The sequence below is a fragment of the Stegostoma tigrinum genome, chromosome 4, assembly GCF_030684315.1.
Source record: "Stegostoma tigrinum isolate sSteTig4 chromosome 4, sSteTig4.hap1, whole genome shotgun sequence".
In the NCBI taxonomy this organism is placed as follows: Eukaryota; Metazoa; Chordata; class Chondrichthyes; order Orectolobiformes; family Stegostomatidae; genus Stegostoma; species Stegostoma tigrinum.
The window spans coordinates 20003967-20108871 of record NC_081357.1 but is presented as its reverse complement, the minus strand read 5'-3'; the positions used below and the strand labels follow the sequence as shown (position 1 = coordinate 20108871).

The following is a 104905-nucleotide window of genomic DNA, read 5'->3' as shown; positions in this document are numbered from 1 at the left end:
TTGTAAAGTCATTTTTGAGAATTGTATTCTTTTTAGCTTTGGCAAAAGCATGCATTAAATAAAGTGTGACTTGATGCCCTTTTTAAAAAATGATTGTAAAGCTAAAGGAATTTTCTTGTTCCTAAATTTCACCAGACCCCACCACCTCCTTAAAGGGGGCGGACCAAAATCGCCCAAAGTGGAACCTGAGACCGTTCCACTCTGATCAGACAGTCCTGGAGAGAACGTTGCCCCCGCCCCCCAGCTCCCGCCGCAAGAAAACAAACCAGGGGTTTTGTGAATTCGGTCGAGTCTGGAAAAGGAACCCGTTGTAAACACGGCTAGCTGCGCTCATGTTGTCTCAGGAGCGACATTCACTAGAAGCGATACCCTCTCTGTGAATGCACCTGCTGGTCACAGCCAGGGCTTTTCCTGGTGGCGGTGGGGAGAAAAGCCCCAGACGCGTGCAAACCCGCTCCTGAAGGAATTTCCCAGAATTAGAGGAGGGCTGACGATATGATTCCTGCTATCCAGCACAGTGTTTTTCTGTACCTGGTCCTCTCCTGCCTTTACCCATCCCATGCAGCGCAGGTAAGGAGCGACTTCAGTCTTCTCTCTTGTATAGAAAAACCATGAAGCGAGAATAGGAGGGAGATGAGTTGATTTGTGAAAGAAGTGAATAATTTGCAAAGTAAACGATATGCCTTGGGACGCTATTGTTAGTTTCCAGAGATTACCGCAAGTTCGTTCAAAATTGATATGTCCAAGTACGTTGGAACAAATTTTGCAGGAAAAAAAAACACATCTCAGGCGTTGCACGCGTTAAACTATTTGTTTAATGCGTGTTTGCATTCAGCATTTCCACCAGCTGTTAATGTGTGTACATAAAGAAGGAGCTGCTCACAGGGGAAAGTTTAAACATTGCTGGTAGTGGTCGCTGTGTAGCAGTGCACTTTGCAGAGATACTTCGAAATTGGAGAGGAGCTGGCCACTGAAATGAAAACAAGAGTGTAGGTGTAAGCGTGACAGTTCTTAATGTTCGAGCATACACCACAGCTACAGAAGAGCAAACGGCTGTAGTTGTGATGTGGAGGTGCCTGTGTTAGACTGGGATGGACAGGGTCAGAAATCACAGGACACCTGGTTATGGTCCAACAGGTTTATTTGAAAACACAAGCTTTCTAAACCTTGCTCTTCCTTCAGGTGTTAGAGAGAGGTGGAATCAGACGCAGAATTTATGTGTAAAAGGTCAAACAGTGACACTACTGACGAGGATGTATTAAACAACCCTAAGATGTTGTTAAATCTTTAATAAGTTAGAAGGTTTTAATTGATCAGCAAGTCCCCAGCTTTCTTTCAAGTCATGGTCCTGAGAGAACCAGAAGTTTTATCAGTGTGAAGAAGAGGTGATGTTTTAGGTCACACAATGCATGTTAGGTGGGACACCTTGTTTAGAGTCTGATTGTGTTTTGGTTTGGAGTCCTAAAATAGGAAGTTGTAAAATGTCACATTGATTGACTGTCTCTGAATTCTGCGCATTTTGAACAAACTAGAATGTATCTGCAAAAGCAAATTCACCACATGAATTTACGTGTGTTAGAAGGAATGAGGGTCCGAAAGCTTGTGTTTCCAAATAACCCTATTGGACAATAACCTGGTGTTGTGTGATTTCTGACCTTATCCAATCTAGTCTACACACACACACTCTCACTCTCACTGTCTCACACACACTCTCCCTCACACGCAATCACACTCTGTCTCTCTCACACACACTGACATGTCAGCTGCAGAGTAGCGCAGAGCTATTGTGCAGTACGCAGCTGTAGTCCAACACATAGCTATCATGCAGCGCACAGCTATAGTTCAGTAGATTAGATTAGATTCCCTACAGTGTGGGAACAGGCCCTTCAGCCCAACAAGTCCACACCACCCCTTGGACCATCCCACACACCCCTGAACACTACGGGCAATTTACAAGGGCAATCCACCTAGCCTGCACATCTTTGGGCTGTGGGAGGAAACCGGAGCACCCGGAGGAAACCCACACAGACACAGGGAGAATGTGCAAACTCCACACAGACAGTTACCTGAGGCTGGAATTGAACCCGGGTCCCTGGCGCTGTGAGGCTGCAGTGCTCACCACTGAGCCACCGTTCTGCCAGTACACCGCTATAATACCAGCACACAGCCATAATGGGGTACTCAACTGGAATACAGCAGTCAACTATAGTGCACTACACAGCTTTAGTGCAGTGTGCAGCTATTATGCGGCATGCAGCTAAAGTGCAACATGGAGCTGTGTTGCAGTACACAGCTATAGTGCAGCTCACAGCTCTAATGCAGCAAACAGCTAATGTGCAGCACACACATTATGCAGTTTTACTGCAGCACAGGACTATAGTGCAGTTCATAGCTACAGTGCAGCACAAAGCAATAATGTTACACACAGCTTTAGAACAGCGCACAGCTATAATACAACACACAGCTGTAGTGAGGTACACAGCTATAATATAGCACACAGTTACAGTGCAATACACAGATTTAGTGCAGTAGACAGCAATAGCGTAGCAGAGAGCAATTGTGCAGTATACAGCTGTAGTGCAGTACACAGCTACAGTACAGCACACAGCTATACTACAGCACATAGCTATAGTGAAGTACATAGTAGCATACTGCAGCACATAGCTATATTGCAGCTTACAGCTATAATGCTACATGAAGCTATAGTGCAGCACACAGCTATAGTACAGTACAAAGCTGTAGTGCAGCATACAGTATAGTGCAATACACAGCTATAGTGTATCACAGACCTACTGTGCAATATACAGCTATACTGCAGCACACAACTAGAGTAAAGGACTCTCATATAGTGCAGCACACAACTGTAGTGGAGTGCATAGCCATAGTGCAGTAACACAGCTATAATATAGCAGACAACTATAGTGTAGTACACAGCTATAATACAGCATACAGTGCAATACCAAGCACAGCTATGTCACAGCTCACAGCTATAGTGCAGTGCATATTTAAATTTCAACACGCAGCCATAGTGCAGTTCACAGCCAGAATGCAGTACACAGCTATAATACAGCACACAACTACAGTGCAGTACACAGCCATAACGCAGCATACAGTGTAAAACCAGTTCTGAGAAAGGTCACCGAACCCGAAACGTTAACTCTTTTTTCTGCTGCACAGACACTGCCAGACCTGCTGAGCTTTTCCAGCAACTTTGTTTTTGTTCTAAATTTCAGAACACAGTTCTATTGCAATACACAGCTATTCTGCAGTACACAGCTTTAATACACCACATAGCTATATTGCAGTACACAGCCATTGTGCAGCACACAGCTATAGCGAAGTACATATCTAAATTTCAGAACATAGCTGTGTTGCAGTACACAACTATACTGCAGTACACACATATAATACAGCACACAGCTATAGTGCAGAATCCAGCTATGGTGCAGCACACAGCTATAATCCAGCAGGATGGTTGAAGTCAATGCTGGCACATAGGTAGATGGTTGTTGATGTTGGAGGTCAGTCATCTCAGCTCTAGGGCGTGTCCTTGGCTGAAACATCTTCTGCTGCTGCATCAATACTTGATGCACATCATTTCAATGACTTCGAAATATTTTGCCGTTCCTTTACTGTCTCTGGGTCAAAATCCTGAAATTCCTTCCTTAAGGGCATTACGGGCCTACATACAGCATGTAGACTTCAGCAGTTCAAGAAAGCAGCTCACTATCGCCTTCTCAAGGGCAACGAGGGATGAGTAATAAACACTGTCCAGCCAGTGATGCCATTGCCTTATGAGTGAGCTATAAAAGGACACAGCTATAGTGCAGCACACTGCTGTATAGCAGCACATCTCTATCACACCATAGCAGCTGTAAAACAGTAAAAAACCTACATCAGTTCAGCAGTACAAAACCTGCTGTACAATTCACAGCTGTAATACAGCTCACAGCCATAACACAGTTCACAGCTAAATCACAATAAACAGTTGCAATAAGCACACAGATGTAATGCAGTCTTTGAAAAAAAACCTGGGATGTGGACATTGCTAGTTGGGACAGCATTTATTGCCCATCCCTAGTTGTCCTTGAGAAGATGGTGGTGACCTGTCTTCCAGTTCACAATTATAATGCCATTATCTAGGGAAAGCACTTAATGAATATATGGATGAGCCTCTGAGGTATGTATTATTGTAACTGTCACCTCAGTCATCATGTTACAGTACTGTGCTAGAAGGGTTGGAACAAGTGCAGCTTAAGTCGTAGAGTTGCCTTTTCATTGTGTACATATGCTTGATAAACAATGTTTAAAAAAAATAGAAGTCTGGGGTGAGTTTGTATGAAGAATGGAAAAACCCATACTAACATACAATAATAAAACAACTCACATCAAAACTGCACATAGTAATAACTGTAGTGCAGCACACAGCTAGAATATAACATTAGCTGGCATACAGATATACTGTCCACATTAATACAACATACAACATGCAGGTATAGTGCAAAGCAACTCTAGAATAAAACACACATCTCTGAAGCAGTATGCAGTTATAGAACAATGCAGATTTAGAATACAGAACGCAGCTATAGAATAACACAACTGCAGTACATCACACAGGTATGATACAGCAATGTCCCCATTACTTCACCGAAATAACTCCCATCATACTGCAGGGGTCAGGAAGGGAAGTGCAGGTTAAAAGTTTCCCATAGAATAAATAGACCAGCTCTGCTCCTGATCCTCACGAAGGTTTGTTGGGTTTAGCCCAAACATTACAGTAGACGGAGTGTATTTGTAGTATACTTTATTTGTTTGAACAATTCTAGAGTTTCAAAGTTGTTCCATCTAATAACAATCCGATATATTTTGGTCACATGACTGAACAGTTAATGTCAGGACTAAGTCCTGATTCACTTCCATTTTTATTGTGTAGGGTTGCCTGAACAAACAGAAAGTCCTAACTGTCATCCGACAAATGCAACAGTTCTTAAAAGGACAAGAAACACATTTTACTGATGGAATTCGAACGATGAAAGCCAAGCTTTCAGCCTTACAGATCTCTGTGACCAAACTGACAGCAGACCAACCCTCAGGTATGTTAACATCAGACCCATATCAGTAGAAAACTGTTATTTCCAAACACGTGACTATATAAAAAAACAACTAAGAGAACTGTGGATGTTGGAAATCAGAAACAAAACCAGAAATTGCTGGATAATAAAGTGTGAAGCTGGATGAACACAGCAGGCCAAGCAGCATCTCAGGAGCACAAAAGCTGACGTTTTGGGCCTAGACCCTTCATCAGAGAGGGGGATGGGGTGAGGGTTCTGGAATAAATAGGGAGAGAGGGGGAGGCGGACCGAAGATGGAGAGAAAAGAAGATAGATGGAGAGGACCAGAACCCTTACCCCATCCCCCTCTCTGATGAAGGGCCTAGGCCCGAAACGTCAGCTTGTGTGCTCCTGAGATGCTGCTTGGCCTGCTGTGTTCATCCAGCTTCACACTTTATTATCTTGGATTCTCCAGCATCTGCAGTTCCCATTATCTCAGAAATTGCTGGAACAGGTCAGCAGATCTGGTGGCATCTGTGCAGAGAAATCTGAGTCAACATTTCTGACCCCTCTTCAGAACACTGGACACAAAATGTTGGCTATAAAGTTGTGCTATCTCAACTACCTACTGGTAAGGTATGTTAAGTAATAGTTCCTCTGTGCAAATCTGGGCAGGCATCCTTGGTTGCTACCCCAAGGAAGACGAGTAAAACATATTCTAGAAAAGTTGAGTGAATGTGTCTTATGAGAAGCCTTGTGCAAAGGGTTCTGAGGACAAGGGAATTGGGAGCTGCCTCATTTATTTTGTGGAAACTTTGAGCCAATGGCTGTTGATATCGAGCAGCCTGAACAAGTGGTATTTCAAAGTGGGCAGGGTCAATCTTTAGCACCCCCTGAATGAGCTGGACTTTTTAAAAAAAAAGCCATGGGATGCAGATGACAATGGCAAAACCTATTGGTTGTCTGGAAGAACGTGTAGGCCAGACTCAGTAAAAGAGGCAGATCTCCTTCCAGAAGAGGTACTAGTGAACCAGATGGGTTCTTAACAACAATAAATCAGATCTGATGGTCACTATAACCGAGATTAGATCTCAGTCTGCTACCACAGTGACATTCAAACCCACATCCTTGGACCATTGGTCTGGGCTCTGAATTGCTCATTCAATTAGATTACCATCTCCCAACAGCCTTTAAAGCTGGGGTCTTTAAAGCTCTGCTGGAGTGAGCTAGTTGTAAAGCAGTTTATAGATTCAGAACTCTGTAACCACTGTCATACTGAGCCTATCTCTTTTAACTTCATTTGGTATGAAATACCTTAACCCCTAAACATCCTTGAGAAGTGATAGGACAACAACAAAGGGCGGTGCGTTGGAGAGAAGGCTGCTAAGCAAAGATAAGCTATATCCTCTTCCTTAACCAGCATCATCCTTCATTCAGCAGGCTCATTTGTCCAGTAAACTAAGTTCTCAGGAGGAGATTTTTTTTAAAATGTTCATTCGTAGTGTGTGGACATCATTGGCTGGGCCAGTAATTATTGGCCATCCCTCATTGCTGTATGGGTTGCTCGGCATTGCAAAGGCCAGTTAAAAGTCTTCTACATTCTGTGGGCTTTCATGCAGGTCAGACAAGGGTAAGAAGGGCATTAGAGTGCCAGATGAGTATTTACAACAGTCAACAATAGCTGAGATAACAGGGTTTAGAGCTGGATGAACGCAGCAGGCCAAGCAGCATTAGAGGAGCAGGACGTTTCGGGCCTCGACCCTTCTGGCCTTCTTGCTCCTCTGATGCTGCTTGGCCTGCTGTGTTCATCCAGCTCTAAACCTTGTTATCTCGGATTCTCCAGCATCTGCAGCCCCCACTATCTCTGAAACAAAAGCAACTGTGCCATTGTCGCCTGCGTCCCATGGCTTTTTTTTAAAAAGTCCAGCTCATTCAGGAGGGATTAAAATTTATGCCCCAAAACAGTAGTCTAGGGTTCTGCATGACTAGCCCAGTGACTTTACGACCATACCACCTCCTCCCCCAGGTATTCTGAAACAAATAGTTAAGAGTGCTCAATATTAACACCACCTCAAGTTTCATTTCTCCACTAAAACTAAACCGAAGTTCATGGCATGGGAAGGCTGCCTCTGTCTCAGTCTGTCGTAGGATTTGAGAACATCCAAAACTCAGTACAATAAACATAAAAGGTTTGTTCAAAAGTATCAATAAACTGAAGGCGGTGTAGAGAAAAATGTTAAAAGCAATTTGCTATGTATTGCCTTTACATCTAATGTAATGCTCAGGTACTTGCAGTAGAAGCTGCAGTTTAACATCTGAATTAATACAAAGACTTCATGGATTTATAGCTCAATAGTTCATATCCATTTTACATCTTACGTATTATTGTGCGGAATTACAAAGTAGTTGCATAAAGATCTGTTAATTGTATTGTTATAGAGTCATGGCACAGTTTTACATTTCAACACGATCCAATGTACAAGATGTCAAATGACTGATTCTTATCACTATGGACATACTGGGGTTTAGAGCCCAGAGGCTGGAGTTTCTTTTCCTTTTCTCTTCATTTATGTGCCAGGATAACAACATAAAAGTGGCAAAATCAGTGGTAAATCTTGGGACTGTGATTCTGCATAGAGCCAAATTTATGATTCATTGTCTCCCGCCGCCTACCCATCGCACTTTTCGGCCTACTCCATGTAAGTGAGAGTCTGCATCCTAGGCTTGGAGTTGCCGGTGAATTTTCCTACCACCGTCCCATTACAGACACTTCCTGGGATCATTTGGTGACAGTGTTCGTAGGCTTGGAGTAGCTGTGAAATAGATCAGTGGTGCATTGATTACATTATTTAATCTGAGATGCAATAGAAGGAAAAGGCTGAAGCTAAGACCAAAACTTACCTTTTTGGACATCATTTCTGCTGAGTGTGTTTTTTCCTCCTTAGGTGGGGTGATATAACTTCTGATGCTTCAGCACTGTCACATCTTCGTGCTGCTAATGGTATGGTTTTGCTGGCTCTGTTGTGTTGAGGATGCATGTATCTTTATTCCCCTTAAGCAATTTTTGTAAAACAAATGGGTAAAGCAGCCTTAGGATATAGGGTCCCTCCATGGCCCGCCCCACCCACATTGTCCAGTAGAGAGTAGAATCCTGTCTGTGATATCCTGACACGATTTAGATTCAAGGTAACAAATTGTGAAGCTGGATGAACACAGCAGGCCAACCAGCATCTTAGGAACACAAAAGCTGACGTTTCGGGCCTAGACCCTTCATCAGAAAAGCGGGATGGGGAGAGGGTTCTGAAATAAATAAGTTCAGACCTGAGGAATCGGATTGATACGTCAGGCTCCAAAGTTACTGCAGCAGAAGAAATTGTTTGGTGAAGGAAAACACAAGGTGTGGGAGAATGGCAGTCAGAATTCCTGTCCTGCTGCTAAATGTTGCTCCACGCCTGTGGGTAGGATCTTAGCTCAACTTGCATGGAGACTTAAAAGATTTGATACGTGTATAGAACTCTCAGATCAAAGGAGATAGCCTTTAGTGTAGAGGTTCTGGCACTGTAATTCAAGGCTTAGACATTATCAGTCAGTTGTTGGGGCACATTGGATCAGAGGAATGTGTTTCATAACCAACGGAGATGAAATGGCAGCCATCAGAGTGAGTGTTTCATTATGTGAGGGAGGGGCTACAATTTTGAGTAATGTGAGGACCTTCAAAAGGAGATAGCATTAACCAGACACTCTCACAATGCAGGTGAAAGTGCGGTATTTGGGCCTGACGCATTGGCCTGGTATATGGTGTACAAATCCAAAAACTCTTGACTACACCATGCTACATCAGGAATCAATCCCATTTGTGGCTGCAATGCTCAAGCAATGTTTTACATCCGAGAAAGATTCCCCCGGGTTTCAAAGTAACAATCACCTTCCAAGGTCACGTACCCAGCACATGGTGTAGGACCTGCTCAATTCACACCTTGGACTGTAAAACATTGTGTAGCAGTAAGCATGTCTCCTTTAACGTCTGCAGATATTCCTAGCTTAGAAATAAAACAAGCCTGACTCCAAACCAAAATACAAACAGATTCTAAACAAGGCCTCACACCTAACACCCATTTCTGACCTAAAGTGTCGCCTGTTCGTTACACTGATAAAACCTTTAGTTCTCTCAGGACCGTGACTTGAAAGGAATTTAGGGATTTACATGTACATATTGATCAATTAAAACCTTCTAACTGATTGTTTAAGACATCCTCATCAATAATGTGACTTTTTGATCTTTTTACTTACAAATTGTGTCTGATTCTAACCTCTCTCGCTTGTGCCTGAAGTAGGACTGAGGCTTCAAAAGCTTGTGTGTTCAAATAATCCTGTTGGACTATAACCTGGTGTCATGAGATTTCTGACCTTGTCCTCTAAAGGCCTACATTTCCTTTCCCTATTTCTACTTGGTGGAGTTCTCGGGTCTGCAGCTGGAGTCCATAAGACCATAAGTTGTGGGAGCAGAAGTTGGCCATTCAGCCCGTTGAGCCGGCTCTGCCATTCACTGAGGTCATGGCTGATCTGATAATCCTCAGGCCCACTTTCCTGTCTTTCCCCCATAACCCATATTGATTTAAAATCTCTTTATTTCAGTCTTGAATATACTTAGTGGCCCAGCCTCTGCAGCCTGCTGCGGCAAAGAATTCCACAGATTCACTACCCTCTGGGAGAAGAAATTCCTTCTCATCTCATCTTCTCTGGACACCCTCTTATTCTGAGATTCTGCCCTTCAGTCCTAGGCTCTCCCAGAAGTGGAAATAGGTCATCCTAATATGACATACAAGTCTCGGTTGCAAACTTTTCTCTCTGTCCCTCTCTGTCTCTGCTTTGTTATAGCAACGTGGTGTCCATTGCTGGAGGCTCCTAAACATGGCCAGAAGTTTGGCTCCAGGTACAGCGCAGATCATGAGGTGCACTTTGTCTGTCAGCCCGGCTACCAGCTCATCGGCTCCAGTACCAGAGTTTGTCAGCAGAATGGGCGCTGGTCGGGAGTGAATGCTAGCTGCACAGGTACTCCTGTTTAAAGTTTCATAATGGAATGGCACTGTTCACACAAAAGAATAAAACTCTAATTTTTCACTTTACTAGATAACAAAACAATTGGAAAAGTTCAAGCATCCTGAGTGAGACACCACTAGATATTAGCTGGAACCAAATCACCACAATAATGAGTTCCTTTAATACATTACACTTTTTCTGAAATTTAGAAGCAAACATGAGAACACTTGTTTGCTGGAATGTCAGGGTGTGCTTTCCAATTTTAGAAAAGGGGTCAAGAATAAGAACAGCCTCTTTGGTCTCTCAAATCTGTTCCACCATTCTAATGCCTGATTTGTAACCTAACTCCACATCATGTAAACTTCTATGTGCTATTACTATTTAAAAGAAGATGTTAAACTCTCCATTTCCTTTTCTTTTTAACAAAATCAAGTTGAGATGCATTTAGATGTCACCTGCGTCACAGCTGTAACACTCTCTGAGTCAGACTGTCCATTCTGGGGGTTGAACATAAAATTTACACTGACATCTCGGTATGGTACTCGAGGGTGTGCTGCACTGTTAGTGTTGCTTTCTTTCAGAGGAAGTGTTAAACTACCATCCTGTCTTCTTACAACAATACAAGATCGTATGCACTATTTCAAGGAAGAGCTGCGTAATTGGCCCTGCTCTCCCAACCAAAATTTATTTTGCAAGCAACTTAACTAAAAACAGACTGTCTGTCACACATTAGCTGTTCCATGTCCTGCACTATATGTTGGTAATGATACTTCCAAAGTACTTCATTTACTGTCAAGCATTTTTGATGTTTTAAAATCCTCATAGTTTCAATATTTTCTTTTATTCATTCAAGGGATGAGGCTATTGTTGGCTTGACCAGCACTCGTTGCCAATCTCTAATTGCTCATTGGGCAGCTAAGAGTCACCCACATCGCTGTGGGTCTGGAGTGACATGTAGGTCAGACCAGGCAAAGATGGCAGATTCCCTTTGCTAAAGGATACGAGTTATTTTTTCCTGACAATTGACAACAATTGTTGTCATCATTAGACTCCAAATTCCGGATTTGTTATTGAATTCAAATTCTACCACCTGCCATGGCAGGATTTGAGTAAAATTTATTTGGAAGAAATATCTCCATGCACATACTTTTTAGTGTATGGAACAATTACAATGAGATATCGAAGTCAGTTCAATCATAATCTCTCGAAAAGAGTCAAATAAACACTTGGGAGTAGTTTCAATAACATTATTTTATAATCCTGTGTACAGGAACAGCAGAACAGGAGTAGGCCAGTCAGTCCATCGAATATTCAATATTGATCATATCTGATCAAACCCATCTCCATTACACCAATGGTCATCAGAAATCTATCAGCCTCCAGAAAAATCTCCAACGTGTTGTTAAGTAGTGAGTAATGGTTGGCTGAAACAGTCTTTAGGTATATTTAAATATATTTAAATTTCTACACAATCAAATTGCATTTTTGGAGGATTATAATATTTCAAAAAGTATTGTGAAATACTGAAGTTAAATAAATCTGTTACCAAATCAACCATGTTAGTCTGCAGTTGGAAATGAAATAATTGACAATCACTGTGTTTGACACCTGTTTATCAAAGGCATTGATTTAAAGTAAATGAGTTAACATCTGCATTGCAGTCGCAACATTAAGCATCTATTCAATATTTGCACGTTAATATCACATGAAATAATCTAAAGACTTACACCATTAGGGTGAACTGGGTCAGGAATTGTTAATTAATTCCTGATAATTGTACTTGAAGTGGTCCCAAATAGGAATTTTCTGAGTTACACCAATACTGAGCCGAAAATGGTTGACACACAGACGTGTTGGTGCCTAGATTCAAAAAGAAGCAATGAATAATGAGAGAGCTTGTGGTGTCTCGTCACACAAAACCAGTCTGATCAAAGTCAGCAGAATATACTCCCTCTTAAGTGTTAAAAAAAAGACAGCATTACATTCCCCATGTGGGAATACCTGCATATCTCTCCCCAGCCTAATGATATTTGGTCACACATTCCACTCTAAGCTCCCTATCTTTCCCATCAAACAGCCTTTGCCAATGTGAAGTGGCCTGTGCTTACTTGCCCTGGTAACCCAGCCATGCTGCAGCTGCCAGGGGTGATGCATTTTGGAGGTCAAGGATGCATTTAGTTAATGGTCTCAGACATTTCATTAAATAATTTCATGGTCTAATGGTCCGGAGATATTTCAGGCATGCTATTGATAGCCAGCAGCAGCACCTAGTTCTGATGGAGTTAGTTCTCTGTGATGTTGCACTGGCTGGCTGTAATTTAATATAAGCGAGCTCTGTGAGTCAGGCCATACAGGGCATGACTCTTTTTGTCCTGTTTGAATGAAGGAAATTGTGGAACCGACGCTATTGTGATTGAAGTCCCGTAAGGAGTGTTAGAGGCAGTGTTACAAGATCGCGCATGGATAAAGATGAAGGGAATCATTCTGCTCACTTGGTCTAATTCTTTGACAATAAATAGGAAAAGGAGGTGGTTGTTTAGTCCCTCAGAGTCTGTTCTGCCATTTGGTTAGTTCACAGCAAATTTATACCTTGCTTCCTTTACCCACATTGGTTCCTAGCCTTTAATACTCTGGTGAAATTTTTAATAAATGCCCGGCCTCTGAGCCTTTTGGGAAAACACGTTGCAGATTTGCAGTATGTGTGAAGAAGTGCTTTTTGACATCAGTCCTGAAGAGTCTGCTGTAATTTTAGTTCAAGCTCATGCCCCCTTATTAAGGACTTCACCAACAGAGGAAATGGTTTCTCATTATTGTCGTTTCAAATCCTTGAAATGTCTTAATCACCTCAAATGGATCATACCTCATTCTTCTACATGAAAAGATATACAAAGCTAATCTATGCACCTTATTGTCACATGTAACCTTTATTAGTCTTAGTATCATTCCAATGTGTATGGGCTGCATATCCTTCCCCCCTCACCCCTCCCCTCCCCAATCGTCCCATCATAGAATCAGTGCATCCATTCTAAGGGGCATGACCAAGGACTGGATAGGCTGAGATGTTTCTTCACTGGAGCGTAGAACGTTGACAGGTGATCTTGTAGAGTTTCATAAAATCATGACAGGTATAGATGAGGCGAACGGCACATACCTTTTCCCGAGGGTGGAGGATTTCAAAACTACAGCCATATTTTTAAGGTGAGAGGAGAAAGATTTTAAAAGGACACGAGGGGCAATTTTTTCATACAGAGTGGTTCATGTGCGAAGTGAGCTTCCGGGGTAGTGGCCGATGCAGGTACAGTTACAACGTTTAAAAGATGTTTAGATAAGTACATGAATAAGAAATTTTTGGAGAGACATGGGCCAAGCACAGGCAGGTGGGACTTGTTTCATTTGGGATTATGGTTGGTATAGACTGGTAGGACTAAAGGGTCTGTTTCTGTGCTGTATGACTGTGACTGAATGCCAGTCATAATATTCAGTTTAACCAGAGCTTTGTGCAGCTGTAATGTAATTTGATCAACACAAGCTGCACCATCTCTGTTTCCTGAACGCACCCACTATTGTGAACTTTCTTAGAAATTGTTCCACTTTTTCACCACCCTATTTTTGTTTTACTTGTGGGATGTGAGTGTCACTGGCTAGGCCAGTATTAATTGCCCATCTTTGGTTGCCCTTAAGAAGGGGATGATTGAACTGCTGCAGTCAAAATGCCATTAGGGAGGAAATTCCAGGGTGTTGGCACAGTGACACCGAAGGAACGGTGATATATTTCCCAGCAGGGAGGGGAACTTGCAGGTGATGAGGGTTCCTATAAACACAGAAGATAGGAGCAGGAGGAGGCCATTTGGCCCTTCAGGCCTGCTCTGCCATTCATCACAATCATGGCTGATCATCCAACTCAAGAGCCTAATCCTGCCTTCTCCCTATAACTTTTGATCCCATTTACTCCAAGTGCTGTATCTAGCTGCCTCTTGAGTACATTCACTGTTTTGGCATCAACTCTTTCTGTGGTCATGAATTCCACCGGCTCACCACTGTTTGGATGAAGAAATGCCTCCTCATCTCCATTCTAAACGGTCTACCCTGAATCCTCATACTGTGACCTCCTGGTTCTGGACACACCCACCATTGGGAACATCCTCACTGCATCAACCCTGCCTGGTCCTGTTAGAATTTTATAAGTCTCTATGAGATCCCCCCTCATTCACCTGAACTCTAGTGAAAACAATCCCAACCTAGTCAATATCTCCTCATAGGTCAGACCCGCCATCCCTGCAATCAGCCTGGTAAACATTTGCTGCATTCTCTCTCAAGAGCAACAGCATCTTTTCTCAGAAAAGGAGACCAAAACTGCATACAATATTCCAGGTGTGATCTCACCAAGACCCTGTATAACTGCAACAACACATCCCTGCTCCTGCACTCGAAACCTCTCACAATGAAGACCAGCATACCATTTGCCTTCTTTACCACCTGCTGCACCTACATGCTTACCTTCAGTGACTGGTGCACAAAGACACCCAGGTCGCACTGCACACTCCCCTCTCCCAGTTTACAGCCATTCAGGTAGTAACCTGCCTTCTTGCTTTTGCTTCTGAAGCGAATAATCTCATATTTATCCAAATTATACTGCATCTGCCATTGATTTGCCCACTCACCCAACGTGTTAAGATCATGCTGAAGGATCTGTGCATCCTCATCGCAGTTCACCAACAACCCCTACCCGGCCCACGCAACTTGGTATCATCTGCAAACGTAGAAATGTTACATGTTGTTCCCTCATCCAAATCATTCATTTATATTGTTAATAGCTGGTGCCCCAGCATTGATCTCTGTGGCACTCCACTAGTTACTGCCTGTCAATTTGTAAAGGACCTATTAATTCCTACGCTTTGTTGCCTCTCTGCTAACCATTTCCTATCCATTTCCCCAATTCCAAGTGCTTTAATCTTGCAAAATAATCTCTTATGTGGGACTTTGTCAAACACTTGCTGAAAGTCCAAGTATACTACATCAACTGGCTCCCCCTTGTCAACTCTACTACTGACTGCTTCATAGAATTCCAACAGATTTGCCGAGCGTAATTTCCCCTTCATTAATCCATTCTGACTTAGTCTGATCCTGCCATTGCTTTCTAAATGCTCCACCATAAAGCCCTTGATAATGTATCCAGAATATTCCCCATTTCCAATGTTAGGCTTACTGATCTATAATTCCCTGTTTTCTACATCCCTTCCTGAATATTGGAGTGACATTAGCTACCTTCCAATCTGCAGGGACTGTTCCAGAATCTATAGAATTCTAGAAGATGATGACCAATGCATCCACTATTTCTAGAGCTACTTCCTTAAGTACTCTGGGATATAGATTATCAGGCCCTGGGAACTTATCAGCCTTCAATCCCAATAATTTTCCCAGCATCATTTCTTTACTAATATTGATGTCCCTCAATTCTCCCTTCTCACTAAATCTTGCATCCTCCAACATGTCTGGTTTATGATTTGTGTCCTCTTTTGTGAAGACAGAACCAAAGTATATATTTAGTTGCTCAGCCATTTTTTTGTTCCCTATCATACATTCCTCCATTTCTGTCTGGAGGGGATCTACATTTGCCTTCACCAATCTCTTTCTCCTCATGTGCCTATACAAACTCTTAGTGTCGATCTTTATGCTCCCTGCCAGCTTACTTTCACACTGTATTTTCCCCTTCCCCTTCTTTATCAATCCCTTGGTCCTTCTCTGCTGAATTCTAAACTGCTCCCAATCCTCAGACACATTATTTTTCTTGGCCAATCTACGTGCTTCTTCCTTAGATCAGATACAATCCCTAATTTCCTTTGTAAACCGTGGATTGGCTCTCTTACCCATTTTGCTTTTGTGACAGACAGGAATAAACAGCTGTTGTAGTTCCCCCATGCATTCCCTGAATGTTTGCCTTTGCCTATCTACTATCATCCCTTTCAGTAACTTGCCCCAATCTGTCAAGGCCAACTCTGACCTCGTATCTTCATAGTTTCCTTTATCAAGATTCAGCACTGTGGTCTGTGAATCAACTACCTGAATCTCCATCTTGAAAAAAATTTCTATCATGTTACGGTTGCTTATCCACAAGGGGTCTCGCACAGCTAGATTGGCAGTGATTCCCTTCACATTACACAGTACCCAGTCTAAGATGACCTGCTGTCTAGTTGGTTCCTTGATATATTGGCCAAGAAGACTATTCTGTGTCGGCTACCCTTGTCCTTCTGGATGGAAGTGGTCATGGGTTTAGAAGGTGCTGTCTGAGGGAATTTCTGTAGCACATCTTGTTGACAGTACACAGTGCTGCTAAGGAGCACTGGTGATGGAGTGATTGAATACTTCTGGATGTGGTGCCAGTTAAGTGGGCTGCTTGTCCTGGATGCTCTCAAGCTTCTTGAGTGTTGTAGGAGCTGTCCCCATCCAGACAAGTCGGATGAATCCCAGCACACTCCTGACTTGTGCCATTAGATGATGGACAGAGTTTGAGGAGTCAGGAGGTGAGTTACTTTCTGCAGTATTCCTTGACTCTGACCTGCTTTTGTATGCACAGTACGTACATGGCAAGTCCAGTGAGCTACCGGTCAATAGGAAGTCCCAAAATGTTGATAGTGGAGATTTGGAGATGGTGGCACCATTGAATGTTAAGGGGAGTGGTTAGATTGCTTCTTATTGGAGATGGTCATTGCTTGGCATTTGTGCAGCTTGAATGTCACTTACTACTTGTCAGCCCAAGCCTGATATTGTCCAAAACTTGCTGCTTTTGAACAGATGATAATGGGAACTGCAGATGCTGGAGAATCCAAGATAATGAAATGTGAGGCTGGATGAACACAGCAGGCCCAGCAGCATCTCAGGAGCACAAAAGCTGACGTTTCGGGCCTAGACCCTACATCAGAGAGGGGGTTGGGGTGAGGGTTCTGGAATAAATAGGGAGAGAGAGGGAGGCGGACCGAAGATGAACAGAAAAGAAGATAGGTGGAGAGGACAGTATAGATGGGGAGGTAGGGAGGGGATAGGTCAGTCCAGGGAAGACAGACAGGTCAAAGAGGTGGGATGAGGTTAGTAGGTAGGAGATGGAGGTGCGGCTTGGGGTGGAAGGAAGGGATGGGTGAGAGGAAGAGCAGGTTAGGGAGGCAGAGACAGGTTGGACTGGTTTTGGGATGCAGTGGGTGGAGGGGAAGAGCTGGGCTGGTTGTGTGGTGCAGTGGGGGGAGGGGACGAATTGGGCTGGTTTTGGGATGCGGTGGGGGAAGGGGAGATTTTGAAGCTGGTGAAGTCCACATTGATACCATTGGGCTACCATTGCGTCCTCACCTCAACAACTTCTCTTTCGATTCCTCCCACTTCCTACAGACTAAGAGGGTGGCCATGGGCACCCGCATGGGCCCCAGCTATTCCTGCCTCTTTGTAGGTTATGTGGAACAGTCCCTCTTCCGCACCTACACAGGCCCCGAACCCCATCTCTTCCTCCGTTACATTGATGACTGTATCGGCGCCGCCTCTTGCTCCCCAGAGGAGCTCGAACAGTTCATCCACTTCACCAACACCTTGCACCCCAACCTTCAGTTCACCTGGGCCATCTCCAGCACATTCCCTCACCTTCCTGGATCTCTCAGTCTCCATCTCAGGCAACCAGCTTGTAACTGATGTCCATTTCAAGCCCACCGACTCCCACAGCTATCGAGAATACACCTCCTCCCACCCACCCTCCTGCAAAAATTCCATCCCCTATTCCCAATTCCTCCGCCTCTGTCGCATCGGCTTCCACGATGAGGCATTCCACTCCCGCACATCCCAGATGTCCAAGTTCTTCAAGGACCACAACTTGCCCCCCACAGTGGTCGAGAATGCCCTTGTCCGCGTCTCCCGCATTTCCCGCAACACATCCCTCACACTACGCCCCCGCCACAACCGCCCAAAGAGGATCCCCCTCGTTCTCACAGACCACCCCACCAACCTCCGGATACAACGCATCATCCTCCGACACTTCCGCCATCTACAATCTGACCCCACAACCCAAGACATTTTTCCATCCCCACCTCTGTCTGCTTTCCAGAGAGACCACTCTCTCTGTGACTCCCTTGTTCGCTCCACACTGCCCTCCAACCCCACCACACCCGGCACCTTCCCCTGCAACCGCAGAAAATGCTACACTTGCCCCCACACCTCCTCCCTCACCCCCATCCCAGGCCCCAAGATGACTTTCCACATTAAGCAGAGGTTCACCTGCACATCTGCCAATGTGGTATACTGCATCCACTGTACCCGGTGTGGCTACCTCTACATTGGGGAAACCAAGCGGAGGCTTGGGGACCGCTTTGCAGAACACCTCCGCTCGGTTTGCAATAAACAACTGCACCTCCCAGTCGCAAACCATTTCCATTCCCCCTCCCATTCTTTAGACGACATGTCCATCATGGGCCTCCTGCAGTGTCACAATGATGCCACCCTAAGGCTGCAGGAACAGCAACTCATATTCTGCTTGGGAACCCTGCAGCCCAATGGTATCAATGTGGACTTCACCAGCTTCAAAATCTCCCCTTCCCCCACTGCATCCCAAAACCAGCCCAGTTCGTCCCCTCCCCCCACTGCACCACACAACCAGCCCAGCTCTTCCCCTCCACCCACTGCATCCCAAAACCAGTCCAACCTGTCTCTGCCTCCCTAACCTGTTCTTCCTCTCACCCATCCCTTCCTCCCACCCCAACCCGCACCTCCATCTCCTACCTACTAACCTCATCCCACCTCATTGACCTGTCTGTCTTCCCTGGACTGACCTATCCCCTGCCTACCTCCCCACCTATACTCTCCTCTCCACCTCTCTTCTTTTCTTTCCATCTTCGGTCCGCCTCCCCCTCTCTCCCTATTTATTCCAGAACCTTCACCCCATCCCCCTCTATGATGTAGGGTCTAGGCCCGAAACGTCAGCTTTTGTGCTCCTGAGATGCTGCTGGGCCTGCTGTGTTCATCCAGCCTCACATTTTATTATCTTGGAATTCTCCAGCATCTGCAGTTCCCATTATCTCACATTTTATTATCTTGCTTTTGAACATAGACTGCTTCAGTTTCTGAAGAGTCACGAACGTAGAAATGGGAATGTTCATAGATGACTGCGCTGACTTTACGATGGAGGGAAGGTCATTGATGAAGCAGATCAAGATGTTTGAGCCCCGGACACCAACCTGAGGACCTTCTGCAGAGTTGTCTTGGAGATATTGTTCAAGTTCAGGGCTCCTAACCTGTTTTCTGCCCTTACTAACCAAATGCTTTACAAACTTCATAAATTTTGATCGCACTTATTTGGCAGCCTTTGTGCAACTACCAGTCAAGGAGCTTTCAACCAACATTGAATTACTTGCTGGGATTCCTTTGTGTTAACACAATGTGATCGCTCCGTGAAGGGACAGAGAATGGAGTCACGGCCACACTGTGCAAACCTGCAGCTTTTTTAACCTCCTTTTAGTTTATTGAGTACTGCAATTTTAAATGAAGGACCACCAGCAAAGTTTCAGTAGAAGAGCGGATAAAGGTTATTGAGTAACTCTTGGTGAAAGTTACTGCATAAAAAAAGTGATACGATTATAGCTAAAGTACAGACACAAAGATTAAAATAGTTACGGACAAAAGGTATGGATAAAGATGAAAGAAAGATCCGTCTTATTGTTGTAGGCCTGTTACTTGCTTGAAGATTCTGTCTGTCAGGTGAAGTGATTGAAGTCAGACTTCAGCAGCTGTGGTGGTTTCTGTAGTTGAATAGTTGCTTCAAGAGGTGGCCTGCGCAGAGCAGGTGCTGAGAGGAAGTGAAGACTCCTTTATTTTGCTTTTATGACATTACAGGTTCTGGTAACTGGGTATAGTACTGCATCCCTTTTTTGCAGTCTGCTTTTTCCCCATCTCCCTTTCAAGAATCTTCTTGCTGTCTCTCTCTGTCTCTCCCTCACACTGCCTATCTTTCTATGATCGTGTCTGTCTGAGACCTTGCAGTTCTGCTTAAGATGGTGTCTCACAACATGTCCAGTACAGATGAAAACTTCAGATGGCTGCTCTGTTCATTTTTGATGTGTCACTGTTCCACAAAAGCAAGTCAGTCCTGCTGCAGTTCCCTGTGTGGTTTAGAAGACCCATTGTATTGTCCAAGAATTCTTGACGTCGCCCTCTATGATTCATAGAGTCATAGAGTCGTACAGCATAGAAAAAGGCCCTTTGGTCCATAATGCCTGTGCTGACCAACCAACACCAAAATACTCTAATTCCAAGCGAGCTGTGATGAAGGGTCTAGGCCCGAAATGTCAGCTTTTGTGCTCCTAAGATGCTGCTTGGCCTGCTGTGTTCATCCAGCTTCACACTTTGTTATCTTGGATTCTCCAGCATCTGCAGTTCCCATTATCTCTACTCTAATTCCTTTTAGCTGCACTTGATCCATAGCCTGTTTATGACCTGGCATTTAAGTGCTTATCCAGAAGCCTGTTAAATGTTGTGAGAGTACATGCCTCCAACATCATCTCAGGCAGCATGTCCCATACACTTCTTGGTAAAAAAGAAAATTCTCAAATCTCTTTAAACTAGTTACTCTTCACCATTAAGCATATATCCTCTGGTCTTCAACACATCTGCCACAGGGAAAAGATTCTTGCAATCTACTCTGTACATGCCTCTCATTATTTTTTATACCTCAGTCCAATCCTCCCCAGCCTCCTCTGCTCCAGGGAAAGCAAACTCAGCCTATCCAGTCTTTCTCTTTAACTGAGACTTTTCATTCCAGGCAACCTCCTGATGAATACAGCGTGGACCTGGAGGAACACAGCAGATCAGGCAGCATCAGAAGAGCAGGAGAGTCAACATTTCGGGTTTACACCCTTCAGCTTGACTGGGTAGAGGGAAGGGAGCTCAGAAATAAATAGAGGGAAGAGCATGGGTGGGGTTGGGGAAGTAGGTAGGATGATGGATAGATGGATCTCCCCTGCAGCTTCTCCAGTGGAATGACATCCTTCTGAAAGGGTACTGACCAGAGATAATATACCGATCTATCTGTTTTTTGGCTGACAGTGAATTGACAAGAACAGTAAAGGAGGCATATTGTAAGATGCTGCATCCATTTTGAAAATTCAGATTAACCTTTTATACAGGTACAATATTAATAAGATTTAAATTCAGATCGTTCAGACGAGAAGGAACAGAACTGCAAGAATATATAATATCATAATTGGATAGTCATGCCAAAAGACAATGGCAGAGTAGTTACAAAAGCAGTAGAGCACGAAGACTCTGTGGTACAAGAGCAATGCATAATAACACTGTACTGTTTAATATAGTCAAATAACAGTGACTTATTCATCTACAGTAGCTTTGCACTATTCTTAAATTTGCAATTGATTCAAATCCATATTTATTTTGGAAAATCAAGGTGGAGCTATAGAGTCAAAGAGTCCTGCAGCAGACCTGAGACAGACCCTTTGGCCCAAACTGGTCCATGCTGACCAAAATGTCTATCCATGCCAAGCCCACTTCCCTGTACTTGGTCCGTATCCTTTCTAAACCTTTCCTATCCATGTATTTGTCCAAATGCCTTTTAAATGTTGTTAATGTACTGGCATCAACTACATTTGCTGGCAGCTCATTCCATATGCATAACACCATTTGTGTAAAAATGTTGCCCCTGAGGCCCCCATGAATTCTTTCCCCTCTTACCTTAAACTGATGCCCTCTAGTCCTTGATTTCCCAACCCTGGCGTTAAAAAACTGAGTGCATTCCCCCTATCCATGTCTCTCATGATCTTATACACTTCTATAAGATACCCCGTTAGTCTCATACACTCTAAAGAAAAAGGTCCTAGCTTGTCCAACCTCTCCTTTAAACTCAGTCCCTTGAGTCCTGGCAACAACCTTATAAATCTCTGCACTCTTTCCAGTTTAATAATATCCTTCCTAGATCAAAGTGACCAAAACTGAACTCACATCTCCAAGTCACAGACAACACAATGTAGAACTGGAGGAACACAGTAGGCCAGGCTGAAGGAGGGTCCCAGCCCAAAACGTCAACTTTCCTGCTCGTCTGATGCTTCCTGGCCTGCTGTGTTCCTCCATCTCCACACTGTGTTGTCTCTGACTCCAGCATCTGCAACTCTTGGTGTCTCACAATACTCCAAGTGCGGCCTCACTAACATCCTGTAAATGGCAACATAAAGTCCCAATTTTTGTACTCGGTGCCCTGTCTGATGAAGGTCAGTGTGCCAAAAGCCTTCTTCTCTGCCCCATCTACCTGTGACTCCAAAAGAACTCTAACAAATTTGTGAGGCATGATCTCCCACACACGAAGCCATGCTGATTACTCCTAATCAAGTCCTGTCTTTCCAATTGCATGTATATCATGTCCCTCAGAATCTTCTCAAGTAATTTATCTACCACAGGTGTTAAGTTTACTGATCTATAATTCCCAGGTTTCTCTTTGCAGCCCTTCTTGAATAAGGGCACAACATTCGCTTCAATCTCCAGGACCTCACCCGCGGCTAACAACGATACAAATATATCAGGCAGGGCCCCTGCAATTTTCTCTCTAGCCTGTTGCAGGGTTCTTGAATATATCTGATCAGTTCCAGGAGATTTACTCACTTTCATACATTCTAATACTTCCAACACCTCTTCTACTGTGATTTGGACTGCCCCCAAGATATCACATTAACTTCCCCAAGTTCCCAAGCCTTCATGTCTTTATCCATGGTAAAGACAGAGGAGAAATATTCATTGAGAACCTTGCCCATCTCCTGCGGTTCCACATACGTGTCCATTTTGGTCCTTGAGGGGTCCTATTCTCTTTCTGGTTATGCTTTCTGCTTTAATGTACTTAAAGAATCTCTTTGGATTCACCCTAATCTTCTTAGCCAAAGCTATCTCGTGCCCCTTTTTCGCCCTCCTGATTTCTTCCTTCAGTAATCTCCTGTATTCCCTGTACATCTCCAGGGATTCTCTTGATCCCAGCTGCCTGTTCCTGATCAATGCCTCTTTTTTTTTCTGGTCAAAGCCTCAATATCTTGTCATCCAGCGTTCCCTACTCTTGCCCAACCTTGCCCGTCATCCTCATGGGATCATACAGACCTTGAACTCCAGCTATCACACTTTTAAAGGCCTCCCACTAGTTTAGCTGCAAACAAACTACTCCAATCAAAGCCTGCAAGCTCCTGTCTAATTCCATCAAAACTCACCTTGCCCTAATTTAGAACTTGAACCTGTGGGCCAGTTTTGTCCCTCTGTATACCTATTTTAAAATTCATAGGACAATGGTCACCGGTCCAAAAGAGCTCCCACCTGTCCTGCGCTATTTCCAAAAAGTGGGTCGAGTTTTGTCCCTTCCCAGGTAGGACCTTCTATACACTGCTTGAGGAACATTCCTGAGCACATTTAACAAATTCCACCCCCTCTAAGCCCTTAACACTATGGCAGTCCCAGTCTGCATTAGGAAAAATTAAAATCTCCCACTATGCCAACCCTATTGCTCCCGCAACTCTCCCCAGTCTCTCTGCATATTTGTTCCTCTTAATTCCTGTTGACTATTTCATGGTCTATAGTACAACCCAATAACGTCACCATCCACACCCTGAGTTCACTGGCCTTACCTATCAGCCCTCTTGCATTGAAATAGATGCAATTTAATCAAACAGGCATTCCTCACTCTCTGCCCTGTTGCAGACTGACCTGTCTGTTCAACTTTCTATTTCTGATTACTGTGTCTCCGTCCAGCCTCACACTTGCCTCCCTGCTGTTGAGGATCCCACCCCCTACTAATCTAGTTTAAACCTTGCCTTGTAGCATCAGCAAGTTTGCCCACCGGGATATTGATCCCCCTCCAGTTCAGGTGCCACCCATCTCTCTTGAACAGGTCACCTCTGCCCCAGAAAAGATCCCAATGATCCTGGAATCTGAATCCCTGCCCCTTGCACCAGTTCTTTAGCCACGCATTGATCTGCCATATCCTCCTGTTCTTACCCTCACTAGCATGTGGCACTGGAAGTAATCCAGAGATAACCACCATTGAGGTCCTGGTTTTTAACTTTTTTTCTAGCTCTCTCTGTAATCACTCCTCAGGACCTCATCCTTATTTCTCCCTATGTCATTAGTGCTAATGTCCACAGTGACTTCTGGCTGCTCACCCTCCTCCTTGAGAATGTCCTGCAGCCACTCCGGGACATCCTGCACCCTGGGAAGCAACACACCATGCTGGATAGTCCCCCTAACTATTTGAGTCTCCTATCACTAAGGTCCTGTTTACCTTTGCCCTTTCCCACTGCGTCCCAGAGCCAGTCATAGTGCCACTGACCTGGCTACTGCTGCTTTCCCCTGAATGGTCATTCCCCCCAACAGTACCCAAAATGGTTTAGTCGATTTCGAGGGAAATGGCCACAGGGGGTTCCTGCACTCTCTGCCTACTCCCTTTGTCTTTCCTGCTGGTCACCTAGCTACTCTCTACCTGCACCTTAGGTGTGACTATCTGACTAAAACTCTTTTCTATGATGTGCTCAGCATCTTGGATGATCCTGAGTGCATCCACATTCCACTCCCTAACATGGTCTCCCAGTAACTGCAGCTGGGTGCACTTCCCACAGGTTTAGACATCTGGGATGATGGAAGTCTCCCCGAGTTCCCACATCCTGCAGGAGGAGCATGCTACTGCCTCAATTACTATCTTAGATGCTCTCACACTAAAGAGGGAAGTTAAAAGGACTTTTACCTGAGTTTACCTGTACTTTTTGCTGAGCTGCTGCTCACCAAAGCCTCTCAAGCCAACACCTTACTTCTCACTCTCCTACCAACAAATTTTCAATAGTGTCTCTCTCCCTCTTTTTTCTTTGGTTAGAGGAGGAGGGAGGTGGGGAAGCACTGCAGTTTGGTACAAATTGGTCAACTCTCTCATAGTGAAGGTGTTTATTTGAAAGGGGTCTAATCCAGCATTATTCAGAAAGCAAGTGTTGGTCAACCCCTGTGGTGCGCTAATGAAAATTGTTTTTTTATTCTGTGCTGGTTCACGACTGGTGATAAAAATTGAAGGCCATAATCTTGTTTTCCATTCAGAATAATCAAGGATTATTTTCACTTTAGAAGATCTGGAGACTGAAAGATTTTACAGCAGCTCGGAGCACACCTGACAGGAGTCGTAGAGTCATACAGCACAGAAACAGACCCTTCGGTCCAACTCGAGCATGCTGACTAGTGTCCTAAACTGAACTAGCCCTGTTTGCCTGTGTTTGGCCCATATCCCTCTAAACCTTTCCTAGTCACAGACTTATCTACATCTTTTAAATGGGGTAACTGTACTTAGTTTCTCTCCCAGAAACGAGTCCTTCAAAGTGGTTCAAGAATTCTGAGAAAGGGTCACCGGACCCGAAACGTTAACTGTGATTTTTTTTCTTCACAGATGCTGCCAGACCTGCTGAGCTTTGCCAGCAACTTCTGTTTTTGTTTCTGGTTCAAGAATTACAGTAGCTTGGCCGATGTTAGTTTTTTGCGTGGATAACTTTCAAAAGGGAATTGAAAAATACTTGCAGGGGGAGAATTTGCAGTGTTAAAGGAACTAGAAAAGGGACAGTGATCAGTTGCTGTGTTCTTTTGACACATTTGACCAAATAGACCCCTTCATTGCTGTATGATTCATTGATTCTATAGTTCTTAAATGTCACCAGGATCGACACCTCAAAGAAATGATTGAACATTTTATCTGGGACTGAGGTGTTTGGCTTTCCCATTTTCTCCAAATTCCTTTAATTTCTCTTTATAGAAATTAACGAATGCGCCAGTAATCCCTGTCAGAACGGAGGGCTTTGTGTGGATGCTGTGAATCAATATACATGTACTTGCATAAACAGCTGGATGGGGCGCCACTGTCAATATTCGGGACAGACAGGTTTGTAACATCTGGAGAGGCAGAATATTGTCTGGATTTGAGTTGGTGAGAACAGTAACTCTTTCCAGCGAAAGCTGAGGAACAAACATATTGACGTTCAGAAAGCCAGACATTTTTTTAAAAATTGACCTAAGAATTGAAAAGTATTTTCTGCTCTGTTATGAAGTAATTTTGCACATGCTGTGGTTTTTTGTGTTTTTGAAAAGCCATGTGGAATCCATTCCAGAAGCTTCTCTTTGAAGTGCTGTTATTATTGTGTGGGATGCAAGTACATTCCATGGCGGGCAACGTCATCATGTACTGTGAATAATATTTCTTTCCTTCTCTTTTGAGATGTATAAACAAAATATTGCAGAGCAGGATCAGAAGACTGAACAGCTGATTAGCCTTCTCAGTAATACACCACTCTGAGATTTCTATTACACTGTGATGTCATTGAATAGCCAAGCAGACCCGATGGGCTGAATGGCCTAATTCTGCTCTTACATCTCAGGGTCTTATATGTTTGCTGTTCCTGTTGGTAACTTTGTCCTGATGAGATACAGGCCTAATTCTGATCTCTGACCTTTTGCCGCGACTAAATCCTCAGAACATTTTTTAAAAATTAATTCACAGGATGAGGATGTCACTGGTTAGGCCAGTACTTATTGCCCATCCCGAATTTCCCATTGAACAGTTATCTACGTGGGTCTGGAGTCAAGGCCAGATGAGGTTAAGGATAGCCATTTCCTTCCCTAAATAATATTAGTGAACTAGATGAGTTTTTCCAACAATCAATAATGAATTCTTAATCGTTAGATATTTAATCCCAGATGTGTTTTTTTTAATTAAATTCAAATCCCATCATCTTCTTTGACGGGATTTGAACCTGGGTCCTCAAAACATGGCCTGGGTCTGTGGATTAACAGTCCAGTGATAATACTACAAGGCCATCACCTCCCCAAACCTGGGCCGGGTTGCATTGAAAGAATATTCCTTCCTTACTCAGTGGTTTGTCTGAGGTTTCAATAATTTCTTCCTTGTATACTCGTCTGTAACTTGTGACCATTAAAGTGAGATAATGTTTTGTGACTTGGAAACAAAATGTTGGCACCTTTCTGTGAAATTCCTGCCACTGCCATTTTTAACAAAAAAAATCGCTAACCAATTATTATGAGCAAGAGGATTTTGGAGCATTTCATACCGTGTGATTCCAAACAACTTTGCGGGTTAAATTAGAATGTGGTTACATTGTTGCCCAAATATTATCTTTTTAAAAGAACCAATTGGAGAATTCATTTAGTGGTCCTAAGCATCACTATTTTGTTGCCGAGACTCAGCCTTGGATATTACAGTGATGCCTAACTGTTTAATTATTGGTTACACATATTGACAGCATCTAAATCACTGGGAAATAATAAATTGTACAAGATGTTTTATCAGTGCATGATAGAATCCATTTGCTTTACAAAATTAACTTCCAAAATCTGGCCATCCATAGGGGAGAACAATAAAAACTTGCATTTCTCAAGTCACTTCCACAACATAGGAATGTTCCAGAATACATTACAGCCAATTTTGTTAGCTGTTGGTGTCTAGAAATAAAAACAGCCAATTTGTAAAATTGTAGTAAAGTCCTACAAAACAGCAGTGTGTTTAGAAGCATTATTTTAGTGATATCGGTTAGAGGGGTAACTGTTAGCCATTTTTGGAATAGTGTTGTGGGGGTTTTAAAATTGACATGAGGTAGCAGAGAGAGCCACAGTTAGTGACCCATGCAGAGACCTTCAACAATGCCGCACTCCCTTCGTACAGCTTTGAAACAGTGTGGAGGTGCTGGTGTTGAACTGGGGTGGATAAAGTCAAAAATCACCCGACACCAGGTTATAGTCCAATGGGTTTATTTGAAATCACAAGCCATTTTAGGTCTGTTCACTCCACTCACACCAGTTATATGATCCTTTGATCTCTCTGCCTATAAACTCTGTGTCTGTGTGCTGTCCTCTTGCTGCATCTGAAATGTCAGGTTAGATTTGGTGCAGGGGTAGGACTTGGATTCAGAAAATCATAGAGCAAAAGATGACCGTGCTATGCTGGCAGACGTGGCTGACACCCATTGAAAGAATTTTCATCCTCTCACAAAGATTTAAAATTGAACTCCTTCAGGTTATTGCCCATTTGGTTTCCCTGGGCCCAACACTGCCCAAACTAATGGGAAGAATTCCTGTGTTTGCCTTTTCAAAGAACATTACAGATGTGTTCTGCAAAAGGCAGGGTGTCTGCACATTAACACAGAATTGAAGAATGATCAGGTCACATGGGGAAATTGTAAACCCATGGTCTCCATTGAGTGATACCATTCCAAGTAAAACAAGTATCAAACCAGAATCCAGAATAAATAGAAGCATGGGTTGGTGGAGCCATTAAATTTAGTTAAAGCCTTTGTACTTTTGCCAACCATTTTATGTTTGCTGACATTTATCAAGAGCAGGGATTAAATTCCTGAGGCATTTCATTGCAGTTGTAGGCTACTTGTGACCTGTTGAAGACAGAGTAGTGCAAGCGATTTTTCTGGTATGTCACTTGCTGTGTGCCACCCCCTTCCCTCACCTCCCCCCCCCCCCCCCCCCCCCGGCCAACATCCCATTACTGCAGAATGGAGTGACCTGTCCTTCAGTCGGAAACCCCACTGTGCAGAGGTGGAGAGGACCCAACACTGCAGCTGTGATGCTGGCTTCCATATGAGTGGGAGCAATGAGAACAGCGTGTGCCAAGGTATGTGCTTATCAGAATAACATGTGGTCGCGTGTAGAGTGCATAAATTGCTACAACATTCTCAAACATCTGAATGAACACCACTTCTGTTGTAGGTTAATGGCTGCATTACAATTATCACCAACTCTGCTTTTTTTTAAACCCTTCCCTTGCAAAATATTCACTCCCATCTCCAAACCGGGCTTCTGCAATGGGGTCCTTCCTATTTCCATCATCGGTCAGTCACACTTATTCAGAAAACTACAGTTTGCATCTTCCAAGTTCCACAACCCATTACTCTGTCCATTGCACTCCCTGCTGGCTGACCCTGACCCCAGTAAAATGACTTTAATGTCCTCACCTTGCCTTTTTATTGATCTGTGGTCTTGCTGTGGACCGTCTTGCCCGTCTCCTCCAGGACCTAACATCACACGGACCATCTTTATGCTCGGCAAAACTTGGTTTCCCCCTGCTTCAATTCCACCATGGTGTGTCTCATGTCAACCATTAGATGGTGTCCTCCAACCCCACTCCTGAATCTTCCATCTCATCATCTCCCCCTCTTTTCGAAACCTCTCCCTTTTTTGCCAACATCTCACCACCCCCTTAATTTGTGCAACATTTCCAGTCTTTGCTCCTGGTTGGTTTTCACTCTGCACTGCTTTGCAGGGTCTCTGTGTCGATCAATAGGAGCGCTGTTGAAAGATGATGTTGGTTTTTATTTCACATTCATTAGCCCAAAATGAAAGGAGCAATTTTTAAAACGAATGAACCTGGTTCCTCAGCATAGCTGAGAGGGAAAGAATTTATTATCCCTCCAGAATTATCCTCGAGGTGGTGGTATGTAGCATTCGGATCTTGTACTCAGTAGTCACATTGTTCAAAGGACGAGGCAGAATTCAAACATACTCTTCTACGGGCAGAAACTGAGGGAATGCAGGATGATCATGTGGGAGATAGAGGGGGGTTATGGGTAAAAACAAGCAGAGGCAGAACCTCAGACATGTATTAGGGCCAGCTTAGTTGATTTACCATTAACATGCATTAAAACTTGTGTTTAAGTAACGGATCCCTCATAAATACCATTATAGTGACGAGTCATGTGTCTCACTGCACAGTGCAATCCAACTAAATCTGGATAAAGTTGCAGGTTCTGTATGCTCCAGAGATGTGTAATAGCATCTCTGAAAAGGATGATTAGAAAATAGCCATCCTAGGGAACAGAACAATGCAGTTGAGGAGCACATCATGCTGGCCCTCCATTTAATTTCTTGTTCTTTACAACAGAGCTCAAATATAACCGACTAGTAACTTCTGTTAAAGTCATTACTAATTGTGTAAATTAAAAATAATTTGTGCACCAGCCCAGTTCGCCTCAGACCACATCCGTACTTTTCTGTACTCTGATATAAAGCCAAATTGGCTGAAGCCTGAAAAAAAAACAATTTCCTGCTAAACCTTTTGAAGAACATAGCAAGGCGTTTGAACATGAGGCTAACTGGATTTGGACCTGTGTCACTGGATTCCACTTACGTGGCGAGATTAGAAAAGCTTGTTGTCTCTAGAGCAGAAAGGGGAAAGAGAGATTTAGAACAAAGATCAGTACAGCGCAGGAACAGGCCCTTCAGCCCTCGATGACTGCTTGAACACGTTTTGTCCTTCCGTACTAAAACTGTCTTCACTTACAGGATCAGTATCCCCTCTGTTGCCTTCCTATTCATGTATTCGTCCAGGTCTTTCTTGAATGTTGCTCTTGTGTCTGCTTCTATCACCTCCTCTGGGCACACGGCACTCTTTGTGTGAAAAATGTGCCTTGCGCATCTCTTTTAAACTTGCCCCTGCACCTTGAACCTGTATCCCCCAGTGCTTGACCCCTCCACCCTGGGGAAAGGCTTCATACTTTCTACTCTATCAATGCCATTCACAATCTTACAAACTTCTTTCAGGTCAGCCCTCAGCCTCCTGCATTCCAGTGTAAACAAACCTAGTCTATCTAACCTTTGTTCATAGCTAAAATCCACCATATCAGGCAACATCCTGGTAAACCTTTTCTGTGCTCCCTTCAAAGCATCCACATCGTTTTGGCAGTGTGGCGACCATCCTTTTGGTAGTGTGGTGACTATCCTTCTGGTAGTGTGGTGACCATCCTTCTGGCAGTGTGGCGACCATCCTTCTGGTAGGGTGGCGACCATCCTTCTGGTAGTGTGGCAACCATCCTTCTGGTAGTGTGGTGACCATCCTGCTAGTAGTGTGGCGACCATCCTTCTGGTAGTGTGGCGACCATCCTTCTGGCAGTGTGGCGACCATCCTTCTGGTAGTGTGGTGACCATCCTTCTGGCAGTGTGGCAGCCATCCTTCTGGTAGTGTGGTGACCATCCTTCTGGCAGTGTGGCGACCATCCTTATGGCAGTGTGGCAACCATCCTTCTGGCAGTGTGGCGATCTTCTGGCAGTGTGGCAACCATCCTTCTGGCAGTGTGGCGACCATCCTTCTGGCAGTGTGGTGACCATCTTTCTCATAGTGTGGTGACCATCCTTCTAGTAGTGTGGTGACCATCCTTCTAGTAGTGTGGTGACCATCCTTCTCATAGTGTGGTGACCATCTTCTGGCAGTGTGGTGACCATCCTTATAATTGTGGTGGATTTGAATAGAGACATGCTACATCATGAAGACTTACTGTATATATTTATGAAGAATTGAGTAGGAAGAACCTAGAGTGGAAGAGCTGGTTACCACATAGTATGTTTACAATAATTGGTAGAAGGACTGAAGCAGAGATGAGATTTTTTTTAGAAACAGAGACACATAGAAAAAGGATCAGAAGTAGGCCATTCTTCCCCTCAAACCCATACTGCCATTCAGCATCATCATGGTCGATCCTCCATCTTTGTGCAATTTTCCCATTCTGTCTCCATAACTCCATTAAAAATCCAGCCTCAATAAATCTATATCTTTCTTGGCCACCATGGCCTACTGTGGAAGTGAATTATCTGGTTCACCATCACCTGAGTGATACTATTTCTCCTTATCTCCATCCAAAATGGTTTGCTGCATCCCTGAGAACTGTGATTCCCTGATCTAGCTCCTCCACCTAGCCAGGAGAAACATCAATCCTGTATCCTGTCAGTCTAGCCCTTTGAGAATTTTATACATCTCAATGAGATTCCTTCTTGTCCTTCTAAACACCAGTGAGTACAGGCCCAGCTGAGCCAATCTCCCCTCATACAGCAACCTGCCATCCCAAGAATCATTCTGGTGAACCTTCACCGCATTCCCTGCAGGGAAAATATCAGTTTTCTTAGAATTGGGAGATCAAAACTACATGTAATTCTCTGGATGTGATCTTACCAACATCCTGTACAGCTGCAGTAAGATCCAATAAAGAGTTATCTAGACTTGAAACGTGAGCTTGCTTTATCTCCAGGGATGCTGCATGACCTGCTGTGATCTCCAGCAATTTTTGTTTTCAGTTCAGTACCAGGGAAGGCAATGGCCTAGTGGTATTATTGCTGGACTGTTAATCCAGAGTCCCAGATGATTTTTCAGAGGACCTCAGTTTAAATCCCACCATGGCATATGGTGGAATTTGAATTCAATAAATAGCTGGAATTAAGAGTCTAAAGATGACCATGAATCCATTGCTGATTGTCGGAAAAATCTGCTTCATTAGTGCCCTTTAGGGAAGAAAATTGCCATCCTCACCTGGTCTGGCCTACGTGTGACTCCAGACCCAAAGCAATGTGGTTGATTCTGAACTGCTCACAGGGCAATTAGGGATGGGCAATACATGCTGGCCGAGCCAGCGACACCTTCATCCTGTGAACGAATAAAGGAAAAAAAGTAAGACTTCCTTACCCCTGTACTAAATTGCAAATAAGGCCAATATACCATTTGCTTTCCTGACTACCTGCTGATCTGGTATGAGAGATAGTAGGAACTGCAGATGCTGAGGAATCTGAGCTAACAAGATGTAGAGCTGGATGACGCAGCAGGCCAATCGGCATCAGAGGAGCAGGAAGGCTGACATTTCGGGCCTAGACCCTTCTTCAGAAATGGGGGAGGGGAAGGGGGTTCTGAAATAAATAGGGAGAGAGGGGGAGGCAGATAAAAGATGGATAGAAGAGAAGATAGGTGGAGAGGAGACAGACAGATCAAAGAGGTGGGAATGGAGCCAATAGAGGTGAGTGTAGGTGGGAAGTTAGGGAGGAGATAGGTCAGTCCAGAGAGGATTGACAGGTCAAGGGGGCGGGATGAGGTTAGTAGGTAGGAGATGGGGTGGGGCTTGAGGTGGGAGGAGGGACAGGTTAGGGAGGCGGGGACAAAACTAGCCCAGCTCAACCCTATGTCCCTACGCTGTCCTTCCTCCCACCTCAAGCCCCACTCCCAGCTCCTAACTACTAACCTCATCCCGCCCTCTTGACCTGTCCGTCCTCCATGGACTGACCTATCCCCTCCCTAACTCCCCACCTACACTCACCTTCACTGGATCCATCCCTGCCTCTTTGACTGTCTGTCTCCTCTCCATCTATCTTCTTTTCTATCCATCTTTTATCCGCCTCCCCCTCTCTCCCTATTTATTTCAGAACCCCCTTACCCTCCTCCATTTCTGAAGAAGGGTCTAGGCCCGAAACGTCAGCTTTCTTGCTCCTCTGATGCTGCTTTGCCTGCTGTGTTCATTCAGCTCTACACCTTGTTATCTGCTGATCAGGTATGTTTGCTTTCAGTGCCTCTGAGGTCGCTCTATACATCAACATTTCCCAACCTTCCACCAATTGAGCAATGCACTGACTTCCTGTATTTTTTTCTCTAACAAAGTGGATAACTTCACCCTTAACTGCAACATACTGTGTCTACCACCTATTAGCTTGCTCACTCAAGCTGTTTAAATCACCTTGAAGCTACTTCGCCACCACACACATTCTCACCTAGCTTCGTGTTATCAGAAGAGTTGAACACATTACATTCAATTTCCTCATCCAGAGCCTTGATTTATGTTGTGAATAGCTGCAGCCCAGCATTGATCACTGTAGTACTCCACTAGTCACTGCCTTGAGGATTGAAAATGATCCACTCCTACTTTCTGCTTCCTGTCTGCCAACCAATTCTCTATCCATTCCAGGACATTCCCACTGATTCCATGTGCTTTGATATTGTGCAATAACCTCTCACGAGAGAATGCATCAAAAGTTTTCCAAAAATCTGAAAGATTTCTGTTGTATTTTCAAATGCATTGCCTGGATTGTTGGTGGAAAACAGATTCAGTAACAGCTTTCAAGAGAATTGACCAGATACTCAAAGGGACTCATTTGCATGACAAAAGGAGAAAGAACGGGTAAAAGGAGCTAAAGAATAATTCTTTCAAGAACCTGATTTGATGCAATGTGCTAAATGGCTGTTTCTGTGCTGTGTCACTCTTTGAATCATATAATCCCTACAGTGTAGAAGTGGCCCATCGAGTCCACATCAGTGATCTGAAGAGCATCCCACCAAGACCCACCCTATCCCTGTAGCCCTGCATTTCCCGTTGGCTAGTCCACTTATCCTGCACGTCTCTGGACACTATGAGCAATTTAGCATTGCCAGTCCACCTAGCCTGCACATCTTTGACTATGGGAGGAAACCAGAGCACCCAAAGAAACTCACGCAGACACAGGGAGAATGTTCAAACTCCACACATACAGTCACCCAAGGGTGTAATCAATCCTGGTGTTGTGAGGCAGCAGCGTTAACCGTGCTGGCTGATACTTGTGTGACTCTAGAACCACTCAGGTTAGAAACCACATGTGCTGCAGGAGGTATTTTCCTGAGGGCTGTACACTGAGGAGTATTTGTCTAAGTTCTTACCCCAGTTGCCAATTTACTTTGTAAGGCATGTCCTACAGGAGTGCTCTGGCTGTATCCATTGTGCTCTGGACAGTTGTTTAAGGGAAATGCATCAATTTTTCCACACGCAGATGTGAATGAGTGTGAGGTTTTCCAACTGGAGGGGATTGCCAGACTCTGCATGTACAACTGCATTAACATCCCTGGGTCTTATCGCTGTACCTGTCCTCCTGCGTACAAACTTCTCAATGACGGAAGGAGCTGTTCTGGTAAGCGGCATCCCCCCACTAGCTTTTAACTGTTAAGTTTCGATAGTGGATTCACTGGGATGTAACAAAACACTCTATGGGCTAAGTGATTCAAATTAACATAGTTATTAACAGTAATATATATATATTAAGTAGATATTAGTAAATATATTATACAGTAATTTTATATATATGTTTGGCGGTAAATGTATATTAAGCAGTAATTATCTATATAAAGCAATAATATATTCATAGCTCTAAATTTATATAAAGCAGTGTATGCATATTAACAACAAATCTCATGCCTTTCTGCCTGTCGGGGAGCCTGCTTTACAACGGTTGGTTTCTGGCACCTTTCACCAATCCTGGTCCGAAGTGAAGTCCAATAGCCAATAACATGTATCAAGTTGACAACAAGTCTCACTGTCTTCTTACAGTACTGAATCCTAGCCTGAGGTGACGTCCACTGAATCAGGCAAAGTCCCTGATATGAGTACTATTCTGCATCGAAGGCTGCGTACTGTGACATCGGTTTGTGGTACTTGGAGCACTTTTCCAGACATTCCTTTGTACAGAAAAAAGATCTCCAGGTGGCTCCGTGTGACGGCCCAACAGGACACTTCTCGCAGACAATTTAGTGCCACGTGGTTACCCCACAGTCAAAATGGGCTGTTTTTGCATGAGGCCTGTTTTCCACGTACTTTTCCACTTTGTTTCAGTTGCTGTTTGTCACATCCAATTAACCCTAACGAATAACCTTAATGGTCTGGTTTGAAGACGTCATTTGTAATTCTTCCACTACCTTAAACCATTGTTGAACAATTGTGTGTTGCTGACCATGTGCACTTGTATTTGATAAGGTAATGGTGAGTCTCCTTCCTAATATGTACAAGGTGACAATGTCTCAACTGTGCTGTTGGATTGAGAGATTCAGCACTGATGAAGGAGTGGAGATCCACGAGTAACAAGTGTCAAATATTAACTGGCTTTACAAACATTCATGTCTATCTGGGAAATAGAATATATAGGTTCAAATATGTGCCTTATTTTTAATTATATATGAGAATCCAAGTGAAATGAGCATGATCCCACTACTAGGCAGTAATGCTGAGTTTTGGGGTTTGAATTGAGCCCACAAGAAAAATGCACATAAAAGTCAACAGTGCCAAATGAGCTTAAGATACTTCCCAAGAGCGACAGAGTTAAAAACCCTTAGGCATTTCCTACCAATTGACTCAGAGACAAACATTGGCAAATGCCAGGAAGAGGTCTCCATAGATTCATAGAAATGTGCAGCACGGAAACAGACTGTTTGGTCCAGCTCGCCCATGCTAACCAGATATCCTGAAAAAAATCTAGTCCCATTTGCCAGCATTTGGCCTTCCTATTCATGTACCCATCCAGATGCCTTTCAAATGTTGTAATTGTACCAGCCTCCACCACTTCCTCTGGCAGCTCATTCCATACACACACCACCCTCTGCATGAAAATGTTGTCCCTTAGGTCTCTTATAAATCTTTCCCGTCTCACCTTAAACCTATATCCTCCAGTTTTGGACTTCCCCACCCTGAGAAGAAAAGCCTTGTCTATTTACCTTATCCATGCCCCTCATGGTTTTATAAACCTCTCTAAGGTACCGATATCCTGGGGGGGGAATTTGCTAAGGCTATTCGGGTGAGTTTAAACTAATTCAGCAGGGGGATGGGCACCAAAATTGTAGTCCAACTATAGAAAAGGTTGAGAGTAGGGTGGTCCGAAATAAAGTTTCAGGGAAACAAGATGGCACCGGCAAGCAAGAAGTTGGTTTGAAGTGTGTCTACTTCAATGCCAGGAGCGTCCGGAATAAGGTGAGTGAACTTGCAGCACGGGTTACTACCTGGGACTTCGATGTTGTGGCCATTTCGGAGACATGGATAGAGCAGGGACAGGAATGGTTGTTGCAGGTTCCGGGATTTAGATGTTTCAGTAAGAACAGAGAAGAAGGTAAAAGGGGCGGAGGTGTGGCATTGTTGGTCAAGGACAGTATTACAGTTGCAGAACGGATGTTTGGGGACTCGTCAACTGAGGTAGTAGGGGCTGAGGTTAGAAACAGGAAAGGAGAGGTCACCCTGTTGGGAGTTTTCTATAGGCCTCCGAATAGTTCCAGAGATGTAGGGGAAAGGATAGCAAAGATGATTCTCAATAGGAGTGAGAGAGACAGGGTAGTTGTCATGGGGGCTTCAACTTTCCAAATATTGACTGGGAACACTATAGTTCGAGTACTATAGATGGGTCAGTTTTTGTCCAGTATGTGCAGGAGGGCTTCCTGACACAGTATGTAGATAGGCCAACAAGGGGCGAAGCCACATTAGATTTGGTACTGGGTAATGAGCCTGGCCAGGTGTTAGATTTGGAAGTAGGTGAGCACTTTGATGATAGCGATCATAATTCTGTTATGTTTACTTTAGTGATGGAAAGGGATAGGTGTATACCACTGGGCAAGAGTTATAGCTGGGGGAAAGGCAATTACGATGAGATTAGGCAAGATTTAGGGAGCATAGGATGGGGAAGGAAACTGCAGGGGATGGGCACAGTAGAAATGTGGAGCTTTTTAAGGAAAAGCTCCTGTGTGTCCTAGATAAGTATGTACCTGTCAGGCAGGGAGGAAGCTGTAGAGTGTGGGAGCCGTGGTTTACGAAGGAGGTGGAATCTCTGGTCAAGAGGAAGAAGAAGGCTTATGTTAGGATGAGATGTGAAGGCTCAGTTAGGGCACTTGAGGGCTACGAGGTAGCCAGGAAAGACCTAAAGAGAGAGCTCAGAAGAGCCAGGAGGAGACATGAGAAGTTGTTGGTGGATAAGATCAGGGTAAACCCTCAGGCTTTCTATAGGTATTTAAAGAATAAAAGAATGACGAAAGTAAGATTAGGCCCAATCAAGGATAATAGTGGTAAGTTGTGTGTGGAGTCAGATGAGATAGGGGAAGTGCTAAATGAATATTTTTCAACAGTATTCTCTAGAAAACGACAATGTTGTCGAGGAGAATACTGAGATACAGGCTACTAGACTAGTTGGGATTGAGGTTCACAAGGAAGAGGTATTAAAAATCCTACAAAGGGTAAAGATAGATAAGTCCCCTGGGCCGGAAGGGATTTATCCTCGGATCCTCTGGGAAGCCAGGGAGGAGATTGCCAAGCCTTTGGCATTGATCTTTAACTCGTCATTGTCTACAGGAATAGTGCTAGAAGACTGGAGGGTAGCAAATGTGGTTCCCCTGTTCAAGAAGGGGAGTAGAGACAACCCTGGTAATTATAGACCAGTGAGCCTTACCTCAGTTGTTGGTAAAGTGTTGGAAAAGGTTATCAGGGATAGGATTTATAATCATCTAGAAAAGAATAAATTGATTAGGGATAGTCAGCACGGTTTTGTGAAGGGAAGGTCGTGCCTCACAAACCTTATTGAGTTCTTTGAGAAGGTGACCAAACAGGTAGATGAGAGTAAACCGGTTGATGTGGTCTATATGGATTTCAGCATGGCGTTCGATAAGGTTCCCCACAATAGGTTATTGTACAAAATGCGGAGGAATGGAATTGTGGGAGATATAGCAGTTTGGATCGGAAATTGGCTTGCTGAAAGAAGACAGAGGGTGGTAGTTGATGGGAAATGTTCATCCTGGAGACCAGTTACTAGTGGTGTGCCGCAAGGGTCGGTGTTGGGTCCACTGCTGTTTGTCATTTTTATAAATGACCTGGATAAGGGCGTAGAAGGATGGGTTAGTAAATTTGCAGACGACACTAAGGTCGGTGGAGTTGTGGATAGTGACGAAGGATGCAGTAGGTTGCAGAGAGACATAGATAAGCTGCAGAGCTGGGCTGAGAGGTGGCAAATGGAGTTTAATGCAGACAAGTGTGAGGTGATGCACTTTGGTAGGAGTAACCAGAAGGCAAAGTACAGGGCTACTGGTAAGATTCTTAGCAGTGTAGATGAGCAGAGAGATCTCGATGTCCACGTACACAGATCCTTGAAAGTTGCCACCCAGGTTGACAGGGCTGTTAAGAAGGCATACAGTGTTTTAGCTTTTATTAATAGAGGGATCGAGTTCCGGAACCAAGAGGTTATGGTGAAGCTGTACAAAACTCTGTTGCAGCCGCACTTGGAGTATTGTGTACAGTACTGGTCACCGCATTGTAAGAAGGATGTGGAAGCTTTGGAAAGGGTGCAGAGGAGATTTACTAGGATGTTGCCTTGTATGGAGGGAAGGTCTTATGAGGAAAGGCTGAGGGACTTGAGGCTGTTTTCATTAGAGAGAAGAAGGTTGAGAGGTGACTTAATTGAAACATATAAAATAATCAGAGGGTTAGATAGGGTGGATAGGGAGAGCCTTTTTCCTAGGATGGTGACGGCAATCACGAGGGGGCATAGCTTTAAATTGAGTGGTGAAAGATATAGGAGAGATGTCAGAGGTAGTTTCTTTACTCAGAGAGTAGTAAGGGAATGGAACGCTTTGCTTGAAACGGTAGTAGATTCGCCAACTTTAGGTACATTTAAGTCGTCATTGGATAATCATATGGACGTACATGGAATAGTGTAGGTTAGATGGGCTTGAGATCGGTATGACAGGTTGGCACAACATCGAGGGCCAAAGGGCCTGTACTGTGCTGTTATCTTCTGTGTTAAGGTCACCCCTGAGCAACCGACATTTAGGGGAAAATAGCCCCAGCCTATTCAGCCTTTCCCCATAGCTCAAACCTCCAACCCTAACAACATCCTTGTAAATATTTTCTGAAACCTTTCAAATTTCACCTCCTATAGCAGGGAGAACAGAACTGCACGCTGTGTTCCAAAAGTAGCCTAATCAATATCCAGTATAGCCAAAGACTGCCAAGGTAGGAAATCCATACATGCGTCACATGAAGAGAGAGGATGAAACATTGGCAAAAGAGAGAGATATTAATGAATTTCATGAAATTAAATTGTGTTAGTTGAACAGGTTCATTAAGTAGAATTATTACAGCAATTCAGAGTTTGGTTGCACTGTTTCTAAAAGTTCAAAGGCTGTTTAAAACATTTCCTCATGCTTTACTTCTGGTCGGTTTTCTTCCAGATGTAGACGAGTGTGCAACATTGCAACACAACTGCACAGCAGGAGAGACTTGTATCAACACAGGAGGAGGATTTCAATGTGTTAACCCACAGTGCCCGGAGCCACGTGGGAATATCAGCTATGTCAAAACATCACCCTTGTAAGTCAAACCACACATGAATTCACATATTTAGACATGTCTAAGTTTCAGAACATTGTGGCTTTAAGATCCAGGTGCATCCACTATTCACCTCCGACAATTCAAGTTGGTTTGGATCAAACCGTCTCAAAACATGTCAAGAAATAAGTCTCGACCCTAACTTTCATCTTATTTAAAGGCAAGTGTAAGTTGCTGCATTCCAGATGCGATTCAATTTAAGCAAAACACACTTTAATCTTACACCACAGTTAAAATACAAACAAAAAAAGAGGAACAGGCATAATTTTAACTCTATTAACAAAGTAGTATATATTTTTGAAATAACTCCACAGAGGCTGGTATCCTGTCACCAAGCCACCCTTTATGTACATTGATCCAGCTCCCTCAGAGCCAGCTCTCAGCATGAGCAGGATGTCTGATACTCCTGTTTTGACAATTTAAGCGCAGTAATGTACCTAAACTGCACATCATTCGACTGTGGGAGGAGATCAGAGCACCCGAAGGAATTTGTAAAGAAAAAATATTTTTGAAGAGTAACAAAATCTAGTCTCATCACTTAGGCTAAATACACATGTATGTAACTTCCAGTGCATCCCCATTGTGTTTGGTCCCTCTTTTAGAGGAGGAAGAAACAGTTCCCTCTTCAGCTGATCTCCCTGCAGAAACTGCAGCTTTAGTATCAATTGACCTACATTCCAAAGCATGTGTTGCTGAAAAACCAAGAATATTTTCAAAATTGCTTTTTCTTGCTGTCAGTGAATCTACTCTTGGCTTGCCCCCCCCCCCCCACCCGGTTTATGTTTGTGCCGCTAGCATCATTTTAACCTTAAGTCCCATCAGGGGACATATTTTCTGTGCATATATACCTATGTGATAGGCTGACTTTAGTACCCACTTTTGACAGTTATCCTTTGGGATCAGTGGTCACATATTGACCATTATGACTGTCCTTCAGAACTAACTCAGAATTCCACAGATTTATTACCCTCTGAGAAAAGAAATTCCTCTTCATCTCTGTCATAAATAGATAATCCCTTATTCTGAGATTATGCCCTCTGATCCCAGACTTTCCCATGAGGGAAATATCCTTTCTATGCCTGTCCTTGTCAAGGCATTTAATAATCTTGTGCATTTCAGTAAGGTTGCCTCTCATTCTTCTAAACTCCAATGATTACAAATCAAACCTACTCAACCTCTCCTCATAGATATCCCAATTATAAGCCTAGTGAACCTTCTCTGGACTCCCTCCAACAGCAGCATGTCTTCCCTTAGGTAAGGAGACAAAAAAATGTTCACAATATTCCAGCTAAGGTCTGACTAGTGCTTTATATAGTTTTATCCTGACCTCCCTATTATTATACTTGAATCCCTTTGAAACAAAGACCAACATTACATTTGCCTTCCCCCCCATTACCTGCTGAACAGGTATACTAACTTTTTATGATTTTATGCATGATGTTTCCCAAATCTCTTGGTGTTGTAGCTTTTTGCATTCTTTCTCCATTTAAGTCATATTTAGCCTCTCTATTCCTCCTGCCAAAGTGCACATTTCATACTTTGCTCACATTATATTCCATCTGCCAAGCTTAAGGCCACTCGCTTAATTTGTCTATGGCACTGTCCTGTACTTAAATGCCAGCACAAAGTGGGGACTATCCAAATGAACTTTCTGTAGTCTTCCATAGTGATCTGAATTCTATTATGTACTCAGAAAAAGAATGGTTCTAAATTTGTAAAAAATTAACCACACCTCTTAAGCAGTCAACAAATCATCTTTTTGACAAATTTTATGAATCCAATTTAACAATTTGTCCAAACCTTCACTTCTGTTCAAATCATCAGACTTCAATTCACCAGTCTGTATTGGGGAAAGTGATTGCTGCTAGACCTATTAATCCAGAGAACCAGGGTTCACATCTCACCATGGCAGATTTAATGAATCAAGAACCTAACAAGGGCCATGAACCTACTTTTGATAGTTGGAAATCCTCATCTGGTTCGCACATGTCCTTTAGGGAAGGAAATTTCTGTCTTTACCCTGTGATTCTAGACCCTCAGCAATGTGGTTGACTGTCAAGTGCTCTTTGTGTAATCAGGGATAGGCAATAAATGGTTGCCTAGACAGTGACACCCACATGAATGAAAGTGAAAAAAGCACTGCCCTCATGGCAGCAGAAGTTGGCAAACCCAGGAGAGAGATATGTGTAATTACGGATTCAGGATTATCACAGCCTTATTTTAAAAAGTAAGACAAGAATAATACTTTCATCAGTACTTATACCATAAATACATTTAGGTGGAAGCTAGATAGACACACATGACGAGAAAGAAATTGGGAATTGTGCTAATAAGGTGAGACAAAGTAGCTTAGAAGAAGGCTGATATTCACTGTAAATATTGGTGTAGAACAGCAAAGCAAAGTGGCTTGTTTCTATAATTCCATTTTTCTTGAAAAAATGTTGCTGCAGTATGTCTTTTGCTTTTCTTGTTTCTAGTCAGTGTGAACGTCACCCGTGCCCTATGAATAGCAAATCCTGCCATCATGCGGCAAAGACCATCTCCTTCCATTATCTGTCATTACCCTCAAAACTGAAAACTCCAGTCACCCTGTTCCGTATGGCTACAGCAGCTGCTCCTGGAAGGCCTGGGCCCGACAATCTGCGTTTCGGCATCATAGGAAAGAACAACCAAGGGCAGTTTGTAGTCCAGCGATCTGATAGACAAACTGGTGAGCTCATACTTGTTCAGCCTTTGAAAGGCCCCTGCACTGTAGAAGTGGATGTGGACATGTCCGAATACCGTGACCGCACTTTCCAGTCCAAGCATGTGTCAAAGGTCACACTTTTCATTTCAGCCAATGGATTTTGAGAAAATACTCAGGGACCCCGAATTTTCAGCTCACGGGATTTGTTTGAATTGTGACTTTTATTATGGGAGATTATGGATCAGAGAAAGCTACAGTATCTGAGTCCAAATGCCACAATATAATGATCAGAACATGTTACATTGTCAGTTACTCTTCAATTGTATATTCACAGTTGCGTTAGGCTCAGCTGGAGTCTTTGAGACTCTACTGAACCCTGTCATTGTACATAGCCCAAATCTTTTGGTATTTGTGTAGCTGTCCCTGTTTGCCATACCATTTGCCAATGCTTGTTTGTCATAATCTCTGATTTTTCCCCATTTTACACTACATCTCCTGTTTCCTATTCACTGTTAAAAGTCATATCTCCCGTGCAATCTCCATCAATTAATTAGAATATTTCCTGAAAGGAAATGGGGACATCAGACTCGACATTATTTGCAACAACCAATCACTGAAGAAAACCAAATCCTAGCCTCCTATTTACTCAATATTTAAGTGGGAATATGACATTGAGATAGAGGATCAGCCATAATCATATTGAATGATGGAGCAGGCTGGAAGGGTCAAAATGGATACACCTGCTTCTAGTTTCAATGTTTACTCCTATCCCTCATAGACAGCACCGATAAATTGAATTCTCATTAATGTTGGGCTGTCTGGTACAAACAAGTTAATGTATTATTGAGTACTCTATAACACAATGCAGTGTTTACTCTACATCAGGCACATAGTAAAAGCAGTGAGGTACAATGAGAAATATCATCATGACTTCCTAACAAAGTGTGTTCTTTGCCTTGATGCCCATAGAAAATTGACCCATTGACCATCATGAAATTGCCTGAATTTGTTGGAACAGTATAACAACATACATGATCCGATGCTGTTAGTTTATTTTTGCCATGTCTTCAGGAGCAGACGCCTGGGAAATGTTATCATTGGGTTTATAGAAGTGCACTGGAAGTTCTAAGATGGTTTCTTGTGGAAATTCTTTATTCCAGGCATTGTTTTACTGATTGTTCCAATAAAAATATTTCACACTGCACTCGGTGTCGTGCTGATGGTTGCAAATTACACACTTTCGGTTGCAGATGATTTTTTTCTCTTTGTGTCGCTGCAGTCACCTCTTTAATATAAAGTACAGAGACTGGGGATTGGTGAACATTGTTGGAAAATTGGCCATTGATATGATAATTGATAGGATAATCCCTAGGAGATCAGTGAAGGCACTATGCCAAGAGGGGAAAACAGCATCAAATAGCAAATGATGTGAACCTCGATTTCCCTCCTGTCCAGAACTGTGTCGCCAGCAGCGAACGATTAATCAACAGGATTGCATCAGGCTGGCCAGGAGAAAATGCATTAAGTAAAATTGTTTTTTTTCATATTATCACACACTTCTATTGTTCATTGGAAAAATATGGGAGGCAAGGATCATTGTATTGAGTGATGAGGAATCCGTTTTCTTGCCATTGAGAAAATTGAATATACTGAGGGCAAGCGTACTAGGAGTATGGTGAGACAGGGCATTTGGAACTGGGAAACATAGAAACAAAGAAGATAGGAGCAGGAGGAGGCCATTCAGCCCTTCGAGCCTGCTCCACCATTCTTCATGATCACTGGTGATCATCCAACTCAAAAGCCTAATCTTGTTTTCACCCTGTAACCTTTGATCCCATTCGCCCAAGTGCTATATCTAGTTGCCTCTTGAATACCATCAATGTTTTGGCATCACCTACTGTGGTCATGAATTCCACAGGCTCACCACTCTTTGGGTGAAGAAAAGCTCTCTCATCTTTGTCCTAAATGTTCTTCCCTGAATTCTTGTACTGTGACCCACAGCCACCATCAGGAACTTCCTCCTTGCATCTACCCTGTCCAGTCATGTTAGAATTTTATAAGTCTGTATGAAATCCTCCATCATTCATCTGAACTCCAGCAAAAACAATCCCAACCTAGTCAATCTCTCCTTATCCGTCAGTCCCACCATCCCTGGAATCAGCCTGGTAAACATTCGCTGCACTCCCTTGAGAGCAACAGCATCATTCCTCAGAAAAGGAGACCCAAATTACACACAGTATTCCAGGTGTGGTCTCACCAAGGCCCTGTACAGCTGCAGCAACACATCCCTGCTCCTGTACTCAAAACCTCTCGCAATGAAGGCCAGCATACCATTTGCCTTCTTTACTGTCTGCTGCACCTAGATGCTTACCTTCAGGAACTGGTGCACAAAGACACCCAGGTCCTGCTGCACACTCTCCTCTCCCAATTTACAGTCATTCAGGTAGGAATATACCTTCTTGTTTTCGCTTCTGAAGTGAATAATCTCACATTTAACCAAATTCTACTGCCATTGATTTGGCCACTCACCCAACCTGTCGAGATCACGCTGAAAGGTCTTGGCATCCTGTCACAGTTCACTCTCCCCGCCCCCAACTTGGTGTCATCTGCAAACTTGGAGATGTTACATTTTGTTCCCGCATCCAGATCATTAAATATATTGTGAATAGCTGGGACCCAGCATTGATCCCTGTGGTACCCCACTAGTTACTGCCTGCTAATTTGAAAAGGATTAATTAATTCCTACTCTTTGTTTCCTTTCTGCCAATTAGTACAATACAAGTCGTGTGATCAGCTAGTGCAGACATGATGGACTGATCGGCCTGTTTTTGTGCCATAACTCTCGTCAGCTTCTTTGATTAGCTTCAGGAATATATCTTACTAGAGATGGCAACCCTTAATATCACAGGAAAGGAGATTTACAATAGGTTGGTCTACACACAGAACAATGAAGCAACTGTCAATGTTTTTTTTCACCAAAGCTTCCATACCATTGACCAGAGTTCTCACAGTGAGTCATGAAAGGGAGCAAATATCCTTGAAGTCCTGACTGTTGGCATCGCTTGCTCCAGTTTAGGCAGTGGCAGAGGGGAAAGACCACTTTAAGATCCCGGCCCAATGTTTTGGCTTAAATTTGAGTCAAAGGTGGCAGTAATTTTCTCCAGAAATCTACTTCAATTGTGCAGAATAACACTGCATCAAAAATCCATTTATTACCCCTACAATTATGATCATGTTATCAACTGTGGTACAGAGTATGCGTTCGAGTCCTACCCGAGAGTATAAAACTAGATGCTGATCGCTGCATTGTGGGATGTGCAATCTTTGTTCAGTTATTAACAAAGGCCTTTCCCTGTATGTGGGGCTTTGCTCTGTACAAAGTGAATGTTTTGGGCTAAATCCCTATCTTGCTTTTACTAAGTCTGAGTTGCATTGCATTTTTTGGAGGGATTTCTGCTGCAAGGCCAAGTGGGTTTTCTCGTTGTGCTATACCGAATTTGCTTCATTAACTCCCTGTCCCACCTCAACGGTGTTCCTTGTGTCTGATTCCCATCTTATCTTGTGTCCTTTCCATAACTACTCACCCCTCAGTGGATGCCGATGAATTGACCTGCAGCCCTGGTGTTGGTACCATCTTTAAAAGCCTGTTGGGCGCCTGGGAAAGCATGAGCTGCCCCCACAGTTCTTGACATTTGCTGCAGATATGGCAGACAGGGTGAAGACCAGTGCCAGTCAGTGGCCTGCTTTGCAGGCAGGGACCTGGAGATCCTCATGAATGGGATAGTGCAATGGTGAGACTTTCTCTTGCCCCAGAACCAGCAATGCAAGGCACTATATCAGACAATGATCCAAAGTGGTCATCATCTGGGTTAAAGCCATCAGTGGTCTGGAGCAATGCCCGGATCAATGTCCACCTTCACTCTGCCAGGGCAAGTGCCACCATCTTCTCTCCAATACCCCACACTCTCTCTACCTCTGCTACTGTACTAACCTCCCACCATGCTTCATGCTCAGCCACTCATTATTGTCCGCAGCATCTTCCCTTGCTAGCCGTTCCAACCCTCAACAATGCTAACCCCGCAACTCCCCTGTGCTGCCTATTCATTCACTCAGGGCATCTACCCAACCTGCAGCAAAAGTGCCACCCACTTTCATCTTCCTTCATGCCAGCCTCCATCTCATTCCAGGAGGAAAGCAGCCCTCAGTAGGGCAGAAAGTCTCAAGATGGGCTGCCTGATATTCACCTCATTATCTCTTACATGGACAACATCCTAATTCTGATCTTCCCAAGTAGGTGACTGACTGTTCCAGGCCCCTGGACTGATATTGGAGATTACCCTTGACTCACTGTGACTGGATCCCTTGAGCAAAAGATTGAATTCCTTTGAATTAGTATGTAGTATGAGCCTCATCTCTCTGGCTGAGGGGTGGGAGTGGTAGAGAAAGCACAAAAACACAATGCAAGGCAAAGGTGCCCAGAGCAGGTAGGCTCAGACACAGTGAGTGCGAAGACAGAAAGCAAAGATCTCAGAGATACAGCCTGGTTCAATCCCTGAACTGTGTGTATCTATCCCTGAGCATTTCATTGTGTTGCCAATGCAACCTGGGGTGAAGCATTGAAGCTTAGATTATCCTGTAAGTGCATTGGAGATGTGCATTGAGAGCTATTGGAGGTTGGCACATGTTCGATGCCGATATCTGTAAATGTGGGGTAGGTAGGGCCAGTGCCCATGGAGTATGCCCTGAGATGGTGGTGTCCAACGTGGGGATCGTTCGACAAGTACAGTGAGCTGAGGCTGCCAGGAACCTGGCCTGGTTTCCATGGAGTGTTTGTTAAGTTAGAAAGCTGAATACTAATAAGGCAAATTGGGCCATCAAGAAGGCATTTAACAAACCATTATGCCCCATCATTGACAAATTGCTTCTGACTAGTGAAAAACTTGCCACGCCATTTGTGAAAAGCATAGACAATGAAGTGAGATGCTCCCCGAATCAAGATGGGCTTCTCATTCAATTCTGCAACAAAAACTTGCCACAGCCCACGTTGCTCACAACCCTATTAGATCCCATCCATTGTTCCCTACATTACAACAGTGACTATCACATTAATGGTAATGTTTTAATACTCATCACTACAGGTTGTTTACTTGAAACAGTAAAACAAGTTTAATCACATAGCAACTGGCTTCTGTGTGTCTGTGGCAGTTTAAAACCCCACAACTGACTTACTAGCAGGCAGAGTCACAACATTGTAAGCATATAGCACATGGAATCGTTGAAGGTAAACTCTCTTAAAGGCAAGGAAGACAGGCTACAATGATAAAAATCCAAAATATTTAATTACCTGCAAACCACTTGAAATATTTTTTGATTGCGAAAAGTTGCCTGCAAGAGGTTAACAGAAAGGATTGAGGAGGGCAAGGCTATTTATTGATTTGGTGTTCATAGACCTTCAAACAATGTTTGAGACAGTGCCCAACTACAGACATGTCAGCTAAGCGAATGGTCATTATAATAAAAGGGACAATAACAAAGCAAAGACAAAATTTTGTGAGTGATATGAAGCGGAGAGTAGTGGCCATTTTTTGGGCTGGAGCAAGGTTGATAGTGGAGGCTGCCAGTGGTCACTATTGGGATACTTGTTTTTCCTGATACATATGATCTAGTGCACAGGTTATAAAAGGGGCACACATTCCTTGGACTGCAGTCCCATTCACTACATTGCTGGATATCATGACTTCAAGACATTAATTGTGTAATTCTTGTATTTGTCAACTCCAGGACAGCTGAATTAAAAATGAAATAATATTGGCCAGAATCCAAGACAAAAGACAACTCACAGTGCTACCTCACATACCTTGCGACTACGTCAGTGTGCTTTGGGCAGGCTTCACTTGCACAGCTACATTCAGGGAATATACTTCCAGACACTTTTATGCAGGTATTAAGTTTTGAAAGATGATTTTAAACCTGCTGTCAGATGTCAAAATACAGGGGCAAAATTAGTTTTTGACATCTATTGAAATTATTGGGAAATAAAATTGGGTACATCTTAAAATGGACAGCTGATTCACTTTTTAAGTTTTCCAAGAATCACTATTTCACCCACATATGTTTTACAACACAGGTATCTACACCAGGGATGACTGTTCCTAGAGGTGTTTCTCTTGGCATTTCTTCGTGGGCAAAGATTTTAGAAAGCTCGTACTCACTTATTACTAGCTACTGGTGTCTGCTCAGGCCAATCCATTACCAGCATGATCTCCCACAGTGGGTACAAGTGAAGATGTAGTCACTACTGGGTACAGTTCAATCTGTCTTTCTTCTCCTTTTCCTTATGATGTTGGCTCAAACGTTCTACAGTACTCCTGATGTTTATTGCAATGACAATTCCCTGTATTTTGTCTTTTCATGTTCTTCCTTTTCAAATACATATCCAATTCCCTTTTAAGTGATGAGCATTTTTGAGCTGCTGCAGCGTTTCTCTTTCTTAAGTTAGCTTTAACTTATTTCCCTAATATTAACAATTTTTTCAGTCTCAGAATCTGGATTGAATCAGTTTCTCCCTGAAACAGGCCCTATCTGCATAAGACATTTCATGTAAATATGCCCTTCAGTTTTTGAGGTATATTGTTTACAGACTAACAAATAGAGGCAAAATATTCTGCTTCCTACCTTAGAGCAATGAAATGATTCCTGGACTTCAGTGGTTAAGTTATGAAGAGACTTTGTACAAATTAGGCCTGTTTTCTCTAGAATTTAGAAGATGTGATCTGATTAAAGTCTTCAAGATATTTACCGGAAAAGATGCTGTAGATAAAGATAAACTATTTCCACTGGCTGGGGATCCTAGAACTAGGAGCAGAGTCTGAGAGTTAGAGACAGACCATTCAAGAAAGGAAGCGCTTATACACACAAAGGGTGGTAGGTGGAGTATATATGAACGTGATATATGGAGTATGAGACTAAACCGTGAAGTTATCAACTTTGGGCAGAAACACTGAAATAATATGTATTCTTAAAATGGTTAGAGATTGGGATGTCCAAAGGGACCTGGAATCACTGAAAGCTAATATGCAGGTTAAACAATAAATTAAGAGGACAAAGTGTGTGTTGGCCTTTATTGCAAGAGGATTTGAATGTAAGGTTAAAAAAGTCTTGCAGAAATTGTGCGGAGCCTTGGTGAGACCTCACCTGGACTGCTGTGTACAGTATGGGCCACCTTGCCGAAGAAAGGATATACTTTTCCTAAAGGGAGTGGAACAAAGGTTCACCTGGTTGATTCTTGGGATTGTCCAATGAGGAGAGATTGAGGAGAATGGGTTTATATTCACGAGAGTTCAGAAGGATGAGAAGTGAGCTCTTGAAGTAGACAAAATTATTATCGATGTTCAGCAGTGCTATATGAAAGTGTCTAAAGGCAATATTATATGATTGAATGTCGTAACCATCACCTTGTCTTATGATGTTATGGGGTCGTGTGTCACAAAAAGATAAGTGACACAGGGGCCAGTGTTCTCCTAGTAATCTCCATAGTAATTTGGTCATATTCATGTAACCTGTAAATAGTTGCAGTAATGCAACAAACTTCATTTTGTCTTCTCCAAAAGGCTCTTCTCCTTAGATCAGAAAGGAAGATATCATAATCCATACTACTTTGGGCTTGAAGCAAACCATACACAACAGACAAGGCAGATGCATGAAGGATGTATCTCCACCTGGAAAGTAAGGGATGGGTGTAGGTGTGCAGTCTAGGCCCAGGGGAAGATCTCAGGTCATTAAGTATTGAGGTGAGGAAGAATTTCTTTGGAATTCTCTGCCAAATTGGCTGTGGAGGCTGAGTACATTCATAGAATCATAGAATTCCTACAGAATTCCTACTCTTCGGCACAACAAGTCCACGCCGACCCTCACAGCACCCGCCCAAACCCATCCTCCAATAACCCACCTAATGTACAAATCCCCAAACACTATGGGCAATTTAGCATGACCAATCCACCTAGCGTGCACATCTTTGGACTGTGGGAGGAAACCGGAACACCCAGAGGAAATCCACGCAGACATGGGGAGAATGTGCAAACTCCACACAGACAGTCACCCAAGGATGGAGCTGAACCAGGGTCACTGGCGCTGTGAGGCTGCAGTGCTAACCACTGAGCCACCCATAAAATTGAGGTCAATAGATTTCTACTTACTAAAGACATCAAGAGGAGTGGGGATAGTGCGAGAATATGAAGTTCAGATAAGAGCGGTCACAAACTATTTGAATAGTGGGGCAGGCTCAATGGACTGAATGGCCTACTCTGTCTAATTCAAATATTTTATGAGCGAAGGATGTCTGTCATCTAAACCAATCTTGTGACTATCACCTTTTCATCCACTTCTGGTTGCTGTCTCACCCCTTGTATTCCAATCTTTTCTCTCCTTCCCCGCGAACATTGACACCTGAAAAGATATGGTTGCATGCGTACTGGTCCTTTGGCAAAATGGCCAATTGTCACAAAGGATATTGACAGACCTATCATGCACAGGGATCATTACAACAGAATCCATTCTCCCCTTAATGCAAATTCCTTCATGCAGAAGCCACTTTATAGTAATCAGTAACACAGTCCCTAGTTTCTTCCTTCCCACTTACAAGAAAACTATTGTCAATTGTTGTAATTTAACAGCTATCTCAAGTCACCCAGGATTTCCTGATCAGAATAGTTCAGAGAAAGGAGTTTGTATTGGCCAAGGTAAACTAAAAATGTTGGGGATAATGTTTTTCAAATGTGACATTAAACCAAGGCTCTGTTTGCTTTTCAGATGGATATAAATGTTCTGACCCCAGAGCCCCAGCAATGCGACTGATTCTTAACTGCCCTATGAAACGGCTAAGCAAGCCACTCAGTTATATCAAACCACAATGTTTTGTTTAATAGGAATAAAACTGACTGGACCATCCAGCAACAGCCTAGAAATAGTATACAACAACACTGCATCTAGTGCAAATAAGCTTTTTTCATTCATGGCATGGGATATGAGCATTGCTGAGTGGGCCAGCATTTAATGCCCGTCATTAGATGCCCTTGAGAAGGTGATGGTGAGCTGCCTTCTTGAGCTGTTGAAGTCCATTTGGTGTGGAGAGAGCCCACAATGCTGTCAGGGAAGGATATCTAGAATCTTGACATAGCCAAAATGAAGGAACCGTAATATATTTCCAAGTGAGGATGGTGAGTATCTTGGAGGGGAGCTTGTAGGTGGTTGTGTTCCCATGGATCTGCTGCCCTTGTCCTTTAAGCTGGAAATGACTGTAAGTTTGAAAGGGATTTTATAAGGAGCCTTGGTGAATTTCTGCCGTGCATCTTGTTGCTGTTACTGGGTGTCAGTGATGGAGGGAGTGAAAGCAACTGCTCTACTTCAAAATTGGTCATAACAGAAGACTTCCAAGGGACAGTAGAAATGTTTTAGAGATGTCCTCATGGCAGCCCCAAAGATATCAAATATATATATTAATTCATGGGAAACTCTGACATGTGACTGACCAAAATGGAAAAAGCTTATTCAGGAAAGTACCAAACTGAATAATTTTTTTCGGGAATAGTTGGAAATGTAGTTAAGATGTCAGAGGAAGCACACAAATCTCCAAGAAACCCATCTACCCAAACCTTTGAGAGTCCATAGTCCCTTATGTTGGACTTATCAGATATTTCAGAACCTATCCAGCCAGAGTGGAGGCAAGTTATTCTCAATCTAGAAGGACCATCTGAGAAAGTTGGGAAGCAACCATGACCCAGTCCTTGTTGAGCTGAAGTTCCATCTTTTATTGAGGACATTATCCATGTGATACAACCACTGTGGTGAAAGAGATATATTCGGAACAGACTTGGCAACTCAAAATACTCGGACACAAAAACCCAAGGGTTAGCCGTTGAACAAAACTGATCCACTGGTCGAGCAGGGAGTTTGGTGATGGGAATAAACTTGGTACAAGTTACAGTCAGTCGAAATGTGCAGATTCTATCTTCAAACTGCTGAAATTAGTTATACACCTTTTTTTTAATGATGCAATTTATTTTCTTGGGTTTTTTAAATTAATTTTTATTCCAAAATCACAGTTTTGGAGAGTCTGACTCAAAAAATAAGGTGATTTATGAAGAACAATTAGCTGGGAAATGATGGAATGCTTCAGGAATGTGGAGAGTGTAACAAACTGCACTAATCTTAAAAATCAAACTCCAAGCATTGCTCCCTTAAGGGGATTTAACAGGATTAAAATACAGAATGACACTGTTGCAGCTGCTGTCGCCTAAGCGCAACCATTCATTGGCACCTACAGTTGAACATGTTTTGTGAGTGTAAGGATATCAGATTTATGCCAGCAAAAGTTTCAGTTCTTCAATTACATCATCGCTCCAGTGCAATGGTCACCTTTCATTCAATTTCTTAGGAAAAGCAGAAAGCAGTTACAATGTTCTCTGTTTTTAAAATGCACATGAAACTTATTAATGGTTCCCTCAATACTGACTGATTGTAAAGTTGTCTCACCTAAGAAAGGGCTATATTTTAGTGTGTATGAGATGGTGCCCATTTGCTGTAGTCAAAAAGATCCAAGACATTGAGCAATTTTGCCTTTGTGTGCAATTAGTTTCAAATGTACAAATGATTTACACAATGTTTTCAATTCAGATAGAAACCAGAATATTCTTATCGGCTGAATTTTGTTTATTCAGCCATGGGTTCTATCACCAGGATTTATCGTCCATCTTTAACTGCTTTTAGCAGGTGAAGCCTGTGACGGTGAGAGTGGGAACAGGCAGCCCCGAGACAGTGAGAGCGGAAATAGGCAGCCCTGAGGTGGTGAGAGTGGGAACAGGCAGCCCCGAGACAGTGAGAGCGGAAATAGGCAGCCCTGAGGTGGTGAGAGTGGGAACAGGCAGCCCCAAGATGGCAGTGAGGGAGAGGTCAAGCTCTTGTGAGGAGTGTGAGCCCAGCGTGGCCAGGCCTTTATGAACTGTGATATTGAAATACTAACTGTGTTTCTTTGTGTTTCTACACTTTAGTAAGAAGGACTGTACTGTTTAGCTTCTTAACCTGCCTTCTATTTTTTTCTGCCTTGTACATTCTGTGCCTAGGTACATTTGTACCTAAGATGGTGCCATAAGTGGCAGCTTGTAAAGTTTTCACTGTACTTATGCGAGTGAGTATATGTGGAAATAAAAGCTAATTCTAATGTGTAACTTAGAAGTAGTTCTAATCTACTTCTTAAAGTTCATGTGGCAAAGGTATACCCGTTTTAGGAGTTCCAGGATTTTTACCCATTGATGGTGAAGGATCAGCAATATAATTCCAGGTCAGGATGGTGAGTGGGTTGGAGGGGAACTTGCTGGTGACAGTGTATCCATGTATTTGCTGTTCTTGTCCTTCCGAATGACATGTTTAGAAAGTAGTTGAAGATCTTTGGTGAGTTGCAGTGAAGGATCCTGTTGATGGTACACACTGCTCCTGTTGTGGGCCAATGAGTTTAAAGGTGCGGAATGGGCTACTTTGTCTTTGAATGTTATCAGAGCTGCACACATTCAGGCAAATTGTAAGTATTCCATCACATTCTTGAGTTGTGCCTTGTGGTAAATAGAAAGACTTGCACAATCAGGTGATGAGAGATAACACGGTGTGGACCTGGATGAACACAGCAGGCCAAGCAGCATCTTAGGAGCAGGAAAGCTGACGTTTCGGGCCTGGACCCTTTGAACTGTTTACCACAGCATTCCAAATCTTTAACTGTAGCTCCAATATGTGTGAAACTCACTCAGCTAAGTTTCTGATTCATGATCCCTAGAATGTTATTAATGGAGTTGCCATGGTAGTCCCACTTAATATCAAGGAGAAGTTATCAGATTCTCTTTTGTTGGAGGTAGTAATTGCTTGAGACTTGTCAGGCATGAATATTACTTGTCATTTATCAGTACAAGCTTGAACATTGTCAGGTTTTGCTGCATGCAGGTACAGAAGTATCTGCAGAGTCACAAATAGGTGCTGGACATTATACAATCATCCGCAAGCATTACTGCTCCTGACATTGAGACCTTCATCAAAGTAGCACTGCAGTTTCAGTAATGTCTTGTACTGTTCCTGGCATATTGTCTTAGATTCTCATTGAAGGAATTTGGATCCCCTCGCTTGATGGAAATAGTAGCGTAAGGGAGATGCTGTGAAATGAGGCTCTGATTGTAATGGAATAAAATTCTGCACTTGCTGATGGCTCATAACATGTCATGAGTGCCCAGTGAAAAGAACTAAATAACTGCAAGTTCTTTCTTTCTATTAGAGAAGCAGGAAGTTCACTTAGATGTCCTAACTGTGCTTCATTCTAAATCACAAAACAAAACAAATTGATGGCTGATCTACCTTGTTTGTGAAATGACTGACTATACTATATGGCAAAGCTTTAAACCTTAGCTAAGGTAACCCCTTTAGCACACCCCATTTTGGCATTTGGCCTAGCCCAAGCTAGCAAAATTGGTGGCACTCCTTTTCCCTTTAGATTCCACTGCCCACAGCTCCTGGCCAGGTATCGAGCTGAGGTTTGTAAAGATACTTAGTTTACTTACTTAGTTACATTATCTGTACGTGTTACAGCTGTACAAAACTCTGGTGCGGCCGCACTTGGAGTATTGCTTACAGTTCTGGTCGCCACATTATAGGAAGGATGTGGCAGCATTGAAAAGGGTGCAGAGAAGGTTTACCAGGATTTACTTGGAGATTTGTCTGGTATGGAAGGAAGGTCTTATGAGGAAAAGCTGAGGGACTTGAGGCTGTTTTCGTTAGAAGAAGGTTAAGACGTGACTTAACGGAGACATACAAGATGATCAAAGGATTAGATAGGGTGGACAGTGAGAGCCTTTTACTTCGGATGGTGATGGCTAGCACGAGGGGACATAACTTTAAATTGAGGGGTGCCAGATATAGGACAGATGTCAGAGGTAGGTTCTTTTCTCAGAGAGTAGTAAGGACGTGGAATGCCCTGCCTGCAACAATAGTAGACTCGCCAACTTTAAGGGCATTTAAATGGTCATTGGATAAACATATGGATAATAATGGAATGGTGTAGGTTAGATGGGCTTCAGATTGGTTTCACAGGTCGGCGCAACATCGAGGGCCGGAGGGCCTGTACTGCGCTGTAATGTTGTCTGTTCTATGTCCTATGTATTGTTTGGCCCAATACAATAGGTCCCGAGTTAACAGTCTGTTTTCTCATTTTCTAAATCCCTATCATAATTTCCAATTTAACATCCTGGTGCGATTCCAGACATGTTTGATATAAAATTCATAACAGTTGTGCAATAAGCCAAACATGGGAAATGATTCAAATGCATGGGTGCATCTTTATATATGTTCCTCAATTCCACAGCTGTTCCCACCAGGTGGGAGCCAAGCTATACTGTGTCCCAAACACACACTATGCCTCACCAAGGGTTAGGGTGAGGAGTTCAGTAACTGGTGCGATAACATAGCAGAACTGGTGGAGCTGGATGAACACTGCAGGCCAAGCAGCATCTTAGGACCACAAAAGCTGGCGTTTCGGGCCTAGACCCTTCATCAGAAAAGGGGAATGGGGAGATGATTCTGAAATAAATATGGAGAGAGGGGGAGGCGGACAGAAGATGGACAGGAGAGCTGCAGTGGGAGAGAGATCCCCTGAGGTTGGTCCGGAGGAAGGATGGTAACTTCTTCAGGTTAGGTATCCTGGAAGAGGCTTCGTAGTGAGGTTAAAATTGTGATCAGAGATAATGGGAACTGCAGATGCCAATCTCAGGGGATCTCTCTCCCACTGAAATACAGAAAAGGAACCAGAGAAAGGAATGCCAGTGAGCTCAAGGCCAAGGACCACTTCCACCTGACAGACACATCTACCAAACGTGTGGTCAGAGGTGTGGCTCCAGGATCAGGCTTATCAGGCGCACAATGACCCATTGATCCCATGCCCAGTGACATGGAATTTCCTCAGTGGATGATCATACTCGTTAGTGAATGCCAATGGTGACCACTCCTGCAGTGGTTTCTATACGACATCCATTTAGTGTACCATTTACTGTATGATGTATTTTTAACGATATCCTCTTTCTCTATCTCATGTGTGATGATACTCTGCGGTAACTGACATGACATCATTATGTATAGCACATTCTGCATTAGGTTTATATCCATGTGTTAAACCTTTGAGCTGACAGCTGATCACATCATGCTCCCTGTGCCACAACTGGTGCAATAAATGCACATAAGATATCCTCAAGGGTACCTCACCTGTATAAACTACCTCAGATTTTCCCGGTTTGCTTGAGTATCCATGATTTATAGGTACCAAAGGCATCATTTCTGATTGCAGTATTTGAACAATTTTCCTGCTCCTTCATCAATTTATGAAAGGTCCAGGCAGTACTCTCTAGTGGCCATGCTATGAATTACCCATGGGCTGTCCTTAATCTTTGACTGTTTTCCAAAATTTCCTTAAGTTGAGAGCTTACATTTTGAACCTTTTGCTCCACCATTGACAAATAACGGTAACAATTGACAACATTGACCAGTCTGCATTCAGCTGGCAGTTATTGGCCACTCTCCACCATGAAGATCAAAGGATTGTGGGTGGCACGGTGGTTCAGTGGTTAGCACTGCAGCCTCACAGCGCCAGGGACACAGGTTCGATTCCAGCCTCGGGTGACTGTCTTCGTGGAGTTTGCACATTCTCCCCATGTCTGCGTGGGTTTCCTCCGGGTGCTCCAGTTTCCTCCTGCAGTCCAAAGATGTGCAGGCTAGGTGGATTGGCCATGCTAAATTGCCCGTAGTGTTCAGGGGTGTGTGGGTTATAGGGGGATGGATCTGGGTGGGATGCTGCAAGGGGTGGCGTGGACCTGTTGGGCTGAAGGGCCTGTTTCCACACTGTAGAGAATCTCAATCAAAGATTTGGGGAGAAAGCAGGGACCAGTACTCAGCTGGCTGATTCATCAGCCATGATCATATTGAATGGCTGATCAGATTGGAAATCTGAATGATCCAGATCGTCTTGTCTCAGTCTGGGCAGCTGCCTTTCTCACAATTCATGATCCCTTTCACTTGCAGGTCCTGCTTCCTCACTACAGTCACAATTATAGGACATGAATCATAGAATACCTACAGTGTGGATGTAGTCCAGTCTGCACTGACTGCCCAAAGAGCATCTCACCCAGACATAGCCCTGTCTTCTATCCCTGTAACCTCAAATTTACCATGGCTAATCCATACTACAGGGCAATTTAGCATGGCAAATCCATCTAGTCTGAACATCTTTAGACTGTGGGAGAAAACCGAAGTATCCAGTAGAAACCCTTGCAGACACAGGGAAAATGTGAAAACACCACACACACACACACACACACACAGAGTCAGCCGAAGCTGGAATCAAACCCTCATCCCTGGCACTGTAAGACAAAAGTGCTAACCACTGGGCCACTGTGCAGCCCATAAGCTCATTTTCCAATATGCCCTGACAGTCTCATTAGCATTCCTATCATTAACTCGTAAGGAGTTAATCCAATCGATCTACTCTTTGTTGCCCTAAGTTCCATTAGGATCCCACGCAACAGATTTGCCTATCCCTATGCTGTCTCCTGAATGGCATTTACAAATTCTAAATTTCACATCTCATTCCTTCTTTCTCCCATACTTAAGTTTTGCAGGTGGTAGGGGTCATGAAATTTTGTTTGATTTCCAACGAGTTACAAATTACCTAGACAACACCTTTGCCATAGAATGGATATCAAACAGCGATGAATCAGAATACATAAAGGAGATAGAGGGGTTGGTATCAGAGTGCAATGATAACCACTTCTCTCTTAATGTTGGCAAAACAAAAGAACTGATCATTGACTTCAGAAAGAAAGGAGGAGAACATGCCCCCATCCACATCAACAGAGAGGAAGTTGAAAGTGTTGACAATGTCAAGTTCCTAGGAGTGACAATAGCCAACAACCTGTCCTGGACTTGACACATTGATGCAATGGTCAAGAAGGCACAACGCCTTTTCTTTCTTGGGTGACTTAGGAAATTTGGCATGTCCATTTAGGACCCTCACCAACCTTTACAGATGCACCATAGAAAGCATGCTATTCATGTACATAACGGCTTGGTGTGGCAACTGGTCTATCCAGTACCATAGGAAACTGCAGAAGATTGTATGCAGAGCCCAGACCATCACAGAAGCCAATCTTCCATCCATGGATTCTATATACACTTCTTGTTCCACGAAAAGGCTGTCAAAGTCATCAAAGACCCCTCGCACCCCGGTAATGCTCTCCTACAACCTCTTTCATCAGGCAGGAGATACAGAAATTCGAACACACACACCAACAGATTCAAGAACATCTCCTTCCTTGCTCTTATTAGACTGATGAATGGACTCTCTAACTTCAAGTAATGTTGATCTTATTAATGTTGATCTTCCTTTGTGCACCTCCTGTGCAGTGTAACCTGCATGCCTCACTCCATCTAAGCATTCTATGATTTGTATGTTCTTGCTTGCTATAATCTGCCTGTACTGCTCGCAAACAAGGCTGTTCACTGTACTTAGGTACACATGACCATTATAATTCAAATCAAATGGAAACATTAGAAATAGCAGCAGGACCTCCTCCAGTCTGCCACAGGCCTCAACTGCTTGATATTTCAAAAATCTATCCACCTCTCTTTGAATACTTGTAGTTATCTCAATTCCACAATTCTCCAAGGCAGTGAATTCCAGATGATTACTACCCTCAGAGAAGAAATTCCCTCACCTCTCAGTTTTAAACGAGTGTCCTCTCATTCAAGATTCCCCCACAAGTGGAAACAACTACACTGTCAAGACCATTCAGAATTTAGTATATTTCAGTGGGTTGCCCGTCTATCTTCTAATAAAGCATAACCTGTTCAGCTGTTCTCAATAAGGTAACCCCTCCATCCCAGGAATCAGCCTATTGATTCTCTTTTCAATTGTACAGCGTCATCTAGCACAGAAACAAACCCTTTGGTTTGACTTGCTCATGCCGACCAAGTTTCCCAAAATAAACCAATCCCATTTACCTGCGTTTGGCCCATATCCCTCTAAACCTTTCTTATTCATGTACCTTTCCAAATGTCTTTTAAATACTGTAACTGTACCTACATTACCTACCAATTCCTCTGGCAGTTCATTCCACATACAAACCACCCCCTGTGTGAATAAGTTGCTCCTCAGGTCCCTTTTAAATCTTTCTCCTCTCACTTTATGTCTATGCTGTCTAGTTTTGAATACCCCTACCCTAAGGAAAAGACCTTTGCTATTTACCTTATCTATTCCCCTCATGATTTTGTAATCCTCTATAAGGTCACTTTAATGCCCCTACACTCCAGGGAAAAAGTCAGAACCTATCCAGCCTCTCTCTGTAATTCAAACCCTTCAGTCCCAGTAATTGCTTCTAATGTTAGTGTGTCTTTTTTTTTAGAATAAAGGCACCAGAACTGTGCAAGATAACAAAGTGTGCAGCTGGATGAACACAGCAGGCCAAGCAGCATCTCAGGAGCACAAAAGCTGACGTTTCGGGCCTAGACCCTTCATCAGAGAGGGGGATGGGGAGAGGCAACTGGAATAAATAGGGAGGGGGGGGGGAACCGAAGATGGAGAGAAAAGAAGATAGGTAGAGAGGAGAGTATAGGTGAGGAGGTAGGGAGGGGATAGGTCAGTCCAGGGAAGATGGACAGCTCAAGGAGGCGGGATGAAGTGGTAGGTAGGAAATGGAGGTGCGGATTGAGGGAACCCTGCAGCCCAATGGTATCAATGTGGACTTCACAAGCTTCAAAATCTCCCCTTCCCCCACCGCATCCAAAAACCAGCCCAGTTCTTTCCCTGCCCCCACTGCATCACAAAACCAGCCCAGCTCGTCTCCTCCCCCAACTGCATCCCAAAACCAGCCCAGCCTGTCTCTGCTTCCCTAACCTGTTCTTCCTCTCACCCATCCCTTCCTCCCACCTCAAGCCGTACCTCCATTTCCTACCTACCACCTCATCCCGCCTCCTTGACCTGGCCATCTTCCCTGGACTGACCTATCCCCTCCCTACTTCCTCACCTCTACTCTCCTCTCTACCTATCTTCTTTTTTCTCCATCTTCAGTCTGCCTCCCCCCTCTCCCTATTTATTCCAGTTCCCTCTCCCCATCCCCGTCTCTGATGAAGGTTCTAGGCCCGAGATGTCAGCTTTTGTGCTCCTGAGATGCTGCTTGGCCTGCTGTGTTCATCCAGCTCCACACTTTGTTATCTTGGATTCTCCAGCATCTGCAGTTCCCATTATCACCAAAACTGTACAGATTTCTTGTTGTGGCCTCATCACCAATAATCTGCACTGTTGTAACAAGACTGCTATTTTTAAACTATCTAATTATAAAGGCCAAAATTCCACGTGCCTTCTTAATTATTTGCTGCAACTTAATCACTTTGAAATCCTTAGTCACTTGTCCCGCAAAATGCAAGCTCCCCTTGGGAGGTCTAGGTTCCAGTTCCCTCTGCGCTGTGTCTTAGCATCTCTAAACAGGTTGATTAGAAAATATCTAAAAGGTATTCCTTGGTCTGAACGCATCTGTAATGGTATTTCCAATCTTGGGATTGCCTCTTTTGCTGTTATTCAAACAACATATGTCATTGAACAGTGTCATGTGGGATAAACTTTCACCCACTCTGCAAATTGGTCAGTAATGGCCAAACAACAACCTTATCGTGAACTTGGCTGGAGGGTTCTTGTGAAATCCATTTATAAATTAATGGGTCCTTTGATCAAGTACAGCACAACCTGGCGACCTTGACTGGTCTTCACAGGTCAGTTTGGGCACGTGCTAGGCATTGCAGGCAGTGTTTTGCTATGTCGCCTCCCATTCCATGCCACCACCAGCATCAACTCCTCCTCCGTAACATGGTTTCCCTCTCAGGAGTGCACTTCTGTGGTATGTTTTATGAGGTGCAGACCCTCGACGGATGCCATTGGCATCTTTTACCACTCCTTGTTTCTCCCATTGCATTTTTTTGTCCTCTCCCGTATCCCTGCATGAATGCACCATATTTATTTCCTCCAAAGCAATTGCTGTTTCTGCTACCTGATGCTCGAGGTCAATGCTCAGCCTTCTTAGCCTCAGCCTGCTCTTCTGTTAACCTCACTGAATGCAGTCTGTCCTTTCAAATGTGCTTTTTTGCTGCCTCTAGTAATAGTCTAACAACACTCACAGATTCCTTAGTTTCTGTCTCATGCTGTATATGCTGTCATCCTGAGATGACGTATCCTTTGCACTCCATGTCTTTCTTTAACATGTAATTATGCAAAATCTCAAAGACTTACCTACTGTCTATGTAAATCTTCGCCTGCTAAGTGGAGTATCACTTTGTGTTCACATCTGTATTCCACATTGCAATTTCTTCTCTTCACCACAGCTGAAGATGTGTATGGTCACTATCTATCTGTGTTGGTATTGTCCACTGATAAATTACCATGCTCAATAACATTCTCGAGCAGAAATTGTTGCTAATTTGCAATTACTAGCTCATTGGCACAAATGTTCAGAGGATGTCTCCCCTCATGGGCGAATCTAGGAGTAGAGGGCATAGTCACAGGATAAAGGGAGGCAATTCAAGACTGAGATGAGGAGGAATTTCTTCTGTCAAAGGATTGTGAGCCTTTGGAAGTCCCTGCCACAGAGAGCTGTGCAGACAGAGACCTTGTGTAGTTTTAAAGCTGAGACAGCTTTCTGATCAGTAGGGGAATCAAAGATTACAGAGAAAGGAGAGGAAAGAGAATGTAACCGTTTGTTAAATCAGTAATGAGCCTATTGAATGACAGAGCAGGCTCAAGGGGCCAAATGGCCTATCCCTGTTCCTATTTGTTATGGCCTTACAGCTGATTTACCTGGTTTATGGGATGTTGCTTACTTAGAATGGGTGCTCCACATGTCCACAAAAACCAGCCACAACTGACCAGAAATATTTCAGTACTTTGAGATGAATCACGCACAATGTAAACAAAAGTGCTGTCCTTATTCTGTTTTATTCTATTTCCCTTCCCATTCTACACAAATTAAATTCATGAAAGATTAAAACAGAAGCTTCTGAAAATAAACCATCACTCTAGAATCGTTACATTCGATCAGGCTAACCATAGCCTTGGTTCGAGCATGAAGATAAATTTCAAACGTTTGCACATTGTAAATACAACAGTTGCCAAGCTAAACACCATCTAGAAACCCTTTAATGAACATGCAGACATAACACATTCCAGTTACTCATAAAACTGCTATGTGGAAATGACTTCACTGTTGTTGCCTTAAGTATAAATCATATGATGCTTATGTATTTCCGAAATAGTATGGCCTCTCTATGCTTTGAAGATACATGAATTTCTGCCAAAATGGATCAAGTAGTGATAATGTCACTGGCTCATTAATCCAGAGGCCTAGGCTAATAATTATAATTAAGGGTAATGGTGAGAGGGTGGGTAAGTGGAACTGAGGCCATGAAAAGATCAGCCTTGATCTTATTGAATGACAGAGCAAGCTCGAAGGGCCAGATGACCGACTGTTGCTTAAACCTTATCTTTTGCACTGATGCACTTGGCATCCCCACCACTGATTGTCAATGGGATTATTTGTGGCACCTCCTCCTCCTCCAGTGAGCTGTTTAATTATCCACCACCATTATGACTGGATATGGCAGGACTGTAGAGCTTAGATCTGATATGTTGGTTGTGGAATCAATTAACTCTGCTGCATCTGCTGTTTGGCACACAAATTGTCTTGGTGTTGTAGCTTCACCAGCTTGAAACTTCATTTTTAGGTATGCCTGGTGCTGCTCCCGGCATGCCCTCCTGCACTCTTCATTGTGAATTCAAACTCCACATGAGACTTCAGACCCACTATAATTAAATTGGAAATGAATTTTAGCCTTGTGAACAATGCCCACCTTCCATTAATAAATGTATTTGTGCCACAAGTAAGTTTGTACATTAATAGTTCTTGTTGCTATCAGCTGTGCATTTGGAAAAGCCATGCCCCTGCTTGGATCTATTTACTTTATCAATCCCTTTTGGTTTCTGTCCTGGACTTGTAGTTCAATTGTAGTCTCCCCACCAAGATTCCCGGTGTTATATCTAGTGATTGTTTTCACGTTCCTGTATTTGTCTTTTCTTTCTAGACATTTTTGAGTATATGTTTCTAAGCTCTTCGATTTTCTGTTCCACATGTATACGGCTCATAAAGAGCGGTGTCCTGGCTGGCCTTCAATTTACCATTGTCCATGAACTTGAGCTCATCCAAAAGTCTCCCATCTATATGCTGTCTCTCCCCCGCCTTTTAATGGTGGTCTGTAATGACCTCTGGTCTGGCAATACCACAGTTAGAACATAGAACATAGAACAGTACAGCACAGTACAGGCCCTTCGGCCCACGATGTTGCGCTGTGGATTAATCCTAATCCAAAAATAAAATAACCTAACCTACATTCCCCTCAATTCACTGCTGTCCATGTGCATGTCCAGCAGTTGCTTAAATGTCACTAATGACTCCACTTCCACGACTACCACTGGCAAAGTATTCCATGCGCTCACAACTCTCCGGATGAAGAACCTCCCTCTGACGTCTCCTCTATACCTTCCTCCTAACACCTTAAAACTATGGCCCCTCGTGGCAGTCAATCCTGCCCTGGGGAAAAGTCTCTGGCTATCGACTCTATCCATGCCTCTCATTACCTTGTACACCTCGATCAGGTCACCTCTCTTCCTCCTTCTCTCCATTTTGGAGGCACCCTCTCCAAAGCCTCCACATCTTTCCTATAACGGGGCAACCCATGGTGTTAGAATTGATTATTAAAAGTATTATAAGTAACATAAGGCTTTTATCCTGGTGTTCTAAAATCTCTATGACTCAGCCTCTCCTTGAATTCAGACCCCTTGCATATCTTGAATTTTCATCACTGTACGATTGCCATTCATGCCCCCAGCTGCTTAGAATTAGCTTTAGAATTCCTTCCCTAAATATCTCTCCATCTTCTTTCAGAAATGAGTAAAGAAAACACGGACAATACATGGCAGGTCAAACAGCATCCGTGAAAAGAGATGGAAGTTAAAGTTTCTGGTTGTTTTAGTCACAATTGGAAAAAGTTAGAAATGTAGCAAGTTTGGAATTTGAGAATAGCTACAACAAGGAGGCCATGTTGAGTACCCATTGTGTCCATTCTGTCTGTGCTGGTTGTTTGCACAGGGAACTCTTGTCTCTCCTGCCTGTTCCTGTAGCTCTGTGAATATAATCACTTCATATACTTTGCCAGTTTCTGTTCTATAAGAGTGTCATCTTGTAACTGAAAGAGTTCTTGCTGAGGAGAACATTAAGCACCACCAAACTGACGGTATTAAAATAATCTGCAGAGGAGAACAGCTTTGGACTTCAATGGAGTATAAGACCTAATATCAGGATGTCCCTCCTAGTCTTGTAACAATGGTCACCCCAGTGTAACTTTTGGACTTGGTTGCTATCATGCATTGTTACAGCTTGCTTGAGACAACAGCCTCTTCTTGTTAAATTATCTTTCCTCCACTGCACTGAACCAACTGAGCCTTGTAGACCTTTGCCAAGACCTTTGCTGGGCCCAGTGCTCTTCTGAATCACAACATAAGGAGAGCAAGAGGGTTTAAAACTGAGTAGTGGAAATAATGGATTATTTGCGTGGGTTTCCTCGGATACTCTAGTTACCAACCATCGCCCAAAGGTTAGGTGGATTGGCCATGCTAAATTGCCTGTAGTGTCAGGGATGTGCAGACTAGGTGAATTAGCCATGAGCAATGCAGAGTTACAGGGTTAGGGTAGGAGCCTGGGTCTGGATGGGACACTCTGCAGAGGGTTGATGTGGGTTTGATGGGCCAAATGGCCTGTGTGAAAAGATGTGGTGCTATATCAAACTGTAGGGATAGGGTAAGAGGAAAATAGTATGAGAAATAACGGTCCAATGGATGGAAAGAAAAAACATAGGAATGCACCAACAATCAAAACTAGCTAGAGTCACACAGTCATTACAGCATGGGAATAGCCCCTTCAGTTCAACCCATCCATGCCAACCATGTTTCCCAAACTTGGTCCCATTTGGCTGCATTTGGCCCATATCCCTCTAAACCTTTCCTATTCATGTACCCATCCAGTTGCCGTTTAAATGTTCTGACTGCACCTGCATCTACCACTTCCTCTGGCAGTTCATTCCACACACAGATGTTAAAAAGATAACAAAAAGGCAGAACTAAACACTGTCTGAATGCACATAACATTCATGACAAAGTAAACAAAACAATTGACAGCGCACATGGAAGTAAATAAATGTTACCTGATCAGTATTATGGGGACATGGCTTCAGGAAGACCAGGATTGGCACCTGAATTTTGGGGGTTTTATGACGTTCAAGAAAAATAGGAAACGAGGTTTAGGTGGAGGGACTGTTAATTAGGGATGGCAACAGGTTGCTAATGGGTCAGGAGATTTGTTGGTGTTAATCTTACAAGATTTCTTAGATTCAGGAAAGGTTCCATTAGACTAGAAAGTAGCAAGCATATCCTTTCTATTGAAGATGAAAAAAGGCTGAAAACAGGAAACTATAGACCAGTTAACTCGACATCTGACATCGGGAAGGAGTTAGAATTGATTATTAAAAGTATTATAGCTACACACTTACAGAACAACGCAAGGAATTAGTTTATCAAAGGGAAATTATGTTTAACTAATTTGTTGGAGTTCTTTTAAGAAGTAATATATTCTTTGGATAAAGAGGAGCCTGTAGTCATTCTGCACCTAAATTTGCAAAAGGTGCCAAGTCAAAGTTATTACAGAAAATAAACATTCATGGTGTGGTGAGTAACACCTTAGCATGGTTATAACATTGGCTGTCAGAAAATAGAAAGTATGAATAAACAGGTTTTTGTCTGACTAGTAGGATGTAACAAGTGAAAAGCCACAAAGGCCTGTGCTGAGGCTCTAACTTTTTATAAGTTACATCAAGGACTTAGATGAGGGGAGCAAAGGCATGGTAGTTACATTTGAAATGACCAAGTAGGAAAACATTTTGTGAAGAAGACAGATGGAAGTTGCAAATAGATATAAAGGGTTTTAGTGAGTGGGTAAAAATTTGGAAATGGAACATAATATGGAAAACTATTAAATTATTCACTCTGAAAGAAGAATAAAGAAAGCAGAGTATTAATTAATTGGGAATGATTGCAGAATTCTGAGGAGCAAAGGGATCTAGATGTTCTGGGGCATTAGTCACAGTACGTTAATATGTGAGTACAGCATATGATCAGAAAGAGTTCTGGGGTTCATAGAGTCATTGAATCATACAGCATAGAAACAGATTCCTTGGACCAAGATAATAAAATGTGAGGCTGGATGAACACAGCAGGCCAAGCAGCATCTCAGGAGCACAAAAGCTGACGTTTCGGGCCTAGACCCTTCATCAGAGAGGGGGATGGGGGGAGGGAACTGGAATAAATAGGGAGAGAGGGGGAGGCGGACAGAAGATGGAGAGTAAAGAAGATAGGTGGAGAGAGTGTAGGTGGGGAGGTAGGGAGGGGATAGGTCAGTCCAGGGAAGACGGACAGGTCAAGGAGGTGGGATGAGGTTAGTAGGTAGCTGGGGGTGCGGCTTGGGGTGGGAGGAAGGGATGGGTGAGAGGAAGAACCGGTTAGGGAGGCAGAGACAGGTTGGACTGGTGTTGGGATGCAGTGGGTGGGGGGGAAGAGCTGGGCTGGTTGTGTGGTGCAGTGGGGGGAGGGGACGAACTGGGCTGGTTTAGGGATGCAGTAGGAGAAGGGGAGATTTTGAAACTGGTGAAGTCCACATTGATACCATATGGCTGCAGGGTTCCCAGGCGGAATACGAGTTGCTGTTCCTGCAACCTTCGGGTGGCATCATTGTGGCACTGCAGGAGGCCCATGATTGACATGTCATCTAGAGAATGGGAGGGGGAGTGGAAATGGTTTGCGACTGGGAGGTGCAGTTGTTTGTTGCGGATTGAGCGGAGGTGTTCTGCAAAGCGGTCCCCAAGCCTCCGCTTGGTTTCCCCAATGTAGAGGAAGCCACACCGGGTACAGTGGATGCAGTATACCACATTGGCAGATGTGCAGGTGAACCTCTGCTTAATGTGGAATGTCATCTTGGGGCCTGGGATGGGGGTGAGGGAGGAGGTGTGGGGACAAGTGTAGCATTTCCTGCGGTTGCAGGGGAAGGTGCCGGGTGTGGTGGGGTTGGAGGGCAGTGTGGAGCGAACAAGGGAGTCACGGAGAGAGTGGTCTCTCCGGAAAGCAGACAGGGGAGGGGATGGAAAAATGTCTTGGGTGGTGGGGTCGGATTGTAAATGGCGGAAGTGTCGGAGGATAATGCGTTGTATCCGGAGGTTGGTAGGGTGGTGTGTGAGAACGAGGGGGATCCTCTTGGGGCGGTTGTGGCGGGGGCGGGGTGTGAGGGATGTGTTGCGGGAAATATGGGAGACGCAGTCAAGGGCGTTCTCGATCACTGTGGGGGGAAAGTTGCGGTCCTTGAAGAACTTGGACATCTGGGATGTGCGGGAGTGGAATGTCTTATCGTGGGAGCAGATGCGGCGGAGGCGGAGGAATTGGGAATAGGGGATGGAATGACTTGGCCATGTTTCCCAAGTTTCCCAAACTAAACTAGACCCACGTGCCTGCATGTAGCTCATATATCTCTAAATTCTTCCTACTCATATATCTGTCTAAATGCCCTTTAAACGTTGTATCTGTCTTTCAGATGTATCTGTATCTGCAACTTCCTTTGGCAGTTCATTCCACTTATGAACCATCCTTTTTTGAAAATGTTGCCCCTCGCGTCCCTTTTAAATCTTTCTCCTCTCAGCTTGCCGAGTAGTTTTGAAGTCCTACCCTGGGGAAAAGACCTTTGTTCTTCACCTTGTCTACTCCCCCCATTATATTATAAACTTCTATAAAGTCATCCCTCACTCTTCCTGCCCTTTTCTTCATAAGAGGAAGTAAGGATGTTATGCTCCAGTTACACGTGGTAAAAAAGTAAGGATGTTATGCTCCAGTTACACGTGGCATTGGTGAGTCCACATCCTGAAAACTATGTTGGTCTATTCAATGTTGGTCTCCTTATTTGAGGAAGGTTATAAATCCATTAGAGGCTGTTCAGAGAAGATTTACTTGATAGATACCTGGAATAAGTGGGTTGTCCTATAAGGGTAGGTTGAGCAGTCTGGGTTTCTTTCCACCGGAGTTTAGAAGAACGAGAGGTGACCTCATTGAAGTGTACAAGATCCAAATCATTTTGTTAAGATGGACATGAATAGATATTTGCACTTATGGGTCAGTCCAAAACTAAAACGTACTGTTTTAAAATTAGGGGTCATGCTTTTAAGACAGATGTCTGATCGTTTTTACTGAGTGTTGTGTGACTTTGACCTTTACCTCAAAAGGTGGTAGAAGTGAGGTCATTGAATATTTTTAAGACAGAGATTGATGGCATAATGTTAAGCAGGGCTATCGAAGTTAATCAGGGATAAATGGGAATGTGGAATTTGAAGCACAAATATTAATGCTGATTAAACAGTGAATTGTGTTGATCCATATTGTTTGGAATAGTGCTAACTAATCTGTACTAATTTTATTGGCATTAATGTTGGGAGGAAACAAACAAATTATATTCAAACTGAAAAATCTAAGGGATTAAAAAGCCTAGTGGATGCTATATTTCTTTCTGATATTGATTTGTAAAGATTTTAACTGTAATAATGATTAATCTGACGCTTCAGATTGCTGTGCATTTGAGTTGATTTCTGTAGCTTGCCAAAATATGTATGTAGGTTGCTGATTTGTATTACGTTGGCTTTGAGTCAGAAGCTTGTTGACTGAAAGGATGTATCAGAGCTAGAGGTGATGTTCAGGATGACACAATACTGAGGTAATACATAGGCTGGTACAGTACAGGAACAGGCCCTTTATCTTTCCTTTGTTCATTCATGGGATGAGCATTTACAGCCCATCCCAATTGCCTGGAGGGCAGTTAAGAGTCAACCACATTGCTGATGGCAGTTTCCTTCCCTAAAGGACATTAGTGAACCAGATGGGATTTTCCTGACAATCAACAATAGATTCACGGTCATCATTAGATTCCAAATTCCTGATATTTATTGAATTCAAATTTCACCATCTACCATGGTGGGATTTGAACCCGGGTCCACAGAACATTACCTGGGTCTTTGAAATAACAGTTCAGCCATAATACTGCTACACCATTGCCTCCCTTTGGCCCACCATGTTGCACCAACCATGATATCATTCTAAACTAATCTCATCTGCCTGCACATAGTCTGTAGCCCTCTATTTCCTATTTATGTATCTGTCTAAATGCCTCTTGAACAATGCTATTGCATTTTGTACCTTCTCCAAAGCCTCCACATTCTTCCTATAGTGTGTCAACCAGAACTGCACACATTACTCCAAATGTGGCCTAAGTAAAGTTTTAAGCAGCTGCAACATGACTTGCCAACTTTTATACCCAATGACTTGACAATTGAAGGCAAGCATGCCATATGCCTTTGCTACCATCTTATCCTCTTGTGTTGCCACTTTCAGGGAGCTATGGACTGGAATCCCAAGATCTTTCTATATATCAATACTCATAAGGGTCTTGCCCTTCACTGTATACTTTTCTCTTATGTTTGACCTCCCAAAATTCACCACCTCACACTTGTCCAGATTAAACTTCATCTGCCATTTCTCTGCCCAACTTTTCAGCTGATCTATATCCTGCTGTATCCTTTCACAACCTTACTCACTATCCACAACTCCACGAATTTTCATGTGATCTGCCAACCTGCTACTCAGACCACCCACATTTTCACCCAAATCATTTTATATATAAAACAAATAACAGAAGTCCCAGCAATGATCCCAGTCAAAGACCTCCAGTCGGAAAAACACCCCTCCATAACTACACTCTGCCTTCTATGACCAAACTAACTTTGTATCCAACTTACCAGTTCAGGGTGGATCCCATGTGACTTAACCTTCAGGACGAGCCTACCATGAGGCACCTTGTCAAATGCAAATGTAATGTTCTGCTGTTGAGAGATAAACCTTCAGAAATATAGTTAGATACAGTTCTTGGTGTTAAAGGGATCAAGAGTATGGGAAGAAAGTGGGAACAGGGTACTGAGGTAGATGATGACCAGTGATCACAATGAATGAAAGAGCAGGGTCAAAGAATAGAATAGAATATCCTTTATGATCATGTGTACTCAAGTACAGAGGTACAAATGTACAGTGAGCAGTTTTACACAGTTGCCTCTATGTACCTAGGTATGATACTTTGATACAAAAAGAGGTACAAAAAAGAAAACAACTTGCATTACAGCTCTCAGTTGCTCCAAGGTAAATTTCCTCTGGGGCTACTTCCCTGCACCAGCTTCTGCTCCAGGATTTGATTCCCTGGGCCGGTCTCCGCTCTGGGAGTCGTTCCCCCATGCTGCCCTCCGCTCTGGGACACAATTCCCTGCACCGGGCTCTGTTCAAGGACTTGCTTCCAGGGCTCGCCAGCTCCTCCATTCCTCTCTGGATAGGTCCAAGTCAAAAATTGGGGAAAATGTACGAAAAAGGAGGTAAAAAGAGAGGGAAGAAAAGAAAAAGAATGGCTGGAGCAGAGGAGCTCTGGCTGGAACGTCTTACTCTGTCGCCATCTTGGTCATGTGAGCAAAAAGCCGAATGGCCTACTCCTGCTCTTATTTTCTCTGTTTCTATGAACCCTGGATGATGTCACTATATCTTCCTCTGGTCCATAAAACACCTGCTCACTGCCACTTTGTCTTTCTGCAAACTTTGTATCCACAACTTTTACCATTATAACTGCCTATGACTCAAACCTATTCCATGAGAATTTCAATTGAAATTCCACCCTCCTCATTTAAATAGTCTTGTAATTATAGGTATATCCAAAATAGTTAGAAGTTCTTGAACCAGTCGCTCATCATAACCTAAGATCCATACTCAATGCCACGTGCTGCTATATACATGCTCCTTACCTCCCCCTCCTGCAGGAGGGGCTCACTCTATCTCCAAGCTGTACTGGGCCACAGATAATGAAATGTGAGGCTGGATGAACACAGCAGCCCAGCAGCATCTCAGAACCACAAAAGCTGACGTTTCGGGCCTAGACCCTTCATCAGAGAGGGGGATGGGGTGAGGGTTCTGGAATAAATAGGGAGAGAGGGGGAGGCAGACCGAAGATGGAAAGAAAAGAAGATAGGTGGAGAGGAGAGTATAAGTGGGGAGGTAGGGAGGGGATAGATCAGTCCAGGGAAGACTGACAGGTCAAGGAGGTGGGATGCGGTTAGTAGGTAGGAGATGGAGGTTCGGCTTGGGGTGGGAGGAAGGGATGGGTGAGAGGAAGAGCCGGTTAGGGAGGCAGAGACAGGTTGGACTGGTTTTAGGATGCAGTGGGTGGAGGGGAAGAGCTGGGCTGGTTGTGTGGTGCAGTGGGGGGAGGGGACGAACTGGGCTGGTTTTGGGATGCGGTGGGGGAAGGGGAGATTTTGAAGCTGGTGAAGTCCACATTGATACCATTGGGCTGCAGGGTTCCCAAGCGGAATATGAGTTGCTGTTCCTGCAACCTTCGGGTGGCATCATTGTGGCACTGCAGGAGGCCCATGATGGACATGTCATCTAAAGAATGGGAGGGGGAGTGGAAATGGTTTGCGACTGGGAGGTGCAGTTGTTTATTGTGAATCGAGCGGAGGTGTTCTGCAAAGCGGTCCCCAAGCCTCTGCTTGGTTTCCCCAATGTAGAGGAAGCCACACTGGGTACAGTGGATGCAGTATACCACATTGGCAGATGTGCAGGTGAACCTCTGCTTAATGTGTAAAGTCATCTTTGGCCTGGGATAGGGGTGAGGGAGGAGGTGTGGGGACAAGTGTAGCATTTCCTGCGGTTGCAGGGGAAGGTGCCGGGTGTGGTGGGGTTGGAGGGCAGTGTGGAGCGAACAAGGGAGTCACGGAGAGAGTGGTCTCTCCGGAAAGCAGACAGGGGTGGGGATGGAAAAATGTCTTGGGTGGTGGGGTCGGATTGTAGATGGCGGAAGTGTCGGAGGATGATGCGTTGTATCCGGAGGTTGGTGGGGTGGTGTGTGAGAACAAGGGGGATCCTCTTTGGGCGGTTGTGGCAGGGGCGGGGTGTGAGGGATGTGTTGCGGGAAATGCGGGAGACGCGGTCAAGGGCGTTCTCGATCACTGTGGGGGGAAAGTTGCGGTCCTTGAAGAACTTGGACATCTGGGAAGTGCGGGAGTGGAATGCCTCATCGTGGGAGCAGATGCGGCGGAGGCGGAGGAATTGGGAATAGGGGATGGAATTTTTGCAGGAGGGTGGGTGGGAGGAGGTGTATTCTAGGTAGCTGTGGGAGTCGGTGGGCTTGAAATGGACATCAGTTACAAGCTGGTTGGCTTGAAATGGACATCAGTTACAAGCTGGTTGCCTGAGATGGAGACTGAGAGGTCCAGGAAGGTGAGGGATTTGCTGGAGATGGCCCAGGTGAACTGAAGGTTGGGGTGGAAGGTGTTCGTGAAGTGGATGAACTGTTCAAGCTCCTCTGGGGAACAAGGGGCAGCGCTGATACAGTCATCAATGTAACGGAGGAAGAGGTGGGGTTTGGGGCCTGTGTAGGTGTGGAAATCTACAAAGAGGCAGGCATAGCTGGGGCCCATGCGGGTGCCCATGGCCACCCCCTTAGTCTGTAGGAAGTGGGAGGAATCGAAAGAGAAGTTGTTAAGGGTGAGGACGAGTTCGGCTAGGCGGATGAGGGTGTTGGTGGAGGGGGACTGGTCGGGCCTGCGGGACAGGAAGAAGCGGAGGGCCTTGAGGCCATCTGCATGCGGAATACAGGTGTATAGGGACTGGACGTCCATGGTGAAAATGAGCTGTTAGGAGCCAGGGAATTGGAAGTCCTGGAGGAGGTGGAGGGCGTGGGTGGTGTATCGGACGTAGGTAGGGAGTTCCTGGACGAAAGGGGAGAAAATGGGCCACAGTTTACTTTCATATTTTGCTCGTTTGGCTCTTTTTTCCTTCAGATGTCATGATCAGAAGCTTCAACAACTCTTAGATACCAATCCCCTTCTGAATCCCAATCATACCAAATTCACTGAATGTATTTTTCAGAATCCTCTCTGATTCCTTTCTTTCCAATCTCTATGAGAAAATCTCAGAACAGGCCTTCACAACTTGGGCGAAAAGGCATTTCTCTGTACTGTATAATTCACATAATTTGATGTATTTCTATTTAATTGCTGAAAGCCCGCAATTCAATTAATTGCACGGCGTTTAGCTTTTCTTCATTCAGTTTCACCTCTGTACCCACTTCTGTGTTCAGAATGTATCTGCTACATCACACTCCCTTTCTTCCATCTTTAATATTTTCTCTCCACATTGACCCTTTCCTTGATCTCTCATTCTCTCTACATCATTTAATTGAGAGCTGTTGGTATGAGATTAGCTGTCTCTTTCTCACTCGATGACAAACTGTTGAGCTGGAGGAACACAGCAGGTCAGGCAGCATCTTAGGAGCACAAAAGCTGACGTTTTGGGCCTAGACCCTTCAATCTGAACCTTTATTAATATGAACACAGAATACAACAACCAGGGAGCAATGTTAAACTTGTATAAAATGCTGGTTCAGCTTCACCTAGGGTATCCCATCATGTTCTGGGTCTGTACTTTAGGAAATGTTTGAATACATTGGCAAGAGAGTAGAAAATATTCAGAAGAATGGCTCCAGGGAAGAGGAATACAATTATGCAGCTGGATTGGAGAAGCTGGGATGGTTTTCCATGGAGCAGAGAAGGTTGAGAGATGAATTGATCACGTTTACTCCTCTCCACCTATCTTCTCCTCTATCCATCTTCAATCCACCTGCCCCTTTCTCCCTATTTATTTCAGAACCCTCTCCCCATCCCCCTTTTCTGATGAAGGGTCTAGGCCCGAAGCCTCAGCTTTTGTGCTCCTAAGATGCTGCCTGGCCTGCTGTGTTCATCCAGCTCAATGCTTTGTTATCTTGGATTCTCCAGCATCTGCAGTTCCCATTGTCTCTTTCTCACTGTTCCCTTCATTCACTGTAACCCATTTCTCTCTGAATTTATTTATTTGGTTTTTTAATTCAGTCATGGGATGTGGGTGTTAACAGTTGGCCCAGCATATATTGCTAATATTGCCCTCGAGAAGGTGAGGGATTTGCTCTCTTCAATGTCTCAGTGGGCTCAGCCTCTGACATACTTCCGGGCAGTATATTTGCAGACACAAGCTATCAATTTGTGTGAAAAACCTTTTCTTGTCATGTCACTAATGCTACATTTTCAAATCGCTTTGAGCCTGGCCATTCTTTTCTTGATCCCTTTACAAGTTTTGCCCTATCTACTCTATTCAGATCCCTCTTGATTTAACAGGGAATTGGATAATTACCAGAAAAAGAAGTATGTGCAGGGTTGTTGGAGAAAGATGGGGAAGAGGCACAAGATAAATTGATCCTTCCTTGTGCCCGCATGAATAAGACAGTTGTTACTATTCAGTGATTCTATGAACTCTTCTGCAATTCCTTGAATAGTTTCGCAGAGTTTTTGTGCCTCCTAAATAGGCATATAGGTCTCAATTTAATACATCATCCAAAAAGCAACAACTACAACAACATAATAGCTCCCTTAGAGCTGCACCAAAGTGTCAGCTTGTATTATGTGACATCATGGAGTGAACCTTGAACCTATAACATTCTGATACAGAGGACAGCCTAATACTAGTGTGTCAAGAAATTACTGTCACTGATTTCAAAGAAAAATGACAATATACTCAGTTGAAATTTCTTGCTATCCACACTCAATGCCATGTGCTGCCTCAAACATGCTCCTGACCTCCCTCTCCTGCAGGAGGGGCTCATTCTATCTCCAAGCTGTACTGGGCCACAGTCTACTTTCATATTTTGCGCGTTTGGCTCTTTTTTCCTTCAGATGTCATGATCACAAGCTTCAACAACACTTGGATACCAATCCCCTTCTGGATTTTTCTCCCCTTCTGAATCCCAATTTGTTCAAATTCCAAATTCACTGCATGTATTTTTCAGGATCCTCTCTGATCCCTTTCTTTCCAACCTCTACGAGAAAATCTCAGAAAAAGCATATGCAACTTGGGCCAAATAGCCTTTTACTGTACTGTATAATTCACATAATTTGATGTATTTCTACTTAATTCCTGAATGCGTCCCTTTCAATTCTCCCAACACTACCCAAACTCTGGACCCTCTTGCTCTCAGATTCCTGATCCTGCCCATCCACCACGACTACCCTGAAGCCACTACTCCCCATGCAGCCCCTATCCCACACACCATCTTCCCCCACCTCCATGCTCCCATGTCATCCGCTCCCCCACTACTCCCAGCCCCCACACTCTCAACAATTCCCTCACTGTTGGCACATGTGAACCTTGCCTGCTTCTTCTCCAATCAGGTCCTTTGTCTCCCACATTTGTTCATGATAGGCTTATTAATGAACCTATCTGTTGCAAGCACAGGGGAAAAGCAGCTTGTAATTGGAAGAGCAGCCCATCATCATTGCCAGTCAACCTGACATTTCTTCAGTTGGTTGTTGTGATGAGTGAATTTTTGCAGATCGTTGGTGGATTTGTGTGACAGGTGTTTTTTATTCACTCACGGGATGCAGGCATTCCTGGCTGGGCAGCATTTATTGCCGTCCCTAGTCACCCTTGAGAAGGTAGTGGTGAGTGGCAGTCCATGTGCTGGATGTTGATCCACGATACCTTTAGAGAGGGAAATCCAGGATTATCACTCAGTGACACTGAAGTAATGGCGATATAGTTCCAAGTCATAAAGGTGAGTGGCTTTGGGGGGAGTGTTCAGGTGGTGGTGTTCCCATTTAGCTGCTGCCTTTGTCCATCTCGATGTTAAAGGCCATGGGTTTGGAAGGTGCTGTCTAAGGATCTTTAGTGAACTTCTGTAGTACATCTTGTGGATAATACACATGGCTGCTTCTGAACATTGGTGATGGAGGGAGAGGATGCTTGTTGATGTGTGAGTTGATTGTTCTGGATGTTGTCAAGCTTCTTGAGTGTTGTTAGGGTTCCATGTATCCAGCCAAGTGGGGAATATTCCATCACACTCCTGACTTGTGCCTTGTAGATAGTGGACAGGGTTTGGGAAGTCAGGAGGTGCGTTACTCGCTGCCATATTCCTAGCCTCTGACTTGCTCTTATAGCCACTGTATGTATGTGATGAGTCCAGGTGACTTTTGGGTCAATGGTAATTGAATGTTGAGGGGCAGTGGTTAGCTTTTGCTTTTGGAGATCATCATTGCCTGGCATTTGTGGGCACAAATGTTACCTGCCACTTGTGCTGATCATTGAGCAATCATCAGCGAACATCCCTACTTCTGACTTTATGATGGAGCAACTGAAGATGGTTGGACCTAGGACATTACCTTAAGGACCTCCTGCAGAGACATTCTGGAGCTGAAATGACTGACCTCCAGCAACCACAACCATTTTCGAATGTGCCAGATATGACTTTAACCAGTGGAGTGTATTTCTCCCGTTGCTCTACCCATTGATTTCATTTTTGCGGGGGCTCTTTGGTGCGACGCTCAGTTGTATGCAACTTTGATGACAAGAGCTGTACTCTTACCTCATCTCTAGATTTCAACTCTTTTATCCATGTCTGAACCAAAGCTGTAAAGAGGTCAAGGGCTGAGGGGCCCTGGCAGAACCCAAACTCTATCACCCCATTTGCCTTGCCAATGTCAAACATTGCTTAGAACAGAAGCTACTGTAAGTATTTATTTTAAAACTCTGGCTTACATTTTTTTATAAGTAGTAGCATGCAAATGTAAATACTATGAAAATCTTCTACTGGAACCTCCTTCAACACTAACTGTACAGATTAGGTTTCAAGGTTAGGATCTTCAGATTATTATCACTCAGTTGCTTGCTGGAAAAATCTTGCAGGAATTAACCATGGGAGACGTTGTAATTTCTTTTTACTGGGTATTCAAAAATTGTAGAAGGCTTTAAATAGTAGCACCACAGTAAAGATACTGGTTCTAATATAGTGTAATCTGATTGCCCTTTAAGTACAGTCCTCATTCTCTGGTTTCTTATGAAACAGCATGGAAAGAAAGAATTAACTTGTATGGTCCTTCAAATAATTTCAGGACATTCCAGAGTGCTTTACAGCTAATCAAGTACTAATTGAAGTGTAGAGTTGCTGCATGGATTGGCTAGAAAGGCTTCATCTGTATTTATCACTGTGATCTCCCACAAAACAACGTGGAACGGAATGTGCCTAACTGAATGCAGCAGTTGGATCAAAATGCAAAGTGGAATATGGGTAGTCCCAACAGACAATGTATGACTAAACCAGAAAAATTAATGTCTGATTCTCCTAGAGTTTTTATTCCTGAAGTAGGAAAGCAGGAATATTCCAAATATCATTAATTTTCTTCCTCAGTTTGTAGAAATCTCTGATAAAGTACTGCAAGAACAAAATATATCTGCTATGTTAAAAAAAATCCAGTACAATTCTATTTATACAGCTTCTGCTTCAGCTCTGGCTGAGTCTGCACCACAAACTAATGTCTGTATTTACTGAAACGTAAGGAACATTGGCTGAAATTCCTGATGGCCAGATAGTCTTTGCACCAGCATAGACTGGAGTTGAACATCAGGACCTGAAGATTCCCAGAGGCAGCAGACACTATGGGAATTGCCTTGTCAACTGAAGGCTCTCATGTGCAATTCCCCTCTATCTGGATTCCTCTGAGAAAGGTCCCTTAAAATCCCTTGATTTTGGAGGGTTGGTTTCTGTCAGCAGTTATTGAGGAAAAATTTGACAATTAAAAACTTAGCCTAAAATCTGGGTAAAATCTAAGATGACCACTCCTCCTCCCCCCAATTTACTGCACGTACCTCCAAATGCACCTCCCCCATGGCACAATTTCATTGGCATCAGAGCACTCTATTTCCTTCATATATGCTGTTGATGAAGCATCTGTGTAAAATTTCCTCTTCCAGGCAAATGGATAATCCTTAAATTGTACAGCTGGTGTATTAAGCTGCATCAAAACAACAATGAGTCTTGTCCTGAAATTTTTGCAAAAAAATTAATGATTTGTGATCCATATAAATAACAATTCCTTTCATGTTGCTGGTGATTGATACAGTTGTCAGCACCGCATTCATGTAATGATACTTTGACATTGTTGCATCCATTCAAATTTTCTGCGTTCCTTTAACAAATTCGTCAGAGGATCCATGAAAGTGCTGAAGTTCGGAAAAATCTTGTAATGAAATCCAATGTTGGAAAATTTCACATTTTGAGCTAATTCCACGAAAATCCAAAATAGCCCTTACTTTCAGTTCTCTTAGCACTATTTGGACACTTGGCTCAAATGAATCACTTCTGCTTGGCAAATTCACTCAGCCAAATTTACAGCCAGCAACTGATCAAACCGTTTAGTCAACGGTGTAAATGTTTGATTGAATACAACTGAGCTGTCTATGTGAATCATGCAGTTACACAGTCTTCCAATAACTTAATTAATCCATCTTTTGAATGTTGCTGGTACAGTTTACATTCCAAACAACATGACTTTGCATTGATAAAGTCCATATGGTGTGACAAATGCTAATATTTCTTTGGTCATTGGAGGTTGCCACTATCCTTTGGATGATCAAATTTGGTGATCCACCCTGTTCACAGTAAATTAGGTCATTATTCTCTGAATGCAATCCACCAATCAAGGAATAGGATATGAATCTGCTTTCATTACTGCATTGACTTTGCAATAATGATTTCAGAAGCTTAGTGACTCATCCAGTTTCAGCATTATCAAGATCGTTGAGCCCCTGCTACTATGACTTGGATCAGTAGTATTATTTTCCATCATGGAGTTTAATCCTTTCCTCACCATATCCAGACTGTGTACATTAACATGATGAACAACCAAGGACATTTTTCCTGGCCTATTCCTAAAAATTAACTCATGATTATGTAATAGTCTCTGTAAGTCAAAATAGTTTTTTTTCTGGGAGATATCATGCTACCTAATCTCTAAAGTATCTCTAGTTACCTAATCCAATTGTTAGAGGATGTTTATTTAACATATTAACACGACACACTCACAGACATTGTCTTGTCTGGAGTATTCACTACATAAATTCACGGAGCACAGTACAGTATACACTACAGCAAAGTAAAAAGTCTCTCAGCCCATTGAGTATGCACCAGTCAAAAATAATGACCTAATTTACTTCTATATTCTAGCATGTGGCCCATAGCCTTGTGTGCCTTGCTATTGCAAGTGTACATCCAAATATTTCTTAATTATGAGTGCTTCTGCCTCTACCACCCTGATAGCAGTGCGTTCCAGATGCCCACCATATCCATGTTTCCTCACATTCTTCCTAAACCTTCTACCACTTACCTTAAATTGATGCCCCTGATCATTGATCCCACCTCCAATTACTTCCTGTCTACCCCGTCTACATCCCACATCATCTTATACATCTCAATCATGCTCTCCATTCATGTCTGAAACTCTCCAGACCAAGCAACATTCTAGTAAATTTCCTCTCCAGTGCTATCACATCCTTCCTGTAATGTGGATTCCAGGACTGCAAACAATCCTCTAGTCGTGGTCTAACCATTGTTTTATACAGTTCCAGCAACACCTCCCTGCTCTTAAATTCTACACCTTGACTAATAAAGGCATCTATCCCACATGCCTTCTTAGCCACTTTGTCTACCTTTGATACTACCTTGAGGGGTGGGTGGACATGCACACCAATGCTTCTCCGTTCAACAGTGCTTCTAAGTGTCCTACTGTTCATTATGTATTCCCTTGCCTTCTTTGTCCTGCCTAAGTGCATCACCTCAAATGTATCTGAATTGAATTCCATTTGCCAATGATTAGCCTCTCTGACCAGCCTGGCTATATTCTCCTGTAATTTAAGGTTATTTTCCTCATTATTTACCACCTCACCAATTTTCATATCATCCATGAGCTTACTGATTGACACTCCTATATTCAAATCTAGTCATTAAGATATACCAGCAACAGTAAGGGCCCCAACACTGATCTCTGCAGAACCCCACTGGACACAGGCTCCAGTCACAAAATACCCTTCAATTATCACCCTCTACAACCTGCCACTCAGGAAATTCTAGATCCAATTTGCCAAATTTCCTTGAATCCCATGTGTTCTTACTTTCACTAAAGAAGCTGTGCCAAGGTACCTTTGTACCTAAATTGGCACTGTAAGTGGCAATGTATAAACTTTTCACTGTACCCACTGAGTATATGTGACTATAAGGGCCAATTCTAATTCTAATGCTACTAATAATAATGAAGTGCCAAATCCAAATTGTTCTATTTTAATAGAGCTAATTAAGCCTTAACAAATATTTCGTGTTACAGGCATCAACTGTCTCTCAGCTGGCAGCAGACTTCTGTGTTGGAACATTGTGAATTCAAGCAGCAAGTACCACCACTTCTTCAAGGGTAACCTGACAGAAATGGATAATAAATGGTGACCATGCCAATATCACCAACACTCTGAAGATGAAGAGATGACAACTCACAGAATTCTCAACAACCCAAATAAATGCTTATTTTCATTCAATCTCTTTAGTGGAGAAAAATGAGTTGTCCATCCTATCTCTTTTCACAAATTCCTAAACAAAATGTAACACATTTGATTGTTTTTTTTCTGTAGGATATTTTTCCATCCTTTTCTTTTACTGAGAATTTCTGACAGTGGACTTTGCAAAAACAAATATCACTAGTAACCTCTTGATCAGAGGCAAAATCTGAAGAAGAATCATTGAATAACTCTGTAAATTTCTGTCAAATGGAGATATATTGGGCTGGGTAGTCTTCTTCTGCAACATAACACATCTGTGATTTTTGTGAAGTTGATTTAACTATTTCTTCAGCATACACTGTATGCAAAAAAAATTTGCATTTCTATAGCATCCTTCAAGGCCTCAGATAATCCTAAAACTTTGCAACTAAATAAGTACTTTTGTAGTGTAGACATTGCTGTAAATGGGAAGGATAAGCTGTAAAGGGTCTCATAAATGGCAATAACATCCTGGTAATCTGTTTCATGATAAAGGGCAAAAATTGGCTAAGGTACATGCTTACTATTTTAATACTTAATTATTGAACATTTACCATTTTTAACATTTTAAACTAATGTCTACATGTGTACTCTCACACCTATAGGGATAAATGCTTGTATCCAACAATTCACAACAATTATTCATGACTTATACAAGGGAACTAAAGGTAAATAAATCCAAATTGGCAGATGAGACAAAGCTCGTTGGGAGGGTGAACTGTGAGGTGAATGCAGAGATGCTTTAGTACGATGTGGACAGGTTGAGCAACTGGGCAGATGCAGTATAATGTAGACAAATGTAAGGTTATCCACTTTGATAGCAAAAAACAAAAAGACAGATTATTTTCTGAATGGTGATAGATTTGGAAAGGGGGAGGTACATTGAAACTCGGGTGTCCTTGTTACAGGAGTTGCTGAAAGTAAGCATGTAGATGCAACCATCAGTGAAGAAGGCAAATGGTAGTATGCTGGCTGACCTCTCTGATGAAGGGTCTTGGCCCAAAACGTCAGCTTTTGTGCTCCTGAGATGCTGCTTGGCCTGCTGTGTTCATCCAGCTCCACACTTTGTTATCCTGGCCTTCATAGTGATAGGATTCAAGTATAGGAGTCGGGATATCTTACTGTATTCGTACTAAGCCTTGGTCAGACTTTGAGCATTGCATACAGTTTTGATCTCCTTATCTGAGGAAGGACACCCTGGATGTGGAGGGACTGTAGTCTAAGTCTACCAAACTGAATCCTGGGATAGCAGGACTGACAAATGTAGAAAGATTGGCTCAATTATGACTACATTCACTGGATTTTAGAAGAACGAGGGGGGATCACATGGAAACCCATTAAATACAAACAGGATTAGACAGGGTAAATGATGACAGGGAAGTCTTGAAACAGCAGTCACAATCTAAGGATATAAGGTCGGCTATTTTGGACTGAAATGAGGTGAAATTTCTTCAATCAGAAATTGGTGAGCCTGTGAAATACTCTGTCACAAAAAGACAGATGATGCCAAACCATTGAATGTTTTCAAGAAGGAGTTAGATATAGTTCTTGGAGCTAAAGGGATCAGATGATTTGGGGAGAAAGCAGGAACAGGGTACTGAATGATCAGCCATGCTCATATTGAATGGTGGAGCAGGCTCATAGTACTGAATGGCCAACTGCTGGTCCTATTCTGTTTCTGTGTTTATGACTGTTTTATAAGTTGTATGCCCATTCTTGACAAATCATTCAAAAAAATTGTTGAGAGAACAACAAAGAGAAAAGCTGGATCATGTGGCTGGATCAAGCAATATTGCCAAACACATGCAACTTTTCCACTTCCCTTTTAAATGTGAAAGGATGTTTTGGGGAGAGAAAAAGCACTGAGGTGGGAAGATGTGAAATATAGACTCTACACATGAGAAGCACCATACTTAAAATACTCTCTCATTCATCTCTCAAAATCTGATGAATGCCATTAAAATACTTGTCATTCCTAACACGTTAATCTGTGAATGGTGTATTAATTCCTTATCCATGGAATCATGCACCCATTCAGTCCTACACAATAAGGTTTTATGTCCTTAGCACAAAGCTCAGAAAGCAGTCCCATTTCGGACACTTATTGTAGTCTCTAGCTCAATAATATTTTCATATTATTGAAAATGTTGAAATTCCAGACATAGAAACAAAACTCTTTAATTGTGATGTAACCTTTCTTTATTCATGAACCACTGCTGATAAGGTGCTTAGAGGTAGGTATTGTACTTAAGACATTTTTTGATAAGGTTACAGGGATAATTATAAGTTTGAAGGCAAGACAAATAAATACATGTGGAGAAAAGAAAGTTTTTAGCAATTTGAGTTGATAAAACATAGTGGGAGGTTGCAAAAAGCATTGACGTTAGGACAGATTAAGTGGATTGAATAGGGAACAAAATGTTGCAGAGAAGATTCACAGGCTGAAATGGGTAAAGGCAGGACTGTCCTATGAGGAGAAATTAATTCAAGAAGTGATACAGAGTTGAAAGGCATTGAATCTGTGTCAGTAGGGTTGAGGACCTGCAAAGGAAAAATGACCCTGATGGGAGTTAAGTACAGGCCTCCTGGCAGTAGTCGGGATGTGGGGAAGTAAATGAATCAGCAGATGGAAAAGGTATGTAAGAAAGGTACAATTACAATAATCATGGAGGACTTCAGTATGCAGGCAGAATAGGAAAATCAAGTTGGTAGCAATCCCGAGAAAAGGAATTTGTGGAATGTCTACAAGATGGTTTTTTGGAGCAGCGGTTTTTTGGTAAAATCCACTACGGAACAGTCAGTTGTGGATTTGGTGATGTGTAATGAGATAGATTTGATTAGGGAACTTAAGGTGAAAGAACCCTATGGGGAAGTGACCATTATATGATAGAATTCATCCTGCAGTTTGAGAGGGAGAAAGTGGAATCAGATGTAATGGTATTACAATTGAAGATAATTATACCTACAATTAAAGACGACTACAAAGACATGAGGGAGGAGCTGTCTAGCATTGATTGGAAGGGGATCCTAGCAGGGAAGACAGTGGAGCAGCAATAGCAGGAGTCTCTGGGGGTAATTCAGGAGGCACAGCAGAAATTCATCCAAAGGAAGAGGGAACATATTAAGGGAAGGATGAGGCAACCATGGCTGACAAGGGAAGTCAGGGACAGCATAAAAGCAAAATAAAAATGTAGGAAGCCAGAGGATTGGAAAGCCTTTAAAAACCAGCAGAAGATAATTAAAAAAGCAATGCTTGGAGGGAGGCTGGGGTTGGGAGGTGGGGGAGCGGAATGAAATACAAGAGTAAGCTAGCCTGTGATATATACGAACTTTGCAAGTTTCTTTTGTTACACAAAAGGGAAGAGAGAGGCAAGAGTGGACATTGGACCATTGGAAAATGAGGCTAGGGAAGTCGTAATAGGGAACAAATAAATGGCAGAGAAACTGAAAGGTACCTTGCATCAATTTTCACAGTGGAAGACACCAGCAGCATATCAGAACTTCAGGGTAGTCAGGGGGCACAGTTGAGTGTAGTGGCCAACACTAAAGAGAAGGTGCTAGGGAAGCTGAAAGGTCAGTAGGCAGATAAATCAACTGGACTATACCCCTGGGTTCTGATGGTAAAATGTGACGAGATTGTAGAGATATTGGTGGTGATCTTTCAAGAATCACTGGAATCAGGGAGGATCCCAGAGAACTGGAAAATGGCTAATGTAACACCCCAGTTTAAGAAGGGAAGGAGGCAAAAGACAGGAAAGTATAGTTCAGTTAGTCCAATCTTGATTGTTGGAAAGATTTTAGAGTTTAAGGATGAGATTGCGGAGTACTTGGAAATGCCTGGTTAAATAAAAAGGGCTGAGTCTGCATGGCTATGTCAAGGGGAGGTCATGCCTGACAAATCTGAATTCTTTAAGGAGGTAACCAGTAAATTAGACAAAGGACAGCCAGCGGACTTGATCTATTTGGATTTTGAGAAGGCCTTTGCCACACTGGAGTTTGCCAGGTAACAGCCCATTATGTTAGGGGCAAGATACTGGCATGGACAGAGGATTGGCTTACTGGCAGAAGGGATGAAGGGGTCTTTTTCAAGATGGCAGATGGTCACTAGTGGAATTCTGCAGGGGTCAGTGTTGGGACCAAAACTATTCACATTATACATTAATGATCTGGACGAAGGAGCTGAGTTGCTAAGTTGGCAGATGACACAAAGATGCATGGAAGGACACATAGTGTTGAGGAAGAGACAAGGCTACGTAAGTATTTGGAAGGCTAGGAGTGCGGGCAAATAAACAGTAGATGGAATACAATTTGGGAACGTAGGACGAATGCAGGCATAGACTATTTTGTAAATGGGGAAGGCTTTGGAAGTCTGAAGCTCAGAGGGATTTGGAATCATAGTTCAGGATTTTATTAAGTTTAATATGCAGGTTCAGTTGGCAGTTCGGAAGGCAAATGCAAAGTTAGCATTCATTAAAAAAAAGGGCAAGAATATAGGATAGGGAATGAATTGTTGAGGCTGTATAAGATTCTGATCAGACCACATTTGGAATATTGTGAGCAGTTTTGGGTCCCGCATGTAAGGAAGGATGTGTTGGGGTCGGATGAGTTCCAGAGGAGTTATGCAAAATTGATCCTGGGGATGAAGGACTTGTCGTCTGAAGAGCAGTTGAGGACTCTGCGTCTGTAGTCAATGGAGTTTAGAAGGATGATGGGGTTCTGACTTAAACTTACAGAATACTGAGAGGCCTGGATAGAGTGGATGTGGAGAAGATGTTTCCACTAGGAGGACTAAGATCTGAAGGCACATCCTCAGAGTGAAGGGATGACTCTTTAGAACTGGGATGAAGAGGAATTCATTCAACCAGAGAATGATGAATCCATGGAATTCATTGCCATAGAGGGCTATGGAGGAAAATCATTGAGTGTATTTAAGGCAGTGATAGATAGGCTCTTGATTAGTAAGCAGATGAAGTGTTACAGGGAGAAGGCAGGAAAATGGTGTTAAAAGATAAACCAAGTATGATTGAATGGGAGGGAATGGTCAGATAGCTCTGTAACAAAGCTATTAATCCAGTGACCTAGGTGATGTCCTGGGGACTTTGGTTCAAGACCTCCCATGATTGTGGCATTTAAATTCAACAAAATAAAAGTGGCATTATGAGTCTAATGGTGAAACTGTTGCTGATTGTTGAAAAAACTCAATGTTTGCTAGTGCCTTTTAGGTGAAGAAATATGCCATCCTTACCTGGTTCTGTCTACACATGACTCCAGATTCACAGCAATGTGGTTGACTTTTAATCACTGTCTGTGCAATTAGGAATGGGCAATAAAGGCCTGGCCAGTGATGTCCATGTCCTCTGCACGAATTTTAAAAATCTTGATGGGTAAAATGGCCTAAATCTGCTCCCATATCTATGGACTGGGCTTGTATTCATTAGTGTTTGGAAGGATGAGAGGGGATCTGCTTGAAATGTATAAAACAAGAGTTTGACACACCAGATGCAGGGAGGATGTTTTCCCTACTTGGGAAGTCTAATACCAGGGTCAAAGTCTCAGGATATGGGCTGGGCCATTTAGAAACTGGGCTGAATCAATACTTTTTCACCCAAGGGGTAATGAACCTGTGGAATTTTTGACCCCTGAAGGCTGCACAGGCCAAGTCACTGAATATATTTGAGAAGGAGATAGATAAATTGTGTAATATTAAAGGCACCAAGGGGTATGGAGAGAGGACAGGAATATGGCCATTGAGATCGAAGATCAGACATGCTGAATGCAGAGCATGTTCGATTGGCCAAATCTTGCTCTTCAAATAGTCTGTTTCTCTGCTCAAAATTCTTTGAAAATAATAATTTCTTTTTGATTCACATTCATCAGATGTGGTCATTATCATTGGTCATTGTCCCTGATTGATGAACTACCTTCTTGCATTACTGAAGCTCATGTGGTGGAGATACACTCATAGCGCTGTAAGGAAAGGACTTCCACGATTTTGATGGAGCAGCGTTGAAGGAACAATAATAGATGGGCCGAGGAGTTGCAGATGGTGTATAATTTAGATGAATGTGAGATGTTGCATTTTGATAAGGCAAACAGGATAGGACTGATACTTAATGGCAGGATCCTGGGGAGTGTTGCTGAACAAAGATCTTGGGCACAGGTTCATAGATCCTTTAAGGTGGAGGCATAGGTAGATAGGGTAGTGAAGAAGACATTTGGTACGCTTGTCTTTATTGATCAGTGCAATGAATATAAGAGTTGGGATGTCATGTTGCGGCTACATAACACATTCATTAGGCCACTTTTAGAATACTATGTTCAATTCCGATCTCCCTGCTATGGGAAAGATGTTAAACTTGAAAGGATTCAGAAAAGATTTACATGCTTGTTGCTAGGGTTGAAGTATTTGACCTTTAGGGAGATGCTTACACAGGTTTATAAAATCATGAGGTGCATGGATAGGATGAATAGCCAAGGTCTTTATCCCAGGATAGGGGAGTCTAAAACTAGAGGGCATTGGTTTAAGATGAGAGGAGAAGGATTTAAAAAGGGAGCTATAGGGAAACTTTTTCACACAGAGGATGGTGCGTGTATGGAATGAGTTGCCAGAAGAAGAACTGCAGCTGGTACAATTACAACATTTAAAAGATATCTGGATGGGTACATGAATCGGAAGGGTTTAGAGGGATACAGGCCAAATGCTAACAAATGGGACTAGATTTATATAGGATATCTGGTCAGCATGGATAGGTTAGACCAAAGGGTTTGTTTCGATGCTGTACAACTCAAAGACTCAATATATTTTTAAAACATGTTCATTTAAAAAGAATTGTTCATGGCATATTGACATGCTGGGTAGGTCAGCATTTATTGCTATCAAATGGCATTTATGAGTCAACAACATCACTGTACGCCTGGAGTTGCTTGCAGGTCAGACTAGGTAAGCATGGCAGATTTCCCTCTTGAAAGGACATTGGTTTAACAAGGAGATTTTTAAATAATTGATAGTGGGTTACTGTTAAGCCATCTTTCATATTCCAGATTCTTTATTGCCCTCAGAGCTCCCTATCTCCTGTGTTGCGTCTGGACCTCTGGTTTATTAGCCTATTGATAATGCCATTGGGCCACTGTCTCTCTAGCGTGATTGTGAGAGGAGATAGGGAGCTTGTAGGTGGTGAATTCCCCTATGCCTATTGGCTTTGTTCTTCGAAGTTTTAAAGGTCAGAGGTTTGGAATACGCTTGAAACATGACTTGATGAGCTGAGGTTTATAAGCAGAACGAGCATTCTGTTTGATGCTTTTTCCAACAACCCAATGTCGAATTTTCATTTGAGAAGAGTGCAAGTATAGGAAACTGCAAGCTCAGCTTTAGAAATTAGGTGTGCTTGTATTTCTGCAATGAACCAAATTCTGTTGCTAATTAGCAGATGTTTTTCTCACTGGCAATAAATCAGATTACTTCCCCTTTCAGAAGTAGCAACCTCCTCACAGTAATCCTTTCATAAAGCAATCCAATTTAAACAAATTCCATTCCTTTCTTTTTACATCTTCCCAATGGAACATCAAAGCCATTTCCCCTGCTTTGTATGCTGCAATAGCACTAGAAATTACTCAGAATCTATTTACATTACTCAGTCTCAAGTGCCTGCACTGTGCCTTGAGGCCACTCGTAAATAAAATTCAGCCACTTTTCAGGGATCAGGTCCGAATTTTGACCGGAATCCCAGAAGGTACCCTATCCACCTTTTGACAAGATTTACCTACAGAACAGGCATACTTGGATGGCCTCTAGGCTGGGTCCCGAAAAGTCCAGACTTATTAAGAGTCCCATTCAGTCAGGGTCAGAAACCCTATTTCCATCCTGATTAGATTAAAACTTTTCTCTCATAACTTCAGATGGCACTGGAGATTCCAGGACAGGGGTCTCCTGTCCAAAAGCCCACAAATCCATTAGTGAATAAATGTTTTGAAGAAACTACACCTACTAATATAGCAGAGTGCTCTGTTCTGTGATTTAAATGTCCAATAGCACTGCCAGCCATTTTGACAGCTGCTGTGGAATGATAAGTAAGTAAGTGTGGGCATCAGGTGGCTAGGATGCGAAGTTAGTAGGTTAATTATCAGCTTCACCGGGACAATCCTTCAAATTTAATGGGCTCTTTTGGAGCTTTCCAAATGCAGGAAAATTGTCTATTGGAATCTTCAATTTCCAGGTCAATTCCCACATAACCTGGCATGCCTGGAATTCTTCATGGGCCCTTGTGTGCAACTCCAGTCTATGCTACTCCAGTGACTCTCTGGTGTTCGAAATATTTGGGCCAAATGCTCATATGCATTTTTCTCACTAACAATCACAATACAATTAAACAGCGTCAACACCGGTTTTGAAATAGAAATCAGTGTGTTGTTAATGCCAAAATAGCTAGGAAAGATAGTCATTACCTGTGCATATGCAGATGATGTGGTTATGTCAGCCAAACGTCTCCCTTAAGAACAGTCTGATACCTCTGGAGACACCTCAATGTAGAAATCCAGAAAATAGGAGCAGGAATAGGCCATGTGGCCCTTCAAGCCTGCTCCACCTTTCATTATGATCATACAACTCAATGGCTTTTCCCTCAAGTAGCTCTGTTTGTATTTCCTTTACAGCATTTCTAAAGCATTAAGTGACAGGCTATAAGTTGACTTGACCCCTTTTAAAACAAACTTCTTGTATTGAACTCATGGTTATATCCCATCTGGCAAAGTGCGTTGATTCTCAAGTCCCATTACTGCCAGCATTGCCACAAAAGTTAGTCAATGCGTAAAGTCTCTGATTTCACAGTTGATTGGAGTCAAATTAACAGAAAACACTAACTAAGTTTTGGTAATTAACAAGAATGTCTATTTATTATGAGTTAATCATGGGTAAACAGCTATGAACTATTATATTAACAAAGTGTGGAGCTGGATGAACACAGCAGGCCAAGCAGCATCTCAGGAGCACAAAAGCTGACGTTTCAGGCCAAGGCCCTTCACCTCTCTCTGATGAAGGGTCTTGGCCTGAAACGTCAGCTTTTGTGCTCCTGAGATGCTGCTTGGCCTGCTGTGTTCATCCAGCTCCACACTTTGTTATCTTGGATTCTCCAGCATCTGCAGTTCCCATTATCATATGAACTATTAAGACATAGCTCTACTAATTAAAACTCTAAGCCACTTTTAAAATGCCTGCACATGTACACAGACAGAGACAGACATACAGGCAGAGCAGATTTGGAGGCCAAGTGGCTTACTCTTGCTACTTATTCATAAGATCTCCTATTCTTCAATCTCCTTTCTCCAGGTTCTTTCACTTATTTGCAACAGACACAGGGCGATTGGTATACTACCTACAAAAAGAGTGTTAGTTACTCATTAAAGGGATGAGTTTTCAGCAAATGGAGGGAGAAAATAGTTGGTTTTCTTCATATTTTGGATATGTTTACTGCAGAGAATCACACACAGATGTAATCTACCCTGACTGCAATCCAAACATCTACAAGCTGCTCAGCTCCCCATTGCAAGGACAGGATGGTGGCTCAGGGGTAAGCACTACTGCCTCACACTGCCAGATGCTTTGGTTGCTCCCACAGTCCAAAAAGGTGCAGGCTAGGTGGATTGGCCATGTGGGTGGGTGGGGCGCTCTGAGGGCCAGTGTGGACTTGGTGAGCCAAAGGGCCTGTTTCTACAGTGTAGAGATGAGATGATATGATATCATCAAATTAATGACCTTTGGCATCCATGCCTGGAAGCTGCACAAACCAATCAGCTGCTTGAATTTCAGTCTGCAACTCCAAGCGATTCGCCAATCCCACACTGGTGCTGCGCTGTTTACAAACGTTTATCCCTATTTCTTGAGCAAAGCAGCAATATTGGACACTACACAAGTTACAGTAATCAGTGTTTAAAAGTACAGCAATTCCTTCCACAGTCCTTGATTTAAAAAAAAAACTGCACTATTTCCATGTTTGTCCACAAAGAAACAGAAAATACAATGAGACAATCTTCCCATCATTGACTATTTGTATATTGCATTTCCTTTCTACCCAATATCAGGATTTTACAGCCAGAAGGAAAGAAAGAGTGAGTGAGATGTTTATCCCTGAGCTGGACTTGAATCAATGGTACTAGGGCGAATTATCAGGTTATTCCATTTTATTGCAAATCTCTGTCTCACCAAGTGTTGTATATCATGAAATAATTGAACAGAGTCCTTTATCAGATTTCATACTTTGTTTAGAATAATCATTTAATCTTAAACATCATGTATAGGCTCCAGTTTTTAAGTCTGCAGCTTGCTCAGGGAATTTTACCTGGCTCAGGCACTTAAGAATAGAAAAGGACTTGGAACTAGTGACTGTTCGACTCTACAGCTGGGCATTCCTGCGTCAGCCAACGTGATACCTGCCTGCTTATTTTAAAAACAGGCCCAAGATCAAAAACAGGCTTTGCCATTCCAGGAATCCAATGTGGGTTACTACAATGCAAAAACACTGAGACGTGTTACTTTTGTTTTTGTAACTTACCCTTTCATGACCTTTCCATGACAAAGCTATCTTTGTTCTGGGTGGTTTCTGTGACATGGCACTGCAAAGCTCTGTGTGTATGCAAGATAACAAAGTGTGGAGCTGGATGAACACAGCAGGCCAAGCAGCATCTCAGGAGCACAAAAGCTGACATTTCGGGCCTAAACCCTTCATCAGAAAAAGGGGAAGAGAGGGGGAGGCGGATTGAAGATGGATAGAGGAGAAGATAGGTGGGAGAGGAGACAGACAAGTTTACAAGAGAGTTGCAATGGGAGAGCGATCCCCTGAGGTTTGTCCAAAGGGAGGAGGGTAACTTCAGGTTAGGCATTCCTGGAAGAGGTGAGGTTAAAATTGTATCAGAGGTAATGGGAACTGCAGATGCCGGAGAATCTGAGATAGCAAAATGTGGAGCTGGATGAACACAGCAGGCCAGCTCCACACTGTGTTATCTCGGATTCTCCAGCATCTGCAGTTCCCATTATCTCTGTGTGTATGCATGTAAGTTATCTGTACCATCTAGTGGTGATGCTGACAATAAATGCAGCCAAATGAAATAAGTTTGACAATCTATTAGGTCTTTAAGACTGTAATCAGCAAGGAGGTACCAGAAGGTACAGTTTATCTCTATTTGCAAACACCATTGACGAAGAAATTAGTATACTTAAAGTCCATGGAAATGAGAGCAGTGTATCATGGATTAGTGAACAGATGGAAAAGTGGAGGCAGGAATAAATAAGTCATCTTCAGATTGCAAGCTGTAACCAGTAGGACTGCAAGGATCAATGCTTTAGCTTCAACTATTTACATTTCATATTAAGGGTACTAGAGTGCTAAAACATTTGAACATGAAACAGATATAGTGAGACAGTAAAAGCCCTATTAAAATAAGAATGAGAGAACAGGAAGAAGCATAGGCTGTTGTAGGTTTGCAGCCCAAAACCCCTCAGATTGGCTGCTGTAACTTCCTGGCAGCCAAATCCAAACTTGTTGAACACTTACTGAAGCTCCTCGTAACAGAGTTGAACTTGAGAGTCGTGAGCTCTGAGGTAGTAATGGCCAACTTCCCATTATCAGAGAAAGGTAACTGCAGATGCTGGAGAATCCAAGATAACAAAGTGTGAAGCTGGGTGAACACAGCAGGCCAAGCAGCATCTCAGGACCACAAAAGCTGACGTTTTGGGCCTAGACCCATCATCAGAGAGGGTTCTCTGATGAAGGGTCTAGGCCCGAAACATCAGCTTTTGTGCTCCTGAGATGCTGCTTGGCCTGCTGTGTTCATCCAACTTCACACTTTGTTACCTTTCTCTCAAAGGTCTTACCCTCTAGCTCACCTGCAAAAAACCCTCCAGTTTTCGCTAAAGGTTTGTGACAATTTTCAAGCCTTGAAATGGAGTCACCCTGCGTAAAGGTTTGGGAAGTACTAAGCTGTCCAGCATATTTCCAACTTACAAAGTCAATTCATCCTCCAACCCTTCCGCCATTTACAATCCGACCCCACCACCCAAGACATTTTTCCATCCCCTCCCCTGTCTGCTTTCCGGAGAGACCACTCTCTCCGTGACTCCCTTGTTCGCTCCACACTGCCCTCCAACCCCACCACACCCGGCACTTTCCCCTGCAACCACAGGAAATGCTACACTTGTCCCCACACCTCCTCCCTCACCCCTATCCCAGGCCCCAAGATGACATTCCACATTAAGCAGAGGTTCACCTGCACATCTGCCAATGTGGTATACTGCATCCACTGTACCCGGTGCGGCTTCCTCTACATTGGGGAAACCAAGCGGAGGCTTGGGGACCGCTTTGCAGAACACCTCCGCTCAGTTCGCAACAAACAACTGCACTCCCAGTCGCAAACCATTTCCACTCCCCCTCCCATTCTCTAGATGACATGTCCATCATGGGCCTCCTGCAGTGCCACAATGATGCCACCCGAAGGTTGCAGGAACAGCAACTCATATTCCGCCTGGGAACCCTGCAGCCATATGGTATCAATGTGGACTTCACCAGTTTCAAAATCTCCCCTTCCCCTACTGCATCCCTAAACCAGCCTAGTTCGTCCCCTCCCCCCACTGCACCACACAACCAGCCCAGCTCTTCCCCCCCCACCCACTGCATCCCAAAACCAGTCCAACCTGTCTCTGCCTCCCTAACCGGCTCTTCCTCTCACCCATCCCTTCCTCCCACCCCAAGCCGCACCCCCAGCTACCTACTAACCTCATCCCACCTCCTTGACCTGTCCGTCTTCCCTGGACTGACCTATCCCCTCCCCACCTATACTCTCTCCACCTATCTTCTTTACTCTCCATCTTCGGTCCGCCTCCCCCTCTCTCCCTATTTATTCCAGTTCCCTCTCCCCATCCCCCTCTCTGATGAAGGGTCTAGGCCCGAAACGTCAGCTTTTGTGCTCCTGAGATGCTGCTTGGCCTGCTGTGTTCATCCAGCCTCACATTTTATTATCTAATAATGTAGAATTCTGCTTTTGGACCTATGGCTTGATAAAGAGATCTCAGCCAAACTTGTACATTATAGAAAGCCAAATATCTGTATCTGGCAAATCCATCATGGTATTTTTATTTGCAAAGGGAAATGACATCAATTTCTGAAGATGACTTGTTGCTCTGCGTCTTGGAAGGTGGGCCAATAAGTTGTACGCTACATATGTTTTCTTCCCCCCCACCACAGTTGTTTTTGAAAGTTTCTAGTTTAGACAAAGACCTTTCACATTCTTCTGAGGTTTGGTAAACCAACTTCTGCAAGGATCACAAACTCCTAGCTATGCAGTAAGCTTCCTGAGAAATCTGTTGAACATTTGAAAATTGTGCTGTAACATTTGAAAAAAACACCTAAGAAAGAAATGATCAAGCATAGAGTTATTAAAACTGACATGCTTCCATCCAGCAAAAGGTATTTACAGGTCATGAGGGAAACAAATGATTGCAAGATTCAATCATGCAATCACATAATATCATCTACCAAATTGTCAAACCAAATCATAATTCCTTTTCTTTTACAACCCTTACTGATTCAGATTCCAGTGTTCTCTTTCTGTCCTAGCAGGAAGCAGCTAAGAAGAGATAAGAATTCAACAGTTACCACATTTCACCAAGGTTTACATGCAAGGTCTCCGAAATCAGAAAATCTTCAATTAGTTGAAGACCCATGCATTTTTGCCATTTGTTCTGGGATTTCTATTTTCCTCCCAAGTCATATTTTTCACAATTCGCTTCCTATGGGAAATGAACTGCTTTGCTTTGTTGAAAGATGCCAGACCACATCAGAGCCGCACAGTACCAAGCAATCCAATTCATAACCAAAACTATAGATAGACATCTCAATTCTTTTACCATTGGGAAATTGCTTGCAGAACTATAGTTTATAAAAGGCTTTAATTACTGAGTTATCTCCAGCTGACCTGGCTCTGTTATGAATAGTCCGTGAAACAAAGTGGCCGTTGCTGAGTTGCACCTCAATTCACCTGGTTCCACGATAATAGTCTGTGAAACAACTACCCCTGTTAAGTAGATGACAAAGTCTCACAGCTGTACTGTGAGCCGTACTCTTCAATGCTAGCTGACTCTACCTGTCTGTCTCAAGCTCGATGTGTCTACCAACATTAGATGCTTTGTAAGAATTTAAAACTTGGACACGTCAAAAACCTGATTGTCTGCCAAATGACTGGCTGACTGCATTAACTTACTCTTTAGCCAGAAATGCCACCAACTTGCTCCTGACTCCACCTTAGTTTCATGGTATAGTTTCCTACATGTTAATATGGAGTACAGTGGGTGTTTATTGAACTTCTTAATTACTTATTACTAGAAAGGTCATCTTTCAAGTGAGATGTTAAACTGATGCCTCAGCTGACTTTTCAGTTGAAGATAAAAAGGATCACAGACATCTTTTTTGGAAAAAAAACCCCAGCAAGTTCTCCCCAATGTTCTGAACAAAATATATACAGAGTATAGAGTCACAGAGCACAGAAATAGACCCTTTGGTCCACTTGTCCATGCAATCAGATTTACTAATCTAGTCCCATTTGGCAGACAATCCTCTAAACACTTCCTATTCATGTATCCATCCTGATGCCTTTTAAATGTTGTAACTGTACCCACCTCCACCACCTCTGGCAGCACTTTACGGACACATACCAAACTCTGTGTGAAAAGGTTGCCCCTCAGGTCCCTTTTAAATCTTTCCCCTTCACCATAAACCTATGCCCTCTAGTTTTGGTGGTCTGGGGGCAGCAGATGGAGACGGAGACGTTGAGGGAGGGTAGGAGGCCTTGGGGTGGTGTCCAAGATGGCAGTTGGAGATGAAGAGGTTGAGGGAGGGTAGGAGGCCTTGGGGGTGGTGTCCAAGAATGCTCTAGTTTTAGGCTCCCCTAGCTGGGGGGAAAAGACATTAGATGTTTATAAAATCAAAGAGTGAATAGCTATAAAGTCATCCTTTACCCTCCAATGGTCCAGGGAATAATGCCCCAGACCAATCAGCCTCTCTCTGCAGCTCAAACCCTCTAATCCTGGCAACATCCATGTAAATCTTTTTAAAATGCTTTCAAGTTTAACAATCTGTCCTACAGAAGGCAGGCCAGAATTGAACACAGTATTTTAGAAGTGCCCTCATAAATGTCTTGTACAGCTGCAGTACAGCATCCCAACTCCTATATTCAATGCACTGACAAATGCTAAATATCTCATCAGTATCACTGCTGGCCATAAGTTTAGTATTCTAGAAAAATGCAGAAGTAACTTTTGCTGGTCTGACAGATACTAGTCAATTGTTCATCCAATTGGAAAACTGAAAGTTCTGTTTCTGAAATGAATGACCAGACAGATTCTGCCTCAATTCATGATCTCAGCATTTATAAGTTGCTTTCTCTTCAGAAGAGCTGCTAGACTTGCTGAGTTAGTGTTCGGAACCAAAGAGGACTGTAAAAGGTGGTATATACGCTGATGGCAGGGGCCTGGGGTAAACGAGGGGTAGATAGGTAGAGATGGAGCTCAGACAGAAAGACAGATAGGAGGTTTGGCAAAGGGATGGTTGATTGTAAGCCAAGGAGGAATGAAAGCAGAAAATGGGGACCATGAGTAGGTTAAAATGGATTGGCTGTGCTGGAAGCAGCCCTTGTCATGTTTAAGACCTGGATTGCAGGGATGGGTAAAGGACATGGAAGGTGGTATTCAAGCTCTCACATTATTGAACTCGAGCGGTTTTTGTTTCAGATGTTCAGCATCTACAATTCTGTGTTTTACTTTCAGGTACAATGTTACTTTTCCTATGCCGGTTATAGTTCAAACAGAGGGTTTGTAGATTCAAATTCCATTCCAAGACCTGAACACAGGAATCAAAGTTGATATTCACACTGTCCAGAGGTGTTACCTTTTAAACTGGGTGTTAATCAGGAGGTGCCACCTTCTCCTTAATACAGATGTAAAAGATCCCACAGCACAATTTGGATGTCAAATAAGCGTAGAGTTATTGTTACTGCACTCGTCCAAACTCAACTCACAAATCAACATCAAAACAAAGATTACCTAGTCCTCATCGTACTGCCATTTATGAGTGTGCTGTGCACAAATTTTGGCTGCCAGGGAGGTTGTACCTAATAAGTACTTAAATAGCTGTAAGGACTTTTGAGAAGACTGGTATTTGTGGAAGGTACTACATAAATGCAAGCCTTACTTTTCTTTACGAATAGACTGAAATAGCCATGGCAATATGAATAGAAAGCCCAGCCCATAGACACTAGTGGCTTATTTTCATTCAATTGACTGTAAATCTGAAGAACCAGTGTTCCATTACTGTTAAGTAACAAAAACATTTCCATTAAGTTAAAGAATTGCTTGATGTCTCTGCCAGTCTGTTCAGCTAAATCAAAACATTCCATTGCAGAAGTCTCACCCTGGATAGGAAAACATTTAAACATTTCTACAAAAATGTTACTTTTCACTTGTAATGCCTTGTAACATTCTGGCACCGTACACTGATAATTCAAGGTAGTAGAATAGATAAGGTGAATAGCAAAGGTCTTTTCCCTAAGGTAGGAGAGTTCAAAACTAGGGAGCAAATTTTAAAGGACAGAGGAGAAAGATCTGAAAAAAGGGCATGAGACACAACTTTTTTTTTAGAAAACAGACAGTGGTTAGTGTGTGGAATGTACTGCCAGAGGACGTGGCGGATGCAGGTACAGTTACAGTGTTTAAAAGACATGTGGATAGTAAGACAAGTACATGAATAGGAAACAAAATGGGCCAAACACAGGCAGCTGGGACTAGTTTAGTTTGGGGACATGGCTAGACTAGTTGGACCAAAGGGTCTGTTTCCAAGTTGTATGACTTTATAATGGTATAACAATTTGTGCAAAGACAAGCAGAGTGGGACAGGAAAGGAATAGGAGAACACAGGAGAAGGACTGGGTCATCTGAGACTATAAGCCTATTACACCATTTAATAAAGATCATGGGTGACAAAACAGTAATTGCTGGAAAGAGCTCAACAGGTTTGGCAGCATATATGGAGAGAAATTAGAGTTAACATTTCAGGTCCGGTGACACTTCGTCAGAACTGTTTCTCTTCTGAAGAGGGATCACTGGACCCAAAATGCTAACTTTGATTTCTCTCCACAGATGCTGCCAGGCCTGCTAAGCTTTTCCAACAATTGCTGTTCTTGTTTCTGATTTCCAGTATTCACAGATTTGTTTTCTGTTTTTAAGTTCATAGGTGGTATGGTTGCGGTGTCACCTCAACTTTCTTGTCTTCTTCCCCTAATCCTTGATTCCCAAGCCCCTGAAAAGTCTATTCAACTCAGCCTAAAGTAAAAAGCACAAAAACAAAGTTGCTGCAAAAATCAGCAGGTCTGCGAGCATCTGTGAAAGAGAAAGCAGAGTTAACGTTTCGGGGCCGGTGACTCATCCTAAAGTCAAAAGTCACTACCGCCTGGCAGAAATTTTTTTTTATATATACCACAGACCCTTTAACAGAAAAAGAAATTTCTCATCTCTGCCTTAAGAGAGACACATCTTATGCTTAAACTACACCTCCAAGTTTTAATTTCCCCCCTATTTGGAAACACCTTTTGGGTTATGACACTATCCAGTCCCCTCAACATGATATAGGTTTCAATAAGTTCACCTCTCATTCTTCTAAAACCTAACTGAGTGGACCCCAACCTGTTTAACCTTCCTTCATAATATAAATCCTTCATCCCACCAATGGGTTCAGTGAATCTTCTGTGAACTGCTATTAAAGCAATGATATTTGTCAAAAGGACTGCAAAACTGTACACTGTGCACCAAATGATGTCTCACCAGAACCTTCTACATCTGCTGCAAAAATTCTCTACTTTTATATTCCATCTACTTTCCTAAACACTTGTTGTGTCACCATCCCACATTTTTGTGATTCACGTACAAGGATGCTCAGATCCCTCATAACAACAGCTTCTGAAAGTTCTCTCCATTTAGATAGTGCTTTTCCATTTTTCCCTGCCAAAGTGGTCAAATTCGTATTTACCCACCGTATACTCCATCCAACAAATTTTTAACTACTCACCTAACCTTCCTTTGCAGACTGTTCCACCTCAAGAACTACCTTTGTGTCACTGGCAAATTTAGCTAGCACACATTTGGGCCCCTCATCCAAATCATTGATATAGATTATGAATAGTTGAAGATCTAGCAATGATTGTTTTGTGGATCCCTGTGGCAGTCCACACGTGAAGGCTTGAAACATTTTGGTTCCTGTTAGCTAACCAGTCCTTTATCCAAATATGTTACCCTCCCTACACTTCCGGCTTTTATCACGTGCAGCAACCTTGATCTTTCAAGTGAAAGCCATCTCTCGGCATTTCTGGCTAGAAATAAATGGCTGATATCCAGCCACCGCTAAAGTGACATTAAAGACAAAGCAGCCAAATGTGGGAAACAAATATCTAACGGTACACCACATATTAAAAAGGCAGACAGTATGAAAACAGGAAACAAACTGTTCTGATAATAACAGCTGACGCAAGGACAGTCATTTAAAAAAAGGGTCTTGGCTCAGAAGATTAGAAATCAAGATTAAGTGGAGATTGAGACTTTCAGGGATCAGAAAATGCTGTTCGGGGTTAGGTTCCTAAATGGAGTTTATAGCATGGGATAGAGAATTCGAGTTGAAACCGCTGGAGTGCCTAACAAAGGCAAAGTAGAAACTATGAAGGACTATGATAATAAAGTGTGAAGCTGGATGAACACAGCAGGCCAAGCAGCATCTCAGGAGCACAAAAGCTAATGTTTCGGGCCTAGACCCTTCATCAGAGAGCTAGGGCTATTAACTTTATGGCTGGATTAAATTGGCAAGAGTGGTCAGGTACAGGAATTTGTAATGTGTCTTCTTGACAGTTTCCTGAAACAAAATGTTGTGGAACTAACTGGGGTCAAACTATCTTAGGTAGAGTTCTGTGCAAAAAGGCAACATTAACTAGTAATTTCACAGTTAAACTGGAAAAAAGGTGACCAGAATAGAATGGAATTCTACATCAAGTTTGAAAATTACACTCTCTAAACATGAAGTACTCTAAACTTAAATCAAGCCAACGTAGGTATACAGGTACTTGGGTAAATAAGACTAAAAGTAAAAGGTAGGGCAGAAAGTAAACAGTGGAAATCATTTAAAGAAACAGGACAATGTGTTTAGCAAAATATATTCCATCAAAAAAAACCTCCATAAACCATGAACTGGGCTCTCTAGCTAATTTAACAACAGTACCTCTTTAATTAAAGAGGCTTTCACAGTTGCAAAAAGAAAAAGACACAAATTATGCACCACAAATCGTGGGTAACCAAGGGGTTCACATGGCTGCAGAGGTATGAGCTCGTTTGTAATGGTTGATTTTTTTTTCCCCTCAAAATTCCCTAGAGTCTCGAATAGTCACAATTTCTGAGAACTAAAACATCATTCAAGAGGATGGCTGTCAGAAATCAAGATAACAACATGCCAATTAGCATGACATCAGATTTAGGAAAATGCTGATGTCAAAGAACAAGCATAGAAATAACTGATCAGAAAAGATTAACATAGTTTAATGAAGATTAAATTGTGCTTGTCAAATTTATTAAAGTCTTTGTGGATCAAACGAGTAGAGCAGTTAAAGGGAAATTCCACTTCCGCACATCCCAGACGTCCTCATTCTTAAGGGCCGCAACTACCACCCTGCAGTGGCCGAGCACGCCCTCAACCATGTCTCCTGCATTTACCGCACCTCACCCCTCACACCCCACCCCCGCAATAACTGCCAAGAGAATCCCCCTAGTGCTCACATACCACCTCACCAACCTCTGGATACAACGCATCATCCTCTGACACTTCTGCCATCTACAATCCAACCCCACCACTAAAGACATTTTTTCAACCCCACCCTTGTCTGCCTTCCAGAGAGACCACTCTCTCTCTGCGATGCCCTCGTCCACTCCACACTCCCCTCCAACCCGACCACATCCAGCACTTTCCCCTGCAACCGCAGGAAGAGCTACACCTGCCCCCGACACCTCCATCCCAGGACCCAAGATGACTTTCCACATCAAGCAGATGTGGTATACCGCATCCGCTGTACCCGGTGTGGCTTCTTCTATATTGGGGAAACCAAGCAGAGGCTTGGGGACTGCTTTTGCAGAACACCTACACTCAGTTTGCAATAAACAACTGCACCTCCCAGGCACAAACCATTTCAACTCCCCTGCCCATTCCTTAGACGACCTGTCCATCCTTGGCCTCCTGCAGTGCCATAACGATGCAACCCGTAGGTTGCAGGAACAGCAACTCATATTCCGCTTGGGAGCCCTGCAGCCTTATGGTATCGATGTGGATTTCACCAGCTTCAAAATCTCCCCTCCCCCAACTGCATCCTAAAACCAGCCCAGCTCGCCCCAGTTTGCCTAATCTGTTCTTCCTCTCACCTATCACCTCCTTCCACTTCAAGCCGCACCTCCATTTCCTACCTACTAACCTCATCCCGCCCCCTTGACCTGTCCGTCCTCCCCGGACTGACCTATCCCCTCCCTACCGCCCTACGCATACTCTCTTCTCCACTTATCTTCTCCTCTATCCACGTTCAGTTCGCCTCCCCCTCTCTCCCTATTTATTTCAGAATCCTCTCCCCATCCCCCTTTTCCAATGAAGGTCTAGGCCTGAAATGTCAGCTTTTGTGCTCCTAAGATGCTGCTTGGCCTGCTGTGTTCATCCAGCCCCACGCTTTGTTATAGAGGAAATATAGCATATGGCATTTTATAAACATGCCACACAAATTTAAGACAGCAGATAAACTCATGAGTTGGGGTATACATTGACATGAACAGGGGATTGGCTAAACAGGCAGGAACCATGGATAACAAGGTGCAGAGCTGGATGAACACAGCAGGCCAAGCAGCAAGGCCGACGTTTCGGGCCTAGACCCTTCTTCATTTTTCTGAAGGAGGGTCTAGGCCCGAAACACTGGCCTTCCTGTTCCTCTGATGCTGCTTGGCCTGCTGTATTCATCCAACTCTGCACCCTGTTATCTCAGATTCTCCAGCATCTGCTGTTCCTACGATCTCAGGAATCATGGATAAATGGTCATTTTTCAGTTGGCAGGCTGTTAGAAGTGCAATGCCTCAAGGATCATTACTGGGGCCTCAGTTATTTATAACTTCAAGGCTTAGAAGAGGAGACAGGGATTTGCTGATGATACAAAACTGAGTGGAAATATAAGCCATGAGGATATTAAGAAGCTGCAGAGAGATATATATTGTAGACAGATTAAATGTGTGTACCACAAGGTGAAATATGGGGAATGCATAGTTATTTAGTTTGGTAATAATAGAAAAACAGAATATTTTAAGAGGTATGGGATTTTTGTATGTATAGCTAGGTTGCCCCAAATGTCAACAAGAAATGCAAAAAAGTTAGCACGTAGGTGAAATTAGCAAGCAGAAAGATGTATTTCCTACATGTTGACCTTCAATTAAAGAGGATTGGACCTTGAACCAATTTTGGACCTTGAACAGGCTGAAGGAAAAAAAAACCACATTTAGATGACTTTTACTCTGGTAATGCTGGGATAGGTTTGGTGGGGTTAGGATGCTTACGCCACTTCTGCTGTGGTCAGGTAATGATCATGTTGGAGGGATAATTAGAAATTAACTTGGACGTTTAACCCTTTAACTTTTCCTAGGTAACTGTTAAGCTTAAACAAGCTGGAGTGCTTGGAATTCACCTATTTTAAGGGCTTTTGACTAGTTCCAAATGCCACGGGTGGGGGGAAATCACCTATCAAAATGTTCAATTTTCTGAGCAACTCCCTTGGAGTCAGCTGTCAGGCATTTTGTATGGTCACCACTTAACTCCAGTCTGCGGCGCTGCAATGATCACCTTGTTTTTGAAATATTTAGGTCTTGGATTCATACAGCATCTTCCACAACAAGCAATGAGCTAATATTGTGCCTTTGTTTCAGAAGGAATGAAAAAAAATGGTCTGGGAACTGCACACTTGTGAATCTGACTTCAGAGGTGGATAAGTTGCTGGAAGTAATTCTGAAAGGTAAGATTTATGTAAACGTGGAGAGGGAAGGGCTGATTAGGAAGAGTCAGCATGGTTGTGTGCGAGATAAATCATGGTCTCACAAACTTGAGTCTTCAGAGGAAACAACCAAGATTACTGCTCTTCCCTTGTCAGACAGTATTATAGACTTTAGTAAAGTTAGATCACATGGAATTGAGGTGAGCTTGGCAACTGGACACAAAATTGGCGTAACAGAAAGATACAGAGCAATGATGGAGGGTTGTTTTTCAGACTAGAGGCCTGTGACCAGTGGTGTTGCACAGGAATTAGTGCTGAGTCCACTTTGATGTGCTGTGGCCTACCACAGGATCCCTTATTGTTCGAGAACTCAAACGATGTAGATGAGAACGTGGTGGATGGAGGGGACAATAAAAGCAAATTTGCAGACGTCACAAAGATTGGCCGAGTCGCTGACAGTGAAGAAGACAGTGTTGCAGGATATAAATAATTGGTCAGAACAAAACAGATGGCATTTAAATGGTTAAGGTGTATTCGATGAATGGCGGGACACAAGGAAACTCAGGAACAGATAAATCTTGGCATGCTCATCCACAGACTGAAGACAGCTGTTATGGCAGTTTATGCGGTACTTACTTTGTTCGGATGTGGATTGGTTATAAAAGCAAAGAGGCCATTCTGGAAACTGCTTAGCACTTTGTACAATTCTGGTCACCAAAATATTGTAAGGACAATGAATGCACTGGAGAGGGTGCAATGAGGATTCACCATGATGTCAACTGAGATGAAGCATTTTAGCTTTGCCCGGAGGCTTGATAAGCTGGAGTTCTTTTCCTTGGAGCAGAGAATGTTGAGAGATCTAACAGAGGTGTACAAGATTGAGGGACATAGCCAGGGTGAATAGAAAGCAGCTGGTCCCCTTAATCAAAGGGTCAATAACAAGGGGGCAGAATTTTAAGATGGAAATCAGAAAATTGGGAGGTCATCTGAAGAAAGTGTTTTTCACCAAGAGGGTGGTAGGGGTTCTGGAATGCACTGCCTGCGAGGATATCCAGGCAGGAAACCTCTCAACCTTTAAAATAAAAATATTTGAATGAGCACTTTAAGCATCATAACATTCACAGCTACGGACCTCGTGTGGGAAAGTGGGATGAAGACATTTTGGTGACACAGACTCAAAAGGGGGTTCTATACTGTATCATTCAACATTTTTTTTTCTTGAAAATAAACTACAGTGAAGAATTAATGAGAAATTTCTGCAGTGACAAGAATGTGGAATTCAACAGGACATGGAGCTGTACATGGAAACATTTAAAAGGGGAAAGGAGAAGAACATCAGGAAGTAAGCAACTCAAGAAGA

At 43.1% G+C, this 104905-nt stretch overlaps 1 protein-coding gene across 5 annotated transcripts; it reads left to right on the top strand.

Annotated features, from left to right (window-relative positions):
• The first annotated feature begins 228 nt into the window (after positions 1-228).
• LOC125452241 (fibulin-7) lies at positions 229-81382 on the top strand. Of its 5 annotated transcripts, none has more exons than XM_059645725.1 (9): positions 229-570; positions 4934-5093; positions 9930-10103; positions 25882-26007; positions 28642-28761; positions 34695-34832; positions 39892-40030; positions 42526-42758; positions 81261-81382. In XM_059645725.1, exons 1-9 carry the CDS (start codon positions 496-498, stop codon positions 81374-81376), a joined length of 1281 nt encoding a protein of 426 aa, XP_059501708.1. In that variant the 5' UTR covers positions 229-495; the 3' UTR covers positions 81377-81382. The 5 variants fall into 5 exon arrangements, with proteins under 5 accessions (XP_059501708.1, XP_059501707.1, XP_048386370.1 ...); XM_059645724.1 differs by lacking the exon at positions 81261-81382 and adding an exon at positions 51543-51770; XM_048530413.2 differs by lacking the exon at positions 81261-81382 and having other exon boundaries at positions 42526-44895.
• The last annotated feature ends 23523 nt before the right edge of the window (positions 81383-104905 follow it).

Bases quoted from the DNA above. Each gene is read 5' to 3' on its own strand.
- LOC125452241 (XM_048530413.2), top strand. From the start codon at position 496: ATGATTCCTGCTATCCAGCACAGTGTTTTTCTGTACCTGGTCCTCTCC. The intron at 26,008-28,641 runs GTTTGTAACATC...CCATTACTGCAG, and splicing joins TCAATATTCGGGACAGACAG to AATGGAGTGACCTGTCCTTC. The intron at 28,762-34,694 runs GTATGTGCTTAT...TTCCACACGCAG, and splicing joins TGAGAACAGCGTGTGCCAAG to ATGTGAATGAGTGTGAGGTT.